Source organism: Paroedura picta, chromosome 16 (assembly GCF_049243985.1).
Source record: "Paroedura picta isolate Pp20150507F chromosome 16, Ppicta_v3.0, whole genome shotgun sequence".
Taxonomy (NCBI): domain Eukaryota; kingdom Metazoa; phylum Chordata; class Lepidosauria; order Squamata; family Gekkonidae; genus Paroedura; species Paroedura picta.
The window spans coordinates 3801563-3928046 of NC_135384.1; the positions used below are offsets into that span (position 1 = coordinate 3801563).

General features: G+C 51.6%; 8 protein-coding genes across 16 annotated transcripts in view; 5 read left to right on the forward strand and 3 right to left on the reverse strand.

The window, feature by feature from the left end:
- The window catches only part of LOC143825733 (vigilin-like), a 34731-nt gene extending 24463 nt beyond the window's left edge, over positions 1–10268 (reverse strand). The window contains exons 1-2 of one of the 4 annotated variants that reach the window (XM_077314007.1): positions 10115–10248; positions 7304–7406 (exon numbers count right to left, since the gene is read on the reverse strand). The gene's annotated coding sequence lies outside the window, so the exon portion shown is untranslated. Of the gene's footprint in view, positions 1–7303; positions 7407–10114 lie in introns of all 4 variants that reach the window. The other 3 variants (XM_077314003.1, XM_077314005.1, XM_077314006.1) reach the window with 3 other exon arrangements.
- A 16319-nt stretch (positions 10269–26587) lies between these two features.
- Positions 26588–58557, forward strand: ARHGEF15 (Rho guanine nucleotide exchange factor 15). 4 transcript variants are annotated; one of them, XM_077315797.1, is made up of 17 exons: positions 26588–26844; positions 44984–45450; positions 45892–46773; positions 47340–47400; positions 48428–48483; positions 48771–49003; positions 49918–50078; positions 50586–50738; positions 51685–51814; positions 52014–52088; positions 52665–52757; positions 53379–53533; positions 53770–53883; positions 54084–54248; positions 54926–55011; positions 55226–55330; positions 56225–58557. In XM_077315797.1, exons 2-17 carry the CDS (start codon positions 45030–45032, stop codon positions 56410–56412), a joined length of 3078 nt encoding a protein of 1025 aa, XP_077171912.1. In that variant the 5' UTR covers positions 26588–26844; positions 44984–45029; the 3' UTR covers positions 56413–58557. The 4 variants fall into 4 exon arrangements, with proteins under 4 accessions (XP_077171912.1, XP_077171911.1, XP_077171915.1 ...); XM_077315796.1 differs by lacking the exon at positions 26588–26844 and adding an exon at positions 35693–35843; XM_077315798.1 differs by lacking the exon at positions 26588–26844 and adding an exon at positions 39840–39952.
- A 358-nt stretch (positions 58558–58915) lies between these two features.
- Positions 58916–77198, reverse strand: PLOD3 (procollagen-lysine,2-oxoglutarate 5-dioxygenase 3). Its single transcript, XM_077315801.1, has 19 exons — positions 77015–77198; positions 68389–68480; positions 67780–67916; positions 67139–67302; positions 66732–66844; positions 66277–66340; positions 65946–66043; positions 65453–65554; positions 65096–65227; positions 64541–64662; positions 63799–63903; positions 63490–63615; positions 63072–63213; positions 62687–62800; positions 61982–62047; positions 61617–61721; positions 61205–61351; positions 60910–61035; positions 58916–60421 (listed from the first exon to the last, which is right to left on the reverse strand). The coding sequence occupies exons 1-19, from the start codon at positions 77124–77126 to the stop codon at positions 60266–60268; spliced, it is 2223 nt and encodes a 740-aa protein (XP_077171916.1). The 5' UTR covers positions 77127–77198; the 3' UTR covers positions 58916–60265.
- Positions 77199–78987: 1789 nt separating this feature from the next.
- ZNHIT1 (zinc finger HIT-type containing 1) lies at positions 78988–81601 on the forward strand. The gene is made up of 5 exons (XM_077314034.1): positions 78988–79230; positions 79848–80018; positions 80311–80390; positions 81013–81182; positions 81388–81601. Exons 1-5 carry the CDS (start codon positions 79209–79211, stop codon positions 81407–81409), a joined length of 465 nt encoding a protein of 154 aa, XP_077170149.1. The 5' UTR covers positions 78988–79208; the 3' UTR covers positions 81410–81601.
- A 121-nt stretch (positions 81602–81722) lies between these two features.
- Positions 81723–90161, forward strand: LOC143825738 (alpha-N-acetylneuraminide alpha-2,8-sialyltransferase-like). Its single transcript, XM_077314020.1, has 8 exons — positions 81723–82331; positions 83283–83457; positions 83856–83933; positions 84977–85132; positions 86186–86330; positions 87058–87170; positions 87472–87558; positions 87928–90161. The coding sequence occupies exons 2-8, from the start codon at positions 83357–83359 to the stop codon at positions 88388–88390; spliced, it is 1143 nt and encodes a 380-aa protein (XP_077170135.1). The 5' UTR covers positions 81723–82331; positions 83283–83356; the 3' UTR covers positions 88391–90161.
- A 98-nt stretch (positions 90162–90259) lies between these two features.
- On the forward strand, positions 90260–94837 carry LOC143825741 (snaclec rhodocetin subunit delta-like). Of its 3 annotated transcripts, XM_077314027.1 has the most exons (7): positions 90260–90619; positions 91199–91264; positions 91759–91836; positions 92335–92441; positions 93105–93227; positions 93795–93912; positions 94430–94837. In XM_077314027.1, the coding sequence occupies exons 2-7, from the start codon at positions 91201–91203 to the stop codon at positions 94498–94500; spliced, it is 561 nt and encodes a 186-aa protein (XP_077170142.1). In that variant the 5' UTR covers positions 90260–90619; positions 91199–91200; the 3' UTR covers positions 94501–94837. The 3 variants fall into 3 exon arrangements, with proteins under 3 accessions (XP_077170142.1, XP_077170143.1, XP_077170141.1); XM_077314028.1 differs by having other exon boundaries at positions 90260–91264; XM_077314026.1 differs by lacking the exons at positions 90260–90619; positions 91199–91264 and having other exon boundaries at positions 91374–91836.
- Positions 94838–95216: 379 nt separating this feature from the next.
- Positions 95217–101536, reverse strand: LOC143826374 (extracellular calcium-sensing receptor-like). Its single transcript, XM_077315153.1, has 5 exons — positions 101085–101536; positions 97741–98550; positions 97166–97393; positions 96412–96535; positions 95217–96295 (listed from the first exon to the last, which is right to left on the reverse strand). The coding sequence occupies exons 1-5, from the start codon at positions 101340–101342 to the stop codon at positions 95382–95384; spliced, it is 2334 nt and encodes a 777-aa protein (XP_077171268.1). The 5' UTR covers positions 101343–101536; the 3' UTR covers positions 95217–95381.
- A 3490-nt stretch (positions 101537–105026) lies between these two features.
- FIS1 (fission, mitochondrial 1) lies at positions 105027–118729 on the forward strand. Its single transcript, XM_077314100.1, has 5 exons — positions 105027–105193; positions 111591–111723; positions 114535–114611; positions 117006–117111; positions 117470–118729. Exons 1-5 carry the CDS (start codon positions 105149–105151, stop codon positions 117565–117567), a joined length of 459 nt encoding a protein of 152 aa, XP_077170215.1. The 5' UTR covers positions 105027–105148; the 3' UTR covers positions 117568–118729.
- Positions 118730–126484: the final 7755 nt, after the last annotated feature.

Here is a 126484-nt window from a genome sequence, read left to right on the forward strand (position 1 = left end):
TACTGCAAACCCCGCGGAAAACTCTTTCCTCAAGATACTACGGGCGCTGAACTCTGGGACCAATTCAGAGCCTGACGAACGGTAACAACAACTGCTTACAACTGCTGTTTTTTGTGGGGGAGAGGGGCAAAACCCTAAACCAGCACAGCTGCCCAGGGAAGAATTAGGCACACCTCAAATTCTGCCCAGAGAAAGAACTCCAAACGAACACTGGTAGCTTTTGTATTCAGGGGGCTAGCAGGGGCTCATGGCGATTGTAGTCCGTGGACATCCGGAGGGCCACGGTTGGGCCACCCCTGGTACGGAGGTTCACCAGCAGCCGCGGCACGGCTGCTTCCAAAAGCAGGAGACGACCCGGGAACCTCGGGGCAACCTGTGTCACGCAGGTGAATCCTTCCTCTTGGCCGGAAGCCGGATTCCTGACCAGACAACGCCACGGCGGAGCGGAGCGCCTTGTCCGGGTTGCTAGGAAACGGCACATACGCCACGTCTGCTCCGTCACGGGTAGCCGGAAGAGAGACACGGCCAGGGGAGGCTACAGTGGCTTGGGCCCACGCGATGCATTTCAAGCGCAGCCCCCGTGGCAGTGACGGCATGGTCTTCGCAACTAGACTACTTCCCGGGCCAACCCCCCAAACAGCCAAAGTGACATAAGCAACGGAATCAGGGGGTGGGAAAGAAATGCAGGGTTTCAGAAAGCAGGTGGAAGGCCAACTTTTGGGGAGTGCTTCCCACTGTGAGGAAGACCCTAACAAACAGGAATTAAACCGAAAACGGGGAGAAATGTAGAATACAACCAGACACCGAGCAAGTGGGATAATGGAAACAACTGGGGAGGGGGGAGGCAGTGAATATAAACAAGGATGAGATGCCCAGAACTGAAGAGTATCCAGTAGGGGAAGATTTAGGCATGGGGGGCTGGGGATTTCCAAATTGTTCCTTCCCTCCTCAGACCCCTTTCACGGGCCCGCAGCCAAGTTCAAATGACACATTAAGGCAGCCTTTCCTACAGAGTCTATAGCAGGGGTGGCATAAAAATCAATCAATCAATCAAATAAATAAATTGCTGATAAGGTGTGGACACGCCCACTTGGGGCTCCTCCCCTTCCCACCCCCTCCATGCCCATCACCGGCCATTTCAGAAGGGAGGGCAGGTCGAGATACGGTCATACCACCCAATAAATATTTACCAAAATTTTAAAAATATTAAAAAAATTAACTCCCACCCGTATGGGGAAACCCTTCCAGGGCCGTCAAGAAACCCCAGGGTTTTACAAAACCCTGGCTGAGAAAGCCTGCATTAAAGAATTCAAGATTTACATAACAAGCTTGCAATATACAGCAGTACAGACTAGCAGTATAGACCGTAAGCCCAAAGCTTATTACCCATCTAAGTTTGTGAACTGTTTTGTACAGCACAACCCTATGACCTGCCCTGATCTTGAGAACTTTAGGAAAGGAACACTCAACACTCCAACCATGCCCACCTTAAAACTTCCAAGCCCTCTTTCCCCAAATCCCTAAAGTCTGTAAAGATCAGAGAATCCAAGCCACTGGAGAGCCAGAAGGCTAACGAGAGGACCCTAAAGTCCCCTTCCAATGTCTCCTTACTGACCATGCCTAGTACGTTCAGCCGGAGAAAGCTGAAGGCCCTGAGATTAATCTGGGTGGAGACGGTGATGAAACCTTGGCAGAAAACACAGACAGGTACAAGGGCTTCTGGCTGATTCCTTATCCTTTGGGGCCAGGAGGATCTTCCACCCCTCTAAAGAGCACGGGTGACTCACAAGCCATCTGCGGGTCACCTCGCGAGCAGGTAAGGCAACTGCCTACCTGCAGATTTCTTCAGGAAACGGCAGCTTTGCAGGAGTCAGCAACGAAACGCTGTTTTCCAGTGAGACACCTGCAACTTCCCCAGACTCCTGGGCAGAAAACCTTGCAACGCCAGAGCGGTTAATTGGGCTGCACCGGGGCTCTCAGAGGAACACGCAGGTGCAGCGACCAGAAGCAGGCTCCTATTTTTACGCTCGGAGGGAGTTGCCGTATCCCGTGCTATCTTCGGCAGAGAAAAGACCTTCCTAAGAAACGGGGAGAAGGGAGAAATGGCACGCCCCTTTTCTCCAAGAAAGTTAACCGTGATGTTCGCCACCACGAACGCTCCGGCCCGCCGTCGGCAGGCACCCGAAATGGCCACGCCCCTCAAAAATGGGAAACCTGGCTCACTTGTAACCCTGTTGCCGAACTGAGCCAAAATACCAGGCCGAAGGATGCCGAGGGGAAGGTCATCCCGTTTAAGAGTCAAGCCCTTGGTTTAAAGTGCTCAAAAGGCATTCTGCCTCATGCACGCTTGGAAAGCTCAATGTGTGCTGATAATCAGAAGCAGGTAAAAGAATAACTTTATATATTTATGGAGAGATTTCTACCCCGACATTCCCCGGAGAACTCAGGGCAGCTTAAAACAAGGTAAAAAATCCACAATCGTTAAGGTCAGTTGCCAGATAAAAAGTCTGATTTTCAATACCAGCCAAGCCCATTATATAAACCTATGGTCCCTTCTTCCTATATACATAAACTAAAGTAATAAGGAGAATTTTTACTGGGAGGGGGATATGGAGTACATGAGATGTTGCCAGCAGGCAGAGAGAGCCCTGAGATTACTGAAGAAGAGTTGGTTCTTAGATGCGACTTTTCTCTACCCGAAGGAGTCTCAAAACAGCTTCCAATCTCCTTCCCTTCCTCTCCCTACAACAGCCACCCTGTGGGGTGGGCGAGGCTGAGAGGCCTGATATTACTGAAGATGAAGAATTGGTTCTTATGTGCCACTTTTCTCTACCCGAAGGAGTCTCAAAGCGGCTTGCAATCGCCTACCTTTCCTCTTCCCACGACAGCCACCCCATGAAAGGGTGGGGCCGAGAGAGCCCCGAGAGAACTGTGACTGGCCCAAGGTCATCCAGCTGGCTGCATGTGGAGGAGTGGGGAATCAAACCCCGTCCTCTGGATTAGAGGCTGCCGTTCTTTATCATTTCATTATCGGCAGTATTGAAGCAGGGCCCAGCCTGGTTGGAGAGCCAGCCACAAGAGCTGAATTACCAAGGTCTGACACCTGTCAATCGAGCTCTGAGAGAGGTGCAGCTAATTTACATTTCCTCCCAGTAGCACACGTTATTCGGTGACACATCCACCACCCACGACTTATTCCCGCTACCTCAGGTGAGCCCGAAAAGATTTGACATCTAAACCAATATTTTCATTGCATAATGTGGGGTAAGGAAGGGGAGAAATCACTTGACATTTCTGCAGAGCGCTCTTACGGCAGGCAATGCGGCATTTCGGATAGGCCTGGAGGTGAAGAAGAGGGGCTGTTTTTTTTTTTATAGCCTGCTTCTCACTACCAGAAGGAGCTCCAGAGCACCTTGCCCTTCCTCTCCCCACGACAACCACCCTGTGAGGTAGGTGAGAGAGCTCCGCAAGAGCTGCTCTACAAGAACAGCCCTAAGAGAACTGCGACTACTCCAAGGACACCCAGCTGGCTGCATGCGGGGGAGTCGGGGAAACCAGTCCTGGCTCTCCAGCTTAGAGTGTGCTGCTCTTTAACCACACTGCCATGTTGGCTCTCAAATGCAACTTTCCTAAACCAAAGAAGCCTCAAAGTGGCTTGTGATCGCTTTCCTCTCCCTCCTTCCTCAAGGACAGAAGTGGCCAAACTGTAGCCTGAGGAGATGCCCATGGACTACGATTACCATGAGCCCCTGCTAGCACGGTGCTGGTGGCGGCTCATGGTTATTGTAGTCCATGAGCATCTAGGACGGGCTTGGTTTGCAGGCAGCGACAGTGCTGGCTAACAGGCCTCCCCGAACCAAGAACATACCCTAGAGCAGGGGTAGTCAACCTGTGGTCCTCCAGACGTTCGTGGTCTACAATTCCCATGAGTCCCTGCCAGCAAATGCTGGCAGGGGCTCATGGGAATTGTAGTCCATGAACATCTGGAGGACCACAGGTTGACTACCCCTGCCCTAGAGTTCTCCGCAAGGGACACTAGCCCCATGGCCCAGACACATAAATTCCTCAGCAGCAAGTGTGCTGCAATCTAGGCTGTGAGCAAGTCCCCAGCCAAGGGCCTTCTCTCCCCCCCCCTCCCTCCTTCCTCTGCATCCATCTCTGCTCGCTCTTAGCTTGACACACCGAAGGGGGAAAAACTCCCCCAAGCGCAGCAGGAGTGGGATGCCCACGCAGCAGCAGAAAGAAGCACATACGGCCGAGTCGATATTGCGGCCGACGTGCCAAGGGTCTCCTGCTCCCCCCACCTTCCCAGACCAGCCACTGCTGCTCCGGTTTCCCTCCCCTTAATTAAACGCTTCTCCGCATTTCACAGAGCGTTCAAGGCACGTGGGTGTTCCCGCCTGCAAGTGTGGTGGGTTTTCCAAGCGTTTCAGAGGACGCATTTTTCACAAGAGCGCGCCTGCCAAGTGCTGAGGCCGCGAAGGAGCCCGAAGGATTGCAGAGCGTGTCCGAGAATACAAATAGCGCGTGGGCAGCAGGCCCAACCTCTCGGGCCTCGCCGTGTCTCTCCCTGCTCCCCCAGCGAGGCAGTAAACTAATCAACACACAACACGACGGTAATTTTTCAGAGGGGGAAAATGGTTGGGTAGTGAAATGTCCAACGGACTGCCCGTTCAAGTCCCCGCTAAGCCATGACACTCACTGAGTAACCTTAGGCCTGTCGCTCACTCTCAGCACAAGCTACCTTGCAGGGTTGTTTTAAGGATGAAATGATGGTAGAGGTGCCAGTCAAGGTGGGTTTTTTAAGAAAGTGAGCGGGGCTCTTTGAGAAAGGGCCCAGGCTCAGCGGTCAAGCACCTGCATGGCCAGGAACAGGTCCCAAATTCTATCCCCGGCATCTCTAGTTAAAAGGATCAGGTAAGTAGGCAGTATGAAGGACCAAAGAGAGCAGCTTCCGACCTGAACCCAGGAAGCAGCAGCCTCGATTCAGCGTCAGAACTGGGTACGCTACCCTGATTTATTTTGATTTCTTGCTTATTGTTTGTTTACTGTTAATCCTATTTCTATAGCGCCTCTCTCGGCATTTGCTGGCTCGCGGCGGCTCACAAACATATCATATAAACAATATCTCAGCAATAAAAACATCCTTAGTAAAAGTTCCCCTAAAAGGCTAACAATAATCTTTGTTGGTCTTAAAGGTGCCACTGGACTCTGATTTTGTTTGGTTGTGCTGCTTCAGACCAACACCCACTTGAATCTAATATTTATAACAATAATAATGATTAAATGCTAAATATATATACCGCCACATTCAGCATTTCTGAGTTGGGTCTTGGTTTCCACCTCCCCCTTTCCCACTTAGAGGCTGGGTTACTTTGCTCTGGTATCAAATTCACATTTTAGTTCTGTAGGTCCTTAAAAGACCAGCAAGAGTCCCAGGATAATAAGCCTGGCTTTTTCAAGCAGGGTCTCCGCCATCCGACTGAAGGCCTCGTTCTTCCAAAAAGGACCTCTGGCCTGGATTGAAACAGGAAATGATGTTTGCCATTCGCACACCTTGTGTTTTCCTGATAGGCTGGTGTTTAGTTTTACAATGGCTTAAACAAAGAAAACAGCCATTTCTGTGCTTTCTCGAGGCCTTGTTATGGGTTTATGAGGTTGGAAGGCACAGGATGGCTCAAACATCATACCGGATGCTTTGTGGAAAACAAGTTTGTTAAAGCCCAGTTCAGCACCATCTGTGACTTAACACTGGCTCCAAATCTTCAGAAGAGGTCAGAGTTGGCCATAAGGTTCTCCTTGGCTCCTGGCAAGGGAGGCTGGAAGCAAACTCCTGAAGATTTGGGGATGAAGCCTGGGAAGGACAAGGACCTCAGTGGAGCACAGAGTCCACCTTACAAAGCGTCCCCGTCTTCCAGGGGGAGTGATCTCGAAGTGTGGAGATGAACTGTAATTCCAGGGAATCCCCGGTGCCATCTGGAGAATGGCATCCCCAGCTGGCTACACAGTCACAAAGGGACTTAATTTGCGTTCTCTCGGTGACGTGCATTAAAAGAGGACAGGGACAGTTTCTCCGAGAGAGAACTGCCCATGCAAAATTTTGCCCATCCCAATTTCACAAGGAGAAACTGAAAGCGAGTCAAGCTTCCGGGGGAAGACCGCTTCTAGAATTCCTGAGATGTTGGGTTTGGACTGCTGGGCAACTTTGGAACATCCTGAGATGTTTATAAGTGAGAAGGACCATAAATATATGTCAATAAATAAAACGGGATCAGAATCTCAATTGTGTGCCTTGGACAAAGCTTCCTCCCATTAAATACCCAGCGCAAACACCTGTATTTCCGGATGCAAACATAAAACCCCAAGTGCAGCCCCCTTGCATCTGTACGCCACACAGGGAAGGGAGGGGGGGCGGATTTGCTCTTTGCTCTCTAACTCAACACTTCCCCCTTTGCTTGTTTTTCCTTCCCTGCATCTCAGGGGAGGGTTCTGCTAGTCTAGTGGGTGGCTGGAGCTAAGCAGGGAAGGCTCCTCTGATTCAAGCATCTCCCTTGAGTGGTTTTGTTCTTCTGTCTCCTTTCAACCCTGCAGGCAGAAACCAGCGAGGAGGAAAAAAAAGAGAGTTAAGACGGCAAGCTAAAATCCTTAACGCTGGACTGGCAAAAATTGCAGGCCCCGCTGTAGACTGCCCTGGGTCATCTTCAGGTCAAGGGACGCCTCTAGGGAACCATGTGCATCTTCTGGCTCTGCGTGCGAGAGGTAAAAATCTCAGCTGCTTTAGGATCCTTTCTAGAGCAAACTAGGGCAGCCGAGCAACCCAGGCCTTGAAACGGCGTCATCGACCCTTAAAAACTCACAATGTCCTTTCTGGATTGATGAAAACTGGAAGCGTAAATCATTCAAGAACAGTTGCACTACAGGCAAGTGAAGGACAGGCACTCTGCACATGCTCAAGGGTAGTCTTCTGCATGCAGCCTCCACATGCCGATGGAAAGGCAAGAGAACTGGATAATCCGTGACGGTTGTTGGTGGAAATTACCATTAAGTCACAGATCGTGGCAATTCCATGGGTTTTTCAAGACAAGAGCTGTTAAGGGTCAGGCACTCTGGACTTCCACAGAGGTAACTGAGTTTCTGCACTGTGCAGCGGGTTGGACTAGATGACCCCGGAGGTGCCATCCAAGTACTACCCAGGACCAACCCCGCTTGGTTTCCAAGGATTGATGAGATCAGGCGAGCCTGTGCCATCTTGGGACCATTAGAGATGGCAAATTCACGAACAAAATAAAAACAACCGTATCACCTTAATGAGGCTGATGAATTTCTTCCTCCACTCCAGCTCTGAAGCCCTTTAGGAACACCGTATTTCCGCGATCCAAAACTGGGGATGGGGCTCCTGTCCACAACTAAAGGGAAACACGGCTGAGATTATCCTAACCACCAACGAGAGAATTGTAACCTTGAGACCACCAACGTATTAACAAGCCCCTCGCTCTATAAGAATACGAATTCAGCCCTGCAAGGTCCAACCTATGATGTTCAACCATCTCTGGCTTCGGTGCTGCCCTTTAAGGCACACCCCCAAGTTCAGCCAAAGTATTATTTTCACATCTAGAAGTTCCTCTGCCAGGGATGCCGGACATCTTATACTTCTGGCCCGGTGAGACGTGGGAAGAATTACAGCATCGTGGGAGAGGACAGTCCAACGCACCTCAAAGCGGCAAGCAACGAAGCAAGAAGAACCATCTGATCTATTTGTCCAAAGTCTTTCCGCAGTTCTGCTCCTTCTCTACCCAGCCCCGAGAACGCAGCCATCTTGACCACTTGTATGGAGACGACAATAACCACAGCAAAAAACAAACAAACAAACCAAAATCCATTTCCAGAGGACTATCCAATGCGCTGCAAGGCAAGCTGCGATTTAAAAGGCTGCAGGACCGGCAACCTTTTAAAACTGCTTGTGAGTTCCTCCACCTTTCCTCTGCCCCTTCAAAAACCATCCCTCCATCTATCAAATTTAAGACCCTCCACTCTCCTCCCCCAGCTACCAATTGGTCTGCTTCCATCCACCTATAAATTGCTGGAAAAAAAGCAGCGCACTGTTCTTCCTGCCGCCTTGAATTCCTCATCCCGATGTTCTAGCTCTCCTGGTGGGAGTAGCACGATCGGTCGTGTACTGGCAAGTGATGCTAAAAGAGTACGGGAAAAGCAGCTGCCAGAGCCCTGGACTGACATTTCTGGCCCAACGACATCCTGGCCTCACTTTTTTTGCCACTAAATCACAGGTGACTGACAGCAGCCCCATAGGCCACCCACCTCTGCACACCGATGCTGGGCCGTCCTTCTAATGCTGACCAAGCTATGCCAAGATCAGGCAGGCCTTGGCTATCTCATTCCACACACCTTGGTTAATGTACCTTCAATGTGTTTTTGCAGCTGGGGTTTCCTGTGCAAAACAGAAACATCTGCTTATTGTGTACACTGAACGTGCATTATCCAACATGCGTGGAATGGGCCAAGGTTTCATCCCGTGCTATCTCAGAGGAGAACCTCGCCCTATCACCTTTCGCTGGGCTCCGTTCCAGCCCCCCAAACCTTTCCAGTCTCCCGGCTTGTCCTACCTGAAGGCCCAACCCTATAACTCTCTATGCACAGCTTGTGGCTTGACGAGCTCCCAGATTATCCCCCAAAGCCCCCTTTAAGCCCATATCGTCCCCACAGAGTAACAGCAGGGCACCAAGAACTCCTTGCTACCCTCTCAAGCTGCCCAATCTCCACTTCCAATCCTTCTCTGCTGCAGAGCCCCCCCCCCCCTTCTGTGCATCGTGTTCTCTTTTTAAGCTTTTTCTGTAAACTCCAAATGCAATAGTAGCCCAGAGGCAAACTGTCCCCTGCCCCAGTTTTCCAGCCAGGAACCCCCAGGTGTGCACCCACCTCCCCACAGCGCTCTTCTGGGAAAGACCCTCCAAGTAGCCCTCCCACCGGGCTTGCACCAAGAAGGCGCTCCCAGGAAAGGGACTACCTCACAGCTCCCCATCTCCCTTTCCTACCACAGAGACCATCCCTCCCTTGACCCTACCAGAAGTCCCACCCTCTTGAAGTCCCTCTGCATCCGAGCTCCCCTTTTCTCCTCTAAAGCCTTCTTTGCCCCCAAGGCCTGAAGACCCTCACACCCCCAAGACTCCTCCAACACCTCCAAAACAACAGAGTCCCCCACTCTCTTGGCTGCCAAGATGCTGGGGGGTCACTATGACCCCCAGCTCCCTTCTGCTCCTCCTTCACCTCAAGGGCTGCAGACCCCTCAAGACCCTCCAATAGCCACACATCCTCAATGAACCTCCCCAATGAAAGCACCCCCACGCCCATCATTCTGGGTGCCTCTGCATCCGTTCTCCCCTCTAAAACCCAAAGGCTGCAGACCCCCACCCCCCAAGGCTCCTCCTGCACCTCCATCCCACTGTAAGCCACCCATCCCCCCCCTCCGTGGGTCCCTCTCCACCACAGCTCCCCTTCCACTCTCAAGCCCCTTTGCCCCAAAGGCTCAACACCCCCAACCCACACTGCTCCTCCTGCATCCCCGCCCCACTGTAAGCTCCCCACCTTCTGGGGTCCCTCTGCACCCCAACTCCCCCTCCCAATCCCCCTTTGCTCCAAAGGGTCGAGACCCCCCACCCCACAAGGTTCCTCCTGCATCCCCGCCCCACTGTAAGCTCCCCACCTTCTGGGGTCCCTCTGCACCCCAACTCCCCCTCCCAATCCCCCTTTGCTCCAAAGGGTCGAGACCCCCCACCCCACAAGGTTCCTCCTGCATCCCCGCCCCACTGTAAGCTCCCCACCTTCTGGGGTCCCTCTGCACCCCAACTCCCCCCCCCCACCCACCCACCCACCCACCCACCCCCAAGACTCCTCCTGCATCCCCTCCCCACTGCAACGCCCCCACCCCCCCGGGGTCCCTCTGCCCCCCAGCTCCCCCTTTGCCCCCCAGCTCCCCCTTTGCCCCACAAGCTCGACAAGGCTCCTCCTGCATCACTGACCGCCGTGGGGGAGCCTCCCGCGCCAGGCCCAGAGCTGCGGCCGGGCCCTGCGCGGGGAGAGGCCTCCTTGCGGCGCTCACCTGCAGCCCGGGCTGGTCGTGGCGGAGGGAGACCGAGGAGGGAGGGAGGGAGCGAGGCGGCTTCTCCCGCTCGGCCCCCGCCGCCGCTGCTCCTCTTGCCGCAGCCTCCGCCCCCTGCCGCTGCCCGGCGCCGACTGACAAGGCGCCCCGCGGACACGCCCCCCCCCGCCGCGCCGCCACGCCCCCCGGCGCCCGCCCCGGCCCCCGCGCCCAATCCGCGCCGCGCAGGGCGAGCCCTCGCCCCGCCTCCCGGCGCGGAAAGGCCCTGCCCCTCGGCCGCGCAGGCGCAGGAGGGACGCCCCGGGGCGCGCGCATGCGGCCTGCGCAGGCGGGGGAGGGAGGGGCGCGTGTTCTTCGTAGAGAAAGAGGAGAGCGTCGCCACTTCGGGTTCCCACGCGACTCCCGAGCGGGGTCGGTTTTGCACGCTGTCGAGGCGGTTTCACCTGGCGCAGGGAAACCCGGCTGCAAAAGTGCATTTTGGGGAAGGGCATTGTCCGGCCTGTGTGGAATTAACCCTCCTCTGCAGGGGAATGGCGGAGGAGGAGATTTCCTTGTTCCATGGCCGGCTGCAAAAGGACCACATGTGTGAAATAATGGGGGGGGGAGCAGCTGAGGTGTGGAGGAGAAGGAAATCCAGCTGCCAAAGCATATTGAGCGTGCATTATCTAATGCTGTTCCTCAGAGGGACACCAGGGTCTTGATGGGGGTCAGGCCATGGCAAAAACATCTCCAAATGTATCTTGCCTGGCACTCAGACACTGTTAGGATCTCTTGGCTGCCTTACGCACGTGCCAAACGATAAAGACATAATAATACTAGACAGCAGGGTGCGAGTGAGAGAGTTTGCAGCCGAACCACCACATTCTCAAAGTACCAATTTAAAGCCATCTCTGCTTTACTGAAGTGAATGCCTCCGGAGGATCCTCCTGGCTTCCCGGCCTTCCTGCCTCCTTCCCAGCCGCTATTTGAGCCCCTTTCCGCAGACTCGGCCTTTTTCGTAGGACCAAGAGAGTGTTCCAAGCAAACCTGGCCTGCCTTGAAAGCTGCCTGCTGCCAAGTCCTACAGGGCTGGGCAGGACAACAAGCCAGCAAGTCTTCTCCAAGGATATCTGGGAGAAAAGCCAGGGACTCTGTTGGAACCGATTTGCCTGAGAAATCTGCCGAACCCAGTTGCCAATTGTAGTTTTCGGTATATGTTTTCATGGCAAGGAGCGAGAGAAAATAATAGTAAAGGCAGACGTGTTCTGAATCCGAATGTGACATTCTGTAACTTAGTAAAACCAAAACTCCCAAAATTCCTATTATTATTGCTATTATTGCTATTATTATTATTATTATTATTATTATTATTATTATTATTATTATTTAGACTTATATGCCACTTTCCCCTGACAGCTCACAAAAAATATACAGTTTTTGTAGTTAGGTGCGAAGTCATTTTTTGGTGTTGCTTCTAGAAGGTGTTGCAGGGCTTCATAGAACTGGTCAATTTCATCCTCTTCAGCAGCAGTGGTTGGGGCATAGACCTGGATTACCTTTTTATACACTATAATAATATACATATAAAATGCCAGTAATTCATCAGGAAATTTCCCTCTGGGATCCACCTGCTGGCCTACAGGTGTTTTGGTCCCCTCCCATTTTGAAGCCTCTTTTTTCTTTTCCTTTTGGTGTGTTCAAGGAGGGCTTGACTCACCCCCCATCTGCTCCTCATCCTGGGAAAAAATGTCACTCGGGATTTGACAGACTCGGGTTGGAATCCAGCCTCGTTCTCCTCCTGCCTCACGCGTCGCTTGGTCATCTCCCCAGTCTTATAATTAAACTCCAGCCCGAAGGGAATTGGGAGCTACCTGATGATGGCAGACGATTACGTAAGCCATCCAGGCCTGGGAAGCACAGCCAAGGGTGAGATAGCTGTGGTTCTGATGCACTCTGCGGCACCGGGGACAGAAACACCAAGTCCCAAATAAAAGGGTACGAAATGCTTCACCCACAGGTTTCACAGCTAATGACAGTCTATTAGGTCCTGAGGTGGCCCTAATCTGTGTTTCCTTCTGTTATTAGTAGGAGCTTCCCAGGAATTTTATTAACATCCATTATTTCGTAGCAGTTTTGTTATCCTGGCAATTCTGTCATCATCCATCGTTTAAGAAGAGCCCGCATACCTGAGATCATCTCTGCACCGTTTGCTCAGGACAGTTAGCTGGTGCAATGTCTCCATGTGAGACCTTTTAGGGGTGTCACCTCCAGACGGGAGAAATTCCTGGAGGTTTGGTGGGAGGAGGCTGGGGAAGGGGAAGTTTGTGGAGGGGTATTGCTGCATCTGTAGTCCTGCGACAACCAAGCATGTGGTCCAAGGGAAGACTGTAAGCCTGCACTGTAATTGACCAATGTGCGACTAGGTTCCCTCTGCCAGATCCTGTCAGTTTACAGTGAAACTGACCAATAGTGAGCACTGACAGGAAGATCTATTGTGGGCTTTTGTATGTACATTGGGGTTGGTTGTGGATTTCTTAAGTTCAGTTTCAGTTCTTGCTGGGGTCACAATAAAGAGGCAAAAATTAGCTTCCCCGCCTTCCTCTCATGAACTACAGGAAAAAGGGACCCACTCTGGATTCTGAGGCCTAAAACAATGTGGGCATACAGTATTTATTTTATTGATTTATTTACAGAATACATACCCCCACCTTTCTGGCCTTACCAGAGCTAGAGAAGCAACTGTCAGACTAAAAATGACGTGTTATAAAAACACATCTTAAAAAACATCAAAGCCAAAAACCACATTGTTAGAAGAACTGTTTTTTAATACGCCGTGTTTCACCACCTGAAGGAGGCCCAAAGCGGCTTACGAACACTTCTCCCGCTCTCTCTCCACAACAGACACCCTGTGAGGTAGGTTCTGAGAGACCTGCTCTGGGAGAACAGCTCTAACTGGACTGTGACTAGCCCAAGGTCACCCAGATGGCTGCATGTGGATGAGGAATGGGGAATAAAACCTGGTTCTCCAGATTACAAGCTGCTGCTCTTAACCACTGCACCGTGCTGGCTCTCTAGGGTTACCAACCACAATGTGGGGTCTTGAGTTCTCCCAGAATCAGACCTCCAAGATCAATTCCCTGAAGAATGGCAGCTTCAGAGAGCAGACTCTATGGTATACCATAGATTTCGCACCAGGATCTCCCCAAGCTGAAGCTGGCCGCTCTAAGGGGTCTGCTGCTTTCACCTCTGTTTCTCTTGGAAACAGCACGCTAGCTTAGAAAAAAACATCTTGCCCTGATCTACACAAGCTCTCCTGGGAATTCAGTGACTTTGATGGAATCACCGCATTTATCCTATTCATCAGCTTGTTTGGCTTACTTGATTTTAGCACCATGCGTGGGATGGAAAAACTTTCTCGGCCGGTCTCGGAAGCAGTGATTAGTCAAAACAGAAGAGAGACTGTCACGCATCTAAAAACCTTGAGAACGATGGTGCATCATCTCCGAGGAAGAAATTATGGGGGCTGCTCTGGGGAATGAAGGGAAGGGGAGAAGGAAGCAGTGCTTCCTCTCCCCCATCCCGATACACACATGAGCTCCGCCTTCTTCTAAGGTGGGCTGTGCTCACACATCACTGGGTACATGTGAAACGGACTCCAGAGTTCTGGTAGGCAATGTTGAATAGGAGCCAACAGAGTGATGCAGCAGCTAAGAAGGCAAATGTGATATTAGGCTCCCTTGCTGGGAGCAGAGCATCAAAAGCAAGGGAAGCCATAATACCACTCTGTTCTGCACTGGTTCGACCTCATTTGCCATATTGTAGTCAGTTCTGTGCACTGCAGTTCAAGAAGGGTATTGACAGGTTGGAATATGTTTAGAGAGGGGTGACTAGGATGGCTTTGAGTCCAAAGGGACCTTTAAGACCAATAAAATTTTATTCTAGGTGTGAGCTTTCATGTGCAGGCATACTTCCTCAGACACGAAAGCTCACACCTAGAATAAAACGCATTGGTCTTAAAGGTGCCATTGGGCTCCAATTTTGTTCTGCCACTCCAAACCAACACAGGGACACACCTGAACTGATGTAAAAGGCAGACGTGTTGAAGAGGGGGCCAAGTTGTTTACTGCAGCTTTAGAGACCAGGACTAGGAGCAAGGGGTTCAAATGATGGGAAAGGAGGTTCCTCTTCAATATTAGGAAGCATTTTCTGATGACAAGGGCTGTTCGTAGATGGAATAAGCTGCCTCAGAGGGTGTTGGAGTCTCCTTCACTGGAAAGTTGTCGGAGGAGACTGGATGAGCACCTGTCGTGTGCGATTTTTGAGACCCCCAAGAAGGTGGGGGGGCTGGACTGAATGGCCCTCAGGGGTCTCTCCCAGCTCTGTGTGATTCTTGATTCTGGGTCAAATACTCTCACGGCACTAGGATAAATCATTTTCAACCGGATTGTCTTGTCTTGGAATATCCGCAGAGGTGTGGATGTAGCCTAGGGAGGACGAACTCGTCTGGCGAGGGAAAAAGGAAAATACGATTTTAACACATACCCACAGATTTTCACACCCACAAATAGGAATTACAATACAAACTAGGTTTATTTGACAAAGAAGAATAGAAATTGACAAAGAGGAATGACAGCAGGGCTGTTATTCCAGGGCATCCCCAGGCCCCACCTTGAGACCGGCATCCCTAGCAAGCAACATGGTGACAAGAATCTTTCACTCTCTTTCAGGCCTTCTGGAACTCTTTCACAATCTTCCCCTCAAAGTGGCTCTTGCAGGGCTGTTGCCAGCCTCTGTGGCAGGTCTGGGGGTCTCCTGGAATTACAACTAAGCTGCAGACTGCAGAGATCAGTTCCCCTGAAGAAAAGGGCAGCTTTGGAGGGGGGACTCCGTAGCATTGTATTCCACTGAGGTCCCAACCCAAATCCCACCTACTCCCGATCCACCCCCAAAGTCTCCAGGTCATTCCCAACCCAGAGCTGGCAACCCCACTCTGAAGGGATACCACTGTCCGTCTTCAGGGCCTAAATCCCACTCTGAGGTTGGAACAGAAAAACGCCATCGTCGCCTCCTCCTCCTCCTTGTGTCACTTCCCTCTCCCTTTCTTTTCAAGAATGCCGCCCCCTTTATCATGTCCCCAGTTCCCTCCTCTGCCTCCCCCCAGGGACAGGAAAGAGCCCCTCTCCCTCCCCAGTTCTCCCAGTGGGAGGGGCTGAATCCATAGGGCTACACCTGCCTCTCTTGCCATTGCTAAATGCCTTATCGCGGCTGGGAATCTGGCCCCGGGGCGGCAATTGGGAGCCTGCTGTGGTGGAGGATCGTCATGTAATGGCCCTTAAGAGGCCGTTTGCGTAAAACAATCTCCACGGCCTTGGCAGGTGAGTCCCTTCCCTTCCCAAGCGGGCACCGCAGCTGCCATCATCTCCTGCCCCGGAGCGATGAGGCCGGGATGAGAACCTGGGAACCAGCCTCCTCTGGCCCGCCCCGTGTGGGCCGTGAGTCACCCGTTCACACCTCGGCGTGAGGTACAAATAGGAGACGGATGCCAGGGCAGAAGGCATCGAGTTCTCCAGAGGAGTTCCAGAAAGTAGCCAGTTCTCCCGCCGAGGATCTCTCCCTTGAGGTAAACAATGGCTCTCATCACACCGCCCGAAGAACTGCAGATGGACGGAGACTTGGAGGAAGCCTGGCCCCTTTTCAAACAACGTTTCCTGCTCTACCTCAAAGCGGCCGGCGCGGCCCTGTGGCCGAATGACCAAAAGGTGGCCCTGTTTCTGACGGTGGCCGGACCGGCGGCCTTGCAGCTCTTCAACACCTTCCAGTTGGACCCCAAGGAGGCGGAAGACTTGGAGACCGTGCTGGCCCAGTTTGAGAGCTACTGTGTGCCCCTCCGCAACGAGGTCTACGAACGCTTCCTCTTCCGCACACGGCTGCAGGAGCCCGACGAGTCCATCGAGGAGTTTGTCACCGACCTGCAGCACAGGAGCCGTTTCTGCAACTTTGGGCCTCAACGGGAGTCCCTGGTGCGGGACCAGGTCGTCCTGGGCTGCCGGAGCGGCAAGGTCCGCCAGCGGCTCCTCCAAAAGGACGGCCTCACCCTCGAAGAGGCGCTCCGGATCGGCTGTTCGGTTCAGGCCAAGGAGCAGGCCCTGCGGAGGGCCGCCGAGAAGCAGACGCGCTTCCAGATGGTGGATGACCGGCAGAGCAAAGGCCCCGTGTGCCAGCAGCAACAGGTAGAAGACGTCGGGCAGATCCCGGTGGTGGTGTACCCACCGCAGGCGGAAGACGACTGGCAGACCAGGAGGCCGGTGTGCCAACAGAAGGTGGAAGAAATCAGGCAGGCCAAGGTGCCGGTGTTCCAACAGAGACCGCTGCAGGTCCAGTTTACGGGCAGCACCAAGGATAATTCTCCGCAGCAGTATGACAATTCCTTCAGGAGGGCGACGTACAGGACGTATATCTGAGGCGGACCGGCGGAATCTGCCCTTGGACAGCGGACACAGCGCCGACAGCCCCGCCCACTTCACGGCCAACACTTCCGCCGTCTTGGCCCCAGAGAGACTGGAATCCTCTTCCCAGGAGCTGAACAGGCAGGGGAAGGCCCCACATCGAAAGAAGGTGACCGGTCATCTTTCCATCAAAGCAGCCAGTACGAATCCAGTTCGAATCCTGACACAGACAACGGTGGACTCGTGTGCAAGCCACTTGACTCTTGAGAGCAAGCATGATGGCTCAGTTAAGAGCGGTGATCTCTAATCTGGAGAACTGGGTTTGATTCTCCGCTCCTCCACATGCAATCGGCTGGGTGACCCCAAGCCAGTTGCTGTTCTCTTAGAGCAATTCTTGCAGAACAGTTCTCTTAGAGCTTTCCCAGCCCTACCTACTTTTCAGGGTGTCTGTTGTGGGGAGAAGAGAGGGAGAGGTGTTGTCAGCCATTTCGGGACTCCTTTTGGTACTGAAAAGTGGGGTATAAAAAAACCAGCTCTTCTTCTTCTTATCTGTTATTCCCCATCAGTTAAAAAGAAAATGAAATGCTTCACTGACTGAGCTGTCACAAGGGCAAACCTAGCAATTTGCAAATGATACGTGTTAGACGAATGCTCCGTAGGAGAGGCTGAAATTGAAAGGTTGGTGGCGAGAGGAATTCTTACGTTTTTTTAAATATCTGTCTGGAGTCTGGACGTTTCTTACTCCGTCTGCCAGGTATGTCTCAGACTCTCAGATTGGGATAGGGATAGAGCCAAGCTGAATTTATTGTTGGTGTCCTCAGAGTTGAATGAGGGGCTTACCATGCAAGTGTGTAACAGGGCCTGTCAAACATGGATAGCTCAATTTCATAGTAACTTCATGGTGCAGTAGAGTAGAGGACTTCTGAGTCATTGATTTGGCTCCCCCCTTTTTAGCCACGGCTCTCCCTCTGCCTTGTCCCCTGCTAGGGAGAAAACCCCACTTTCCCATACGTCCTTGCAGCACAGGTGTGGGCCTCCCGAATGTTCCACCGCGTCCAACCCCCTGCAAGAGATTGCTTTCAGAAACGATATTGATCTATGAGCCCATGGCTGGCTGTCACAAGCAACGTGAAAGAAGAAAGGATCTTCCCACCCTCCACTCCAAACCTTTGCCCACTTTGGCGAAGGCTGACAATCAATCTGTCCACCAGACTTACCCTGTGAGCCTCACGGCGGTGGAAGTACAAGCAAGTCCTCCTCACCGGTTATAAGCCCCTCTCCATGGCCTGTCTGCCTGTTCAGCCCCCTGCCCTCCTCCTGGATATTTCAGAGCCAGGTTTGGTTGCTGGCAGTCAATCTCCCATTCACCCGAGGAAGATAATTGTGCTTTATTTATTTATTTATATATTTATTCCGGTGCAGTTCCGTAGATGCATTTCGTATTGTAACTTATTTGGGCCCTGCCTGGCTATGTGGTGTGTCTTATTTGTTGTGACAAATAAAAGTGTCCTACAAATTGTGGTGGATGTCCCATTTCTCTGCTTTTGCTTCTGTTTTAAACACAATGCGGGGAGTGGGTCTTGATAGTTGTTTTTTTTCTGGGTCAACAACGGCAAGTGATTGTGGGCTTAGTCTATAAAATGCCGCCCGTGGGGTGGGTTATAAGGCACTTAGGGATGGTACGCCTAGGAAGAATAAGATCTTGAGGCCGGTGAAACCTTATTTATTAATTATTTATTTATTTAGATTTTTATACCACCCTTCCCTACGGCTCTGGGCGGTTTACATAAAACTTTTTAGAACATTTACATTTACATAGGCCTCCCATCAGCCAAGAGGGTTGAATACTAACTGGCAGACGAACCAAGATCTGGGTGGGTTGAATCCTGCTTGGTAGACCAGCCATGGCATAGATGGGTTGAATACTTAGGATTAACACAGAATCTAATTATGGAGAAAACAATGTGAGAGATGGTAAATAGACTCAACAGGGCAGTACAAGGACCGTATAGATTTATGGCTGGATTAACATCTGTAAAGCTTGGCTCATGCTAAGACGTTAGCTCCTAAGAGTAAAGAAACCAAGGTTTCAGGCCCTGGGGTTGGGAAAGACTGTTAAACTTCCTGATGAATTCTCATCCGGCACTTTCACATTAGATTCTCCCTCTGAAGCTCTTTTTCAGGGAGAGGAGACCAATAATGTTCAGATCAGTATTGGTATGTCCTGGAGGACCTGAGCTTCCTTCTACTCCTCCTCCAAGTGCTTAAACTCTGCACCCATATTCTCACCAACATGCAAGAGGTGGGCCAGCAAAGCTCCCTGCCTTCTCTTCCCAGGTTCTTAATTTTTTAAAAAATCATAATTGCCCTAGAGAGCTTCCTAAACTGTCACGAGATTCCTCCTTCTCGTGAGAGGTTCAGTCACCATTTCTGCTGCTGTGTCAAGTTTGGTGAGGACAGCCAAACCGATGGCCGAAATCTCTAAAGTGGAAGGAATCTTGAGACAATTTGGGCCGTGTCATAGACCGCTTATGGCTTGGCACCCTTCTCACAATGAGGCCTGGGGAGTGTTGGGAAATCCTTGGAAATTGGGAGGTGGGGGGAGCCTGACAAGGGCAGAGTTCAAGAAGGGGAAGGAGCTCAGCCAAGACACAATGGCATAAAGTCTGCCTTCTAATGCAGCCATTTCACAGTCAAATTCTCTCCCAGGCATCCACCATGCAACTACGCTCAAAGCATGTCCACAGTGCCGTGAGCCTCCCTTTACTATACAGGTGTGATCAATTCAGATGCTTACACACGAAAAATTATATATTTTGAATATAACTTTGTGGGGCTTGTAGGTGCCACTGGACTGAGATTTCATACATGTGGTGTTCCGACTTAGAAGAATCATCCTCGCCAGAACCGGAACCTGGGCCCTGCGGTTCCTGCTTTCCTTTTTCCCCACGGGTGCCAAGTGAAGCATCTCTCCTCTGTCTTCGTGAAGCTAATTGCCGGCTAGACCTGCGGTGAGCGGGAAAGCACAAACGACCTCCCACACACCAGGTCGTCCCTGAAGTCAGTCCAGCTCCTTGGGGCAGGAGGCCATCTTGGAGACATGTGCCCGACATCCTGCCTACTCAGCCGGGAACCATGCGTCATGTTCCCTCAATTAGCACTCTTCTATCGCTGCAGGTGCAATCTTTCACGCCACAACACAGCCCGAGCATTTCCATGTTCCCCCACGTGCCTCCAGAGTGGTGTTTCTCCAACACTGGTCCCTCTGGTCCCTCTCCTAAATGGGCTCTCCCCAGCAGAGCGGCCACATGCACGTGCCACAGGTGAGCAGATACACAAAAAACCCTCCCAGGTAGGCACATGTAAGCAGATGGATGTGGCATGTGAGGGTCTGTGGGCGGAATAACGAAAGCAGTTTTCCACGCAAGGCGTAATTATCCTGTGGGAATTCGCAGCCACAAGACACGGAGAGGATAGCCGCAGGGTCAGGATTCTGAAAAAGGATCCTGGCATGGAACATGAGAGAACCCCAGTTAAGCAATTAATGGCGTGCATGGTGAATGGTGGCATGCCAGAACCACTTTGGTCCACCCCACAAACAGGGGCTCAGCTGATCCAAGTAGGGGTGCCAGCCTCCAGGTGGGACCTGGGAATCCCCTGGAATTACAGCTCATCTCCAGACTGAAGAGATCAGTTCCATTGGAGAAAAGGGCTGCTTTAGAGTGGGGACTGGATGGTGTTCCACTCGCCCATGGTCCCTCCCATCTACAAGCCCCACCCTCTCCCGGCTCCACCCCCAAGTCTCCAGGGATTTCGCAATTCAAGCTTTCACAGCTGGTGTGTGAAAAGCATTAAAATCGAGCAACCAAAATCTGCTCAGGGTCTTCCGCCCCAAAGAGATAAAAGTAGCCTCGACCGGGGCTAGCACCTTTTCAGGTCATTTAAAAAAAATTATCAAGAGGAGGCAGTTTTTTAAAATGTTTTAATTTTAAAATGTTTAAATTTAAATGTCAATATGATTTTTAAAAAAACTGTTGTTACCCGCTATGAGCCAACCAGAGAAGGGCAGGATACGAATTTTAAAAAATTATAATTATTATTAATATTAAATTCCTTGCCTTCTGGCAGGTCCACCACATAAAAACTTGAATTGTTATTATTTTATTATTACTTATTATTCCTGGAGGTTCGGAAGCAGAACCTACATTGGGCAGTGTATGGAGAGAGATGTCGGCAGGGTTGTAATTCAGGGTGATCCATCTCCAAGTGGGGCCGGGCGTGTCCCTGTAATTACAAATGCTCTCCTAATAAAAGATCATTTTCCCTGGAGATTTTCCATCCAAGGAAATATGCTTCTGGGGTGCCCATTATGACCACCCCCTCATCCCAAAGCTTCTTCAAGCTGGTGGTCATCTCCCGGTCAGCCTCCGATGACACTCTGCCATGTGCCTCTCTCTGTCCTCCGGGGGACCCAACAAACTGTAGCATTCCTGTATGATGGATATTTAGATGTGATTCACCCGCTGGGTGTCTGCTGAGCTTCACATTCCCTCTCTGAAGCTGTGTTTCATTTTGGTGAAAGAAAGAAAAAGGAGCCAAGCCACGCCCTCCAGCCCCAGATGGGTGTGGAAGCAAGGGGTGTTTACTCGAGGATAAGGGAGAAAGAGTCATTCTCCACATGCTCAAAAGACCTCTGCTTAACTATTGCCTTCCAGGATTGTATCCTGACTGGTGATGATGCGTCGTATAAAAATCATGATGATGAAGAGTTGGTTTTTCTACCCCGCTTTCCACTACTTGAAGGAGTCCCAAAGGGGCTCACAAACGCCTTCCCTTCCTCTCCCCACAACAGGCACCCCGTGAGATAGGCAAGAGGGAGAGAGCTCTGAGAGAATTGTGACTAGCTTAAGGTCACCCAGCAGGCCTCATTTGACTCAGAGTAGCTTAAAAACACCTTTAACTTCCTCTCCCCACAACTGACACCCTTACAATCTCCTTCCCTTCTTCTCCCCAGAACAGACGCTCTGTGGGGCAGGTGGGGCTGAGGGAGCTCTCAGAGAACTGTGACCCAGCAGGCCGCATGTGTTTCAAAGCACCTTACAACAGTATAGATTTCTCATCCGGACACTCAACTTCCTCAAAGGAGTTTAAGGGTCATCCATGGCACCTATATCCTCACAACACCCCTGCGAGGTGGGTTAGGTCAAAATAATGCAATCGGCCCAAGGTTTCAGAGGCTTGGTGGAGAGTGAGAATTCAAACCGAGGTCTCTTCTGGGCAAAGTCCATTGCCCCTGTGCCACGCACATGTATGGAGCAGGCGATGCAATTAGGGAAAAACCTCAAGGAGGCCACAACACACATGCCACTTTAACATGACATGCCCATGCCCAGAGGAAAGACGCTGAGAATAACAGGCAGCAAAACAGACTGAGTCACACCTTCTTTGAAGCTGAACCGCACCATCAAAATAGCTCCATTTAGCAAATTAATGGCCCGCCTTTTCAAGCGATGACCCTTAAGACAATAATGCTCATAATAATGCATGAGCAGGAGGCCGGCTAGGATCGGTGGAGGATGGGGCCCATTTGCAAATCCCAGCCCCTAAAGCTGGGATCCTCTCAGGGGCTTCAGGAGATGGAAACTAACCCTCAACATTCCATCCTTTCGGGGGCATATTGAGGCCTCACCAGACCTTTCCCCCACCCCAGAATCTTAAGTTTAAATAGCCAAAGTGTCTTCATATGTGAGAAGAGGCTTCCCCAAGGGTCCTCCACTCCACAAAAGAGCTCCTTGCATAATTTCCACGTACAAACATCCACACAAACAGCTGTATGCTTGGGTGCAACATGCGTTATGTGTATGTACAGAACAAAGTTTGTTTCAGACCAACACAGCAACCCACCTGAATGTGTATGTACGATGTAACGTGTGATAAAACAAGAACCAGCCCCAGAGGAATATAAAACTGACCAGTGGGACGAAACAGATATTGTATGCTCTGCCAACATCACAAATCCTTATGGCTCATACTTAGCCCAAATGAATTTCCAAACAGTCTCCTAGGGTAGCCCCAAGTAGAGCATATGACAGCAGTCTGGTCTGGAAGGTACCAGGATGGGGGAGAAGGCCAAAGATGAGGTCAAGCCAAGAGGAATTACTCAAACTGCACCCAGTTGCAACTCTCTGGCTAAGATCAGGCTAAACATCTGTTCTGTGCACACATCAGATAGGAAACAGAACTGGTTCAACAGGTCCCATCCGTTCTCAGGACAGGATAAAGAGTGGAGTTGCCCAGAAAGCTGTTTTTCCCCTCTAGGCCCAAAGGGCCTGGCCAGAAAGCACGATCCAGAAACTGCATGCTGCTGCCTCCCGCCCTACTTTGACCTGGGCTGAATGGATGTTCGAGTATTTTATTATGAATGCCACTTAATCTCCTGAGCTTTCTGCACTACTTGTCTAGTCATTTGGTTGCAAAATTGACCATCTGGTGCTACAGACTTACTCTGGACTGATTTGCCAGCCCAATTCCAAGATGCCCTCGGCATCTTTTCCCCTGTTGGCTAAAACTTGTCCAACGTTAATATATTTGCACAGAAATCTCTCCCAGCTCCTGTTTGCATCTTTTGTAATTGTCGCCCTTTCCTATCCCTTCTCTATGATGATATAATTTAGGCAGTGTGTGTTTGGTATTTTCATAACGATGACACTGGTGAGAACTGGATACTGCAGAGTGAGGCATCCTGCACATTTGGGCTCCTATGTGTTTGTTTAAATCACCAAGTTTCTAGTCCTTAGTACCTTATAGCTGTCTAGATATTGAGCCACTGTGCTGTAGTGGTTAAGACTCTAATATGGAGAACTGGGTTTGATTCCACCACTCCTCCACATGCAGCTAACTAGGTGACTTTGGGCTAGTCACAGAGCTTTCCTCACAGAGCAGTTCTCTCAGAGCTCTCTTAGCTCCACTTACCTCACAGGATGTCTCTTGTGGGGAAAGGTGTTTGTAAGCTTAACTGGGAAAAGCGGGTAGAAAAAAAACAGCTCTTCTTGACCGTACCAGGGCAAAAGCCAGAGAGTACTGAGGCCAATTTTAATTGTGAAGGGAAAGGGACTTAATTTCATGTGTTGCTTCATTGTCCAGAAGAGGTGTTGCAGAACCATGACACAGATATATGCAAATTGACCTCATTTGCATAAGGGTTCACCTCGAGTCATCTATTCCGGATAATGATATCAAGAGGAAAGCAAGGAGGGAAATGAATTCTGGAAATGGCATAAATTATGGAAATTAGGCCAGATTGCATAATCGATGCCAGTTCCAGCTTTCAACAGGTTTCCTTGCTCAGGCTTAATGGCTCATTTAAGCACGACATGGACCCCCCTTTGGCCTATTGTTATACTATGGACACTTGAGCCCCATCCCTTAAAACCCTTTGCTTTAGTTTTGCTTTCCTCTTGCGCTGTTATGGTTGAATGAGCAAACCAGGGGACACCTGTATGATAACACAAGATGGCTGAATCCAGCGTAGCAAGAAAACACACCAGCTTCACATTCCTTTAATGAGAAATGCTTTAATTCTTTAATGCTTCCCAATGCACTCTATCAAGGGATACAGATTGGAACTGTCCTCATAGGTTTGCATGCTGAACCATTCTAGCTTGCTGCCTATGGCAGATCCGATTATGGAGTCCCTTTTTGGATGCCCGACCCCTGGAGCTGACCTGTCTGGCAGGGGATCCCCAGATCCCCCCACCGGAGGCTGCCCTCTCTCCTTCCTAGCTCAGAGGAGCTGGCGCCGCAGCCCCGGGCGGGCCCAGTCCAGCGGCTTCCCGCAGTCCCTGCGGTTGGGGGGCTGCCAGAACCCCCCCCCCTCCAGCCGCCGCCCCTGCAGCGCTTTTTTTGCAAAGGGGGCGCGTCCGGCGAGCAGAAGAAGGCGGCGACTGCGCATCGGCGGCGGGGAAGAGGACCAGCTGGCCCGGCCGCCTCTCCAGATGGCCCCGCGTCCGCCCACCCGGCCCTCTCCTGTAGCTGCGGCGGCGGCGCGCCGACTGAATGAAGGCGAGCGGGGAAGGAGGGCAGGAAGGCGGGCAATTAGCGGCGCCCCGGAATGGGCAGCGGCGGGCGGCGTGGCGCGGACATCAGGCCGGCCTTTGCTGACCTCTAGCGGCCTTGCTTGGCAAGTACCTCTCGGAGCGACCGCTGTTCTCCATGGACGCTTTGCATGGAGATTGATCCACGTGGCGTTTATGCAGGGATATAAAGAGAGCTCTCCGTGCATGCGTGTTTTGCGTCCCATTGTTTACTATCAGAGGGAGTCTCAAAGCGACTTACAATCGCCTACCCTTCTTCTTCCCACAACGGCCTTTCCCCCCAGCTCACTGAGGCTGAGAGAGCTCGGAGAGAACTGCTCTGCGAGAAGAGCTCTGAGAGAACTGGGACTGGCCCAAAGTCCCCTGCTGGCTGCATGCAGAGGAGGAAGTGGGGAATCAAACCAGGTTCTCCAGATGAGCGTCCACTGCTCTCTAACCACGATACTCACTGGGGCGCCGGGTGTCTCCTTGCTCAGCCAGGGTGCTTTCCCACATGCCCTAAATAACGCAGAATCTGCTTGGATTGAACCAGCGTTGCATACTGACGGCTGCCAGCAATGTTGGTGATGGTGGTGATTTGTTGGACTTGGATGCAGCCCTCCCAAGCAGCTCAGAGCGGTGAACGGCATAAAACAGAGGCAGTAGGCAATACGCATGCAATGCAAACATGCGTTCTCTTAAAATGAATTGCTTAAAAATTATGCACATTTATCACGAATGTGGTTGCCCAGTCCTTAAATCCCAACTCATCTTGCCTGTTCCTGTTGGGGATCCAGACGGGCATCTGTGGGGAGGTTATGGAGGGCTGGCTTTGGTGCCCGCCCTCTTCTTGCCCAACAGGAGGGCCGGCCTTGGCCCAGTCCCTGAGGAAGCCCTCTGTGTTACCCAACGGCACAATCAAACCGTTTCTTCACGCGTAATCCTGTGAAATCCACCGAGGTTTTGCCACGGATCTTAGAGCTGCTTTTTGAGTTGCATTCTGAACGTGGGCACGGAGTACGTGGAGCGGGCATTCTGGGTGTGCCCCACTCTCCGCATTCCGTGGGGAGGAATCTCAGGGGGTGCCAAAAGGGTGACTCATGTCAGGAGGAGGAGGGGGACTCAGATCTCGGGGAGGAAGAGACCTTGGCCCGGCAACCAGAGAGACAAATGCAGCCGTCCTGGCAAGGCCCGAGAAACCGGTGGCTGCTCAGAGCGGCCTAGCGACAGAAGGTGCCAGCCACGCTCTATTTGGAGCCAATGCCAAGCCAGGGACTGTGCCAAGCAATGATAGCTGGGATCTAGTGCCAGTCTGGGAACGGGGCCAGTCTGAGCAAAAGAGCATCGAGCGATGTTGGGGGGCAGAGACGGGGGAGGGGGGAAGGGAAACGTCCAGGATGAGTAAGAGGGGAATCCAGGCAGGGAGAGAGATGGGATTTGGGAACAGCTGGGCAAAAAGGTTCTCTCTTTCCCCAAAGAGGCTGCAGGGATCTATCCAGAGGAAGACGCGGTCTAGCAGGCTCAGCAGGAAAAGGAACTTTTTTTGGGGGGGCTAAGTGTGGTCCCTGTGGGGGGGAAATGTGGGAGCTGCTGGGACGGCAAGCCGGAATTTCTGGCCTTAGTTCATTCCTCAACCTCCCCCACCCCTAAATTGAAAAGAAAAAAAGTGACCTTCGGATTGCACATGTTAAGGATGGGGTGGACACAGCCTAGATGATGTCAAAGGACAGGACAAGGACGCGAAATGAATATTTTGTTCTTCACAGTAGTTTAGCCTTTGGGGAGGGCGGTATATGAAAGAAAGAAAGAAAGAAAGAAAGAAAGAAAGAAAGAAAGAAAGAAAGAAAGAAAGAAAGAAAGAAACAAACAAACAAACAAACAAACAAACAAACAAACAAACAAACAGTTGTGGTATATAACTATAAGCTTTATTCCATCCATCCATGTATCTAATCCGTTTTCCTCCACAGCCCCGCAGTAGGCGACTGGCGGGGAGGGCGCCTGGCCAGGCCCGCCCCGGTTCCTCCTCCTCGGGCTCCGGGGCCAGACTCGGGCGGGACGAGCCAAGGGCCCTCCCCGAGCCAACTGAGCGCGGCAGGAGGCGAGCCGCCCGGCGAGGCAAGGCGAGGTGCGCTGCCAGCGCCGAATCCCGAGATCGGCGCCGGAGGATCGCGCCCAAGAGGCGGCCAGCTGCGCGCAGCCGGGGCTCGTGCGTCCCACCACGTGCCGGGAGGTGAGTCGGGAAGCTCCGGTCGGGGGAAGGAGCCACGCGTCTCTCTCTCTCTCTCTCTCTCTCTCTCCCCCGCCGAAACGGAGCGAGCTGTGGGGAGGGTGGCCATCCTCCAGGCGTCGCCTGGACATCTCCCCAGGGACGGGTGGCCTCCAGGAGACCGAGATTTGGGGGCCCTCACCCTGTGATTGTTGGGGGAGGGGGTCTTGTTAGAGGGACGGCAAGCGCGAAAAAAGGGCCCCACAAATCCTTAAACTGGCCCTGTGCTACGGGGACACAGCCAGTCCTTCAGCCATCCCTGCCCAAATCTATTTACCCCCCTTCAGTCCCGCTGTGCCTACCCGCCCAACCTCAGCCCTGTCCCCAAGGCTCAACCCCGCAACATGTGGGGCCGTATATTTCCCCCCTCGCAAGAAATATCTCTGCACATGTGCAGAGTGCCTTTTGTCTTCCTGCGACCGTAACCGTGAGCAGTCTCAATTTCAGAGCTGCCCATCAGATGGAGAGGATTCCTAGGCAGGCCTCTCATAAAAAGCTGTGAAATTCAAACCCTCCCTCAACTTATTTCTGAGAAAACTTGTTATGCACATGCTGTCCCCCTTCCCTAACACCTCAGATTCTCTGATCGGGTATTGTGACTACAAGGATTCCCCACCCACCCACCTACCCAATACAGAGATTCCTAAATAGCTCCGATGACAGAAGCAAGGCTCCTTCCATGTTTCGTTTCTGCAGAGGGAGGTGCCAGGGTTTCAAATGGGCAAACTTTGCGTCCTGGGAAATTCCAGCTGATTAGAATTTGGGCTTGGCTCTGAGGCTAAGAGTGCTGATAGATTCAGGGGGGGGGGGGCGGCCCCGTTAGTCTGAAGCAGCAGGACAAAGTCTGAGTCCAGGAGCGCCTTGGAAGACCCACAAAGGTTGATTCAAGGGGTGAGCATTCATGCGCATGCATATTTCAGCAACTGTGCCTCTCTTGGGGCGTTCCAACTGCTGAACCAGCATGGTCACATCAGTCATGTCTTAAGTGGAATTAAAGGGTCTTCTGGTATAAAATGAGGTCAGGAGGGGGGATGTCGCCAAAGTGGAGGGAGGCAGGGTCCACGCATTATTCCTCTTAAGCTCTGTGCAGATCTGTAGGGCAGCCCCCCTCCTCACTTCCTGGTCTCAATCCTTGTGTTGTATCTCATGAGCCCTGGAAAATTCAATGTGTTGGCTCCCTGGGAGCTTTCTGGTGGCAGGAGTGGCTCTGTCCTTCTAGGGAAGCCTGTCCCCGGGTGGGATCTGGGGATCCCCTGGAATTATAGCTCCTGTCCAGGCTAAAGAGATCCGTTCGCATGGAGAAAATGGCTGCTTGGGAGGGGGGGACTCTGTTGTGTGTGTGGACTTGCTAAGGACTGAGCTCGAGTAGCACGGCTAGATCCCATCCGCTGGATCCAGTCGGTTTAAATTGAAACTGACCAATAGCGCACACTGGTGAGAAAGCCCTGAAACCTTCTCCACAGGCTTCAAGAAACCCCTGCAATCATGCAGAATATGCCTGGGAAGCAGAGCTGTGGTCATGCCCACCTGGGGCCCCTCCCCTTCCCACCCCCTTCAGACCCATCATTGGCCAGTTTGGGGCCGGGGCGGGTCACCATGGTCCTATATCACGCAATAAATGTTTAACGCATTTTTAAAATATACAAAAATGAATTAACTCCCAGCCATTCAGGAAAACCCACCAGGGCTGTCAAGAAACACCAAAACCCTGGTCAACGTTAGGCCCATTTTTTAAAACCCCATGGCTTACCACTGGAGCAGCCCCCGAAAATAAGTCTTCTTGCAACTTTTGGACCCGTCACATGGAGAAACCAAAGACTTCATTTTGTGAAGGACGTCCGGAAACTCTGTCCCGTGTCCTCATTCTTTGGGGTGGTGTTTTCGGCCAGAAGTCATCAAAACAGTTAACAGGGAGGTGACCTGACTGCTCTTTCTGTGTCGGCGTTTGGAATTCCCTTCGCATGTGCCGGGGCCTTGCAGCGAATTTCCACAATGTGGTTATGAGATGCTCAGCCGGTTCTGGGGCGGGGAGAGGGATGGGTTTCCTCCGGCTTGGCGTGAGAGGTCACCTCGAAAACGCTTCTAGGGGCACCAAAAGGAAAGTGATTGCCTTCCGGGTGGGGAGAGAGGAGATGGGATGAGGCAGCAGGAAACCCTGGGGCAAGAACTGAGTCAGTTGGTTTCTCTGGCCAGAGATGACGAGAGGAAGAACTCTCTGTCCTCCTCGTCAGGGACGGCATTCGGAAGCATCTCTCGTGTTCCTTTCTCCCGCTCCCAAAATACTAGAACTGGGGGACATCCAATGAAGCTCATGGGCCGTAGGTTCAGGACAGACAAAAGGGCATGCTCCTTTATGGGGAGAGTGATTCAAACGTGGGCGTTGGTGCCAGAGGATGCAGCGATGGCCATGGGCATTGGTGGCTTTAAAAGGGGATTGAGTATGTCATGCAGAGGCGGTCGGTCAGGGTCTACTGGCCATGGTGACTAAAGGGAACCTCCACATTCAGAGGCAGTCTGCCTTTGAATACCTGTGCCAGCAGGCAACATCAGGGGAAGGCTTTGGCCTCTGTGCCGTGTTATTGGACCTTGAAGGAACAAGCTTGTGAGACAGGATGCCGGACTTGGTAGACCCTTGATTTGATCCAGCAGGGCTCTTCAGATGTTCTAATGAAGGCCTCGGCCTCTCTGCCCTGTTGTTGTCCCTCCAGAGGAACTGGCTGGCCACTGCATGAGATAGGATATTGGACTAGATGGACCCGTGGCCTGATCCAACAGGGCTCTTCTTTTGTTCTAATGAAGGCCTCAGCCTCTACGTCCCATCACTGGTTCTCCAGAGGGTTGGCCGCTGTGTGAGGCAGGAGGCTGGACTAGATGCGTCACTGGTCTGATCCAGCAGAGCTTTTCTTACATTCTCAGGAGTGTCCATCCACAAAACAGAACAGGCATGTTCACACCGGCATGGAAAAGGAAAGTGCAAATCAGCTCACACTTGTGAGTGGCCTGTGTGCCGTGTACATGCTTTCTTGTCTTTGGGAGAGAGTTAAACCACCATGGAGGAAGATTTCCCAAACTTTTAAAGGGTGGGTATCCTTAAAGCCATCTCTCCGCCTGTCTGCCTATCTATCTAACCTCCTTTTATCCTGCCCTTCTTCCCAGAAGCCTAGGACAGGATCCCCAAAAAACATTTTCACTTCCTGATCTGCTCCTGGGTGTCCCTGCCTGCAGGCTGCGGTCATGATCAGAACAGAACTTGCATGGCCCCTGGGAGACCCACTGCATGTGTGATATTAAGTCCTTGTGCTGGCCATTCGTTTGTCAGTCCCCCCCCCCCCAACAATGCAGAGAGGAAACAGGAAAATCTACAAAGCTGGGGTCATTTAGAAGAAGGAAAGGCCCCTTCAGTAAATCGTTCAGAAACTCATGCATAGATACAACGGGCAACCTCCGATGTGGATTTGTGGGTATGTTTTGTCGGCTCTCGGAAGCCTTTAATAATTGCATCAATCCCGTTTGCTGATGACACGCTGCACAGCTAGGTCTGGGCGTGGCTGGGTTAGAGCCAGCATGATCAAGCGGGTATTTTCATGTTTGGACCTGTGTTCCGATTCTGTCTCTGCCGTAGAGTCCCGGGGCCTGCGCTGTAAATATGTAATGTGCACATTATCCTGGTGGCAAGAAGCATTATAGGATGTTTTCCATGGGGTGTGTGTGTGGGGGGGGAATGCCCTGGAAACCATGGCTCGTGGTGTAAGCCACAGGTATTTCCAGCGATGCTTCCACTCTGCTGTTCTGAAGAGGTGTGACGATTTTCAGCTACGAAGTGTGTCAGGGGACGTGCAGATAAGATCCTGGAGCGGCGTAATTGGCACTGGGTGATATTTATGAGGCAAGGTAATTCACCGGCACAAATAGCTCCGGTAATGATCAGGGTGCGGACGAGGAGACGTTCAGAAATGTTACAACCTGCACCAGCGAAGTTTGGCTTGAGATTTCAAAAGCCCTTCTTTCCAAAAGCTCAAAACAGCTTCTCTGTGTGTCCCTCATTCTCAGAGATGTTGACCTTCTGGGGAGGGACAGGTTGAGAGTGTACTGGCCCACGGCCACCCAGCAAGTGGAGATTTGAATCTGGGGCTCCCAAATCCCACTCTGATCCTCCAGAGATGATAATAAGCCCATCTCAGGATTGTACCATTTGTGAGATGTAGGGGGGGGGGGGGAAGAGATGTCAGGATACTGCAACTGAATCCTCTGTGCAATTTTTTCCTCTGCACAGAAAACTAACCTAGTAGTAGCTGCTCTTTGACTTTTCTGTATGTAGCATTTTATTTCAGGAAGGAAAATAGCATGAGCAGTCTGACGTGGTGCAGGTCAGCAGGGAGTTTTGCTCTTCCAAAGTGGGTCAGAGTCACTAGGCCGAAAGTCAGCAACCTGGTTGCACCTGGATCAAAACCAGGCCGGGTGGCATTTTTTTGTAGCTGGCTAGGTTTTCCCCCAGTGCTCTCTCTCTAATCTGGTACATTTTGTATCCTGCCCTTCTTCCGAGGAGTTGAGACAGCACACGTAGTTCTTGCTGCCTGGTTTTATCCACACAACAACGATCCTGTAGGGTGAGCAAGTGCCTGGCCTCAAATCACTCAGTATTCTTTGTGGCAGATGGGGAATTCGAATCCAGGACTCCCAGATCCCAGTCTAGTTCTCTCACCATTACACCACACTGCCTTCCTTGCCTTTTTGGAAAGTATCGATCTTTTTTTTTTTTGGAGGTGGAATTCTGTTTTGGTACTCTTGGTCAATGACACTGGGGATGAGCTTGTCTTACAGCACTTTCACTGACAGTAAATAAGGCACTGTCCACCTTCAGTGCATTTTACAACTGGAGTTTACTGTGGGTGCTTACATACATATTAAATAAGGCACTTTCAATCCCCTTTCAATGCACTTTACAACTGGAGTTTACTGTGGGTGCTTTCATACATATTAAATAAGGCACTTTAAATCCACCTTCAATGCACTTTACAACTGGAGTTTACTGTGGGTGCTTTCATGCATACTAAATGAATGGCAAAGTCCACTTGCAAACGGTCACTGAAGTGGATTGAAAGTGCCTTCTTCAGCAAGTATGAAAGTGCCTTGTGTGAAATGGCCAAGTCCACTTGCAAACGGTCACTACAGTGCATTGGAAGGGTCCCTGGGAACTCTGGTTGCAGCCAAAGCAGTGATTCACTTTGAAGCCAGCCTTTCTCAGTGGGTTGTTAAGCACTAAAGGCAGGAAAAGGGATAAGCTTAGTATGTTTGAGCCAGAGATGTTCCTTTCCTTCTGCCCTTCGATAGGGCTTGCTCTGGGAGGAAATGAGGTGGTTGTAGAAGAAAAGACAATAAACGGAGGCGACTGTGCGGGGCCTCTCCCCTTTCCTGGAAAAGTGACTCATCAGCCGGCCCTCTTGGAAATCTCGGACTGTTTTTTTTTATTGCCAGACAGCCAGGATCCTAAAATGAAACCGCAATAGGCATTCTTCCACTGCCTTTGCCCTGTGCTTTTGGAGCAATGCGGTAGAGCAGGAGTCCCCAACACGGTGCCAGGACATCCACCAACACTTTTCCTGGTGGCTTTGCTTTGGTGGTACAAGGCTCCTCACTGAAGTGGCAGAAGGTCAGCTGCAGCAGCCCAAATGTTGGGCAACACCCACCTGCACTGTCAAAGGTACAGGACCCCTGCCGTAGAGGGATTTGACCAGACCACAGACCTGCTAAGCATGTTTACTCTATCCCATGTCCTCTAACCACATCTCAAGACCAGACAGTTTGTACGTACCAGAACTCCTGTCTTTCTATTTCTCCTCCCTGCCCCATCCTTAGGCTGTAGAATAAAAGACTAATATGATTTCTGATTGTGGTCCAGACAGCTAAGTGTGCAAGACTCACACACTTCTGATTGTGCAGAGATGCAGAAGCACTTTGCAATATGCACTTTGCACAAACCAGAAGGAGACAGGAGCCCAATAAAAAAAAAGTACTGGATTTTTATTGAATTCAGCTTGCTGAGATTCTTTAGTTTCTAGCCCTTGCCTGCTGAGATTCTTTTGTTTCCGCGTGCAGATGATAAGACTCGATGTAGCAACACCTGATTAATTACAGAAGCCCAAGAGGTACTTGAATTAAATTTCCAGTGGCTGAAGGGTAGACATTCTACACAGCTCTTCCCCGTGACAAGTAGGATAAATTATGCAAACTGAAGGAAGGCACTCAAATGCTCTTAATTGATGCAAACTGAAGAATGCCAAGCGTATTGGTCTCTGTGTCCAGGGAATCCTTAGATTCTCTGGATGCATTTTCTTCCCTTCCCCCTTTATGTGAGGTTCTTACACAAGATGCTTGTGAGAAGGGAAACACTCTCTCTGCATGCAGGAGCCTGTTTCTGCACACAGAACAGGTTTTCTCTCCTGGCCCTTGAAGATAATTATTCAAAAGATGTTTTTTTGTCTGATGACTAAAAGCAGAAATGTTAAGAGAAGTGAACAGTAAGAACAAGAACCAGTTTGTTTGGCAGAAAATGTTGTGGGAAGTTGAGTCTATGTGGCTTAACAGAACTAGGGGTTATTTTTGATCAAGCAAAAAAAAAATGTGTATTTTGAAAAAAAAAAAAAAGTGCACTATCTAAACCTGAGAATGTGTCAGTAAAGATTCTGGATGTGTTTTGGGGGGGAGATGTCAACATGAGCTCTCTTGAAGACAATCTTCCATGCAAATTGGAAAGGGGGGCAGGATAATGAGGGGTTTCTTGAAAAAATCTGGATCACAATCAGTGACACTTGAGAGTGATATTGTTGATCGACTAATTTCTCAACGGTGAGGTGTCCGCCCCATTCTGTCCATAGAAGGACCCCCCCCCTCCAATCCCAGACATTTGGCATGGCATGGAAATTGGTGGTGATGACTCCTCAGTGGGAAGCACTCTGTGCATGCTCAAAAATGCTCTTTATCATCGGCATGGCCCTAAAGGGTGACTTTCTACAAACAGAAATTGAATTATCAGGCGTGAAAACAGTCTTCTTCTGTAAGGTTTCTGCCTTCTTGGATCAGAGGTTAAGGATCAGCATCCTATAGCAGTAAAAACTGGTTAATAATTGTTCCTGAGAAACCTACATGTCAAACAGAGGCTTTAGCTTTCCCCACGGTTTCAGTTCCCCACTTTTCCTCCTTCCTTCAACGTTTCCTAGCATGTTGTTGTTGTTATGTGCGAAGTCGTGTCCGACCCATTGCGACCCCATGGACAATGATCCTCCAGGCCTTCCTGTCCTCTACCATTCCCCGGAGTCCATTTAAGCTCACACCAACTGCTTCCGTCACTCCATCCAGCCACCTCATTCTCTGTCGTCCCCTTCTTCTTCCTAGCATAAATAGCCTCATTTTAGTTTCTAGGGAGCATTCAGGCTTGATTTCATCCGGAATCCGTGGATTTGCTTTTTTGGAGGGCCGCCATATCTGCAAAATTTCTCCGACACCCCGTTTCAAAGGGGTCTGCCCCCTTCCTGCCCGCTTTCTTCATTTAACGTCTGCGCCCATACATAATAATAAGGAATACTATAGGGTTAATTATATTGATCGTGTAGGCCAGCAACACATCCTTAAGGCTCTTCCCTCACTCCTTTGTGGCCGCACTTCCCTGTTTCAATCTCCTCCCTATTTCTTGTTTGCGGTTTCTCTTTGGGTTGAGGAGGGAGGGGGTGTGTCGAAGGATAGAAAATCCCAAAGAATTTTGATTTCTTCATTGTTGGCCTGAAATGTTGCGTAACTCCCCAGGAGCCGTTGCTTTGGTGGTCTCGGTGTTCAGCCGTAATCCTGTTTGGGCAGCCGAAAGCCAAGAGTTGAGGAAAGAACTTTGGACTCGGATAAGAGCTTCTATCAGCCACCGATTGGGCTGAGCTCCTGCCAGCCAAACTCTGAGAACTTTGGAAAGCCTGGTGATCTGGGCAAGGAGAGTGCGCTTATTGCTGTCTGTTGGCCGGCTGGAATGCGTTCTTATCTCTAAGTGCCCCCCACTTAAGGACTGACTGAACGGCAGAGCGACAATATGGAGGCTCAAATGAAGGCCGGGACTGTGTGTGTTTATTTGCACAGTGCGGTTCAAAGATGGAGGGGGAGGGGACGCAGAGGGCGGGCAACCAAACTCCTGGCTATTGAGAGTTGGCATGGGGTCAGGGTTAAATCGGTTTGGTGCCCCACTCCTCTTCCACATGCAACCAGCCATTTTTTCGGCCATTTTTTCCTCCAAGGGACCTGATCTCTGTGGTCTGGAGATGCTGCCATTCCGGGGATCCCCACGTCCCACCTGGAGGCTGGCATCCCTGAAAACAGCCGGTTATTTCTCCAGCGGAACAGATCTTTGCAGTCTGGAGATGAGCCGGAATTCCAGGTCCCGCCTGGAGGATGGCACCCATCAAACAGCCATTTTTCCTCTCCAGGAGAACGGATGGCTGTCCTCCAGAGAGCAGCTGTGATTCCAGGAGAACTCCAGCCCTGCTCGGGAGGTTGGCGGCCCCTCTGCTTGCCTCCCCCTTCTTCGCGCTCCCTGCCGGGTCTTGGACGCGGAGCCCCCGGAGAGAGTTCCCGGGAGCCCCCGGGCGCTTGACAGACCCTCGCCGGGCAGCCTCCCCCTTCGCCAGCCGCAACGGCGCGTCTTCTGGCCAGCCTTTGTGCCCCCTCTGCGGACGGGAACTCGCGCAGAGGCCGGCCGTGCGCCCTCCTCTCGTCTTGCGCAGCCCTCCAGGCGGAGGAGGAGTTGGCGGTGTTCCCGGCCGGCAGGCGGCGGGCGAGGCAGACCGGACCACACCGGCGGGCGGGCGACCGACCGTGGCCAGCCTCCTTTGCGCTCAAGCCCGCTGCCTGGCTTCGTGCGGCCGCCTCTGGAAGCGCCGGAGGGGGCTTGGCTGCCCTGGTGGGGGGCTGGCCGGGATCCGCGCCGGGTAAGGGATCGCGCTCGCTCGCTCGCTCGCTCTCTCTTTTTGGTTCCCAAGGATGACGGGAGGCGTAACAAAGGCGGGCGGGCTCGTGGGTGGGAGCCGGGCTGCAACAAAGGGGGTGGGGTGGGGGGACACTTCTCTGGGCAGCGGTGGACAAAGTGAGGGCGTGCAGAAGGAATTTTTTTGGGGGGGGTCTCCGCTTTGGAAAGCAGGAGGCGAGGAGGCAGGGCGATCCCCGCAGCCTTTCCGCCTCCGCCCGCAGGTGGGAGGGGGCCTCGGAGAAGCGACTCCGCACGCAGCGGCAGACAATGCCCAACCTAAGCGCCTGAGATCGGGGCAGGCTTCTCGCCCCCCCCCCCCCGAGAGCCCTCGACCCGGCCGGAGCCTGGGGTGGCTTTGCCAGATCCTGCCTGGCGCGTGGGAGGGAGGCCGGATGGATTGGTGCTCCCCGCAGATCTGGGGATTTCCTTGGCTCGGGCGACAGATGGAACGGAGGCCCCCGCGGCCGTCTCTGCAGCCGGGCACTAGTTGCTGCGGGAGGTGGGGTGGGGAGACCTTTGCAAGGGGGCGGCAGGGAGGGAAATCTGCGTTTCTTTTCCCGGGGGTGGGTCGCATGCACGGGGACCCCGCCCCCTTCGCCCTCCCCGGACACCTGGAGAACAGGGAGGAATGTCCTCTGCAGGAAAGAGGGACTTGCTGCCAAAGGATGGGTGGGTCCCCCTCTCCAAGAGTCACCAAGCATGTAGGACAAAAGACAAGGCGGATGAAAGAGGGAGGTTTTTCCCGGAATTCGGGGCTTGCTGTGGGTGCCCAAACCGGCCTCTTTCATGTGGTCCCCGTTTCGAATGATTCATCCCATGCTTTTCGGATTTCAGAGAAGCGGCGAAGAGACGGGTTCGGGAGGAGAGAGCAGCTTTCTCCGAGAATCCTTGCAGAAGGGAGGGAATAGGTCTGGGGCGGAGAGCGGGGCTACGGGAAGCCATGACAAGGGTGTTCCAGGGCATGTGCAAAGGGGGGGGGATCTGATTAAGCAATCTGATTCCACCTAGTTTGAGGCGAGCAAGATTTCTCCCAAGCTAACCGTGCTGTTTCCCAACCTGTTTCACAATTCGTGGGGACGAGGTACGTGACTCTCCTCGTTACGGTCGGGTGTAAACTGGTAGTATCTCTGTGGCAGCGGCTGGACTAGATGTTTCTCCTGTGCTCCCTTGGAGTAAATCAGAAGTCATCCCCATCCACTTTTTGGGTGGTGGTTCTCGTATGAACGACGGGTCCCTTTTGTAGAAAGCAGGAGTGACAGATTTGGTACCGTTCATAAATACTGTCTCCACCGTTCATTTCCCCCCATTGTGAGAACTGTTAGTTTATTCCTCCTTTGGGTTTCCTGTCATTGAATCAGGTTTTCATCGCACGCCAAGCTCTTGCACGAGTCTCTAGTCTAGTGAGTTACTTTGTCAAAAGCCTTTTTGAGAGTCCTGCTTGTTTCATGTCTCTTGGGTCACTGTTCTCTACATCTTTGCCTGCTTTCGCAAGGAACTTTGCAAGGTTGGTTGATTAGTACCCTTCCTGGCATAATATTTACCTCCACTGAAGGGCTGGTGGAAGGATCCACTGGGTTTTGGCCCCTGTGTTGGACTGGGTGGGCCATTAACCTGGTCCCCTAGGGCTTCTCATGTCTGGGGCAGGGATGCTCTGAATTCATGGTGCTTGTGGGGCCAAAGTGAGCGGGATTCTGGAGTTCTGGCCCTGCTGGAGGGCGCCTGGTTTTTGGCTGACGTTTGACTGGATGGGCCCCTGGCCTGATCCAACATGGCTTCTTTTATGGTCTTATGTCTTGGGCAGTGATATCGACTAGGCCAAGGGCTCAGGTCAAGGTCTCTCTCATCACCTGCTGCTTGGTCCTTTTAACTGGAGATGCCAGGGATTGAACCGCGCACCTTGTGCAAGTCAAGCAGAGTCTCTAACGCTGACTCATGGCCCTCCCTTAGACTCAAAGCTCAATATAAGTCAATTTCACAGAGGGTTTTGGCCATTGGCCTTTGCGCGTCAAGCTGAAACAGGGCCCATGCACATGCAAATCATGCGGTCTCCCCACTGAACTGTGTCTCCGCTCTGTATTTTAGGGCAGGGCTAGTCAACCTGTGGTCGTCCAGATGTTCATGGACTACAATTCCCATGAGCCCCTGCCAACGATTGCTGGCAGGGGCTCATGGGAATTGTAGTCCATGAACATCTGCAGGACCACAGGTTGACTAGCCCTGTTTTAGGGGAACTGGCTGGCCAGAGCTTACCAACCCCCCCCCCTGCAAACAGCAAAGAAGCTGTAGGGTTGTGAGTTGTGACCAAAGCTCAGAGTCGGCGACCTAATTTTGGTTGTAGCAAAGAGCCGGGGCAGGATATGGGTTCACACATTAGGTTTTATCATATAAATAACTTCAAAATGTAGCTCCCGGCTTTGGAGGGCGGGGGGGGGGAGTGTTTACAAGACTATAATTAACGGGGAGTTCATAGAGAGAGTGGATCAGCCGCTAAAACTGGCGTGTGGAAGAGTAAGGATAGAAGTGTGAGCTGTCGGCGATCCCGTGCATTCATTGCCAATGGCTATTGTGAGATTTCCCGGCCGCTGCCCAGAGGCAGGCTGGGACAGGGGGCGGGGGGGCGAGAGGAAGAAAAACCCAGGTAGAGGGACGCATGCCACAGCTGTGCAGAAGGTTTCCAATGGGGAGAAACGTCGTACGAAGTCTGAGTCTAGGGGCACCTTTATGAGCCACAAAGTTTTATTCAAGGCGTAAGCGTTCGCGCGCAGCCATGCTCCTTCAGATATACAGAAACGGACGTTACCGCTCCACATGTAGCGATAGAGGGAAATGAATCTATTGCTATCGAATCCCCCAGGAACAGAGCACCCCTCTTCGAGATGGACCTGCCGTCTTGAGCCCTGCCTTGGAGGAAGCCTGGCCTCCGACAGACAGATGCTAAGGGCGTGGGGGAGGATATTCCCATCATGCTCTGCTCCCCAGCCTGCCCAGCTGGCTGCTGTTCGGAGGCGGTAGGCTGCCCAGATAAAACTAATGTTCCAGCCCAGCAGGGCAGTTCTCGATGGCTTTATAGCTCGCTGTGCAAGGCCGGGGCTCCGAGAGAGTCATTTAAGCGTCATGTGTGCTTGACTGCAAACCGCAGTGGGGATTAGGCCAGGACTGCGGCAACGGGCTGTAAGCGAGATGGATGCTTATGCATATTCTTTTATGCAACTAACGGGCTTGCTGGAATGGATGCACAACCACTATGGAGAGAAATGGGATACGATAACTATGGGCAAACTTGCTAGAAGTCGCCTCTTCGAATTATCGAGGGACAGCAGCTGGAATGTTGATTTATGATCTAGAAGAAGAGTTGGGTTTTATACCCCGCTTTTCACTACCCGAAGGAGTCTCAAAGCGGCATCCAGTTGCCTTCCCTTCCTCTCCCCACAAGAGACACCCTGTGAGGTCAGTGGGGCTGAGAGAGCTCTGGAAGAACTGCCCTGCAAGAACAGCTCTAAAATAATTTGTACCCCACTTTTCACTACACTACTCCCAGCATGGTGTAGCAATTAGGACTGACAGCCTCTAACCTGGAGAACTGGGTTTGGTTCCCCGCTCCTCTACATGCAGCTAGCTGAGTGACCTCGGGCTAGTCACAGTTCCCTTAGAGCTGTTCTCGCAGAGCAGTTCTCTCTGAGCTCTTTCAGTCCCACCTACCTCTCAGGGTGCCTGTGGTGGGGAGAGGAAGGGAAAGGGGTTTGTAAGCCTCTTCCCCACAGCCATCCGGGGCAGGCTGTGGGTTCCCCATCTCCACGGCACGCCTGAAAGGGCCAGCGGAGTGTGGGATCCCTTCCACCCGCTTGATCCTTTTGTTAGCATTTCCCGTGTCTCCTCGCCAAATCCAGGCCGAAGTGGTTTGTTTCCTGCCTCCGGAAAGACGCATTTCCCTTCTCAGTGGAAAAGGGCTCAGGATCCGCGGAGGGGCTGTGGTCAGGAAGGACCTAGCTGCTGCTTCAGGCGGCCCGCAGTCTGAGAAAGCTGCTCTCCGCTTCATCGGCAAAGGGAAGGAGTTTGGCTGAATCTCTCCAGGTACTTTCAGTCCCCTCTGCTGTCACTGCAGTCTGTCGTTCCACCCGTCATCTTTGTGACACCTGGTAACTAGGCCGGGGCTCCCTGTTGCCCCTTCTGGTTTGCCCCCGTTTGGGACTGCAGTGCAATTAGCTGTAGGTTTAATTTTGTAACCGCTGAGGACTAGAAACATGTACCGTGCCAAATGAAATCTAGGATATTATATGCTTCTGTTTAGGAGACCTCCTGTTGATGACAGTGTAGATCGGACTGATTGGCTATTTTGGCAAAGAATGATCACATGGCTTAATTTGGATATTGTGACGCAGTTGACTAATTTGCCATAATTTGCTTGTGCCTTATATCTCCAGTTATGATGCTTATTCACTTAGTCTGAGGAAGAGCGCCTGCACTTGAAAGCTCACACCTCGAATAAATCTTTGTCGGTCTTAAAGGTGCTTTTGGACTCGATTTTTGTAATGTAGATATGTGTTTATGTAGACCTTCGTACAGTCTCTTCGGGGTGGGGGTTAAGATGTGTGAGCAAGCACCATTTTCTGTTCCGGAGTACGTGTGCTTTAAATTGTTTTGTCTTGATAAGGGCCCTGAGTGATAACAGGAAGGGTATGGCTGTAGTGGAATGTCTTGTCAAGTCACAGCTTGGTTAGAGTGACCTAAAAGTGTTCACCAGGCAAGAGATGAACAGAGGTTCTTGGACGGTGCCTCCTTCTGATCAGCAGATCATCCTTGGTGTTCGGTCGCCCATCCAAGTAAAGATCAGGGCCAACCCAGCCCCTGAAATCCGACAAAATCGGACAAGCCTGGGCCATCCAGGTTAGGGTAACAGAGTGTTGTTACAGGAATAAAATCGACACAATTGTGCACAATCTAGATCAGGAATTTCCAACCAGGGGACCGGGGGATGCCCTGAGAGCTCCTCAGGGTTACATGGCCCTTCCCAAAAGCTCAGATGGCCACACTGGAGCCCACTTTCCCTGTTGATCTACAGGCCTTGTCTCTTACTCCGCAATGGAAATGGTCAATGATTGATTGATCAATCCGCTGGCTCCCGTATCTTACTTCTGCGTCCATTTCTCCTCAAAGGCTGAAAAAATATTTCAGGGGTCCCTTCATGGTTTAAAGGTTGGAAAAGGCTGATCTAGACCCTCTAGTCCTGTTTTACGGAATGCCTCGTGATAAGGCAGGAATTCAACAGGCTGGGAAACATTTAAAAAGGTCTTTAGTTTCCCTATAACCGAGTTCTTGATTGCTCCTTAGATCTGCTATTTCAACTGAGTCACTCAAGACTCGTTTGACGGTTACCGACCTGCCGCCTTTGGGAGCAGGGTGTGAACTTGGAGCACCGTCACCCAAACAAAGCCCAGCCGCCTTTTCCTATTTCCCAGGTCACCCACGGAGTAGCTGGAGCAATCTGGGCTTCTAGGGCACGGCCTAGATTGCCGTTCAGGCGGAGAGCCTGTTTTGCCTTTAATCCAGAATGAGACTAGGATGTGCTTTTCGGCTCCAAACAATCCGGAGCGTCACCAACACAGCGATTCCAGAGGTGGAAAGAAACCGGTATGGGCCAGGGCAAAGTGTTGGTGAGTGACGCCTCTCCACTTCTGCTTGGGACCCCGAGATAGGCAGGACCAGTACGAGGGCTCAAGCTACTTTCTCTCCTCGACTGGAGGGTAGAGCAGCCGTTTTGCACGCGCAAGGTTACACAAACGCAGGAAGCTGCCTTGGTGTACTGGTTAAGAATGGCAGCCACCAACCTGGTGAGCTGGGTTTGATTCCCCGCTCTTCCCTGTGCAGCCAGCTGGGTGACCTTGGGCTTGTCACAGTCCTGATAGTGCTGTTCTCACAGAGCAGCCCTGACAGAAGCTCTCTCAGCCTCACCTACCTCGCCGGGGGCCTGCTGTGGGGAGAGGAAGGGTAGGCGATTGCCAGCCGCTTTGGGACTCTTTTGGGAAGTAAGAAGCAGGACTCAAAAAACCCCAAACTGTTCTTCTTTTCTCATTCAAGGGAATCCTGGAAGAAGTTTTAGCTTTCCGTTGTCATTTTCCTATCCTTCTTCGCTGCAGGCTGTTATCCCCGCCCCACCCCCAGGAAACCTCAGAAAGGGGCATTAAGGCGTCAGCTGTTCCTGTCACGGAGAGGGAGGGATATGCGCTGCTCAGATCCCCAGGGGAGGATGTGAGGAGCCACGCATGGCTGGTTGGGTGTCCTTCCCACAGTGGGGTTTCTTCTCTCTCGGTCAACGATATCATGAAGCGAGCGTAGTGGGAGTGAGAGGAAATGCACGCGAGGAGAAGCTCAGGCAGTGAGCGGAACGAGGGCAGATGAAGGATGAAACGCAGCCTGGCCAAGGAGGAAAGGAAACATTACACAGCATCCCGGAGGAGGGTGGGCTGTGGCCATCTTCTTCTGGGCTCTTAACCATTAGCCGACAGGCAGCTGTTGAACTGGTGTACCCTTTCCCCGTTGCGTCCCTGCCGGGCTATGCAGCAGGATGCCTCACCTGTTGAATTTCTGCCTCTCCCGCAGCGATTCAAAGCATACAAGTCTCAGTTTCGGTAAGAAGAAGTGTATTTTTTGGTACTGGTGCCAATGGGAGGTCTGGTTTCTACTTACTCAGGTTTTTTTTCCAGCACAAATTTGGCCAGTGCTCAAAATCATCGAAAACATGAAGCTTCCTGCTCCAAGTTTTAGAGGAAACTTTCTGTGTTTCCTTCTTCATGTGCAAACCTGGGCTTTATTCCAATGCTGGTCCTGTTGTGTGGATTTTTTTAAAATATCTGTGTGCACGCGGAGATACCCATGAATATTAGATATATAGGCACTGCCTCTGAACATGGAGGTTTCATTGCATCACTGTGGCTAACAGCCGGCCGAGGAACGTCTCCTCCAGGCGTTTATCTTTCTTTATAAGCCACCAAATTTGTGTCGCCCTGATCTTAGCTTCTCATCATATCTCAGAAACTAGGCAAGTTCCGGACCCAGTTAATATGGGAGAACACCCAAGAAGTCTAAGTATGCTACTTCTGTTTATCTCAAGACCTCACCGGATTGCCATAAATTAACTTTCTACCACCTCCGAGTGACTGGTCCACCCCAACATTCCACCAAGTTATCCGAGCTCCTCGTGAAGACGTTGACCCCAAACCCTTCCTCTTACTAACCATTAGCAGGCCGGCCTTCCCTCCCTCCGTGCTGCATTTCCTGACCCTCTCCCCGGGCTCGAGGCCCATCTCTCTCCACCCACAACGTGGGCCCAAAATATCTAGCTAGCAGCTGACACCTTTCAACTGTCTCCTTGGAGGCAGCTGGCCCGAGGTTGTGTCCTGTCCCCCCCCCCACAGACTCCCACCCCCTGCCCGATAATCTCTGAGCATTCATGTACAGGACTGCATGCATTTTGCATGCCTAGCAGTCTTCCTTGGGAGGTAGGCGTGAGATGAAGGGGGAAGGCACTGGAATAACAGGACAGAGTTTAGGTTTGCTCAGGAAAAGGGTTTCCTCTCTCTGGACGCGCATGAATCGTTCGAGGGTGTGTCTGTGTGGTCGGCCTCGAATGCTTTCTAGGACGAATTTAAACAGAGCAGTCCGCTGGGGAATGAATCTGCTGGGGTGGAGGAGGGAAGGGGAAGGAGGGGGGCGGCTTTTTTCCAAGCTGGCCCAGCCGTGGATCCAGAAGATTTTATGTTGAGCTAATCAGAAGGACACCAGGCGTAGGCATCGAGGCAAGACCGAAGGAAATCTCTGCAGGTCCATAAAATACAGACAGGTCTCCAGTTTCTTTATCAGGAAGAAGAAGAAGAAGAAGAAAAAGAGCTGGTTTTATACCCTGCTTTTCTCTTCCCGAAGGAGTCTCAAAAGTGGCTTACAATCACTTTCACTTTCCACCTTGCGCTGGGGTCGGCGTAATTTTTCGGGTCTTCTCTGTTTCGTTTCCGAATTGCTCCGGGCAGGCTGTACCACCCTGTTGGGACATCTTTCCCAGCTGGAAGCATGAGCCGCACCCCAGACAACGTGGTCTGGCTGCAGAGCCGGCTCTGGCGGCCGGCCCAGAGGGCCATTAGCGTCAGCCGGCCCAGGAGGCGCACGCTGTGTGCGGAGAGGCGATGAGTGATATGGTAGAACAGGGCCTGGGAGAACACTGCCGGGACTGTGCGCCTGCTTGCGCAGAGGGCTTGGGGAAGCCGATTCAACCAGCCAGCAAGACAGATTGCAGGATGGGGAAAGGGTTGCTTTTTAGGGTTTTCCCAGTTTTCTGGGGGGGAAGTCTTCAGAGAAAAAACCCTCCATGTTTCTGCTGTTTCCCATGAACTCACATCTCTCTGAGTCCACGTTTAAGCCCATCCCGAAGTACATCTCTCCATTTCTCTCTCTCTCTCATTAATTAATTCATTCATTCATTCAATTTATTTTTCAATTTATATACCGCTGCTCATCCAGTGATCTCACAGCGGTTTACAAAACACTAAAACACAATAAAACTCATAAAATCACCCCTTAAACAACAACAACAATAACAACAATAGGTGGCTGGCATTCACATATTAAGCAACTCTGATTACCCGAGCCCCTCCCTCCCTTTTTCAGCCACTAGATCTAATTGTCCTTATACCTTGGGGGATCCTCAGATGGAAACGCCCATGGGACAGATGGCCCATGTGGTTGTAGCAATTGAAGTGTTGGGCTAGGATCTGGTAGGATCCTGTATAAGCCTCCATTGTTTTACAAAGCTCTTTGGGTGATATTCTCCCGGTGACTTTCTCTCCGCCAAGCCCAGACAAGCTCAATTGCATCCAATCTCAGACGCTAATCAGGTTCAACCTGGATGGTATTTGGATGGGAGACCACCAAGGGCGTTGGGGGGGGTCGCTACGGAGAAACAAGCAATGGCAAAGCACCCCTGAACCTCTCTTGCGCTTCGAAATGCCTGGTCTGCAGGCATCATGGGAAAAGGAAGGAGGAACATGAAGTGGTAAAATGCAGAAACCACCAGACCTCGAGAGTTCTGCTAACCCTTGTCCGTCTTCCCCACAGGATGTGAAAGCACGGTGCCGTGACCTGTGACTCTTTCTCCGAGAAGATGTCGTCCATGGACCCGCTGCCTCCCGCCACCCCTCCCTCCCAGAAACCCACTCGCATCATCAAGCCACGCCCACCCACCAGACCCCGCCCGTATTTGCCTCCCCGCCCAGACTCAAACAAGCTGCTCCGTGCGCCCACCCCATCACTGCCGCTGGAGGGACCGGGGGCCGAACCGGCGAACGACGGCAGCTCCAAGATTGCCGAACCACCCTGCAGCACCGAGCGGCAGCTCCACATCCTGCAGAACTCGGGGGCCGTCCGGAAGATCGTGGTGCGCTTCGACCAGGCGGGTCCGGAGAAGGACGAGGCCGACAAGCCGGCTCGGCAGACTTTGAACGGCAGCCAAAGCCCCGTCCCGGTGGTGTCTGAGAATGGGGAAGGGGAGATGTTGGAGGAAAAAGAAGCTCTGGGGCAACTGGGTAAGTGAGCAGGGTTACAACCAGCCTGTCGTTTCACCGTTCTGAGCCTTTCTGCTGGGCCTGGAAGATGATCTCTGGTTCGGCCATCCTGGTGCGGCTTTGAGACCTATGAGCACTCTGCGCTGGGGAAGCCCCCCCCCCCGGGAAATCTGCCCTGGTTAAGAACTCAGTCTGAAAACCCTTCCTGAGAACTGGGCAAGCAAAGTGACATCTTCTCCATTGTCCCAAATATATATATTTTTGTGCTGTATGTCGTTCCAATGAATGCAAGATTTCATATGCAATTTTAACTGGAGTTATTAAATGGTACATTTTTACTTCTTGTAACCTGCCCTGAGCCCCTGGGGAAAGGCGGGCTAAATGTTAGAAAATAAAAAAAATAAGCTTTCACCCTGCAGAAAAGCAACCCCTTGTGTCATACATGTGCCCCTCTTTCTACAGATTCCGGCGGTGACAGCCCGCTCTCCACATTGAGCGTGGTGGAGCAGAATGGCATCGATTCCCCCGTTTCCTGCTCGGCGGCCTGTCCCTGCGTCTGCCACCTGCACCGACCCGGCATGGTCTTGACGTGGGTCCCGGCACATTCTCCGCCAGCCAAACAAGAGGAAGAGGAGGAGGAGGAGGAGGGACCTGCCTCAGACCTCTCATCCTCCACCGATGAGGGAGGCCCGCTCTTCCGACATTTCCTGGTGCTCAACCCTCCACCAGCCAAGCTGCCCCCCAAAGGCGGCAGGGCCCCCAAATCCCACCGTTCCCCCCGGAGCAAGAAGCCCCCTGACCCGCCGCCGTCAGCCAACGGGCACGCCGAGGGCAGCGTGGTGTTGACCGGATACCGCTCCACGGCCGAGCCTCTGCCCCCACGCTGTCCCCCGCTGATGCCCAAGCCTCCCCGCCGCAGCAAGGGGGGGTCCCCTGCCTTTTTCGACAGCGAGCCGGTGCCCCCGGCCATCCCGCCCAAAGCCCCGGTGAAGCCGCCTCGCAGCTCCTTGGGACCCCTTTCCTTTCCTCGCAGGGGTTCACTCCAGTTCTCCCTCGAGTCTGACCACGTTCAAAACAACCTCTCGCCCGTCTCCGCTGGGGACATTCTCCTTCTGCCGCCCCCCTCCCAGCCCCCACCGCCCCCTCCTTCTTCCCAGGTGTCCCTGCCTGTGCCAGCCCCTCACCAGCAGCCCCTCTCCCTCGCTTCCTGCCATCCTCCTGCCACCCAGACTCCCCCTCCGCCATCCCAGCCTCCTCCTCCGCTGCCTCAGGGGCTGCCCCCGCCGCCAACTCAGCCCCCACCACCCTTGGAGAACTCATCAGAGGATGAAGCTCAGCGTGAAGGTAACAGCCACACTCTGCAAGGGAAGGGTGAAATACTGTGGGCATATAGTAGCTCTTAGGCGGTGTGCTGAGAAGGGCAAGGGATAAGTCGAAACATTGAATGAATGAATGAATGAATGAATGAATGAATGAATGAATGAATGAATGAATGAATGAATGAATGAATGAATGAATGAATGAATGAATGAATGAATGAATGAATGAATATCAACACCGTCCATCCCTGCTAAATCTGGGAGTTAGTGGGAGCACGGCTCTGAACATCCACTGTGGGGTGGGACAAGGAAGCTGGGCAAAGGTATATACACCTGACACCTGTATGCCCAAACCGTACCATTGCTTTCCTAGCCTTGGGATCATCCATCCAATCTGGGTTTCCGGTGTAGCTTTTTGGCTCATCATTGTACAGGAGTATTCTTGCTTCAGGATTTAGGCTATTTGGAGGTGCGGCTGACAAGTAGAGGGGAGATGTCAAGAACGGATCCACCCACCTTGCCCTAGACAGGGAGAAATCCAAGCATGTGCGGTCTAATCCAGCCCTAATTCTGCAGAATTTCTCTCCCCAGGTAGCTGTGAAAAGGACTGTCTGGTGTCAGGTGAATCCGACACAGAGGCCCCAAAGGACAGGTATGCTGGCAATCGCTCACTTCCAGCCCTAGCAAGTCTTGAAATAAATTTTGCAAGATGTACCAATGTGAGCCTGTCTCTCCCATCTAGAGAATTGAGGAGGGAAATAGTTGTAGCTGTCCTCTCAGCCTGAGCCGTTGGGGTGCAGTGGTCAAGAGAGGCAGGTTCGAATTCCCACTCCTCCGCATGCAGCCAGCTGGGTGACCTTGGGGCAGTCACAGTTCTTCTAGAGCTCTTCTCACAGATCAGTTCTCGTAGAGCTCTCTCATCCTACACCTACCTCCCAGGGGGTCTGTTGTGAGGAGAGGGAGGTGTTTGTCCCACCTCTTTTGGACACAAGCATGCCATCCCATCTCGTTTTGGCCTGGGAGGGCCCAGAGTCAAAGAGCGCCGATGGGAGCCGATGGTGTGTGCAGGAACAATCAATCACCCTGCGAAAATGCTGAAAAGGCGCACGGTTAGAGAAAAGAGCATTGGGTGGGAAATGTGTTGAATGGGTGAGTTTCTCCACCTCTGTTATACCGGTTCTCAGCAGAAGATAATGTGGGTGGCAGAAGGAGAGAGAGAGAGAGAGAGAAACAAAATATGCATGGCAAATTCGGGGCCTCCCTGCGTTCCCCACTCCTCTGTGGAAGCATCCTTTAGAATCCCATTTCTGAATTATTATAATTATATTTAATTTATACTTTAATGTATTAGTCGCTCCTCTTGGCCAAAGCTGGCTCGCAAGACTTTAAGAATTTAAAAAACAATATAATATAATCCTACACAACGGTACATAATAAAACCCTCATTTAGAAAAAGACAACAATACAGTGAAAAGGATAAACAGACAGTCTAATAATATTACACTACAATTATTATTAAACAGACAATCTAATAATATTACAGTACAGTTAATATTAAACAGTCTAATAATATTACAGTACGGTTAATATAAAACAGGCCCTTGATCAGGCTCAATTTGGGGGGGGGTTGTTAGGACTACTGGTTACTTTCACTTCCGTTTCTTTTCCGTCTCTTGCAGACCCTCTTCATTGCTGTCCCCAAAGGGCCCTGACTGGGGTCTGTGCTTACAGGATGGTAAGTAGGACTCGGGACCAGGAAAAGATCCAGGGGCAGAGGGGAACAAGCAGCATAAGCCCCTTTGAGACTCCCTTGGGTAGTGAAAAGTGGGGTATAAAACCAACTCTTCTCTTTTCAGCAAGCTACATACTCATAAAATTAGCCTGTACGTTTTTGAGTTCCTGATTCAGCCCCAGGAACATCCCAATCCAAGCTTGCTACCCCAGTCTCACCTTGATAAAGGCATGCCTTTCCTCTCTTTTCCTTAATTCTCTTTCATCTGGCCCCTTTCCTCCCCCCCGCAGAGCCCTTATACCAAACGTACCGCCAGGCTGTCATCTCCAAGGAAATCAAGAGGCAGACGATCCCTCGGAACAGCAGTTTCAGCAGTTCGGATTACGGGGCCCCGTCACCCGGCGAGGGTCCCTCCGGGCCTCGTGGCCCCATCCCACACAGCACGCTGTGGCAGGAACTGCCGGCCGTACGGGAGAGCGGCCTGCTGGGAAACATGAGCTCAGAGGAGAGGAAAATGCAGGAGGTAAGTCACCTGTCCAGCACTGCGGTATCGTTCCCTGTCTTTCTCCCCCGGCCATACTGGCGCTCCCTCCCCTCAACAAGTTCTGCATGAGCAGAGACTTAGAATCATAGAGTTGAAAGGGGACCTCCAGGGTCATCTAGTCCAACCCCCTGCAGAATGCAGTAAATCCACAACTACGACTTACCCAGTCTCTATGTGGCTCGGGACTCGGGTATTCCGAAGGACCATCCCTTTCGCCTGAATCTTAGAGCAGCGCATCAATATCACCCTGCCTGATGTTGCATTTGTGTGTGTGGCCCTATCAACCCGGTCAGTGTTTTAACAAATTTAAAAATATGTAACAAAACTAATTAGCTTCCGCCCGTTGGGGAAACCCTCGGAATGTTTGTGTAAAACGTAGAGAATGAATTCTCATAAATATTCGGGCTGAGGAGGAGTAACGCTCCTATCGGAGTCTCTGCTAATTCTTCTCGGTTATTATTTTGCCCTCCACGGTTTACCTTTTTGGAACGTAGAGCATTAAATATCCATTGTTGCTTTTTGCCTCGTGTGGTTTATCATAGCTTTTGCCTGCACCCGTGCGTGGCCCGTTCATTTTGTGTCTCTCACCCGGATGCCGGCATCTCTAATGCGCAGATACGTTGGGTTGGAAGTGTGTTATTCAGCAGGGGTAGTCAACCTGTGGTCCTCCAGATGTTTGTGGACTACAATTCCCATGAGCCCCTGCCAGCAACGCTGGCAGGGGGTCATGGGAATTGTAGTCCACGAACATCTGGAGGACCACAGGTTGACAACCCTTGTTATTCAGCATATGTGAGACTATCCAAACCAGGACCAGCTGCCTCCTCTTTTGCTCCCTACCCCTCTCCTTCCCCTGACCTGGCTGCTCTGCGTTTCTTCTTTCCCGCTTCCAGAGCCTTTTCGAGGTGGTGACATCGGAGGCCTCCTACCTGCGTTCGCTGACCCTGCTGATCGAGCACTTCATGGACTCTCGGGACCTGGCAGCCACCATCCTTCTGCGCGAGCACCGCATCCTCTTCTCCAACATCCGCAAGGTCAAGGAGGTCAGCGAAAGGTCAGCCCCGCCTCTTCCCGTTCCCCTCTGACCCCCTTGGCTCGTGCCGTCTGGGACCCCCTCTAAAAACAGAAGGCGGAATGACAATTTCAGCCCGTCAGGGTTCATAATGGGTTGACGTACAGGTTTGGAAGAATTGCATGGTACAGCCCTGCGCAGGAATTCTGGAAGGGCTCTACCACATGATTTTTTCCCCCTGAATCTTAATGAATGTAAGCCCACCCTTTAAATTGGTTGCTCTTTTTTAAATGGTGGGCTTACATTCATCAGGGTTCATTGTGGGATGAAGTATGGGTTCAGAGGAATTGCATGGTATAGTCCTTCACTGGTGTTGAGGAGGGGCTGTACTACATGATTTCCCCCATGAACACGAGCATGCTGGGGATTTAGCACATTTCGTGGCTGCAGGATCCCGTTTCCAAATGCTGCCCTAAGAGGAAAGTAAATTGTGTGTCCCATTCGAGGAGGTTCCTAACACCGATTCCTCTCCCATTCCTGCGCCATCAGATTCTTGCATGACTTGGAAGGCCGCCTTGATGAGAGCCTGCAGATCTCCGACGTCTGCGACATTGTGGAGAAACACGCCAAGCAGAGCTTTTCTGTCTACATTGACTACGTGCGCAACCAACTCTATCAGGAGAAGACGTACAGCACCCTCATGTGAGAAAGAGCACAAGGGAAAGGGCCTACTGGACCGAATCTGAATTTCTTCCAAGCCAGAATAGCCAGGGATGCTGTTTCTTGCGGGGAGGGGCATCATCTGGACATGGAATTGGGGTCACAGTGAATGGGCAGGTAGTTCTAAATTTCCTGCGTTCTGCAGGGGGTTGGACTAGATGACCCTGGAGGTCCTTCCCAACTTTGTATTTCAATGAAAAGGAGCTTTTCAACATCACAGCAACTAATCGTTAAAATTTTTAGAATTTCTAGAATTTTAATATTTAAGATTCTCTGGGTTTCTATTATCTGTATTAAAGTTGTGTGTTTTTAATGGGTGCCATCTGCCCTGAATCTTCGGGGAAGGGCCGAATATAAAGGACGGAATATAAACAAATAGGATAAACATTCAAGTAAGTAAATAAATATGCTTCACAGAAGTTGGGCACAGAACTGATTATTTTTTATTTACTTGTTTGTTTGTTTATTTGTTTAATGGATTTTTACACCACCCATCCTGGCGGTATGCAACATAGCATAGTAATACTCAAAATTCAAAATGTAGATAAGGCAATTTAAAATACAATTAAAACAGGAGGAAGCAACTTCAGGTTAAAAACCTAGCATGGGCTATCTAAGAACTGGTGATCTCTTATCACATTTCAAGTCAGACTGGCCAAGGCCTAGCCCTCCCGCATGACTAGCAGATGGTAGCATGTGGCTTGGGTGAGGCCAGATAGAAGCTAGATTACACTGGTTTATTGGCCTATGAAGCCCCACCTGATCATAAGTCCGGCCTTTGGCCTACCTAGCTTAGCTTCCTTTGCCTGGCTACGGCCGGCCCCAGAGAGCTGGAAACCTGGTCTGCCTAGCAATGTCCCTTGCGGATCTCCCACATCTGCCCAAGCGCCCCTTGCTGACTCCGTCCGTCTCCTCCCTTCCCTCGCAGGGAGAAGAACCCCCAATTTGCTGTCGTCGTGACTCGTCTGCAGGAACTGCCGGAGTGCCAGCGTCTCCCCTTCATGTCCTTCCTCCTGCTGCCTTTCCAGAGGATCACCCGCATCAAGATGCTAATTGAGGTGGGAGAGAAGCCCTCGTCTCCTCGCCTTGGCCGTGTCGAGCTCCTCGGTTCAGTTCCAGTTCCACGGGGTCGGGGATCTTGCTCGGAGCGTGGCACAAAGCAGGAGCCCCAGTCCGACAACCGGAACCCACGGGCTTTGTGCCTTATGGAGGGTTGCTTTTGCTGCCTTCCCCATCCAATTTTTTTCTCTCTCCCAGAACGTCCTGCGTCGGACGGAGGAAGGCTCTTTGCGAGAGCAGAACGCCATGAAAGCTTTGTCCTCCGTTTCCAGGGTGAGCCTGAAGAGAACAGCGACGGTTCTTAGAATCACGAGAAAGGGATTATGGCCAGGAGAAGGGAAAATCTTACTGCCCATCGGGCTCTGGTTTCTCTCCTGCCACCTTTTCTCCCCCTGACCCTGGGCATTTGTAGTCATTGCACGCGAATGCCAGGATGTATTTTTCCCATTGCACATAAAGTTATGTATTTATTTCTAAGCAGTTATGTGTCATTTTTCTCCTTGACCGGTCCACTAGAGCAGGGGTAGTCAACCTGTGGTCCTCCAGATGTCCATGGACTACAATTCCCATGAGCCCCTGCCAGCGTTTGCTGGCAGGGGCTCATGGGAATTGTAGTCCATGGACATCTGGAGGACCACAGGTTGACTACCCCTGCAGTAACTCTACTGCAAAACTGCAATTGCAAGCCAAAAACTGTAGCCACGGCAGACCCCACTTTACAGATTTTCAGAGGGACCAGTGCTTAGTTATTAGAAACAATGATGTGTAAACACCACAGGGCTCCTTCCATAGCTGCAAAGCAGCCAAGTTTTTGATTCTCCTCCCTCTTCTCTCCCCTCTTGGATCCAGATCATAGAGGAATGCAACTCAGAGGTGGGGCGCATGCGTCACATGGAAGAGCTGATCCACATCGCCAGCAAGATCGAGTTCGACAAGCTGAAGGTCAGGATCTGGCCCCGCGCCTTTCCTTCTCTGCGTTCGCTCCAACTTGCCTGGGCCACGTTCCCCCTTTCCCTGCTTGTTGCTCCGGGCAAATTAAAACGTTACTTCCTGAATTGAGCAACCAAGCAGCAGCATGTTAAGGAAGCTGTTTTCTCACGGGGAACATCTGTTTTTCTCCCAGCTTGGCATGGTAGTTAGGAGCTGTGGCCTCTAATCTGGAAGGCCAGGTTTGATCCTGTGCTCCACCACACCTTGGGCTAGTCACAGTCCTGATAGATCTGCCTAGATAGTTCTCTCAGAGCACTCTCAGCCCCAGCTCCCTCACAGGGTGCCTGTTGCGGAGAGAGGAAGGGAAGGCGATTGTAAGCCTTCGGGGAGGGCGGTATATACATATAAAAATAAATAAATAAATAAGCCGCTTTGAAACTCCTTCAGGCAGTAAAAAGCGGGGTATAAAAACCAGCTCTTCTTTGTTTCAAGGCACACAGTGAGCTTGGGTGACTTAGGGTTGATGCGTTCCAGACTGCTTTTGCATTACTGAAGGCAAGAAGAGATGACCCTTTGGGGGGGGGCAGGGAGTCCCTCTCTGACTCCTCTCCTTGGCTGTTCTCCGCCCTCCAGGCTGTGCCCATCATCTCCCAGAGTCGGCAGCTGCTGAAACAGGGCGAGCTGTTGGAGGTGGTGCATCGAGGTACAATCTTCGGCAACAAGCCCAAGCTGGTCCCTCTGTACCTCTTCCTCTTCAACGACCTCCTCCTCATCACCCAGCGGAAGAGGTGAGCAGCGGCTCCTCATGCCGAACGGGCTGGGCGGGACGTGCGCTGGGAGCTCCCTCGCCACGATCTCCATGTGAGAGCCAGGGTGGAGTCCTGGAGATACGGGTTCGATTCCTCACTCCTCCTCCACGTGCTGCCAGCTGGGTGACCCTGGGCCGGCCATAGGGCTGTTCTCGCGGAGCTGTTCTCGCAGAGCTCTCTCAGCCCCGCCTTCCTCACAGGGGGTCTTGTTGCAGGGAGACGAAAGGCAAGGTGTTTGTAAGCCGCTTTGGAACTCCCTTGGGTAGTGAAAAGTGGGGTATAAAAACAGCTCTTCCTCAATGGCAACGTAGAGAACCAGAGTTTTGGAGGTAGGGACTTTTGAGACTCAAAATTCTGGGACAGACTTATCCGATAAAGGGGGCCTTGACCCCCAAAAGCTCCTCCCTTCCAAAATATTTCGGTCTCTGGGCTGCCGCTAAGCTGGGACCTAGCGTTTCTAATGTTATATGTGCGGCGAACGGATTCCGGATTCCGTCCCAATTCTGTTGCCTTCTCCTCCTCCCATCAGTTCCGAACGCTTTGTTGTGGTGGATTACGCCCACCGCTCGCTCGTCCAGGCCCAGGGCTGCGGGGACATGCCTCTGGGCAACGGTGCCGAAAACAGCTTCTACCTGACCCTTCTGGAGAACCACCAAGGCCGGAGCATCGACCACCTTTGCCGAGCCCCGACACAGTGAGTGGTTGGGTCAGAGCTGCGGAGATTGAAAGGGAGAGCCTCCCGAAGGGAACAGGTGCCATGGAGGGAGTCAACAGGGTGGGCTCCCCCCCCCCTCTACACACGCACACACACACACAGAGCGCCAAAGAGCTGCGTTGTTGTGCGAGGAATTCTCCGAGAAAAGTTCCAGTGGGAATTGGCTTAAAGGTAAAGGTAAAGGTATCCCCTGTGCAAGCACCGAGTCATGTCTGACCCTTGGGGTGACGCCCTCCAGCGTTTTCATGGGAGACTCAATACAGGGTGGTTTGCCAGTGCCTTCCCCAGTCATTACCGTTTACCCCCCAGCAAGCAAGCTGGGTATTCATTTTACCCACCTCGGAAGAATGGAAGGCTGAGTCAACCTTGAGCCGGCTGCTGGGATTGAACTCCCAGCCTCATGGGCAAAGCTTTCAGATGGCTGCCTTACCACTCTGCACCACAAGAGGCTCTGGGAATTGGCTTATCATTTTTCAACTCAGTGTTTTCACCTTTGACTGGCCGTAGCTAAGGCTTATCATGTCTTCTGGTTCAGGCGTGGGGGGCATTTTCCCGCTGCAGTCCTTTAGCTCCTTATATATTGATCCAGCTCCTTATTCGGGCACCGGGAGGCTTCCTCCCCTGCAGACCTCCCTGGTTTATGCCTTTGGTTTCAGATCTGACATGCATCGCTGGATGGGTGCCTTCCCCTCCCACGAATCTCAACCCAACAGCAAGCAGGAGACCATCTATGAGGACTGGGGTGAGACCCTCGGTTCCCTCCCTCCCTCCTTCCTGCCACTGTATCGGTACTGCGGAGAGAGCTGCTGACCTTCACGTGGGATCCGGAGGCCCTCCCAGGTGGACAGGCTGCAGAGATCTGTTCCTCTGGAGAAAATGGCTGCTTGGGAGGGCAGGGAAAATAGTATTCCTGTAACTAACGTTGATGTCTTTTCGTGCCTCTCCACTTCCCCCAGACTGCCCTCAAGTCCAGTGCATCGAGGCCTATGTAGCTGCCCAGGCGGACGAGCTCAGCCTCGAACCCACGGACATCGTCAACGTCCTGCGTAAGACCAACGAGGGTGAGTGAGTGCTCCGATGAAGCCCAGGCCGGTTTCACGTCAAAGCAGAAACGTTAGGAGATCCTTTGCGGAACGAAAAGGGTAACAGGGTGAATAAAAGGACAAAAGGATTAGATCTCCCCTTCTACTCTGCTGTGTCCAATGAAGGAGAGCTGTTTTTCTTTGCCCCGCTTTTCCCTGCCCGGAGGAGTCTCAAAGCGGCTGACGATCGCCTTCCCTTCCTCTCCCCACAGCAGACAGCCTGTGAGGTAGGTGAGGCTGAGGGAGCCCTGAGAGAACTGTGCCTGGCTCAAGGTCACCCAGCTGGCTGCACGTGGAGGTGAAGTAGGGAACCAAACCCGGTTCTCCAGATTAGATGAACCACTACACCAAGCGGGCTCTCAGGGGAGCTTTGAGTCTGAAAAGATCATGCCCCGAGACTCCCGTGCGGCTCGAAGGTACTACTGAACTCAAACCTGGCTGTTCTGTTGCAGAACAATACGGTTGTCCTCTGAAACTTTTTCAGAAATGGGAACTGTAAGAGCAGAGGGGAGATCCACCTGTGGGGCAGAGGGGAGGGTTGGGGGGGGGCAATTTCCAGGAGCTTTCCAATATCCCAATATTCAGAAGTGACACTGACACATCAAAGATGTCAGGGAGTGATGCTCTGGCTTTTGGGGAAAGCCCTATGGTAGAATTTGCTTCAAACCATAGAGTTTTGCCTCCAAACCGGAGTGTCACACACACTGAGCAACTCCTGCGCGCTGACATCACTTCCAGGTGACATCATCGCGTTGCATTATGTATAATACAAACAGCAAAATATCACCTGTGAGACCGTCCAGTGATCTGACAACGGAGGAAGGATTTAAGTAGGGAAGCGTTAACGGCCCCCTCCCCTCTCTCCGTCCGCAGGCTGGTATGAGGGTCTCCGTTTAGCCGACGGCAAGAAGGGCTGGTTCCCCTCGCGCTACGTGCAGGAGATCACGAACGAGCACGTGAGGAGGCGCAACCTCCGCGAGAGATACCGCGTCCTGCAGGCCGCCCGCCAGCTGCAGCTGACGCGCTCCAGCTACGGCAAGGGCAGGTACAGTTCTGCGTGAGACCGCAAGTAAGGTGGCACAGAACGACCGTCGGGAGCGCCGGAGATGCCTGTTTACGCATGCGCCTCTGAAGGCTGTGCATCTGGATGCGGGAATCTTGCCAGCGGGAGATGTCGGAGAGAGCAGCCGCAGCGAACGGGCTTGTAATGTTGACGGGAGGCCTCTAGAGGGAGGTAGGGCGACGTTGCCTCCCTGACCAAAGACGATAGTGACTGTAATTCCGTGAACAGGCCACCGGAGGTGCCAGAGGGAGGCCTCCAAATGAATGTCTCTTCTACATATCGTTGCCACAAGATGGAGAGGGACTGTCTAGCATCTCCAGCTCTACTGCACTGCACTCAAAACTTCTAAGGGCTCGGCTATGCCTGAGGACTAGTCCAGAATCCATAGATGCTGCCCCTCTTGGGAAGGATCTCAGGACTCAAGAATAACAATGGGCTTCCTGACTGGGCGTGTGGGGCAGGGAAACCGTGGGGCTGACCCAGTACAGCTAAGCTGCTTGTGGGGAGGGGGTGTGAAGATTGTCTCTGGTGCAATGTCATTGCCAGGTTTGGAGGGCAGAGGTAAGACAACAGAAGGGCGGAAGGGATCTGGCTTTTACTTCTGACGCACTTCCGCAGTGCCGGAGCTCCGGTTCGTTTCCTGTCCTGTGTTTGGCATGGGGAGAGGGGGTGGGTGATTGACACACTTAGCAAGCGATTGCCTTTCCTCATGTGAAGGAGGAACGGGTACATGTGCGCCCGTTTGCCAACGATGTACCCAGGGAGAAATTTCTTGAGAGATTAATGACAAAATCAGAGGAATGCTGCAGCGGTACCAGGGGTCACCAGGGTCAGATCCAGCCAGCTGCACTGATCCTGGGGGAAGCCCACACCTGGCCAGACGTGACCCAAACGGCCCCTGCATTGCTGCTTCCTGGCTGCCGGTGGCTCTCAGGGCTGCAGACACAGGGACGTTTCCCAGTGAGTCCAGTCCTGAATGCATCTGATGTCACAAGAGAGATCAGCGTTTTGTAAGGACCAGTGTGATTTCTCCCCCGCCCCCTCGATCCTTTTTTCCACACAGGTCAGAACATGCAACTGTGTGCACCACCTGCCTCATACACCGCCTGCAATACAAGGTGCTATGAGGGTGTGTGCCCGCATGCAAACACAATCCATTCCTCGTGCACCATGCCAAAGCTGTGAGCTCGACGCTGCTTGAAGATCTTATAGGGATTTTTGTCCCTGCCCCCTCCAGGGTTGCTCTTCACTGCTTCGTGTGCCAACTCCTCCTCCTCTCAGTCCCCGTAAGCAGCCTGGGGATGCTGCATTGCGATCCCCTCTTGTGTATTATCAATATAGGAGATGTACTGTTACCTTTCCTTGCCTTTAGGTGGGCCCGGCTCGGCACTGTCTCTGCCAGCATTTCACAGGCCCCTGGCCCTGTCTACCTCAGTGGGGAAGCTCTTTTCCAACTTGTGACTGCCTCCTCTTAGCCCCCGGTTCCCCAAAAGGGTCACTGGCTCAGTCCACCCATAGAGCCCAGAGTGGGTTTGTTCTCTACCCTCCGGCGCTGGCGTCCGGCCCACTGCTCCCACAGATTCCCTCCCCCCATGCTAGCCTGGATGGGGCACCCTGAGACCTCTGCAGGGAAGGCGTTTCCCCCTCTCCCGTGACCACGGACCAGTTTGTATTTATTAATGTTGTGCTCTTCGAGCGCCCAGTGCAGTGAAAGAGATTCAGCACCCGCCCTGGGGACCACTCCCGAGCATCGGTAGCCTCCGAAAGGGCGGAGAGAAAAAAAAGTATTTAATTTATTCTGTATCATATTTGCCTGGATTGTCATGTCTTTTTGTTTTGATAGAGAAAAAAAAACAAAAACACAAGCGAACGAACGGACGGCTTGTCTGTTTTTCCAAAATAATTGGGTCAAGATAATGGAAACCTTAGTGGATTGATGCTAATTCTAATTCTTCAGAAGGTACCACTTACGACGTTGCTGAAATAATATTTGGGGTGCCGAGGCCTGCTACCTGCTGTTGTCCGAAGATGTTCACGGCCTCCCACATGTTTCACCCTAAAACCCGAGTATGCTCCTGGAGGCAGGGAATATTGAAAGCGACTGAGAGTCAGCTCAAGGTTTAAGAGGGGAAAAGACCTATGAGTGAATGCAGAGCAGACTGAAATGACGAAGGAGAGAATTTCATAGCCATTTCTCTCCTCTTTGGATGCCTCACAGGCACCCAATCTGCCTACATTCTAAAAAGAAGCCAGTTATGGTGTTAGCTTGCCAAATGGACCTGATTCTTCAGCTTTGGCGGGAGAGGTTGAACTGCGTAACTCCTGCCCTTTCAAGAACAGACAGGATAAGGCGATCGAGAAACCGGTTGAGAAAACCCTTCCACTTTGCCTCCCGCTCCCAAATCTTTAACCAGCGGCTTCTTTTAGAGGCGCAAGACATATGCTTTGCTCGGAACTATTAACTCTTCCTCTCCGTTCTGCCTCTCGACCCAGAAACAGGCTTGTATAAAATGTGCATTTATTTCGTGGGCTGCGGAACAGCACTGGCAATAATTTAACACGCGCTTGAGATAGGAAGCTGCTGCGGGCGCAACGTGTGTGTCCTGCCAGCCAGACCAGACCGTGGGCTGAAAACCCAAAGGATTATGGGAGGTTCTTGTGGTAGAACTCCATGCTGCTTCTGGGTTATTCTTGGGTCAACCACACCAAAGGAGGCAGAGGCATCTCAAAGCCTCTCTGCTCCTGTCGTGGAGGCATCATTTACACTTTGAGTAGTGCTTTGGGGCAGCCTTTCTGGCCCTGTGTCTGGCAGGTGTGTAGTAGCTGCCCGCCCACATTAGAATGTTTAAAAAATCAGGAGGACATAAGTGGGTATAGTTCCCTCGCCCAGAAGAAACAGGCAGTGGATCAGCCTGGTTTTGACTTCATTTACTTAAAGGGTAGTTCTGACCGTAGAGTTCCTGGCAATTCCTAGAGCTATCCAGTAATACCTTCGAGTACTTCTAGGAATCACCATGAACTCTATGGTCAAAACGTCCTGTAAATAGCCAAGACCTTGTAGCATGCTTCTGGGTAGCTCTAGGAATCACCATGAACCCTACGGTAAGAACGCCCTGCAAATAGACAAGACTTTGTGGTGCGCTTCTGGGTAGCTCTAGGAATCACCACAAACTCTATGGTCAGAACTTCCTGTAAATAGACAAGACCTGGCGGTATGCTTCTGGGTAGCTCTAGGAATCACCACGAATCACCTGCTGTTACTTATATACTTTCCCTCTGGGCTGCTGCTCCCCCTTAGCTCTCTTTCCCTTCTTCAGTTCCCTAAAACAGAGAGGCACTGAGATTTATGAGGAAACCGGGGGAAGGGGGGGGAAGAGGCATGTTCAACTCTCTATTCTACCATAAAGCTAGCTGGGTGACTTTGGGAGAGTTATAAGACTGCACGAGACCTCGGGGCAGCTGGGGGATGGCAAGCTTGAGAAACCACCTGCCTGGGCCACAGGGGGAATTGCTGTTCGGAGAAGTGGTTGTTGTGGATCCACAGAAGAGAAGCGACCGGAATAGAACAGGCTTGATCGCGGTGCCGGGTTCCAGCTTTGGTTGAGCTGTCAGAAGGCAGCGACAGCTCCGGCCCATAGTGGCAACCTTAGTTCTGCTCGAGGCAAGGCTGTGTCCGTCCGTGCCGGGCAGGTGGCTTGTGTGTCTTTCTCCCTTTCGAAGGCACTATGGGAAGTGGCAGTGGGGAGAGGGAGGGGACCTCTTCTGCCCTCCCGGAAGTCTTTGGCTTTCAGTGCTTCGGCCGTCGCGGCCCCTCCTGCGCCCCAGGACCGAGAAGGACGCCAGGCGGGCAATTAGGGGTCCACAAAAGAGACCATGATGTAGCGGGTGCCTCTGGTCGTGGGCAGTCCTTCGTGGTAGTGAGTGAGGCGTCCGGGGTGCATCAAGCTCCACCCCTTGCGGGGGGACTCCACGGTGCAATTGTAGCGGATGAACCGGCAGCCTCCACCCTGTAGGGGGACACGGAAAGGAAGAGACCCGTCAGTCCCTTGGATGGGCTCGTGCGCCCCTGGGGCTGCGGAAGGGATGGATTTCTTTTTGCGGAACGGTATTTTTTTTTAAACCATCTTTTAAAAACTTGTTCTGAGGATCCACAGAAAGAAGAAGAAGAAGAGTTGGTTTATATACCCTGCTTTTCTCTACCCCAAGGAGTCTCAAAGCGGCTTACCAGCGCCATCCCTTCCTCTAACCACCACAGACACCCTGAGAGAGCGCTATCAGGACTGTGACTGGCCAAAGGTCGCCCAGCGGGCTCCGTGTGGAGGAGCGGGGAATCAAACCCGGCTTGCCAGATCAGAAGCCCTCCTGCCTCGTTTCATGAAAGAATAAACAGTCATCTGGAAACATGACGGACCCCCTCCACGGCTGTTCCTCTCGTGTCTCCCTCCACCCGCCTCCATTCCAGTGATTTTCGGCGCCCTCTCAAGGTGACGCTCACCTCGTAGTCGACTCCTTTATGGTTGAGAGCGACATTGATGGTGAACGTGGACGAATCGTGGTGAGGGCGGAGGAAGGGCTGCTCGTCGGGACGGTACCGGACCATGAAGTTCATGATCGCCCGCGCCTGAAGTGTCAGAAAGGTTATAACTATTATTTATCATGCAGCCGAGGGTCGGATACGACTGAACGGATAACATCATCATCTATGAGAACTGGGCTTTGGTGGCCCAACCTTTCCACCCCTCCCCCATCCTGCTGGAGGTTTCTCAGCTCCCCCTGCCTGGGGCAAGTACCTTGGTGTAGTAGCCAGGATACAGCTTCTCTGTGACAGGCGCGATGTATTCCTGTAGGAATTGGAGCCACTCCTTCTCAAAGTTTATTTGATTCATGTGGATATCGACAGTCGGGACGTTCTCGTAGCCGCCGGCCAGTCGGGTGTCCTGGAACAGAGAGCGACTTGGAAAAGCAGTCTGGTGGAAGGGCCCTTAAAGGCATCCTGGCCCCATGGAGTAGATCTATTCATCCGCTAGCCACCTGCAACTGGATTCTGGAGGCACACAAAGGCCCTAAATAAATTAATTCCTCTGTACACGCCCAGGCATAACCAGCCCAAGCTGGGGGAGAAATCGTCGGCCTAAAATACTCCTGCCACGTTCGTAAGACAGCTGCTTGTGTTTATTTGATCCACGCCTGCATCGCGCTCACCTCGTGTTTCCCCCCAGACCACTGGCCGAAGTTCTCGGCCTCTTCCACCAGCTCGTCGCACATCTGGTCGGTGAACACCGGGAACCAATAAACATCAGGACACGGCTGCAGTGGGAGGAAGGGTTGGGAATGGAGGAGCAAGATCACGGAAGAGAGGGAGAGAGCTCCGCATTGCACAAAGAACAAGGCTTGCTAACCTCCAACGGGCGCTCGGAGATCTCCCCGAATTACAACTGGTCTCCAGGCAACCAAGATCGGTTCCCCTGGAGAACATGGCTGCTTTGGACAGTGGGCCATTAGATCTCACCCCCTCCCAAAAGCCTTCAGGAATGGCCCAATCTAAAGCTGGCAACCAGGGGCCTCACCTGCACATACTGCTTCCCCTCCAGCACCTGGGAGTAATTCTCGTGGATGTATTTCTCCTGCCAGTCCTGAGCAAAGGGCAAAAGAGTCACAAAACTCTCGAAAACATCCATTGTACAAATTCCTAGTCCTCTAGATGCCAAAAAAAAATTAAAGGTGTTCAAGAAAATGTACGCCTGAGATTCTGGATTTGGAGGGAGTGGGAAACAGATGTTTCCTACCCAGTTCTTATCACATCATAGAACCAGTAAGCTTGAAGAGGCCAGATTCCTGAAAATGCAGCAGAACGGGGTTGCTCAACAGAAAGTGTTTGAAGACAGAGGGGTCAAGGAGTCAGGATACGGCCCTGTTAGGGCAGGGGTTTTGGGAGTGTGTGTTCCTTCTTCCCCCTAGTGCTCCTGTCCGGTTCTGCCCTCACCAAACCGAGCTTCAGCCTGTCTTGTTTACCCACAGTTTGGCCTCCAGGAAAAGCTCTCGACTCCCACCTCCTCTCTGTTTTTCCTCTGAGCAAGCCGCTAGGAGCACGAGAAACACTTTTAAACAACTGTCTTCAAAAGGAAAATAACTTTATTTTACGACAGCTTAATAACCCAGAGCTGATTTAGGGAAACCCCGCTAGGTTTGCGATGCAAGCACGGTGGGGAAATGCCGTTTTTTGAGGGGGTCCTCATACCCATCCTGGATGATCCCATGAGCCTGCTACTTACCAGAGGGTTCTCCATTATCTGCCATAGCTCTGGATGCAAACGGGATGTGTTGAAGCCGGCGGTGGAAAGGAGGCGCCCAAACTCGTCCCGGTTGCTGATGTGAAGAAAGATACCCTGGAAAGGAAGAGAGAGATGAAAGGAGGGGAGGGAAATAAGAGAAACACACTGCAGCCCAGAATTCAATAATGGTCAACAGTTGATGCTTCAAAAAAAAATTTTTTAAGGCCTCTTGTCCTTCCTGTAGTCAAAACAGGTAGCTATTGTGGGCTAGAAGAACAGACGAGGCAAAGAAGGACAGAGGATTTGGTCATGTCTCTGCCTACCAAAGTTGCAGAGTTAAGGATCTTTTTCAGGGCATGGACCTCTCATGGACACGGCTTCTCACCTTTTCCCGCACGCTCTTGCAAAAAGCCATATCCGGGTCCGTGTCATCCAGAGAGAAGACGTTCTGCTGGACCAGTTCGCTGCGTAATGTTTCCCCCCTTAGCAAGTAAGCCTGGGAGATGTACGGGACGTTCCACACCCCTCTGCAGGGCGGAAAAGAGACAAGAGGAGCCTCAGTTCCAGCTGCATGCAGTATGCGTTCGGATACAATACCAAATTGGAAGACAAATAGGAAAGTAAAGCTCAGTCGCTGTGGAGCAGGGGTGGCCACACTGTGGCTCTCCAGAGGTCCGTGGACTACAATTCCCATGAGCCCAAGGGGCTCATGGGAATTGTAGTCCATGGACCTCTGGAGAGCCACAGTGTGGCCACCCCTGCTGTAGAGAAGCATCCACCCCCCCTACCCTGTCCTGACTCACACCCTCTTGCCCTGCACCAGTTCCACGTAGTCCTCCGAGCGGGCGTAGTAGCCTTCGGGGCTCAGGGCCCCCCAGAAATTGGACCAGAGCTTGCCATGCCGGGACATCATGGGAGCGATCACCTTCCTGCAAGAAATAAAACAGGAGTCACTTTGGGGGGGCGAAAACGAGGAGCCAGGGGTTGGAGCAGGCCGTCCCGACAGCCCAGAAGGGAACCCAGCTGAGTAACCCCCGTAGAGAATGGCCCTTTAATTTCGCTTGCCCACCAAGCCCAGCTTGGTCCCCTGTTGGCAGGACTAAACCACTCACTTGTTCTCCTGGATAAGAATCTGCAGGATCTCGGGGTTGACCACGACCACATCAGCATCCAGGCTGAAGTAATAGTCACAGGCAGCGTCCTGGCGACAGAGATCCCTATTTCAAGGGGGGCAGGAGAGGAGATCTTGTTAGACCCAGCCCCAGTGTTGCCCGGCGGTGACTAGGCAGAAGGCTGAGAAGAGGGCAGCACCCCTGGAGAAAAAAATAAGGTCTTATATTCTCACAGGAAGTTCTGACTATAGAGTTCCAGGGGATTCCTAGAGCTACTGGTTTTGCCTCCAGGTAGCCCCAGGAATCGCCAGGGAACTCTATGGTCTGAACTTCCTGCTAGCAAACGAGGACTTTGTTTCATTTTGAATTTTTCTCCCCAGGACGATGGTGCCCCCGTTGGGACCCAATTTCTGCCCACTGATTCGGTGAGCATCCTTGAGAGAGAGCCACAACTACCTGAGGGTCACCTGCCATAATTGGACCAATGTAGAATCGCCAGATGTGGATTGGGGGACGGAGCCAGGAGAAGGAGGGATTTCGGGAGGGGAGAGAAGTCCACAGGGCATAATACCATAGAGTTTGTCACTGAAAGCAGCCATCTTGGCCACCTGGAGATCAATTGGAACCGTGGAAGATCAGGTGTCACCTGAAGGTTGACAATTCTAGACTAACAGGATCTCCCCAGCCCCCCTCCTTTTGTGTTTAAGCATCATCCCTTTCCTCCTTTCCCCTCAATACTTACATGGCCATATCTCTGCTCTCGCCCTCGCTCATTTCCTCCTCCGGCCCCACAAACTTGATGCCGTCGAAAGCCCCCTCAAGCTGCTCCCACTCGGCCTGGATGTGCGGCTCGTGATACACCTCCTGGGAATAAATTGTGACCCATCACCCTTGCAGCCCGAATTGGAGCCCCAGCCCATCGAGGGACGTATCGCCCACTCGGACCAGCAGTTGCTCTTAAAGGTAAAGGTATCCCCTGTGCAAGCACCGAGTCCTGTCTGACCCTTGGGGTGACGCCCTCCAGCGTTTTCATGGCAGACTCCATACGGGGTGGTTTGCCAGTGCCTTCCCCAGTCATCACCGTTTACCCCGACCTCGGAAGGATGGAAGGCTGAGTCAACCTTGAGCCGGCTGCTGGGATCGAACTCCCAGCCTCATGGTCAGAGCTTCAGACTGCATGACTGCTGCCTTACCACTCTGCGCCACAGCTGCTCTTAGGATCTCCGAATACACGAGATCTTTACATCAGCAGAGGCAGCGGGAGTCTCCCAGGCCGAGGAAGGGAAGGTCCACTCACCCGGTTGTGGATGAAGAGGCTGAGGCGAGAGTAAGGGTAATCGAAGGTCAGGAGACGCTGGAGGAACTGAGGCAGGAAGGGAGTCGGCCGCTCGATGAACACGCCAATGAGGACGCGGGGATAAGACTCATCCTGTCGGGGGAAGGGAAGGATAAAGGCACCCCAAAAGCTATCCAGCAGGGCACTCTCTTCTCCCTTTTAAGCTCCCCACACCTCCAGCCCTACAACTAAGGCCTGGTCTATGCAAGGATGTATTTATGGGCATTTTCCATCCATCTTTCTCACACGAGATTCATGAAAATGCCTTAGACTGAATTGGGCCTCTTTCCAAATCCTTCATCACCCCCCACAACTCACCGCCAAGCCTGATAGGTCCAGGAGTCCTGTGTCGCACACTTCACAACCCCCCTCGTATGTCCAGACGTTGGGGATGTAGTTACCCAAATAGTTCAGCTGCAACTGTGGAGCGAATGGGGGACAGGGGAGCAGGAAGTCAGCAAGATAAATGGCTTCTTCAGAAGGCTCCAAAGCTAGATCGCACGCTTCTTTGGAGCCTGACACTTTCTCTGAAACCTTTAAAATTGTGAGGACTAGAAACCCATTTCTCAAGCACAGAATATTGAACTTGGAACTCACAACGGGAGGGTTACATGTTTCGCTACGATGTTACAAGTCCACCAGATACAATGTGAAGGAATCTTTATTTCATTAAATATTTCCCTCCGGGAGAACAACAGACCAGAAGCACAGTAACAGACCGGCTGCAAAGATATCAGGAAGATAGGAAAACCAGGAAGAAAGTGCTTATTTGAACAGAAACTCCCTCCCACCACTAAAATATAACAGTTACCTTTGTCGGGCCATTGCCATGAATGACGACAGGTAGGGTGTCATAGGCGACATTTCGGGCACGCACCCGGGTCGGCTCGAACTTCAGAACGACCTCATCTGTCAGAAGAAAAGGAGGATATGGGGTGAAAATCTTGGTCTCATGGATTTGTTCCCTCTGCTCAAGCAGGGAATAGAAACTTTGCTTCCCAGGGCCTCCCTAATAAACCTCTTCTGGCTAGTGGTTGGTAATTGCAACCAACTTACAGAGACCCCGTGGAGTTTCCAAGGCAAAACACAAACAGAGGTGGTTTTCCATTGCCTCACTCTGGATAGCAACACTGACCACTCACCAATGGCGCCATTTAGATTCTGGAAGATTTTTGACTTGTGATCCAGGGTGATTCCGTGCTTCTCCTACAGAGACAGAGGAGGAAAGAGCAGAAATTAAGAACACAAAGTCTTTGAGTCAGACCACTGGTCCTCCTCCCTGCAATGTGTTGCAGAGACTCAGGCAGAGACACCCCCAAGAGCCTCTCGCTGGCATTCATTAATACCCCGCCTCTCTAGATAAGCACACTGCAATCCGAAACTTGAACACAGCAAGTGCTTTTAGAAAACAGATATACGGATGAGGAAATAAACACATCCGGTATAAATAGAACAAGAATAACCAAAACCAGCTGCAGGAAGCCTAAAAAAGAATGGTCTAAAAAGACACCGTACTTGAAAAAATGCAGATTGGCCACTAGGTATGTCTTCTGCAGAGGGAGCTCTAAAGCAATCATGTCACCACTGAGAGTCTCACCCGCAGGGCAGGATCCAAGTAAATGCGCGTGTAGAAGAGTTGGTCATCGTCGTCATCTTTGTACTTCCACAGCTGGACAATGCGGTGGATGACAGGAGCGTAGCCAATGAATCCTGCCAGGACATAATCATAGAGTCATAGAGTCAGAAGGGACCTCCTGGGTCATCTAGTCCAACCCCCTGCACTATGCCGAGGAGCAGGGATTTGGTTAGTGGTTTGGTCGTTGTGCCCATTCTCATTTTAATCTCTAAATCGAGAATCATGTTTTGGTTCTAAGGTAAGCCGAAATGCTCAGGATTCCAGATCTTACAGAAGCTTTGAAAGCTTTCTTAGACATCTTTCTTGGGACTGCACTCTTAGGCGCCATTTATTTTGGCACAATTAACAGTCCCGTCCCCACTTTTTACCTCCGGAGTTGAGAAACCGGTTCCCCACGTCCACAGGGGGGTACTTTTCCGCCAGCGACCACTCCGGCCAGCAGAAGCTTTCCGCCGAGAAGACCAGGTTGCTCTTGAATTTCTGGAACTTCCGCAAAAGCTCAACGGGGCTCCCGGCCAGGATGACGTCGTAGCTGGGAAGACGGCGGACCAAAAACCAGGCTTAGCGTGCAAGAACCGACATTTCCTTTCTCTGGGGGAGTGGGAAAGCAAATGCCCTCGGCTTCCCTTCCTCTCCCCACAACAGAGCCCCTGCGAGGTAGGAGGGGCTGAGTGAGCCCTGATATGACTGCTCTTCGGGGAGAGCTCTATCAGGACTGTGACTAGCCCAAGGTCACCCAGGTGGCTGCATGTGGGGAAGCGGGGAATCAAACCCAGCTTGCTGGATTAGAAGCTGCCACTCCTCGCTGTTATACCAAGATGGCCCATCTGGACATGGGAGGACTAACAGGGTCGTGACAAAGTGGCAAGGCCATGGCAAAACTGGCTCCGAATGTCCCTTGCCTGGCAGCCTGAATCACAGTGGCAGGGCTACAGAACCCCCCTGAGGGACCCAAAACCTTCAGTCGTGAAGCCTTGCGTTCCCCAAGATGGATCTCACTGGGTCTCACCTGTCCACAAACATGACTATCAGGTCTTCCTCGGTGGCATGTTTCTGCATTTCTGCCTTTAGCCAGCGGACTTTCTGCCCTCCACCGACGGTCCGGGCGACATCTCCTCCCTTCCAGTCCTCCCCTAGGCCAAGAGTCTGAGGAAGCAGAGGAATGGGTCAGGCAGGTGGGGAAGGAGGATTCCAGAAAGAAAAATATCCCAATTCAGGCACTCAAATGCCCAGGTGAGAACTCTATAGGCAAGGTGGTAGAGTCCTGAGCAGACAAAGTGGTAGAGGCAAAGAAAGACCTTGATTCCGATACTCTTGTATCTAGCAGCAAGCTCTTTAGGTAACGTGTTACGGTCCTGAGCGGACAAAGTGGCAGAGGCAGAAAAAGACCTTGATACTCCTTTACCTAGCAGCAAACTCTTTAGGTAAGGTGGTACAGTCCTGAGTGGACAACGTGGTAGAGGCAGCAGCAATTTTTTTAGATGAGGTGGTAGAGTCCTGAGTGGATAATACCACTTCAGACTGCAAAGTGGGGGAGAGCTTCTAGCTTAAAAACAAAACAGTAAATTTGAATTTTGTTACTTGGGTATATGTAACAATACAGGAGACTTTATAGTACCTTGACGGTGTAGTTGAAGTATTTCACTGTCCGTAGGAAGCGCTGGTACCCCTCCGTCTCCTCTGTGGCCGCTGTCAAGACCAACAACTTTCCTAAAGAAAGAAAGAGAAAACAACAAGAAACCCCCACCACATTAAGACCGTAAAACCTTAACGCTCACAAAGAGACATGATGGATATCTTTCCATCTGCTCCCAAGCTAGGAACAGAAGAACTACAAAACTCCCAGGCTCCTGGTTACCCAGGCCTCTAAAAAGTTTTGACGGGTGCGGAGTAATTCCGGAGGGGGGATTGTCACACCGACTTTTCTGTGCTTAAATCTTAGACTTAGAAGACCCAGCTTCAAATCCCCATGAAGCTCATTCTACAGGAATTTCTCCAGCTGGAGTTGGTAACCTTAATAGGATAGCTTCCAGGATCCTTCTATTCTGGCCCCAGATTACACGCTCCATGCTGGAGGGGGGGAATGTCTAGAACCCTAAAGCCTGCCCTCCATATAACACCCAACCTTAGCATCTCCCGTCCATCCAACCTTCCATGTCATCACTCCCCACCACACCAAACTATTGCATTCCTGGCCAGAGGTGGTTGAAAGATGCCCTTCTGTCCTCCGGGCAGCCAGCTGCTGCACTAATCTAAAAAGCAGGGGGGGCTCTACCCCACACGGGTGGGGGCGAAAGGCCCAGGAGGACTCCAGGGGAGAGAGGAGACACACAGGGTCTCTGTTCAAGAAGCACAAAAATGCCTTGCGCTCAATTAGCCAGAGAATGTTTGTTTGGGGCCTGAATTCAGGCTGCACCTGAGCAGGGAAAGGGGCACATCTTTCAGGTGCCTGTTACGTGCAAGGCAAGCGAAGGAAGCCAGAGTGCTCTACCCCTTCCCTGGACTCGAGAGCCAGCGTGGCGTCCTGGTTAAGAGCATTGGGCTCCTAGCTGGAGAACCGGGTTTGATTCTGCACTCCTCCTCCACATGCAGCCAGCTGGGTGACCTTGGGCCAGTCACGGTTCTCTCAGAGCTCTCTCCATCTCACCTACCCCACAGGGTGCCTGTTGTGGGGAGAGGAGGGCTAGGCGATCGTGAGCCACTTTGAGATTCCTCCGGGTAGCAACAAGCGGGATACAACCATCACAGCTCTCCTTCTTCATCCTTAGTAACAAACATGATGCGGTCTCTTTCAGGCGCTTGTGAGTCGAGACTTACTAAAGGGCGGAGGGAATCAGAACACTGGATCTCCCCACCTTGACCCCCCCCTCCCTCGCAGACTGTGTGATGGTGCAGATGCCACAGATTCGGGGAGGACAAGGTGGGGGTGCTGTATGCACATGGACCATCCCATCAGAATCCGCAGCTGCAGGGCTGGCTGGAAAGGGGGCCATTCGGCAAGGACGACGTGTCTGTTCTCACTTGTCTCTAGGGCTCTCTCTGTCCGAACTGAGCCAGCTGTTGGAAAGGCCTTGGTCCACGATTTCTGTCCTACAATTCACAGGTCTAACAGGGCTAAGTTTCTGCAGACACAAGGCAGAATCCTTCTGTCCTGAATTAATCCTTCTGCATTCAGAGCTGTTGGGGAATGAGAATTCCAGACCCAGCTAGATTCAAGTCCAGAAGCACCTTAAGAACAAAGAAGATGTTTTGGGGTATGGACTTTGGAGAGTCAAAGCTCCCTGCATCAGAGAGCCCCATTTGACTGGTTCATAGAATCATAGAGTTGGATGGGACCTTCAAGGTCATTTAGTCCAACCCCCTGCAGAATGCAGGAAATTCACAACTACAGAGCAGTGTGGTTGAAAGTCTTGAAAATCTAAGCAGTGTTCTGATATGCAAGATCTGTAGTGGGCACGATTCAAAAAGCATATGAAGAATCAGGGGGCATCAGAGGAGGTGTGTAATTTGCATATTCACATTAGGAACTTCCTAATATTTTTCAAATTCAGCTGGTGAGCTCAGCTGGAGACTTCCTGCTCCTCTGAGCACACTTCCTTCAGAAGAACAGTTAGTTAGGAAAATCTCTTTCCTCTCTTACTTCCAACATAGCTTCTACTCTGAATAGAACTATTTTTTTCTTTAAGCAGCCAGTGCTTGACCCCTTTGCATATTCCAACTCTGCCAACAAGCAGCTTACGCCGTTCTCCTCGCCTCTGTTTTTATCCTCACAACCCGGAGAACCCAATCTAAAGGGGATTCGAACCTGGGTCTTTCCGATCCTTGTCTGATGCTCTACCTGCTACACCGCACCGGGTCTCAAGGTGCCTCCTGTTCACAGTCAAATCAGCCCAGGGCCAATAAGAGACTGACATGGGATCTTCCTGCTACTCTTTGATGCTCAAATTATCCCTCCTAGTCTCTGGGCTCCAGGGACTCTTTCTCCGCAGAATGACTGGGATATTCTGGGCGGCTTCCTGCTGTGATTATTTCCCCTCCCTGAACGGACGCTGCTCGTCTTTCCACTTGGCTCTGAAGGGCAGCGGAAAGGCTGGGCGGCAGTAGGGCACCGGGTTCTTCAATGGACCTTTCATGGGGCAGGAATGCCGTCTTGGGGGGAGGCCAAGGGCTGCTGCTCTGGCAGAGACACCTGACACGTCCGGGAACGTCCTTCTTGCCAGTGAGGCTGGGGATGGACGGGGAAGTCAGGAGCGTTTCTGGGAGGGCGGGTGGAGAGGCGGCACAGTCCTGCTCTGAGTCTCTCTCTCTCCCCTTCCACTGCCCCAGCAGCCTGGCACGGCGCCTGCGGGCATGACTGTACTGCAAGGCAAGGCTGCTGAAACCAGAGAGCCTGGGAGCGCTCAAGGCCTGCTCAGACGATCCTCTCACACGTCTTCTAAAACAGGGGTAGTCAACCTGTGGCCCTCCAAATGTTCATGGACTGCAATTCCCATGAGCCCCTGCCAGCGGTTGCTAGCAGGGGCTCATGGGAATTGCAGTCCATGAACATCTGGAGGGCCACAGGTTGACTACCCCTGTTCTAAACCATTTGCGAACTGAATTACCCTCCGCAGGGTGCGATGCCCATAACGGCCACCCTCCGAAGCAGGTTTTCTCCAAGGGAACAGATCTCTTATTGCCTGGGGAGCAGTTGTAATTTTCGGGAGATCGCCAGGTCCCACCTGGAGGCGGGCAATCCCATTTTGGATATTCGGCCCAGCTTTGGGACGTATATACGAGGAGGAAGAAGAGTTGGAGGAGGAGTCTCAAAGCGCCTTCCCTTTCCTCTCCCCAACAACAGAGACCCTGTGAGGTAGGGGAGGCTGAGAGAGCTCTGGAAGAACTGCTCTACGAGAACTCCAAGAGGACTGTGACAGACCCAAGATCGCCCAGCCAGCTGCATGTGGAGGAGTGGGGAATCAAACCTGGCTCTCCAGATTAGAGGCCACTGCTCTTAACCACAACACCAAGCTGGCTCCTTGTATGCCTCTGAGCTTGTGCAAAGTGTCCACCTCTCACCACCAAGCTCTTCCTATCTGGAGGGACCAGGTTAAGCGCCTTGGAGCTTCCAGCAATTGTGAACGTTAACACTGGCCTCCTTCCAGCTCTGTCTCTCCCTACAGAACCCCTCAGCCCCCTGCATCTGCCAGAATTCCTGTACTCAGCACAGCTTTCCGTTGAAATCGACTGTCCTTTGAGAGTCCCCCCCCAAAGCCTGACCGCAGTTCATCCATCTAAACTCTCTCCTCTCTCCGCCTGGCCCGGCAGCTAATGACACAATCCACCTGGCGCCGTTCTCCAGGCTGCCACGCCCCATCTGCAAGCAAAAATCCGTCTACAGGCACGTCCCCAGCCCAACGCCAGAGCTTCGAGAAATTGCCAGCGATTTTTTTAATTCCCCGTTTGCAAAGGAAGGAAGGAAGGAAGGAAGGAAGGAAGGAAGGAAGGAAGGAAGGAAGGAAGGAAGGAAGGAAGGAAGGAAGGAAGGAAGGAAGGAAGGAGAAGAGCTGTTTTGCATGACCCTGAAGGAGTCACAGAGGGAAGGATTTGGACAGTGGGAACAGCATGACTGCGCAGAGCTGAGAACTGGGTTTGATTCCCCACTCTTTCTCCATGGGCAGCCATCTGGGTGACTTTGAGCTAATCCTTTGGACCCTCATTTGAAGCCACAAGGAACAGGGGCCTTTCCAGTGTTGGCACCTTGCCGTTGCAAATCCCTCCCCTGCGGTGATAAGCCAGGTCCTTATTCTTTTCAGTTTGGAGTGTCAGCTGACACCATCTTTGTTCTCTTAGGGCTGTTCTCGCAGAGCAGTTCTCTCCGAGCTCTCTCAGACCCACCTACCTCACCGGGGTGCTTGCTGCAGGGAGAGGAACGGAAAGGTGTTCATAAGCTGCTTCGGGACACCTCCGGGCAGTGGAAAGCGGGGTATTAAAAAAGCAGCTCTTGTCTTCTTGCTGCAGGCCAGAAACTCAGCACCCAGACAAAGCGAATTCTTTCCCAATGACTCAGCAACGGATAACTTTCCCCTGAACTCACAATCCGTAACAGAATCAGAGCTGTCAGCTTAGGGACTGAGACCCACCTTTCCTTTCTATCTACCCCGGCTTCTTCTGAAATGACTCCTATTAAAACAGGATCTCTGCATGTCTTAACAGGATGCATACTCTTGTGACTTTCCTAAAGCTGCAGAAAGCTGAATTGTTTTCAGGGAGCCTTTTCAGGGCCCGGCTAGCTCAGGCAGTACAGTGTGAGCTTAGGGTGGCCACGTTGGGTGCTGTGCATTTTAGGGGAGGGGCTGAGAGACACGAGGTCTCCTGGGTGACCTTGGGCCAGTCTCCGTTCTCTTTGAGCTCTCTCAGCTCCACAGCTCTTGTGGGGAGAAGAAGAGAAAGGTGCCTTTCAGCTGCAAAACAAGGGGGTATTAAAAACCCAGCCCTTCTTTGTCTTCTATATGTAGAGAGCCGACTCTTCTCCAAAGATGGACATCTGTCTCCGCGATCCACAAAATGTTTCGCAAGAGCGGGAGTCACCAACCACCCGAAATCCCACCCAGCAGCTTCTGCAGACCTCATCAGAGGCAGAAGCTGAACAGAATATTCAAGGAGGGTGCCAGACCCGTCCCTAACCACGGGTCAAATTGAGAAAGTACACTGAAGAGTTGCGTCTCAGTCCAGCTGGATTGCTTCACCCCGGTCCGTCCAGCAGAGGCAAAGGGTAAGACAAACACTGGAGGAGAGGCCGCAGGAAAGAAATTTCCACCAGCTGGACAGTCCACGATCCTGGTTCCCAAACATCCCAACCAAACAGCCTGGGTTACAGCCAAGTGTACACGGAATCTAATCTGCATACAGCCCGTGGGCTGCGTCCCACGTGCAATTTTATTTGGACAGCCAGCAAGTTGGAATGGAGGCAGGATAAACTATAAGTCGAGACGCACCATTATGTTGCAGAGATCTCTTCATTCCTATGTGCTGGCAGGAGCTCATGGGAACTGTAGTCTATGGAAAGCCACAATTCAGCCACCCCTGATCTAGGGGAAAATAAAGATTTTCCAGGCTCATTTTGGCCGCTGATGTCCTCAGGCAGGGGTAAGTCAAACTGCGGCCCTCCAGATGTCCACGGACTACAATCCCCATGAGCCCCTGCTAGCAGGGGCTCATGGGAATTGTAGTCCATAGACATCTGGAGGGCTGCAGTTCAACTATCCCTGTCCTTAGGCATCCCTGGAGCCCTCTTCCCCTGTGGCCCTGCAGCCAAGTCTTTTTCTCCACAATGGAAACGGTAAATGATCCATACCTGAGACCAGAATTACAGACCCACCTAGCTGCTGGGTTTATATTATGAAGGTCAGGATAGCTTGCAGGGGATTCCCTGGTCGTCTCCCAGCCAAATGGAAGGAGCTGTTGTTCGGTAGCACAGCCTCTGCTTGGCATGCCGATGGTCCCAGTTCAACTGTCTCCAGTTGGAAGGACCGCTGCGTAGACTATGAGAAAGACTCACACAAGACTATGTCCTGTTTGCGGACCCTCCAAGACTAAGAGCTGGCTGGCTGCTTTGGTGAAACAGGACACTACACGGACCAGCAGGGATCTCTTGACAAGAGTGTAAGACTTCCTACTCCGAGGTGAGAGCACACACAACCACCAGCCTCCCACAAGGATCCTATATGTTTCCCCAAAGCCACAAACAGCCTAGCCTCCTGAAGAGTCCCCCTGGTAGCATTTGATAGGCCTCGGTCCAATCTAGCCACCCAATTCTTGCCGCCCTAGGAAAATGTCACCTGTCATTCTGCACGGAGGGTGATCGTACTTTTGCTGACTCTCCCCTGCTGCCAACTCGGCAACTTTTCTGTTCCCCCCCTACAAGTAAGGGGAAGGCGCAAGACTTCCTAAAAAAAATGAAAACAAGACACTTCTCCAAACCGCCTGCAGCAAACAAGAGCAAAACGGAGAGAGAAAATTGCAGAGTGACTCAGTCCTGGGGCAGAATGGCATCAAACTTTCCGCCGTCCCCAGAAATTAGACTTTCTCTGGCAGGTTGAAGGGAGACGTGACGAATCTCTTCCGGGATGAACGGCAAGCCCAATCCGAAGACTTGTTCAGAACCGGCCCTCTTTGAAGGGCCGTCGTTTGCTCGTCCGCTCCGATATTCTGTCCTGATCCCCTGGCTGGAAGTTGGCACTCAGGGTAGCAGGAGCATGGCTGAGACTTTGGGGCAACTGGGGGAAGCGCGGGACAGCATTAGGACACATGAGAGGCCCAGGTTTTGGGGGGGAATGTGCTTAATGTCGGCACTGGGGAGGGGCAGCATAGAAAATAAATAATATGCTGAAATAGACCGACCTCTCCACCATACTCCCCAATCGGAACCCCCAAGCCTCTCCCATCCTTCTCCGCATCTCCACTTGTTCCTCACAACAGCCCTGCAGGGTAGCCTCAAGTCATCAGGGCATAGCCAGGATCTAGTCGGTCAGTGATTGTCTACTCAGGGTGGCAGTCTTTCCCATGACCTTTAACGCAGTCCTTTCAACCGGAGGTGTCGGGAGTTGAACCTGAGACCCTCTGTATGCCAAGCAGAGGATCAACCCTGAAAACACAGCCCTCCCCCCCCAGCACCTCCCAGGAGTCACTCAAAGAGGAGAGAAAACAGGTTTGTCAGGGCTGACGAATACACAGGTGTCTTTGAAGACGGAAAAGGTTGCCGCAGGAGATGAAAAATGAGCTCTGAATGCTGACTGGGGTCCTTCTGAGCTCAGTCTTGAGTCTTGTGAGCTGGTAGTCTGCTGAGGATGAGTTGTGATATGGGAGGTCACAGGTTCAAATCCAGCCTCTGCCAAAAAAGATCCGGCTCTCGAACAAAGCGGCTCTTTCACAGAAGGGATTAGCCATGAAGCAAAACAGGCAGGCGCTTAGGACACCCAAGGAAGAGGGGCACCCCAGAGCCCCCCCCCCCACTGAGCTATCAGGCCTTTAACTCTTTCACTGCCACATCTGACTTCGGTCAAATTGTTTGCAGTGGTCCCCACTGGCCACCTTCAGCTTTTATTTATATTGTGAAAGAAAAGTTTTCTTTGGCAGGGCAAACATCTACTGACAGGTTTGGTTTGAAGGTGCTGTCAGATACCACATCTGGTTTCGTCTCACGGCATGAGAGTTTGGCTTTGGGGGACGTGAACACAGCTGGCAGGATCTGGCATTTCGCTCGTCCGCATGGTGTGGGACCCTCCTTAAGTGGTTTATTTTTTCTTTCACTGATTTTTCACATGGACAAGATGAGTTTTACTGCCCTGAGGCACCATGGTCGGGCTGTGTTTAAAGCACCAGCTGTCCAGAAGGAGAAGAGCTGGAGCCCTGCTTTTCTCTACCCGTAGGAATCCCAGAGCAGCTTACAAACCCCTTTCCCTTCCTCTCCCCACAACAGACGCCCTGTGAGGGAGGTGGGGCTGAGAGAGCTCTGAGAGAACTGCACTGTGGACTCTAAGAGAACTATGACTGGCCCAGGTCAACCAGCTGGCTGTAGGTGGTGGAGGAGGAGTGGGGAATCAAACCCGGCTCTCCAGATTAGAAGCTGCCGCTCTTAACCAGGACACCAAGCCGGCACCTCTCCAAGTGTGTGTGTGTGTGTGGGGGGGGGGAATGTTAATACCGACCTCTCCACCATGCTCCCCAATCGGAACCCCCAAGCCTCTCCCATCCTTCTCCTGGTCTCCACTTGATTCTCACAACAGCCCTGCAGGGCAGGCTAAGCTGAATGTAAGAGAGCCTCAAGTCATCAGGGCAGAGCCAGGATCCAAACCCCTGTTTCCCAAATTCTGCTGATCCTACTCAGACACTCTCCCCCACCACAATACGTTGCCTCGTTCTACTTTGCAGGGCTGTTGTGCGGCGAGAACACCGACGGAGCGCCCTACAAAGGCCAAATATCCTCTTCTCCCGAGGACCAACTGGATTCACCCCGTCTCCGGTGCCGCTAACAAATGAAAGCGATTGTAAGCCGCTTTGAGACTCCTCCGGGCAAAAAAAAGCGGGGTATAAAAACCAACTCTTCTTCTTCTAACGGGCCCTGTCCCCTCTTCCTGGATCCCTGAAACGGACCTCGGGATCTGCTGACCTCCCCCCACCTTCCCCTGCAGGGCTCCCCGCCTCGGAGATCGAGGGTGGATCTCGGGGCCGGCCCGCCACCCTCCCCCGCCGCGCGATTCTACCGGGATCCAGCGCCTCTTTCTCCTTGGCGGCGCCCCCCGCCAGGCTGGTCAGCAGCAGAGCCGCGACGGCGGCGAAGGCTGCCCGGGCCCCGGTCTTCCTCGGCCGCTCCATGGTGCAGGCAGACGCTGGGTCCCGCCCGGGTGGCTTTAGCTCTCGCGATCGGCGGGGGTGGATCGGCCCGAGGCCCCTCCTCCTCCTCCTCCCTAGAGCCAGCCCAGCCGCCGGGAGGGGAAGGGGGAGAGTCTTCTCCCCCCGCCCGACTCCCCTCCGGCCCCGCGGGGGGGCTTCCCCGCCCTCCCCATCCCGCCAAAGCCCCCCAGTTCCCTCCGGGAGAAAAGAGTCACGACAGACTAGAGAATCCCCCAAGGCCATTCATCCTTTCACTCTCTTTTCTTCAATGGGAGCCGTGGGAAAGCGGCCCTGGCCGTCGCCCAATCGGAAGGACGTTCCAGCAGCGGCTTGGCCAATCGGAACGCGAGGGGTTCCCCCGTTCCAGGCCAATCGGGCGCCTAGAAAGTTCTGGATGGAGAAAGAAAGCGGGGAGGGGAGGGGAAGGGGGTGGAAGTCGCTATTAAGTAGTTGAAAGGGGTGGAAGGACGAGTCGGGCTTCCGCTGCTGCCACGTTGCCAAGAAAAGCTGAAGGGAGAGAGGGGGACTGAAGGGATGGAGAAAAATTGGAGTCCGGGGGTACCTTGGAGACCCACCAAGTTTTATTCAAGGGGTGAGCGTTCGTGTGCAGACCTTGAAATGGAAGCCATTAGGAGGCAGTGCATTGACAGGAAATTAAGGAACAGGGTAAAAGTCAAAGGCGCATTAAGCACACAAGAATATCACCCTCCAAAAAACCCCCACAAAAAACAGTGGGGTGCATTACAGACACTTCCGAACATTTTTTTAGAAATGAAAAGGTGGAAATCCCAAAAGCCTCCGGAACAGGCCAGAATGGATATTAAACATACAAGAATGCATTAAAAACAAAAAAGTGGGATGAATTACAGGCATTCAAGAACAATGATTTAGACACGAAGAAGTGTAACTCTCACACCTTTATTAACCTGTTCTGGGTTAAAATGCCTTCAGAACCCCCTGGAAGGGGCATTAAACAAACAACAGTGCCACAAAAAAAAACAACAGGATGCAATACTCAAGATGCTCGAGGACAATATTTTAGAAATGAAAAAGTGGAACTCCCACACCTCAATTAACCTCTTTCCAGGCCAGAATGCCTCTGGAACAATCCAGAACAGACTGGAACGAGTATTAAGCAGTATTAAGTAGTGGGACATGTTTCAGCCACTGCAGATCAATATTTTGGAAATCCAAAGGCAGAAATATTGTGTGCTTACCAACCTGCTTGTGACTAAAACACCTCCGGAACAAGCCGGGCATTAAACAAACCTTAGCACCTCCAAAAAACAGTGGGGTGCATTAAAGGCACTCCAGAACAAAATTTTAGAAATGAGAAGGAAGAAATCCTGCACCTTTAATAACCCTTTCCAGCCCCCAAAGCCTCCAGAATACCCAGCACTGGGCCAGAATGGGCATTAAACTTTACCCAAGCAAGACTATTGAAAAAAAAAATACTTGTGGGGAGGGGTGGTCTGGAAAATAGCTAAATACATAAACACATACGTAAGGAATAAATTAGAAGCAAATTAATAAACTGCATCATGAAACAATAAACCAGGGGTAGGCAAACTGTGGCCCTCCAGATGTCCATGGACTACAATTCCCATGAGGCCCTGGGCTCATGGAGGGCCACAGTTTGCCTACCCCTGCTATAAACTATACTCAGTAGAACTGAGATATGTGGCAGAACAAAAAGCAATCTTTGCTCGAAAATTGGCAGAGGTTAGGACCCAGAGAAGCCGTGCCTGAAACCCTTCCATCGACCGTCTTCGCTGCGCAGGCGCTCCAAAAGGGGCGTGGCTTCCGAGAGCAGGCGGAAACGCCAGTGCCTCTTGCAATATGGCCGCGGTGGCTAAACTGTAGTTCTCCGGATGTCTGTGGACTACAATTCCCATGAGCCCTAGCCAGCAGCATGCTGACCAGGGCTCATGGGAATTGTAGTCCACAGACATCCGGAGAGCCGAGGACCCAACGGGAGTCTGCTTTAGCCTATGGTGGCAGCCGGGTACAATTCGCGTCCGTTTCTTGCCTTGGAGGAGTGCGTCGCTTTGCTCGGCTTGCAGCATGGTGGAAAAGAAAGTCTCAGGTATTTGGGGGGAGTGGTCCTTGCAGTAAGACGGGGGCGGAGGGGGCTTTGCCTCTGGGAAGCTCCTTCCCCTCCCAAATCTTGCTGGCTCCCAAATGCTCCTGGATTCGAATGCGGCTCCACTTTTGCAAACCGACAGGGAGACCCCTCTGAAAATTAGTTTGCAAAAATTGCCTTTCACTCTCAAGGCGTCTCTGGGAAATGGCACCCTTCACTTCTGCACAGGCTTTTTTAAACGGGGCAGGTGTGTGTGTGTGGGGGTGACTGTAGCTCAGTGGTAGTACATCTGCTTGGAATGCAAGAAGGCCCAGGTTCAATTCCCAGCATCTCTAGTTAAAGGATCAGCTTGCAGGTGATGTGAAAGCCTTTTCCTTGAGACCAGGTGCTGCTGGTTTGCATGGACGATACTGACCCGGCTGGACTCATTGGTTCCTGTGCTCAGGTGTTAAAAATGCTAAAAGTGGACACGGCAGGACAGCTCTCTGCTGGCCTCCCTCAGAGGGGTGTTGTGCCAGTTGAATGGCTGATGCTATTGAAGAAGGGTCCACGCAGCTGTTGGCCAAACAGCACCCTATCCGTCAGGTGGCCTCACAGCCTCTCTCCCCTTTTCCCTCCAGCGCGATCCCAGGATCCCAGCCAGCGGCGCATCTTGGACCGGGCCACCCGCCAGCGACGCCTGAACCGCCAGCTGGAGGCCTTGGAGAACGACAATTTTCAGGATGATCCCCACGCGAACATGCCCCAGCTGGTCAAGCGACTGCCACAGTTTGATGATGATGCTGAAACAGGTGAGTTCTAGGGTCGGCCCTGGTAAATCTAGCGAGCTAGCTAGCCGGCTTTGATCCCCCGCTCCTCCACCTGCAGCCAGTTGGGTGGAGCTGTTCTCTGCAGAGCAGTTCTCTCAGAGCTCTCTCAATCCCCCCTACCTTGCAGGGTGTCCGTTACAGGGAGAGGAAGGGAAAGGTAAGCCATTTGGGGACGTGGAGTATAATGAACCAGCTCTTTCTCCTCAATGCTCGCCTGCCTTCTCGTCCTAAGTGCTCACTGATGTCTCTTGTTTGCTCATCTCCCTGTTGACAGGTAAGAAGAAGAAGAAAACCCGTGGGGATCATTTCAAGCTGCGTTTCCGCAAGAATTTCCAGGCTTTGTTAGAGGAACAGGCAAGTGTCCCCATCTCCCCGGCTTGGGCGGGGCACGTGACTGCTATTCTGGCTTTCATGTGCCGCTTGTTTATCTTTCCCAGATGCTCAGGGCTGGTTCTGAACGAACCATTGGGCCATTGAACAGTGGTGTCATTCCTTCACAGTTGATCTTTGGGGGAAATGAGCAGACTGCAGAAGCTAAACAGGGTCAGCTCTAGCCAGTATTTAGACAGGAGACCACCGAGAAATATCAGGCGTTTGGCAAAGGCAAGCCACCTTTGAACATTTCTTGCATTCAGCAATGACTTCACAACACTTCCTGCCACCAGAGGTGCAATACTAATAAAGAAACATAGAAAGGGAGGAGCAACAACTTAATACCCCAAAACAGAATTAAGAAGCCAAAGGATTAAAGAAATCCCAAAGGGCCAAGCAATGTTACGTCTCAGTATATAACACAGGTAGGTTCTCAAACACAGGAAAATACAAATAGAGTAAAAACGAAGTACTGCAGGCCTATGACAGCCGGTGTCTTTGGGAAACGCCAGGGGAATGAACCGGCATGTCAAGAGTGCTCTCTCTCCCGCTGACTCTCAGTCCCTTCTTGTAGCTGTGTGTCTGACCTCTCCTCCTTTTCCAGAACCTCAACACGAGTGAAGGGCCCAACTATCTCACCGCCTGCGCGCCCCCTTCGAACTTGCCCCAGCGCCACTTCTGCACGGTCTGCGGCTTCCCCTCAAACTATACCTGCGTGTCCTGCGGGGCCCGTTACTGCTGCGTGAAGTGTTTGGGGACGCATCAGGAGACGAGGTGAGGCAAGCAGCTAAACCAGCTGCCTGGGTACTTGTTGGGTTTTGCAAGGATTGCTCTTTTTGCCAAGTTAAGACAAGATTGGTTACGCTAAGAGAAGACACCAGAGGGGCTTCATTTCTCTCCCGGCTGTATATAAACGTTAAGCAGTACTCATACTTGGACTGGCGTGTGAGCTGAAATGCCTGCTGTCTCTCGCACACAGATGTCTGAAGTGGACGGTTTGACCTGTGGAACTCCTGTCTGCTGGCCTGTCTTTGGAAGGTGGTTGAGGCCTACCTGTTGCCCTTGGGCCTGTTCAGCTGCTGGCCCTGCCCCATTGAGAAGAAGTGTGGTACACCAGCTTCTGACAGAAGATCACATGCCTTGTACTGAACTGCCGCTAGCGTCTGAGTAATAAAATCAAGGTGTTTGTCGAATTTTGTGTGCAAGACTGCTCACTCTCCCCCCCCCCCCAGTCTAATCTGACATAAGATTAGAAGCCACCGCTCCTAGAGCAGTTTGTTCTGCAGGTGAAGTACCTTTGCTTTTTTCTTACAGCTGCAACAGTTAGTCAGTTAGGAATCTCTCTCTCCCTCCTCTCTTTCTATACAAAGTTGTTGCTCTTCTAAATAAAACTATTCTCATGAATCGTGGAAGGCTTACATGGATGGAGTCAACTGGCTGTTGTGGATATTCTGGGATAGGTGTAGCTCAGAATACCCACGTCAACCTAAACTACTCTTTTAAGCAGCTTGATGATGTAATCTTTTCTGCATGTTTGGACTGCCAACTATAGCAGCCCCGAAGACTTATCTGAATCAAAAGTGAGAGACTGCAGGCACCCCGAAGCCAAATCTGAAATCAGTTCTGCAATGAATACTCCCAAGAGATGTTTATCTGAACCGTGACCTTGTTTGCTTTAATTTGTCACTTATTACTAGGACTGTCTCTCCCCCCCCCCCCCCATCTGTGAGTTAAAGGCACTGCCATTGCTACTTCAAAGTCAGTTACTCATAGCTATTGGCAATTTCATACTGGATCAAAGTCGTGTGAGGATAGAATTAGTGAGAAATATCCATATAGATAAGAAATTCTTTGCCTAACCCCACAGCATACAAGAGAACAACGCCTGTCTGTGAAAAATACAAAATACTCTCTGGATGCGTGGTATGTATATTTAATGTATTTGTGACCGCCAAGGAAGGCGGCAGAATCCAAAATGCATCTGATTTTATGTGATTCGTAGGACGCATGCATCCGCCAGCGACGTTTTTAAATTGTCCAGTCTGACTCAGACCTCTGAATGTTTTAGATTTTACATGTGCAAATGACATAATAAATATTTTTTGCTTGTTTGTTGTCGCTTGACCCCTTTGACACAAACTGAGCGAGTTCAATCTTGGGTAGTCCTGCTTTATGTGATCTTACAGATTGTGGTATTGTGTGTGCTCCCTTCTTCTCCCTCTGAGTAGTGCATTTTAGAAGAAGAGTTGGTTTTTATACCCCACTGCCCAGTGCCCAAAGCAATCTCAAAGTGGCTTACAATTGCCTTCCCTTCTTCACCCCACCCTGCAAGATAGATGGGGCTGAGAGAGCTCGGAGAGGAGTGCTCAGTCAGAACAGCGCTATCAGGGCTGTGACTAGCCCAAGCTCACCGGACTGCACGTGGAGGAGTGGGGAATCAAATCCAGCTTGCCAGATTAGAAGCTGCCACTCTTAAGCATTACTCCACACTGGTTTTAGATTACCTCTTGCTGAGGATGGGCGCGGGAAAGAGAGAGAAATTACGCAAATTCCACCAGGCATGCCTTGTGAGGTTCCTGGGCCTATTCGGTAGGTCTTTGTTCGAGGTTGGTTGCCAGTCTGCATTTACTTTGGTTCCAATCCAGAAACTTCTCGGGCATGTTGCAATGTCTCTGCCAGTGGTTTTGGGTTCTGAAAGAACCGTAACGCAGGGCCTTTTTTACGTGATTGATATGGGTGTCTGGAATGCGTGGCATTTCCTAGGGGCCAAGCTGACAGGTAAAGAGGGAAGGGCAACCTGTGGCAGAGGTGCGGCCTCCTTATCAGGCAGGTTTCTTGAGATGACTCCGGTGTTTCTTGTGTCTTCACGTGAAGCGGCTGCCGAGGTCTTTCCCTGACGGATCCAGGAACCCCCGGCTTGACCAGGGGGGTCGGTTGACTTCTGTGCTATGTACCTTGACATGCGGCTTGGGAAACGGAACTTGGGGCTGGGCATCAGCATGATCTTCCTCGTCAGCCTCACGCTTTCATTGATGCGGAGGACAGCCAGGTGAGCTGGGACGCGTAGGGATGGAGCGATGGGGCAGGGGGGCTCGGTGCTAAATTGGACAGCAGGGGGGTGGCCAGTTGCAAAGGCTAGGATAGGGACCAAACCACGCCAGTGGGTTGGGCCAATGGGGTGTTGTGGTTCAAGGGTCCCACGGGGAGAATGAAGTTCGAATTCCCACTCGGCCATGAAACTTTTTGGTGCCACCACCGAAAAGGCCCTGTCTCTTGTGGCCTTTACAGATTAGGGAGCCCTGAATAAGGTTTTGGCCTTATGTACATCTACATAGTCAATAGGACAGGCAAAGAGTGTGTATTTAGAGGTATATGTTGTATAGAATTAATCCTGGTTAAGAGCTGTAAACTCCACTACCCTATTCTTTGTGGGTGGCTTTCCCACAGATACCAAGCTATGCCGCAAGCCTTAGCCAAGTGCTGGAAACTGAAAGGGTTGTTTGGGACTGGAAATCTGTCAGAACAGTAAGTACTGATTTTTTTTTTTTTTGAAAAAGAGATCTTCATTTGTATGCTTGCCTTTCTCTCGGGCAAGCCTGGACGCATCGTGTATTTTTGATGTTCCTCAGATCCTTGAGGACGGTCACTGCGGTCCATAGCAAAGGACTTCAGCTAATAGAGTCAGGGGTTAATTGGGTTCAACAGGTAAAGTTCAGGCCCTCCCTCTGTCACCGTTTTGAGTTGTTGTGCGAACAGTGTAAGAACGAGAGCAGAGATTTTTTCATGCCAGAGAGCCTGTTTGTGTGCAAAATTTCAGAGGGTTCCCTTTTCCCTTATAATCTCCCAAGGGCACTAAGACCTTCAAGTCAATATCAGCCTCAGGGCCCCGGGGGGGGGGGGGTCCCTGAATCAGTTCCGCAGGGCCTGTAAGATGGAGCTGTCCCATCAGGTTTATGGCCAAAACTAAACACAACATCCACCAAGAAAAGCTGGATCACCCCTGAGAGGGACGAGAGGAGAAGAAACGGAAGAGAGAAGAAGGAAGATCAGCAGCTTGCCAATACCCTCTGTCTGTGAATCTAGTTTAAAGGGCATTAGTTGTATTCGCTGTATTGTAAACATTTGAAAACTGTGGATGTCGTTTTAATGCTGTAGCCCTTTCTGAGTGAAGCAGAAGGGCGGGCTATAAATAAAACACGGTCGTGGTTGTTGTTATATTTATTGTTGGTCTGCATAAAATGTTGAGGTTCGAATTCGGCAGCACCTTAGACACCACCAAGAATTTGGGGAGCTAACAAGAGCGTGAGCTTTGATGCTCAAAAGCTTGTACCTTCAAACTCTTGTTGGGTGCTGCCATTGGACCCGAATCTGCATGTTTATATGCAAGTGACCGACAATGTGCAAAGTTAAATAAAAAGAGGAGGCCATAAGGACTAGGAGATTGCAATTCGGGGGCATTCCGAGCTCTGGATGTGAAAGCAGGTTCCATGTGCAGGATTCTTTCAGAGTAGATCACCCCATTACTAGAGGTTCTGGGTGTCTTTTGCTGGCCCCTCTTTTCCTCCTAGGAGTGTCCTCCTTCCTATGACGGCCAGAGATGAGGAGCTGGTTCGTGCCATTGCGACGTCGCCTGTACCGGAAAAAGACAAAAAGATTTTGGAGCATTTGCTGTTAGCGCAAGAATGCCCCTGGGAGCCCAATGCTACGGCAGTGACCTGGTACAGGTAGGTCCAATCCGTCTGCTCAGAGAGGGAAGAAGCCGCTCCGGGTCTGCGAGGAGAAGGCCGGCCTATAAATTGAAATCGAAATAAGTAAATTTTTAGGGTAGAAGTGCAGAATTGATGGGTGTGGCAGAACTATTCTACCTGATGATGGTACAGCGAGGAGTGAATTCCCACCTGTTTGGCTGTGGGCTTTACATCTGAACAGGATTTGCGTTCTGCCCCAAGCATTCGACCTGCTGAGCTCCCTAAGAGATGCTTTAAAAAAGTAGTAATAATATTTTTGTGGCCTAGAGCCCGTTTGGTCCGATGCAGTGCAATAGAATCCTTGAATACTGACACTGGAATGGAACAGCTGTCGTATTGCATCGGGAAAAGAACGAGAGTACAAATAAGTACTCGAGGGACTGAGAAATCAGTTTATAAGCTATAGTGTGCAATGAATCAAAAACTTTCTTGAACTTTTCAGCAAAAGCAGGAAGGCGTTTTGCAGCAAACCACAGCGATTGCATCAAACTATCAGCCAAAAGGCCGCGGTGACCTGGAGCTGCAATATATCTTTTTAAATATATCTTTGAATCTGTATTTATATATATAAATATAAAGGTTAAGATGCAACTTTGAGTCACTGCGGCCCTTTTGCTGACATAATTCACTGGAATCTGCATGATTTGCCGAAAGAAGCCTTCCTCCTTTAAGTTACTTTTAACTTAAAGGTTACTTTAAGTTTAGGTTTAACTTAAAGGTTATTTTAACTGTTGACATACTGTAGACTACAACTAGTTGTCTTACGGCTGTTTAGCATGTATGAAGCAGGCTTGGTGGGTATGTTTTGAGTTTCAGCACAACATTTATTTTTATTTTTCCTGTTTGGAAAAGGATCTCTCATACGTGCTGGTCTCTGTCGCTCTGTGCTTTTTAAGCCCGTTCTGTTCTTCTCACCACCGTGGGAGAATGATGAAGTATCCAAAACTGGGAGGTCCCTCTTGCATCACTGACCAGCTGATCACCAGTGCCCTTCGGAGTCCCCCTAACCTCCCTCCTTTCCTCTCGCAGGACAGGACTGGGCACATGCTGCAATGCTTCTCACTGGCTAGCCATCACCAAGGAAAATACCCCTCTGGGGTCAGACATCCTCTTGGATGGGAACAAAGGCAAGAAGATGAGAGTAGAAGCTTCTCTGATCGAACTCCTGCCGGAGGTAGGAGGCGGAATTGCGTTGGTACCGCTTCTTTTGCTTTAGGGATGCGGCCAGGAGGAGATGGCGCAGAGGTTGCGCACAAATTGATCTGTCCACATGGATCTCTCGGCTTCACTGTGGAGGCCACGCTGGATTGCACAATGTGCTCATAACTTCCGACAATACAAAGCAAGCCATAGATGAAACCTAATATCAATTTTTTAAAAAACGTGTTGATATGTGCTAGAATGTGTGAGATCTTTGCATGATTCGAAAACATTCAAAGACAGTCCTACAGGGGGCACTGATGGAGTTGTGTTATGAGCATAGTTGGCATTCCTGCTCGGTCAGAACAGCTCTGTCAGGGCTGTGGCAAACCCAAGGTCACCCAGCTGGCTGCATGTGGAGGAGAAGCAGGGAACCAAACCTGGCTTGCCAGATTAGAAGTCCGCACTCCTAACCACAACACCAAGCTGGCTCTCTCAGCCCCACCTGCCTCAGAGGGTGTCTGTTGTGGGGAGAGGAAAGGGAAAGGCGATTGTAAGCCACTTTTGAGACTCCTTCAGGTAGAGAAAAGTGGCAGATAAGAACCAACTCTTCTTCTTCTTCCTAGTCTAAAGCTAAGGGCTACCAAAGGGGATGGGACTGCAAGAAAGGTCATTGTTTAGTGGGAATTCATGATTTTGGCCAGTGGCCTCCACACTCTGCATTTTAAACCTCCTCCTTCTTCTCTTGTTAAAACCTGTAGAGATCACCGATCTCGGGCGTTCTCTATGACCACTGTGCAGTGGTAGGAAATGGCGGAAACCTCCGGAATAGCAGCTGCGGGCAGGAAATTGACCAGGCAGATTTAATAGTGAGGTAACTCTTGGGGGGAATGGCCCGCAGCGTTTTAAGGTGGGCAGCATGCTAGGTGACTATCTTTGTCGATTTACCAAGGTGCCTAAAATGAAATCATTCTCCTAGTCTGTCTGGAATGGTATAATCTGCTCCGACGGGCTGTTGTGGGAAGAGGAAGGGAAAAGTGTTTGTAAGCCACTTTGGAATCAGGTAGTGAAAAGCAGTGTATAAAACCCCAGCTCTTCTCCTTTGGAGGGCACGACAGGGGAAGCAAGCATTCACACAAGCACTGGTGCAGGTTTTCTCTTCTTTTCCCGACCAGGTTTAACATGCCTCCTATGAACTATTCTGAAGATATAGGAACCAAGACCAGCCTGTTTACCATAAACCCCAGCATAATTAACAACAGGTAAAGAGATGGGTGACAACCTGGCACAGATATGCAGGCTCTACCTATAGGGCTTCAGAACTGGCCTGCGTGGATAATCTAATATGGCTTTTTCCTGCATGTGCTATTTTTTTTTTTAAACTGTGGCTTGCCAAACAATGATCAGATAAATCTGCCTAGAACAGGCTTTCTCAACCAGGGTTAACAAATATCAGGACAGCCCAAACTGTGACGCTCCCACCATCCACGGACTACAATTCCCATGAGCACATCCTGACAAAGGCTCATGGGGATTGTAGTCCCCAGACATCTGGAGAGCCACAGTTTGGCCACCCCTGGGCAATATCCTGGACTCAGCTTGCTTCCCTTATTTCTTCTCTCGCCCTGCAGGTTCAACAAGCTGCAGGCCCGCAGGAGACCTTTCGTAGACGCCCTGCGGCCTTACAGGCACGCCCTCGCCTTCATTCCCGGCTTCTCGTTCCAGGGCCAGAGCGACCTCGCGTACCAAGCTCTGTATGCCATGGAGGATTTTGGCACGGGGCAGCAGGCTTACTTCCTGAACCCACACTATATGAGCGCCCTGGGAAGATACTGGAAAGGCCAGGGCCTTGAGCCCAATCGCCTCTCCTCCGGGTTCATGCTCGTCAGCGTGGCCTTGGAGTTCTGCAAGCGCATCACCCTCTACGGCTTCTGGCCTTTTGCGAACGACCTGGCCGGACGGCCGATACCGCATCACTATTACGACAACAATCTGCCCAAACCTGGGATGCATGCTATGAACCGCGAGTTCTCTTACTACCTCAAAATGTACGCCCAAGGTGTGCTACGATTACGACTGGGGAAATGCCAGTGAGCGGGTGGAGTGGGGGAACGGCTTGAGAAAGGACGGAGAGCACAGAGCAGGGTCCGGACGCAATGCCTAGCAAAGCCGGAAGGGAGCAGCACTGAGGCCGGGGGGGGGGGGGGAAACGGCACGGATGAATCCTTGCAAAACTCTCCAAAGTTGCTGCACCACTAGGCACTTTATCTGAAACGGCTGCCATCCATCTGCACGGTTATTAGGGGGAAATCAGGACAATGCAATCGTATGTTTGGCCCGTTGGCCTCCTGTCATTTTTAAAGTTTGTGGTGACGTTCTTGCGTTTTAATGGATTGTGACACGGGGCTTTCCAGGGTGATGCAATTAACAGAGCATGCAGGAGAAGAGGTTGAGGAAGGTGATGTGGTTAATTGTAGCAATGCCCTGTTTTTTGGCTGCACTGTTGCTGTTTTGAAATGCCTTTCAAGGCAGTCTCCCTATTTTTAAAATGTTTGATGTTTAACGTGGTATAAGGAAATCTTTAAATACACGAACAGGGTAGGAATCACTAACTTGTAAATAATGGAAGATTAGTTGTAAATGTGGAGGTTAAGAAGAAATTCCAAGACTTATCGGCAGATCAGTCCAGGGGTGGCCAAACTGTGGCTCTCCAGATGTCCATGGACTACAATAACCATGAGCCTCTGCCAGGTGTTGAAAGGGAAATTGTCATTATTGGAATGGATATGATTATTATTCCTGTGATATGCTGACCTTTTTCACACAATATGGTCTTTGTTTGAGTGCCGTAAAGAGGACTGGCTCAGAAAACAAATTTTAAACCTAACATTATCTAACTAACTGCTGACTACCCTGCTAAGCCCAGCTTTTTAACTACCAGACAGCAGTAGAAGAAGAAGAAGAAGAAAAGGAAGAGCTGGTTCTTATCTGCTGCTTATCAGCTTTAAAATCTGCACAGCCAATCAGCTCCAGTGACCAATAAGAAGCCCTGCTGAGCAAAACTTCCACTTGTCCCGCCTCGTTTCTAAAAACCGATGAAGAACTCCTGGAAAGATGTTAATGACACCCATGGGCGCTACATTGTAGGGTCCTGATATATATTATCATTTTTGGATGGCACTGGTCTCTAATTTTAGTTGCTGCGTTATTATTTCTTTCTTTTTTGGGGGGGGGGGTGTCCACAGTTTATTCTGCTATACGAATAGATCACGGTTACGGCAAGGTACTGTACTGTCCACAAAAAGATTAGTGCCAGCAAAAATAGGCCTTGAATACTGTATTGCCAGTTTTGTTTTTCTAATGCTGCATTTGTATTTTGCCTTGAGTCTCAATGGTGAAGGCAGGCTATAAATAGGAGTAAAAGGCAGCATTTTTCATCCCTTTGAGATTTTGACCAATGTGATTTTTGGCAGATTAGTTTTTCTGGGTTTATTATATTTATATTTGTGTGTGTTTTTATTGTTGTTAGCTGCCCCGAGCCCACTGAAACCAAGTTGTTGTTGTTATGTGCGAAGTCGTGTCCGACCAATCGCGACCCCATGGACAATGATCCTCCAGGCCTTCCTGTCCTCTACCATTCCCTGGAGTCCATTTAAGTTTGCACCTACTGCTTCAGTGACTCCATCCAGCCACCTCATTCTCTGTCGTCCCCTTCTTCTTTTGCCCTCGATCGCTCCCAGCATTAGGCTCTTCTCCAGGGAGTCCTTCCTTCTCATGAGGTGGCCAAAATATTTGAGTTTCATCTTCAAATTTGAGTTTCATCTTCAAACCAAGTGCTGAAACCAATAAAACAGAGATCATTCAAGTTTCTCGTGTATCACAGTTTCCTTAGACTCCACCTTGCAACCTCTCTGGTTTGAATTGTCAGCAGGGCTACCAGTCAGCCAGTGATGCATTTTTTAAAATGCCGGCTGATCATTTCCCTGTGAGGGACAGAAAATCAAACAAAAAGAAATAATTCAAATGCTTCGATAGGTGTGTCTTTTAGCTTTGCAATAGCAACTTGATGAACTGCTCAGGGGTGTGGTCCTCGTCCTCCATTTGTGGTGAGTCCTCTTACCTGATGCCAAACTGGAAGACCACAAAAGGTCCTTCTGTATTGCTGTTGTGTTGTCTGCCCCTCCCTTCTTTTTGCTATTGTGCTGCCCATTCTCCTCTGGTCTGTCTGGAAGCGAGAGCAAATACAGCTGTCGCTGCTATTATAAAGCTCTCGTTCGCGGACAAGGGGCAAGTCAGAGTGGGTTCTCCCGAACAGGCAACAAGGTAAGAGAAATTCATGCTTGGTGGGATCCCCAGGCCCCACCTGGAGGTTGGCAACTACTACGCCAATAGGGGTGCATTAGTCCAGTGCGGGAAATGCATAAGGCTGGCTTCTCAACCAGATGTCAGAAGCCCATCAGGGGCGGGCTAATATTTGGATGGGAGACCTCCAAGGAAAATGAAGGTCATGCCATGGAAGCGGGCTAAAGGTCTCTTGTCTGGCAGCCAGATGATCTTACAATCGTAGGATCTCCTGGATCCACTCCGGATCCCCCCTGAGCCACCTTGGTGTTGTGGTTAAGAGCGGCGGCCACTTATTTGGCGAACCGGGTTTGATTCCCCACCACACATGCCAGCTGGATGACCTGAGGTTAATCACCATCCCGTTAGAGCTGCTCTCATACAGCAGTTCTCCCAGAGTTCTCTCAGCCCCACCTACTTCATGGGATGCGGGGAGAGGGAGGAAACGCAATGGGAAGCCACTGTGGGGCTCCTTCAGGTAGTGAAAAGAGGGGTATAAAAACCAACTCTTGTTCTTCCACACACATTCCATATGATGAATAAATTCATCTTTCTTGGCAGAAATGGCCACCCATCTGGCCAGACTTGTGACTGTCATTCTCGTGCTCAGAGGCAGTGTCACGGCAGGTAAGGGGTGTAAGGGAACAAGGGAAAGGTGGCAGGTTACGACTCTCTGCCTGGGTAGAAAGAAGTCCTTCCCCTCCTCTTCTGTAGCCAAAGGAATTCCTTCTCCTGATTCCCATATCTAACTGAATCGGGAGCAACTCTCTAGGGTCCTCCACAGAGAAAAGGGTTGCTAAACTCCAGGTAAGGCCTTAAGTTCTCCTGGAATTACAACTCCGCTCCAAGCTACAAAGATTCATTCCCCTTGGGAGGGTGGGCTCTGCGGCTTCACGTTCCAGCTGAGATCCCTCCCCGGGCTCCAATATCCACAAATTTCCCAGACCAGAGCCAGCACCTCTGTATGAATCCCCAGTGCTCTCTCTGTCTCAACCAGATCCTGGTTTTGTGTACCATGCAAATTCTTGCCATTTGGAGAAGGGAATGTTGTGATCGGGAAAGGGGGTCCCTTTTTACAGCCGTGGAAACCTGCTGGAGGGTGTTCTTCTTCTTGTTCTCAGGATCCGAAGAGATCCTGTGGAGGGTAAAGAGGGACAGCAGTGAGGAAAGCGCCTCCTCCTCCTCCTCCTCACCCTCAGGTCTGTTGCAATCCCTGATACATTCTAGTTTTCTTTCTTTCTTTATGCTGCAAAGTCGGGGCTGGCTTCTGGTGGCCACAGTGGGGGGTTTCTAAGGTCAGATGATGGAGACAGTTTGCCGTTGTGTGTCTGCGGTGCAAACCTGGACTTCTGTAGTTTGTCTTCATAGAATCATAAAATAATAAGAGTTGGAAGGGACCTCCTGGGTCATCTAGTCCAACCCACTGCACTATGCAGCTCATGTCCCTATCGCTCATCCAGCAAGCCAGGTTTATTCCCTGCTCCTCCCCCACATGCAGCCAGCTGGGTGGCCTAGGGCCAGGCACAGTTCTCTCAGAGCTCTCTCAGCCCCCCCCCCCCCAACCACCATCACACTGGGTACCTGTTGTGGGAAGAGGGTGTTTGTAAGCCACTTTGGAACTGCTTCGGGTAGTGAAAAGCGGGGTATGAAACAACCAGCTCTTCTTCTTTACGGAGATACCCTCCCTTCTTTTCCAGCCTCTACCTGCCCCTGCACGCAGGGTTGTTGTGAACGAGGCTGGTTCCAGTACAGGGATGCCTGCTACAAAGCTGTATTCGAATCCAAAATGTGGCACGATGCTGAGGTATTGGGGAAGGGGGGATGTTGGGTGGGAAGAGCATAAACCTTTAGTCGTTACTTGAAGGAGGAGCGAGTCCTGCCCCTCAATGTCAACAGGATGGAGTTGCCGATTTCCAAATTAGCCAGATCTCTTGGAACGATAACACATCCTCAGGCTGCAGAGATTGGTTTCCCTGGAGAAACAGATCACTCCAGCGGGCGAACTTGAAAGCCTTATACCAGGGGTGGGCGCGGCCCTCCAGATGTCTAAGGACTACAATTCCCATGATCCCCCTGCCAGAAAATGCAGGCAGGGGTGCATGGGAATTGTAGTCCATGGACATCTGGAGGACCACAGTTTGCCCACCCCCGCATTATACCCTCCCCAGACCCCGCCCTCCCAATTTCCAGGAACTTCCCAATCTGAAACCGATGTGGTGTAGCAGCTGGTATAGGGGGATGCCAGCCCCCAGGTGGGACCTGGAGATCCTCTGGAATTATGGCTCCTCTCCAGACTACAGAGATCAGTTCCCCTGGAGAAAAGGGCTGCTTGGGAGGGGGGACTCGGTGGCCTTGTTTCCCACCTGGAGGTTGGAATCCCTGAACCCGACCCTCTTGGTTCCTGAGTGCCGGGAACAGTAGAAAGAAATCTTCCCAGTTCTGATCTCGGTGTGGCTGTTCACCCCAGGAGCATTGCTTGGCACACGAGTCGCATCTGGCCTCCATTCACAGCCACGAGGAAGACAACTTCATCCTCCATGTGATGAGGAATCAAAGGTCCTACTGGATTGGAGCTCAGGGGACCAGGCAGGTAAGGAGGTGGTTTGGGCTCTGAACCTCGACTGAACCAAAGAACCTCCCTTCCCCTGCCCTCAGAAAACCACATATACAGGAAGCAAACCATGGATCTTCCCGCCAGTAAATGCTATTGGTCAGTTTCAGTTTAAGCTGAAATGGGATCTGGCCACACGTTGGTCAGCTACAGTGCCTGCTCCAATCCTGCCTCGGACTTCAAGCTCCGTCCTCGGCAGGTCTACAGACACAGCAGGCTCCAAAATTATATTATCCTTCTGCTGGACCTTCAGAGTTCATGGCAACCTTCCCCGGGTTGGACAGGCCGGCAGATCTGCAGGCCCCACCAGGAAAGCTGGCAACCCTTTTGAATGCCGGATATTTCCCACATTGCAGCTCGGGGGTAGAGGGCAGGTGTCCCCCTGGGAGTGGCCAATGCTCCCGTAATGAAGCAATTAGCTTTCAAATGGGACACTCCTGCTCGCAGGAGTCAGTGCAAAAGGCCCCTGTTTAAGCCCTCTTCTCAAGCAAGGCTTTCTGGGTTTTTAACAACATCTTTTTTTCTTTTGAACCGCTGGATCTTTAGGGTAATGAATGGCAGTGGACGTGGACCGATCAGTCACCGTTCGAGTATAAGGCATCCGTAACAATCTGTGGTTTCAACGAACACTGTTATTTAACAGCCGGGCGAATTAACGATCAAGGTTTTGGCAGAGAAAATGGCTAAACGGGGCGGGGGGAGGGGGAGGAGAGGCTACTATTTCTTTTTGCATGCAACCTTGGTCTGTCTTTTGTATCTGTCCATCAGCTTCCAGCGCGGAAGGGCCTACTCCCGTGTTTCGAAGTGCTTGTGATAGAATTGTACAGTTGGGAGGGTTGGGAGGGTCCATCGAGGCCATCTAGTCCCACCCCCTGCTCAGTGTAGGATCAGCCTAAAGCATCCAGGATAAGGATCTGTCCAGCCGCTGCTGGAAGGCTGTCAGTGAGGGGGAGCTCCCCAATTCCCTAAGTAGATGATATCAGGGGTGAATTACTTTGACTGCAAAATCCCCCCCCCGATAACTAGCCGCTACCATTCTACATGTAGTTTAAACCCATTATTTATTTTATTTTATTTATTTATTTTATTTATATACCGCCCCTCCCGAGGCTCAGGCAGTTTACACGGAACCTCTCACTGAGCGATTCTTTCCACTTTCAGCGGTACCCTCTTTCTTTCAGGTACCATCGCCTGGAGGCAACATTTTAGCCATACAAAACACTCATTCATCTGCAAATACATGCTGGCATGAGGATGCCTCTCGGGATAGATGAGAAACTCACCATCCTAGTGAATAGAAGGCTGCCAGAAGGAATTCAAGAGATCTGGGACTTTTTCTTAGAATTTCTGGCTAGATTATACATCAATGTAACAATGTAAGAATGATTTTGGGGGTTCCTTCCTTCCCTCCTTCCCTCCCTCCTTCCCTCCCTCCCTCCTTCCCTCCCTCCTTCCTTCCTTCTTCCACCCCTTTCCTTCCTTCCTTCCTTCCTTCCTTCCTTCCTTCCTTCCTTCCTTCCTTCCATCCTTCCTTCCTTCCTTCCTTCCCTCCCTCCCTCCCTCCCTCCCTCCCTCCTTCCTTCCTTCTCATTCCACTCCAATTTCCTTCCTTCCTTCCTTCCTTCCTTCCCTCCCTCCCTCCCTCCCTCCCTCCCTCCCTCCTTCCTTCCTTCCTTCCTTCCTTCCTTCCTTCCTTCCTTCCTTCCTTCCTTCCTTCCTTCCTTCCTTCCCTCCCTCCCTCCCTCCCTCCCTCCCTCCCTCCCTCCCTCCCTCCCAACTTAATAAAATTACTACAAAAAGAAACTTCTCTATTCCATCTCCTGATTTAATCATTCTCGTACTGGGTTGAATTTGTCGATGGAAAAAAGATTCCCTGCGTAATAGACATTTCTGTCCCCACGTCAGTTTTGGCCTCGGTCAGAGTAGCCACAAAACGATCAAAACGCTCGGGAAAGAAGATCCCACTAAGGAGGACGATTATAGGACTATGAAACTTGACCGGGGTGGCCAAACTGTGGCTCTCCAGAGGTCCATGGACTACATTTCCCATGAGCCCCTGGTAGTCCATGAACCTTTGGAGAGCGACAGTTTGGCCACCCCCAGTCCCCACATTAGTTTCTGCCTCAGTGCAGGTTAAATGGTGGGGCCTTTTCCTTTCCTCATGAGGTGGCCCCGGGTGTTCAGTTCCGGGTGCCACAAAAGGATGAAGCACTTGGGAACAAACATCCCGATAAAGACGGCTGCGCTGGAGCCTAGGACGGCGAAGGACTCCGTGGCTGCCGTGTGCCACTCCCGTGCCGTGAGGTAGGCGGGCACAAACGCCAGCCAGACGCCGAGGCACCCCAGCAAGCTGAAGCCGATGAGCCAGGCCTCGTTGAAGGCGTCAGGGAGGTTCCGTGCCAAGAAGGCCCCGACCAAACTGAGCCCGCCCAACAGGCCCAGGTAGAAGAGCATGGCCCAGAACGCGGCCACCGAGCCTTCGTTGCACAGCAGTGTCACGTCGTGGGGGACGGAGGATGTGTCTTTCCCGGGAGAGGGAGGGGACACGGCTAGCCACACCGTGCACAACAGGAGCTGGGGGAAGCAGCCCCCCAGGACCACCGCCCGGGCCGTGCGGGTGTCGAGCCACTGCCTCATGCGGCTGCCGGGGTCGGTGGCCCTGAACGCGGCCACCACCATCAGCGTCTTGGCCAGGAGGCAGGAGAGGCAGAGGGCGAAGGTCGGCCCGAAGACCACCGGACGCAAGAAGCAGCTGCGACGGGTGGGTCGGCCCAGAAATAGCAGGCAGCTGAGGAAGCTGACGGTCAGCCCTGCCAGAAGCAAGTAACTGAGTTCACGGCTGTTGGCTCGGACCAGCGGGGAGTCCCGGTGGGTGACGAAGAGGGCGAGGGTCAAGATGGGCAGAAGGGAGCCGCAGACGGAGGCGCCGGCCAAGCCGGCTCCCAGGGGCTCGTGGAAAGGAAGGTAGAGTTCTCTTTTGGGCATGCACCGTGTTTGCCCTTCGTCTGGCCACTGGTCTTCCGGGCACCTAATGCAGACGGACGAGCCTAGAAGCAAAAACAGGGAAACTGAGCAACTTCATTCAGACGGATGGCTCTGTGATGCTCATTCCATGACTGTAAGACTAGGTTTGTGGTGTAGATACGGAGGGCCCACTACTCACCAGTCTGGTTTGAGATTTCCCCGCTTGCACACGGAACACAGACAAAACAGCAGGTCGCTTTGTAGGGAACCTCAGCTCTATGCGAGCCTCTTGGGCAGCTTTGCGTGCACACGGAGACGGGGATCTAAGCACATGAAGGGGGTGGGGGTGGGAGTGGTCTAATCAGTGACCTTTCTTAATGTTACCAGCAGCTTAAAGCATGAAACAGTTTTAGGGAGTAGTGAAACTAGTTTGTAACTGAGAGAGGAGGGAGATAGTCCTACCAGTCCAACTGACTAAGATTGTGGAGGGGATGCAGAGAGGAAGTGGGTTCAACGGAGCAGGAAGTCTCCAACGGAACCAATCAGCGCACAGATTATTTGAAAAACACCAGGAAGTTCCTGATCTAACTGAGCCTCAGAGGAGGGCAGTATATAAATACAATGAATGAATGAATGAATACACATCTCCTCCGATGCCCGCTCTAGAATATTTTTCATTTTCTGCCAGATCATGCACGCTATAGATCTTGTGCAGTCCAACAATAACCAGCAGCTTGAACTGGATTCAGAAACAACCCGCCAGCCAGTGTATCTGTTGCAGTGACACAGGCCCAAATCCAATGAATGAAAATAGACCAGCACCTCCTCCAAGACAGAGTGCCTGGTTATGTCACAGCCCACAAACATGGCCTTCAAGGACATAAATGAATGAATGAATGAATGAATGAATGAATGAATGAATGAATGAATGAATGAATGAAGGTTTTCCGTACCTTTGTACCACCTCCAGCCCACAAGATGGCGCTGTCATTAATCTCCAGCTCTTTGCTTGGCGAAGGGCTGAAGGCAATCCGTCCCACCAGCACAATACTGAAGTCTTCCTCAGAGAAGAAACGCGTATTGAAGACGTCTAAATAGCCCGGAAGGTCGCCGTGTTCATCAAAAAAGACTTCTGCGCTTGCCTTGTTCTTGAAATGGACTTTCCTCAAATACTGCAGCAGCTGGGTTAGGGGCAGAAAGGGGTCGTTAGATCCACCTAGACAGATGCTTACAGAGACAAATTAAGTAGGCAGGTGATGTGGTTGCTTGCCCTGATGCTAGGTAGGACTAGTGGGCAACAGAGTCACCAAGTATTGATGATGTACTCTGTGTCGGGCCCTGGCCTTGAAGGCTAGCTTGAGCTGAGAAGCTAAGCAGGGTCGGTCCTGGTTAGTACTTGGATGGGAGACCACCAATGGAGTAAGGGTTGCCCCAGAGAAGCATGTCATGGCATCTCCGAACCAAGCTTAGTGTGTGTTTCCTGGGAACCGACCAGTCGCATAAACGTATCCTATAAGCCGGGCATCACCTTCCAGGGCTCGAGACCACGAATTCCCACTTGAGCCCGGTTTCTAAAGGGCTTCGGTCCTCTCGGCTCCTTCCGCACCATGTCCTGCAAGGCGTGGGCGATGGCGTAGACCGCGTCGTGGACGTTGAACGCCAGGCCAAAGCCGGGCATGCTGAGAAAGGCGTTCGTCCCGTTCCCCAAGCTCTCCTCCCCTGTGCAGAGATCGGTTCTCTCTCCAGAGCTTGCGTCCCACCAGCAATGGAAGACCTCGCTCCAGAATTCTTGGAAAAAGACGTCTTCCGGGGAATTAGAAGGACGGAGACGGAGGATATAATCCCGCAGGCCTGGAACCACTTCTTTGTGGGGCATGACAGCCAGCGAGCCCTGTAACATTTGAACGGCGTGCTTCTTGAAGAGGGCAATCCGGCTCATGGACTCCGAGTACAACCACAGCCGTCCTCTGACTCCCTGCCTGTACAATTCAGCCAATACGGGTAACACCTCGATGCCGCAGAATGACACAATAACACGAGCCTTGGAGCCTGCAATGATTTTGACCACTCTCTCAGTGATGGTCAGGTTAGGCACGACCGGAAGTGTGTATTCGAAGGCGACACAAACACCCTTCTTGAGGATCTGTTCCTGCACCACCTCGGCGCCCTGCTTCCCGTTTTCCGAGTCTTCGCTGAGCAGCCCGATCCACGTCCAAGCAAAATGGATCACTAGCCGAGCTAGGCTGAGAGCCTGGAGATGGTTGCTGGGCACCGTGCGGAAGAAAGACAGGAACCGGGAGCCGTCCTTCGTCCCCGGACCGGTAGGAAAGTAGCTGATCTTGGAACGCAGAGAGAAAAGATCCATCACTGTACTGAGGGTATGAACAAGTGTAAATTGCTAACTTTGTCTGAATAAATTCCTCTGGGGTTTGGGGGTGGAGCCTAGGGAGGGGAGGATAAATTCCACAGACCCCACCCTCCGAAGCAGCCATTTTGTCTAGGGCAGGGATGGACAAACTGATGTCCACGGATTGCAATTCCCATGAGCCCTGCTAGTGGCATGCTTGCAGGGGCTCATGGGAATTGTAGTTCATGGATACCTGAAGAGCCACAGTTTGGCCGCTTCTGCTCTAGGGGAACTGGTCTCTGTTGCCTGTTGGTGAGTTGCAATCCCAGGGGGGGCTCTCCAAACCCTGCCTGGAGGTTGGCAACCCATTGGTGACTATCCCGTGTTTTAGAATCAGAATCAGAAGCAAATTTTGATATTGAATGTTGCCAACATTTAAATATGCAAAGGAGGAGCCGAGTACCAATTGCTTAAGGAACAAGTAACCTTATTGGGAAGAGAAACAACTTTGTAAAGGGGAGAGAGAGTCCTAGCAGTCTAACCGACTAACTGTTGTTCTGGAGGGTACAACAATTATGGTGGTCAGCTACAGTGCAGGCTTACAATTCTGCCTCGGACCTCAAGCTTGGTCCTCAGCAGAATTACAGGTGCAACCGGGCTGCTCAGATGGATGAGGTCAGGCTGGGGGTGTGGATGTGCAGTAGTCTTTTGTTCATGCCTGGGTGAGTAAACATGAATTGCCACATGTTTTTGTTTATTGAACAAGCCCAACAGACTGGGTGGAACAAAACCAGCTGTTTTAGTGGGGGAAAAGGGAGAGGGGGGGGTCTTCTCAGACCACCCAGAAGGGCTACACAGGGACATGGGCCCAGCACAGACCAAAACCATGCGGAAGGGAAGCCGCAGCACGGAGAGGGAAGTGGTTTGAATAGAGTGTCAATTTCCCTTGTCAATTTTGTCTACAAAAATAAAGTCCAATAGCACCTTTAAGACCAATAAAGATTTATTTCAGGTGTGAGACTCACACCTGGAATAAATCTTCGTTGGTCTTAAAGGTGCTATTGGACTCTATTTTTGTTGAGCTACTTTAGACCAGCTGTGACCCACTTGAATCAATTTCTTCGAGACCTTGTAGAGTCTGGAAATTATGTGAGTGAGGAGGAGGCTGGCTCCAACCCAGAAGCAGAGAATCAGGGTTGCGAACATCCAGCTGGGACCTGGAGACCTCCCAGAATTACAGCTTCATCTCCAAATGATGGCAAGAGACCAATTCCCCTGGGGAAGGGGGATCACTTCTTTGGAGGGCAGACTCAATGGCTTTATACCCGACCTAGATTTATTTATTTATTATATTTATACACCGCCCTCCCTGAAGGCTCAGGGCGGTTCACATAAAACAGAAACAATACAGATAACTCAGATTAACAATAATGAATGAGGTGAAACAACAAGCAACATGGAGCAGTAGAAAAATGTGGGAAGCATTAAATTAACTCATACTGATCGCCCAGTGCGTTGGGTGGAATTATGGAGATCCCTCCCCTCCCCAGACCCTCCTGCGTTCCCCAGATTCTGTCCTCAAAATCTGCAGGAATTTCCCCACCCGGAAAGAACAGGGGATTCCTAAAAGGCCAAAGTAAACCGCAGCATTTAATGTTTAGTGCATGATGCGATGCAGCTGTTTGGATGCCGCAGGACTCTCTTTTTTTTGCCTTCTTCTGGCGTTGCCCCTGGAAACAAAGGTGGCATCTCTGTTGAATTCCATTCATGTAACCACATCTCCCCCTTATGGCCCATCTGTGTAACTCCTAGTCTGAGAGCATGGGCTCCTGCACAGATTTTCACTGAAACCTTGAAGCCTGATGGGTCTTATCCATGGTGTGAGCTTTCGTGAGCATGCACAATTCTGCCTATGCTGCACACGAAAGCTTACTCCTTGGATAAAACCTGGTTGGGCTTAAAGGTGCCCCTGGACCCAAACTTTGTTCAAGGACCTCAGCTGAAGGCTACAAAAATCAATGCAGTGTCACTCTCCCCTCTTGTTCCGTGCATTCTGAGTTCCAATTCTTACAGACGGCCACTGGCGTTCAGAGCAAATGGCTAACAGAGATTCAAATGCAGCTAACTAACCAAAGAACGAAGAGTCATAGTTCTAACATGGCGTTTCCTGCCAAACAAACTGGCTACAGGTAACTGAACCGAAGGCGTCATTTCCATAATAAAAGCAGCACCCTCCAGCACCCTCCTTACACCCCCACCATACCTCCACACTCGCTCACGAACTGACATGACCAGGGGATCCCAACAAGAGTGTTGGGGAAGAACTAGAGGTTACCATAGTTGACCATGTGATTATATTGTAATCAGAGATTATATTGTAATTCCAGAGATCACTGCTTTTCCTGCAGGGATCCTATTCTTCTACTGACGAATAAGAAGAGCTTTCTTCTTTTACCCTTGTTTTTTCTTTCTTTCATTGCAGTGCTGGGGACACCTGTTGGGCTAAAACTTCAGTCAACGCTCACCTGAGGGTACCTGCTGAGATCCAGCAACCTGGCGATGGCTCTGGACTCCGTGATGCCAGCCTCCGCTATCACCCCGGCAGGCAGAGGGTCCCGCCGGCAACGGAAGTTTGGAATGGCTTTCGGAAGGCCTGTGAGGAACTGCACAGTGCCCAGGAGAGCCCGGGAGACGGAGCAGCACGAATCGAAGATCTGGAAACCAAGCGTGATGTTGGGCAAGAGGGCGGGGTCCTGGTTGATTTCCTCGGTGGCGAAGACCATGGTTCGAAGGAGCTTGTAAAACCAAAAGGAGAAGCTAGAGAGGAAGGGGGATGGAGCGTTTGGGTTCTGAAATGGTCCCAGGCCTTCATACCTACAGGATTGCCTGTCCTGGAGAGCCAGCAGAATCCACTTAGGATCCCCATCCCCAAAGAGATCAAATAGCCTCAGCTGTTCAATAATTTGGGTAACCCTTCCAGGGCTGCCAAGAAACCCCAGGGTTTCATGCAATGCTGGTGGAGAAACTTTGCCTTAAAAGGTTGTTGTGAGGATACACCTATGTCGCAGGCTGTCTCTCGCAGGGAGAGGAAGGGAAGGTGATTGTAGGGGACTCCTTGAGGTCAGAAAAAAACAGGGTACAAAAAAACCCCACACTTCTTCTTCTAAGCTCACTACAATCTTCCAACACTATGATCCTTTCTCTCCACCTGCTACTGAAGATACCAGGGACTGGATTCGGTACCTCCTGCATACAAACGCTCTGCCACTGAGCCAAAGGGTGAACTCAGCAACCCTGAAATTCCACTAGCCCCAGCACCTGGGGGTACTGGATTTACCTCGATTGATGGCTGACCCGGGCAAAGCTGCCATTAGCAGTCTCCGAAGGAGAAGATACACCCTCGGGGAGAACCGGCGGTTGCTGAGCCGGGCGGTGACAAACTGTCGGACTGGGGCGCCGAATGAAGGTGATTCTCACAGCTTGGCCAGATTGGAAGCAATGCAGTGGGAAGATGCCCCCGACGAGGACATCCCCTCCTCTCTCAAAAGCCTCCAACCCAAAGGGGGGAACGTGGCAGACGTGTCCACCAAGGCCAAGCACTGGGGTGAAAAACAGGAGTCCGAGGACAAGGGGCGCTATCAGTCTGCGGGAGAACTCTTTGGCTATTCTCTGGGAAGAGAAAGGAATGAGCAAGAAAATGTCTCGGAACCTTTTCTGTTGGATGGATGGCCCGGAGAATCTCATTACAAAGGGCAGCGAAGGGAACCAGGATCCCAGTTGAGGACCACCGAGACTAGGAGGCACCATGAAGATGGAAGAGATCAGGCATTTCTCGGAGAAGACGGAAAATGGGGCGTCTTACTTGGTGCCGGCAAAAGCAGATGGCTGGAGTTAATGTTCTCAGGAGTGTCTTTGGCAAAGGACACCTGAAGCACTGAGACACCCCAAAAGGCCCTTTTCAGTAGTCTAGGAGAGGGAGCACAAGGGAGCTGAAGAAGTTGTCATTGGTTGTTAAGGTCTCTGGAGTATTTCTGGCAAATGGAAAACTGAGGGGGGGGGGAGGGAAAGGAGAAGCACACACCACCAAAGGCACGACCCAATCTGAAAGGGACTCAAGGGAGAGCTCTGTCAAGACTCTGCTCAGCAAGGCGGTTTGCGGCCTCTGCGAATCACAGCTGATAGTACAGAAGTTTTCCCTCTGTGGCTTTATTATCTGACGATGGCAGAACCCCCAACAAAGAGCGTCAACTGCTGCGCTGATCCAGAATATAATCCCAAGGCAAAAGACACAAAATGCCTTTTATTAAAAGCAACCGATGTGACACGAAAACAAAGTTTGAGTTTGGTGGTGGCACTTTTAAGACCAACCAAGTTTTATTCCAGGTATACGCTTTCATGTGCATGCCCACTTCTTCTGGAGTGTGAGCTTTCATGTGCATGCATGCTTCTTCAGAAACACATTTCGGGGTGCAAGCACACAAAAGCCTTCATTCTATCTCCTAGTATGTAAGATCTATCAACGCTGACATGGAGCATGCCAGGAAAGTATCTCAATAGTTAGCTTTGGACGTCAGCATGGATAGTTCTTAAATACTAGAACACTGACTGAAGGGCAGAGCCTTTCTATGAAGATATCTGTCCCTGAAGAAGTATTATTGAAATGAGATGAACCAGCCATTTGTCACCATGCTTCATTTGGTGCCTGTAAGTTAAGAATATTAAAACTGAAGCGAATGGAATGAAGAATATCTCCAAGGCAAGTTTTCTCAAGCAGCCTGGTTTCCCCAATGGGTGGGTGTTAATTAGTTTTTAATATATTTTTAACATTTGTTAAACATTTACCGGGTAATATGACCATGTATTGGAGAAGGGAATGGCAAACCACTCTGAATTGAGTCTGCCAAGAAAACGCTAGAAGGCTTCACCCCAAGGGTCAGACATGACTTGGTGCTTGCACAGGGGATACCTTTACCTTTATGACCATGTATGGTCATGTTGACCTACCCCCCCCCCCCAAATGGCCAATAATAGGTCTGGAAGGAGAGGGACCCTGGGTGGGCGTGTCCATAGCTCTGCTTCCCAACCATCTTCTGCACAACCATGCTATTTCTGGGCTTTCTCAAAGCCTGAAGAATGTTTTGGAAGGTTCTTAACGGCAAAAAAGTTGAGAAAGGCTGATCTAAGCCGACAACTGTATGAAGAACTTCTCTTCAAGAAAATTTCCCCCCCCCCCCAGTTGCTCGCACTGGCATACCACTTCTTAGTTCCTGTCCCCATGCTCATTTTACCTCATTAACCAAATAAGCATCGCACCACTAGTCTTTGCATGGCCATCCCCGGACGCTGGTAAATGCATGTGACAAGGGAGTCCTTAGATTAATTTTTACTCCAATTATTGTTGAGGCAATTGCAGATAACGACGTGAAATTGAGGACAGGCTCCAACATGAAATGAAATGCTCACCCTTTCCGGTACCAATTAGAAGGCTGCTTGCTTGCCTCTGAAAATTGCCCCTCGAGAAGAGGATGCTCAGCCCAGGAGATCTGTATTTGGTCCACAGATGACCGCTCAGTTTGAGCACCATCAAGCTCCAGGTGGAACCTGGTATTTCTGCGGATAGCCAGGCAACAGAGATGAGTTGTCCTGGGGGAGAATGGCTTCCTCGGACTGTGGATGCTAGAGCATTATACCCTCCAGAACGACTTCACTTCTCCAAATCCTGACTCCTCTGACAAAATCTTCAGATATTTCACGATCCTGAGTTGGCAGTTGCATTTATTGCCCATTTTTTAACCAACTCCCCCCTCCCACTATTCCGTCAACCAGCAAGCAGGTAACACAATATAATAACTCAGTCTAAAATCATCATAATCATAAGATGCACAATAAAACACAATAAAACAAAATCAGAGTCCAGAGATTGAAGAACTAAGAGAAAGAGCAAGTCAAAAGCAAGCACACAATGCAAGAAGCTTGTGGTCCCCATTGAAGAGAAAGGCAGGGGATTAATGTAGTAAATAAATATCTAGGCCAGGGGTAGTCAAGCTGCGGTCCTCCAGATGTCCACGGACTACAATACCCATGAGCCCCTGCCATCATGCTTGTATTGTAGTCCATGGACATCTGGAGGGCCGCAGTTTAACTAACCCTGGCAGGCCCAGGGTTGGTCAAATTCTGGTTCTCCAGATGCCCAAGGACTACAATTCCCATGAGCCCTGCCAGCATGCTCATGGGTATTGTAGTCTATGGACATCTGGAGAGTTAAAATTTGGCCACCCCTTCCACCGGAAGTGTCGAGGCTGCGCACGCCCACTCCTATCTCTACAGCCTCGCGTTGGCATGGCAGCTGGAACCCGGCTTTCTTATTGGCGGTTTCTTCGCCCGCGCGCGCTCCTTCCACACTTCGCGGAGGGGAGAGGGCGGAGTCGCACCCGTGACGTAGTGGAGTCGCCGGGGGAGGCGGAGGCGGAGGCGGAGGCGGAGGCGGAGGCGTCAGCCATAGAGGCCGGCCGCGTTCGAAATCCCAGAGAGGCTCCATCCGCGTTCGGCCCACGCTCGGTTTCCGGTTCCGCTTCCGGGATCGGGCGCGATGGAGTCGGTGCTGAGCGAAGTGGTGGCGCTGGAAGACTTGCAAGTGAGTGCGTTTGGGCCGACCGGCTGTACCTTCCACGGCAGGGGTGAGCGGGCTGTGGCTCTCGAGCTTCCATGGTCAAGCGCAGTCTATCTGACTCCCTGGTTGGAGGCCGCCAGGGAGGGGCGGTGGCGGTTCTGCGGGTCTAAGTGGAGCCAGCAAAGCTAAAAGTGGCTTCTTCCCCTTTTCTTTCCCTTGTTGCTCAGTGAGTGGGCCTGTTAGTGCTTGTTCTGCCAGGTCTGCCTGCTGGCCAAAGCTTTGGCTTGGCTTGGCTCTTTTCCCTACGGAGCTTTTGGTATTCCCACCGTCATTTAAAGCTTAATGGTTACCCATTGTTATCTACGTCACTCTATTATAATGATGATAATTTTATTTTTCATAGACTCATAGAGTTGGAAGGGACCTCATGGGTCATCTAGTCCAACCCCCTGCACTGTGCAGGACACTCACATCCCAATCGCTCATCCACTGTCACCTGCCACCCCTTTGCCTTTTATAGGCTGTCTTTCCTGCTTGGCTCAGGGTGGGTAACAACAACAGTCATACAATTGACATTACAATGATAAACGGGTTTTAACCGCTACATTAAATTGAAATGTTAATTAAATTATAGTAAGTTGTGGTTTTAAAAGGCCTTCTTAAGCTTACAGAGGGAGCCCAATCCTGTTGGGCTGTTGGTGTTTTTTTTAATTACATGTATGTGCCTGCTGTGACCAGCCCTGAGCCAACCAGGAAGGGCAGGCTATAAAAATAAAGCTGTTATTATGATTATAGTATTTTTGGAAACAAGTTGTACATTGTGTTGTACCCCTGGGAGGCTCCCAAAACAGTGTATAAACTGCCCCCTTCCTTGGAATAACATTTAATGTTTATCTTTTTCCAGACCGATTTGTGGATTCATCCGTTTCCATTGGAGCTGTTTCCTCTGTTAGCAAGAAGTCTCAGCTCATAACACTTTAGGCTTTTTCCCTCCTCCCTTGTGATTCCTCCCCTTGACGTAGCTTCTGCTTAGAGAGTTTTCCCTGATTCCTTGGATTTAAAATATTTAAATCCTACTTTTCTTTCAGATAATGGGACTCAAGGAGGCCTTGATGCAAGTTCTGTTTGTATTTCCTTGGTATAGCTGAAGTGTGCCGTTATTATTATTTCAAATTCAAACTGGAAAGTGGCAAGACTAATATTGACGTCTGCGGGGAATGTGTCTGACAGCTCCTAATGCACAGAATTGGCTGGAAGCCTACTAAAATTGACTCTGTTGAAAAGTATTGCTCATGGGCGTTATCAGGGTCTACGTGTCCTTGCAGGAGTTGGATGTGTGACCAAAGAATACAAAGCAGTTAATAAGCCTCATACAACTGCTGTGGCAGGGGCAAGGAGGGTGGGAGGGGCTTCCAGGATAGAACCAGGAGGGGGGTCTCCTTTCTTCATCATACCTGTTTTCATGCTGCGTGGTGCTTTTGAGTATTGATGGTTCTCCTTGCCTCTTTCCTCTGATGAGACAGCTGTGCAGTGGAGCAGCCACTGGGAGCCGTCTTCCGGGAAGCGTGGGAAAGCCTCTTATCTTACAGAAACAAATGGCTTGGCCTCTTACCCAATAGAAAGGTTCCTTATCTTACAGAAACAAAGGTTCAGAAAACATGCCCACTAGGAGGCAGGAACGCATTGCTGGGAACTGAAGGCGGAGAATGTGTGTCTGTCTTGGGCATCTCTCCCGGTGGATTTTTTAAATATTCAAAAAGGATTGATTTGTTTTATTACCTTCCCACCTTTTCCCCCAAGGGGGACCCAGAACACCTTTCACGGTTCCCCCTGGCCTTTGTTTTATTCCCTTCCTTTGACCCCTCTTACTTCCTTGTCGTATTGCAAGGATATAAATACTGTGTATTACTGGTGCTAGCAGCTTTTTTAAAGTGAAATTTTAAACTTTCAAACGAACAACTCTTATTTCAAACTGCGCATGGAACTTGATTATGTTTTTCGCCACCTGAGATGTTGAATCCGAGAGGGGCAGCATATAAATCAAATAATAATAAAAATGATAATATTATTACATCAGCCCTGAAAGGTAGGCTAGGCTGAGAGGGTGTGACTGGCCAAAGATCACCCAGCAGGCTTCTGGGGCAGAGTGGGGGCTTGAACCTGCGTCTCCCGAACCTTGGTCCAACACTAAACGTTATACCACACTGACTCCTTTGATTGTTTTAGTACGTTTGTGCAGCAACAAAAAAAGGAACTTGGCCGCCTGATTTTAGGTGTGCATGTTGAGGAAAAAGACAAATGATGGAAGTTGCGCAGCATTATGACCCAGCGAGTTTAAAAATTATATATAAAAAAGCCATCTGGGCCAGCAGAGTACCTGAAATGCTGAGGAGTTATTAGCCTTGTACCCTGATTCCAAATTCAGAAATGTGGGGGATCCACATTTGAGGGTTTTCTTTGGCCCTAGATTTCCCAATTTTTTTTCTTTCTCCTGCAGCGAAAGTCTTTCTACTTATAATAAAGCTTTCTTTCTTTCCCAATGCCTTCGAGGGGACTCTGCCAGAAGACTTTGAGAACTTCCTGGGTAAACAGAACAATATCCGTCTGTGTGCCAGATGCTGTTGAGTGACGGTGCTGGGGATTGGTTTGCCCTGATTGGACAGTTGCGTGTCGATTTGTGCAGACATGTCCATCCCCAGCGTGACTGCCAGCTGGCCCCAAAACCCTGCTTCCATTGCAAACTTGCACCCATATGTTGGGGTGATCAGAAAGTTCTGCTCCTCGAGCTTGGCTCGCAGTGGTAGTTCACACACTCAAGGCATTGTTCTGAGCTGTTATCATCGGGCACGCACATGTGCGCTCTCTCTTGCAGTTGTGAAGGCCTGTGGGGGGAAATGGAAAAATTGGCCTGGGGGTGGGTGGTGGGAAGAACGACACAATTTTCCCCCTTAGTGGGAACTTTTGAGGAAGCACTGAGAACAGCTAAAATCTTTTTCTCTCAGGAGGCACGCAAGACTCTGTGGCATGGCTTTGCGCCATCCAAATCTGTCCTCTCTCGATGTGTGTATGAGCCAGCTTGCAGTGTTACGGTCAGCTGCTGCCAGCGCTCGGAGCTAAGACTCATTTCTGCGCCAAATTGGGTGCTGTCATCAGGAGATGAGCATACAAGGCCTCTTTCTTCGTAGATTGCAGGTGACCTTTAAAACAAAGATAATAAGTGTTTAGATAGCAAGAAGGTGTAACAGTTTACTGCGTTCCCTCTACTGTGGAGTGCATTCACAGTCCTGTTTACAGACAAGTCAGATGTTTTTCCTGGAAACTACGAAATGCATATACTTAGTTAGGAATGCGACATTTTATGTCCAAGTGGTAATTTAAGGTTTGATGAGAAAGGAAGCATCCCCACTCCTCCACGTGCAGCCAGCTAGGTGACCTTGGACCAGTCATAGTTCTCTCAGAGCAGCTAGCACAGCCCCACCTGCCTACCAGGGTGTGCATCGTGGGGAAAGGAAGGGAAAGGTGGTTGCAAGCCGCTTTGAGACTCCTTCACATAGTGAAAAGCGGGGTATAAAAGCCTTCTCTGCTTGTGTATTCTAATTTTCTGCAGAGTTCCTGTTTGTTCCCAGAAGAGGGAGAGTTGTTCCAGAGCTTTGAAGGGTCCGTCATAGTGATTGGGATGGTGTGAAGTGTCGAATCAGGACACAGGATGACCCATGTTTGAGTCCCCCACACAGTGCCCACAGGCCCCGAGTCTGCTGCCCCTCCCCAAGTCTTTCCTGAAAGTGGGTCAGACTGGGTAGGGATCTTGCTCATTGTACCTTCTGATAATTCATTGGAAATCTGATTGGCCGGTGGCTTCAGCAGTAGTTACCCCCAGTCTTAGCTTTAATCTCTCACTCCTCTTTTCCCGTATAGTTTTAAGACTACCCTTCCTCTCCTCTACCCTTGGGCTCTGGGCTGCTTGCATGGCCCCATCTCCTCCAGCAGCCATTTTGTGGGTCATGCCCACCACCCTGGTCAGAATTCCCAAAGTCCCCACAGACTCAAATGAACATCATTGGGGCAGGGTGTGTATGTGTGTGTGTGTGTGTGGGGGGGTGCTCAGGCCTTTGGCTCTTGGGAAATCGAAGGACCTGGACCCCAACGAAGGCAGGCATGCTGTCCCTCCTTGGCGTCCTGCTGGCGTTTCCAGGAACACGAGAGGGATTGTGTTGCAAGCCATGTGTTGGTCAAACAGAATTCTGTTTCCTTTAAAAACAACATGCAGAAACCCAGCATTAAAGGGCTGCTTTATGGCCGGTGCCCGTTTCCTCCTCCGTTTGCTGTTTTTGGTAAGCACGGGCTTTCGAGTAGGCTGGTGAGAATTCACGCCCCCTTGGTCAGCGCCTTGGCTTGCGTGGGCCATCCTCGGAGCATCGGAGAGAGTTCGCCGCGCCTCGCTAATGGTTAACTTACTTTCGCTGTTTCCTGGGAGACTCCCCCATCCTGGTCTCTCAGTTCGCTTTGGAGTCTGTTATTATGGAGGCTGCAATTAGCATTCTCCTCCTGACGTCAAGAGCGAGCAGATTGCGGGCCGGCCGGCCCTTTGACCCTCCGGGGGTGTATCAAACCTTCTGCAGCCATTAGCATGGCCTGCACCGATCTCCTTGCTGGCGACGGCAGCAGCAGCAGGGAGAACAAAAATATTAGTGTTTTGTCTCTGAGCGTGATCCTGGGGGTGGCTGGTGCATCATTGCTTTTCCTCGTGAACCCTCGTGGCTCTTGAGTAACGCCGTGTCAGAGATCCGGTTGGCAGAGCTGGGGAGTCGGTTCCTGTTGGAGCGATTCCTCCTATGGGGATGGCACATTCTTTGCCAGGGAGCTTAATTAAAACTCTGGCCTCTGAGAAAGGAGAGGAGGAATTGATGCCAGTTTTGAAATCGGGAGACGACGCAATCGTGCAAAATTCTGCTTTTTTTATAGTTGAAAAAGGCTTGGTTTGGAGTTATAGTCGTTGTCAGCTTTTCTCTGGCCACCAGGTTTTGGGAGGAAAGCCAGGGAAGCATGTTGATTCCTCCAGCTCTTTCTCTCCCCTCTTGGTCTGAAGCTGGGCAAATGGTTTTGAGACCTCGCCCACTTCTGTTCTTGGTGTCTCTCCTCTTTGCCCCGTGTCCCTCCTTTTCTGGTTCCCTCCTGGTTTCCCATTCAGTCCACTCAAAAGGCCCAGGTAGGGGTTGTGGCCTTCTGTCCCCCAGTGGAAACCAGTTTGCTTTTTACCGCAGACCTGGCTTACTGAGTCAAGCGATACCCACAGGTCCTTCAGACCACAAAACTAGTTGTTTCCCCCCCCCCCCCAATCATTCAATAGCTCCCTAGGAAGCTGTGATTGCTCAGGCCAAGTTTTTACTGCTTCAGCATATCTTCCACTCTCTTAAAAGAGTCGGGCTCTTCCTGGAACCTCAACCCATGTTTGGCTCTTCTCCTGCGCCAGGGTGCCAGCAGTTTCTCAGGAAAGGGGAGGTGGGGCCGCTGGTGTCTTGGCACGGATTATATTTGCCCATCTGGCTGATCTGGGTTTGTCCTCAAGGCAGCCTTTTGAATTGACTTTTTTATTTTATGACTTTCTCCCCGCCGAAACAGCTTTCGTCGTTCTCCTCTGATCCCGTTTTTATCTTCGCAACGCCCCTGTGAGGGAGCATAGTGGGAGAGTTGAGAGACCAGCCCAAGCTCACCCGGTGGAGCAGCCTGGTGCCTCCCTGCTGTGACGCTACCGTGGAGCGCAAACAAAATTGCAAATGAAATGTGTCGTGGTTAAGAGTGGTGGCCTCAGATCTGGAGAACTGGGTTTGCCTCTCGTCTTCTCCACAGGCAGCTGGCTGGGTGACCTTGGGCCTGCCCCAGTTCTCTCGGAACTCTCCTGGCCCTGCCTACATCTCAAGGGTCCTGTTTGCAAGCCGCTTTGGGGCTCCTTCAGGGAGTGAACAGCAGGGTACACACACCAGCTCTCCTCCTTCTGTCATCCCAACACTGTTTCAGGACAGATTACAAAACGCTTTGCTTCATCCAGCCAGTGGTCCATATAGCTCAGCGCCCCGTTCCACACGTTGGCCGGCCAGTTCCTCTCCAGAGGGGCTAGCAGCAGGGCAGAGAGGCCTAGGCCTTGTCCTAACATTGTCGGCTGGCCCCGGTACTCAGCGGTGGAATTACCCTGGCTAGGAGCCCCTGAAACTCATGTTTTATAATAAAGTCAACGCTGAACACCGTGTCTTCCAATAGGGGGCAGGGGGGGGGGCTTTGTGGGGGGTGGGTTGGGCAAACTCGCAGAGGAAATACTGCAACTCAGGACTCACATCAGCTCTCCCTCATTTGGGCTGAGCGGCTGGGGATCCCCCATGATTCTCAACCCTCCCCCGATCCCTTTTTTTCTTGCTCGTCCCTGCAGAGATTCGAAAAGAAGTTCAACGCCGAGCAGAGCTCCGGCAGCGTCTCCAAAGGGACCAAGTTCGAGTACGCCTGGTGCCTCGTCCGCAGCAAATACAACGAGGACATCAAGAATGGCATCGCGTTCCTGGAAGGTGAGCATTGAGGCTGGAACGGCTGCGGAGCCGTCTCCCAAAACCCCCTCTGAACCGGCTGCCCCGCTTGCTTGGTCGTTCCACTCTGTAGCAAAGCAGTTGTCAAAACAGCATCTCAAAAACACGAACCCTTTTATTTTCTCGACGTTCGGTGAGACACACCTTCTCTCGGCCCCTGGCTTACCTCCAACCGTCGTTCAGTGGGAAAGAGCCCTTGCTTGGCCTGCGGGTGTCCCGTTCAATCCCTGGCATCTCCAGTTAAGGAAGCGGGGCTTGGGAAAGACCTCCCATCCAAGGCATTGGGGAGCTGCTCAGCAGTCAATCAACAGTCTGTTATGGTCATGCACCAACAGGCTAAAAACTGCATCAACAGAGGGAGAATATATATATATACACACACACACACACACACACACACACACATATACAATCTTTCATTAAGAGGTATAAAGCAAGGAAACACTTGACACTAAATCAACCGTGTGACTCAGTAGGTTCCTCCTGGTAAAGAAAAGCGGCATCTAGGAACCAACTCATCTTCTTCAGTAATCTCAGGGCTCTCTCAGCCTCCCCTCCCTCACAGGGTGTCTGTTGTGGGGAGAGGAAGGGAAGGTGACTATAAGCCGCTTTGAGACTCCTGGTAGAGAAAAGTGGCATCTAAGAACCAACTCTTCTTCCAGGTGTTTGGTGGGAGGGTGAGCATAATAAAGTTTCTTGTTCTTGTTGCCGTCCAGGTGCAGGGGTTACACAGCCACGTTGGGCTTTGGGGTCAAGAGACGTTCAGAGGTGGTTTGCCCATTGCCTGCCTCTGTGTCACGACCCCGGGAGTCTTTGGAGGTCTCCCGGCCAAACGCTAGCCACACAAAGATCAATTTTGGCTGGTTGTATTCCCAAGACAGACGGGGCATGGAGAATCGATTCTGTGTAACCTCCATATAAATACTGACAAAGAAACTTTGAAGCAGCTGTATTTGCTCAGGGATTGTGGTTTAAATAAGAATTTACATCAAGGCCGCACACTGCTTTGGCCGGCTTCCATTCAGTCTTTCTTGCCTACGCGGTTTATCTGTTTTAAATGCTAGGCGGAGCCGACCTGGCTTGGCTTCTGAGATCTTATGAGATCTGAGATCTTATGGTCAGGCATAAAGCTCTAGCTCTCTCTCTCTATATATATATATAGCCAAGGTTCATGTGGGTCGCCATGTTGGTCTGAAGCAGAAGAATGAATCCAGGGGCATCTTGAAGCCTGTTGAAGTCTTCAAGGTATAAAGCCAGCCTTTCTCAACTTACTTACCATTGAGAAGCACCTGAAACAGGCTTCGAGAAACCCCAGAAGTGGCACGATTGTGCAGCATATGGGTGGAAAGCACAGCTGTGGACATGCCCACCTGGAGCCACTCCCCTTCCCACCCCCTCCAGGCCCATCATTGGCCATTTTCGGAGCAGGGAGGCAATTCGACAGTATTGTGTATGATCATACAACCAATAAATGAGAGCCAGCAAGGTGTAGTGGCTAGGGGCACCGGTGTCTAATTCGGCGAGCTGGCTTTGATTCTCCCACCTGCAGCCAGCTGGGTGACCTTGAGCTAGCCTCAGCCCTGATAGATCTGTTCTCACAGAGCAGTCCTGTCACTCTTTCAGACTCACCTCCCTCCCAGGGTGTCTGTTGTGGGGAGAGGAAAGGGAAGGTGAATGTCAGCCGCTTTGAGACTCCTTCAGGTAGAGAGAATATAAGAACCGACTCTTCTTCTCAGTGTTAAATAATTTTTTTTAAATATATTAAAAATTAGCCTGGGGGAGTTTCTCTTCGTCTTTCCATTCTTCTCCCCTAGTTAATGTGTGCAGGAGCAGGCCGGAGACACAGCTGCATATCTTTCAGACTCCTCCCTGGGGACCCAGCAGAGGACAAAGAGCTGGAGCCAAGGGAGCTGGAGGACAAAGAGCCTGAGCCAGGGCTTGACCCTCATTCTTCTGCTGATGCCACAGGCAGAATCCCTCACAGGGGCAGGTGCTAGAAGAAGAGCTTTTCACTTCCCAGTGGAGTCTCCAAGCGACTTACAATCGCCTTCCCTTTCCTCTCCTCACAACAGGCACCCTGTGAGGCAGGCGAGGCTGAGGAAACTCTGAGAGAAATGGAACTGGCCCAGGGTCACCCAGCTGGCTATCTGTGGAGGAGGAGTGGGGGAATCAAGCCCACATCTCCAGATTAGAGGCTGCCGCTCTTAACCACCACACCGCCCTGGCTCTCCCATTTCCCAAGCTGGCTCTCCAGTGGACATTTCAGTGTCAAGTAAGAGCACAGGATGGCTTCGGAGCGACTGGAGAAACTGAATCCGGAGCAGGCCTGCACACAAGGCAGAGGTGGCTACATTGGCCCCCCCTTAGCCCCTAGAGATGCCTCTGCCACCCCGGACCACCATCAGCTCCAGAGGTGTCCAATGACATCCAGGTGCGTTCCCGCACCTGGTCCTCGTTCTCTTGGCAAAGTCTTAGAGCAGGGGTAGTCATCCTGTGGTCCTCCAGTTGCCCATGGACTACAATTCCCATGAGCCCCTGCCAGCATTTGGACATCTGGAGGGCCGCAGTTTGACTACCTCTGTCTTAGAGGCTTCTCAGCACTGGACCGTCGAGGGTCCTCGAAGGGGGCTGCTCTTCACTCCCGGGTTTGTTTGCTTCTGTGTGTTTTCTCGCTTCTCGAGTCGTGAGGAGGTAGCGGGAGAAATTCCCTCCCTGCAATATTTCCCCTTGTTTTTTTTCCTTTCGAAAGGCGCCGCTAAGAGCTGCTATATATAACCTTCTCTTCGCCCTCAGATCTGCTGCCAAAGGGGAACAAGGAAGAACAGCGGGACTACGTCTTCTACCTTGCCGTGGCCAACTACCGGCTGAAGGTGAGCTTGCCGAGGAGCGATCTTCTCCCGCTCTGGTCCTTGGATTGGCCAGTGGGCAGTCAGAGGAGGGAGGGAAGGAGGGCTTGGAACGGTCTGCCCCTCTTCTCCCTGCCTTTCTTCGCAACTTCTGGCAAGTCCTCCCCCGTAACAATTCCTCCACTCTGGCCCAAGCAGGGCTTCAGGAGGGATGGAGCACTCCCACCGCCCTCCTGCGACCTCATCCCGTGCCCCCTCTTAGTGGTAAGCACAGCTGACAGGGGATTCCTCCCCCTCCCACCCACCCCCAACGTCACTGCGGGTGGCATGCAGGGCTTTGCAGCAAGACACGAGGAATTTGTGAACATCATTTCCTTCCCTGTCCTCTTCCATCGTGGAGAGCCAGAGTTCAGACCCAGCCGGATTTATTTCAAACGTTTGCACCTTGCCTTCCCACCTGACTAGGAACTTGAAGATGGCAAACACTTAACAGGGCATCAGCATTTGCTTAAAAGCAAAACAAATAAAACGGCACATATCCTTCCAGCGTGATGCAGTGGTTAAGAGGGGGGACGTCTAATCTGGCGAGCTGTGTTTGATTGCCCACTCCTCCTCTTCCTCGTGCAGCCCACTGGCTGACCTTGGGCCACTCCCAGTTCTCTTACACAGAGCAGTTCTCTCAGAGCTGTCTGCACCTACCTCACAGGGTGCCTGTTGGGGGGGGGGAAGGAAGGGAAGGGCAGTTGCAAGCTGTTTTGGGACTCTTTTGTTTATGAAAACCCAGCTTCTTCGTCCCTCGGAAGATCAGCTAGTGTGAGAATAGGGGGCATTGTCTGTTTCCCTCATCAAGTTCACGAATAAAGGGAGCAGATGTGCTCCGTGCCGGGAGAAATCGGCACATGGCTCTGTTAGTTCAGCACACGCTTGCATTCTCTCTTCCCCCCCCCCCTTCTCCGACACATGCAAATACTCAGCCAAGTGAAAAGCAGTCAGCTCTTCTGGTGGGGCAGAGGTGAAAGTCCCTCCTCCCCTCCCCCCCCCCAATTAGTCCAGCCCTCCTTATCTCTGCACCTAATCCGGCTTCGTAAACCCGTTCGAAACGTGGGTGGCGCCTGGACATATCTGTCTGGCCCGAGCCCGTTATCAGCACTCTTTATGGACTGTGGGAGCAGCACATCATAATTCCTCGATGGCAGGGTGCGTGCATCGCGGGAGATAAGAACTCGGATCGCTCTGGCTCACGAGGGGCGGCAGGGCTGCAAGGGGGTGGGGGCCCGGGCGGTGGGGGGGAGACAGCGAGTTGCTGGGTTCTTTGCAGGGGAGGGGAGGGGATGGATGGCGGTTATGCCTGAACGTGGGTGGTCGAGTGGAACGCTCCCGGGTGACTTTGGCCAAGTTGCTATTTCTAGTTAAGGAATCGTAGGTATTTGGTGGTCTGCGCACAGCCACCCACGGCTCTTTGCCCGTAGTGCTAGAGACGGCGTATTCTCCCTCTCCCCTACATAGCTCAGAAGTTCCTAGTCTTGGGCTAGGAAACCAGGACCTTCAGCAGTGTATTCCCAGCATTTGAGTGAAATTCTCTTTTTGCTCCCCCCCCCCCGCCCCAATTTGACTGGCCAGGGGTTCCCTATTCCAGCAGTCTTTCCCTAGCAATACATTATTTTCACATCACTGCGGCAGCCTCTGATGTGGAGCCCCGTTTTTTATTTCCCCACTCCTCCGGATGCAGGCAGTTGGCACAGTTTTCTCTGAGCTCTCTTGGCCCCATCTACGTCGCAGGGTGTCTGTTGTGGATAGAGGGAGGGGAGGAGATCTTAAGCCACTTTGAGACTCCTTTAGGCAGTGAAAAACGGGGTACAGAAAACAACTGTTCTTTTTGGGTGGCTGTCTTGTCCAGACAAAGAAATTTGCACAAAGCCTTTCTGGGGCATTCAAACTTGCAAAACTGCTTTTCACCGCCCAAAAAAGTCTCAAAGCAATTTACAGTTGCTTTCCCTTCTTCTCCCCACAACAGACACCCCGTGAGGTAGAGGGGCTGAGAGAACTGCTCCATCAGGGCTGTAACTAGCCCAAGGAAGAGTGGTTTTGAGCCAACTTGGAAGCAGAATGTTTTAAAATATCTAGTGGCATTTATTGCTATGTATGTTGTTACCCTCCCTGAGCCTTCACGGGAGGGGGAACTGTTAGAAACAAATTGATTATAATAATTTGCCAATCCTGAATTTGCCCGCACACGACTTTGAGCGCCGTGCGACTGGACCGAAGCCCATAATCTGTCTTCTGGGGTCGACCGCTATTTGTGCCTGCCTCCTGAAGCCCCCAATCTTGCAAGCCGGCGATCGCCCGCTTGCGTGGGCTTTGCAGATCAGCACAAATCCCAGACGCAGATTCTAAACTGGCTTTTTTTCCCTGCGGCAGGAGTACGAGAAAGCCCTGAAGTACATCCGGGGGCTGCTGAAGACGGAGCCGACCAATACGCAGGCCCTGGAGCTGGAGAAGCTTATCAAGAAGGCGATGCAGAAAGGTGATGAAGCTGCTGAAACGAGTGGGAGGGAGCCCGTGCGGGGGGCGCTGAAGGTGCGGCATTCCCCAGCCGTCGTTTCCGAGCAGGATCAACTGCTCTCTTAAAACATCTCCGGTATTTCTCAGCCGCGGCCAAGGAATTGTTTTTCAGCGGCTACTGAGCAGAGGGCGGTTGGTAGCTGGTACCTAACCGTGTTCCTTGACCAAGAGGGTGGGCCTCTCCTCAATGAGAGGAAGAGACGGCATTTGGAAGCTGGCAGTGATTCTTTCGGTTGCTGTGGCAACCCGGTCTCTCCAGCTCCTGGCTGGGTGCAGTTAACCCCCTTGCCTTAAGCTGACACCTTTTGTTCTTTCCGCAGACGGCCTGGTCGGCATGGCGATCGTCGGAGGCATGGCTCTGGGCGTGGCCGGATTGGCCGGCTTGATTGGCCTGGCTGTGGCCAAATCGAAACCGTAACCGGATGGAAGGCCTTGTGGACCCCCCCTTTCCCCTCCCCCTCTCGGCTGGGAGCAGCCGGATGTGGCGGCTGGTGGCCGGACCCTGCGGAGAAGTCGAGAAACATTAAAAACGCTCACTTTGGCGGCCACTAACCCGGCTTCCCTGCGTCCCGAGGGGCTTGAAGCGCTGGGGGTGGGTGGGTACAAGTGGCGATTCAGCTTTAGCAGCACAATAGAAGATTGGTTGGGGTGGGGCGTGAGGCCTGTTGCCCGGCCAACCCAACTCACCTGCACTATAACCCAGGTTTTGGGCCCTTGCTGTAGTCTGCCTCTCCCTCTCTCCCGCACCCAGGTTGGGTCTGTTAGCTTCCCTTTGGCTTCCCTTCCTACCTACCGCTTGCTGAAAGGCTCAGAAGTTTTCCTCTCTGCCCAGCCAAAGCTGCTGGGTAGCTGGGAGGTTATAGCATCCCTTTGACTGTACAGATAGGGCTGCCGACATCTAGTGTCCCTCCTGAAGAGCTGGGGTCCACCATGACCTGTAGTCCTGGGCTTGCAGTGACGAGCGACTTGAGTGAAGAAAGACAACCGTCCGAAGAAACTTAATTCCTCCCCGTCTTGTTCACGGCTGCCTTCTTCTGTCGCACGGGCGGCCGGGCCTCGCATGTCTCCCTGCCCTTCTCTGCCGTGCACTTAACAAACTTCTGTTGTCACGTGGGTCCCTTAGAACCCTCCTCCCCACGGCTAAGTGTGTGGTTTCCGGCCCGCTTTTCATTCACCTGCCCTTTTCGTTGGTTGGAGACAACGGGAAATATGGAGATTGCAACGCAGAAACTAGTCGTCCTTGCCTTAGAGAAGATTGTGGAGGAGCGTGATGGGGAAAGTAGGAGACGCACTACACAGAGAGGATGACTCTCCACCCCCCTGCATTTTTAGTGTGGTGCATCTGTTTTGGGGTTTGGTGAAAAAGGCCGGAAGGTCACATCAGGAAAGGGGTCGAGAGAGCTCCTTACCACTTGCGGGTAGAAGCGGCGCTGGGTCTTCTGAGAGAACCCCCACTTTGCCCCCACGACCTCCCTCCCACTTTTAGCAATTAACTTCCTTGCTCTTCTAACAGGTGCTCTTCTTCTCTCGCCTCCGAGCCTAGTGAGGCAGAAATGTGAATTAAAGAAGTTCCAATAAGACGTGATCGGCTTTGTCTTGCTTTCCGTCCCGCAGAAGATCGGCCCTCGGGGTCCTTTGGACAGAGATCCAGCGTCAAGGTCCTCTCGGTTGGCAGCAGGCTTGTTTTCTGCATTCCTGGCTGCAAGCCAGGGCCTCCTCTAGCAGTAAAACGCCACACATTCTTGCCTTGGACTCTGGCTCCTTGGCAGTGGGCTGCTACTGTCTCCCTGACGCATAGCCTCCGAATCCAGCCTGGATCGTGCTTTTGAGGTTATTCCTGTGCAAAGGAGGCTCGGGGGTGGGGGAGAGCTGGGTGGTCGATATTCAAAACGGGCAGTGCTAAGATCCTGGCGTAGGGAGCATATGCGGCCCGGGCAATACAGGAGCCTGCAAAGTAGAAGAAGAAAATCTGGGCGTGGAGGCATGGGGGTGGCCTGCTTTTTACTACCAGGAGCCTCCCAATCACATCCCTTTTCTCTCTTCCTGCAAAAGGACAACCTGTGAAGCAGGTGAACCTCAGAGAGCTCTGAGAGAACTGTAAATATGCCCAGGGTCGCCCAGCAGGCCTCGTGTATCTCAAAGGGGCTTACAATTGCTTATCCTCGCTCCTCCCCACAACAGACACCCTGTGTGGTAGGTGGGGCTGAGAGAGCTCTGAGAGAAACGGAACTGGCCCAAGGTCACTCAGCAGGGCTCATGTGTCTCGAAGGGGCTCATAAACAGGGCTGTCCTGGTGTGCTTATGAAGGCCTCGGGCTCTGCCTTCTTGTTGCTCATCCAAAGAAACTGGTTAGCTGCTGTGCGACAGGATCCTGGACTAGAAGGACCACTGGCTCCATAGCATCCCCCCCCCGATGTCTTAACAGGTGAAATTCCCTGAAGTGAGGCTGGGGGAGGTTGCTTTGGATTCTTTTGGATGCCACCTGAATAGGTAGTACGCCCCTGACTTTTCTGAGCTGGGACCTCTTGTCTGGTCCTGGTGGAAGACCACCACAGCGAGTTGCTGTCGTATTTTTGGCATACTTGTGGAATCTCTGACTTAATACAGAGCCCTCCTACCTTATCGGGCGGTGTCCGCACAGGAGCCAGCGGGTTAACTGTTAGGTAAGAGCCACTTGACAGGTAAATTGATGCCCACGTTGACTGGCCAACTGCTGTCAAAAACTTCAGGCAGCGTATTTCTTTATTTTGGATGGTCCTGGAGCTCTTGCAGGTTCTGCCCTTTTCACCCGTAACACAAACATCCTTGCTCCCTTTCCAATTGTCCCCGGGGGCTGTTTGAGTTGGATCCAAACGCTCTTTTCTATTCAAGCAAAGAGGATTCAGAAAGGTGCTTTACCCCCTAGCCTGGGTCACAAGGGTGCTGGTGAGCATGTCTTGTCAGACCAGCCTGGTAAAGCGGGTTTTCTTGCACGTAGAAGGACGTTTATAATCGGGTTTGCTTCCCCCCCCCTTTTCCCAGGGGTGGCCAAATGCTGGCTCTCCAGATGTCCATGGACCTCACCATGGAAGCACCATGACAGGGACTCATGGGAATTGTAGTCCATGGACATCTGGAGAGCCAAGGGTTGGCCACCCCAGTAGGACGATGTGCTTTGAACGTTGGTGAGATCAGTCTGTGCGTTTCAACAAAAGGAGTTTCGGAGGGGTGGCCATGTTGGCTTTCAGGAAGAGAACTAGCTGTGCATCCAGTAGCGTCTTCAAAACCAAGGAGAATTGGGAGCTAGAAGATTTCAAGAGGCCAAGCACCCTTGGCCAGGTGTCTGATGAAGGGAGATTGCCCTCTCAGGAGCATCTACCCTGAAAACCTAGCTGGGTCTCTTAAGGTGCTACCGGATTCGAACTGGACCTCGAAGTGGCTACTGAGCAAGAGTCATCTTGAAGGGACATTTCCAAAACCCATTTTAATGTAGAATACTCTCCCCCCCCCCCCCCGAGAAGAATGGGAACGGATCGTACTCTCGGCTGAGGTTATATCACAGGAAATAATCGGATTAAATGCAGGGTGAAGAGATGGGGTTAAATATCAGGAAGAATGTTCTTGCAATGAGAAAGGGGGCGATTCACTTCCCCCTCGGTAAATTTCCTTAAAGCTGTGGTGTTAATGTGTTATGGAAAAAAGAAGATATTTTAAGATCTGGGAGCTTTCTCTAAACACGATAAGAGCTGTTTTTTTTTACGCCTGTTTTTCACTCCCTTTAGGAGTTGCAGATTGGCTCACAAACGCCTTTCCCACAACAGGCACCCTGCAAAGCAAGTGGGGCTGAAAGAGCCCCGATAGAACCATTCCGTGAAAAGAAGCTCTAAGAGAACTCTGACTAGCCCACAGCCACCCAGCTGGCTGCAGGTGCAGGAGCGGGGAATCAACCTTGTCTAAATAATCCCATTTAGCAGAAGGGAGATGCGAGATTCAACCCTATCTCTTCAAAGCCATGTCTGTGCTTGACTGAGATTGTCAGAATTATGTACACAGGAAGGAAACAGCTGCGGCTTTGCCAGATCGCGATATTTATTTACTCAGAGCCGGAGTTGCTGAAACACGAGATGGTCGCTAGTTCTGGATGAGTGTTAGATGGTGAGTTTTTGGGGTGGGGGTGGCTTCTGGCTCTTCCAACACCAGCCCTTCCCCCCCTTCAAGTCCTATTTAAACCACTGGCTGTTCAGCTGCCCCTGAATATCAGCAACTCCTCCGTAACTTGAAGTAGGAAAAGAAGGAAGATCTGACCCTGCTATCAGTGATCCGTCTGGATAATTTAAAACTCTGGGCTGAATGTTCATAGGCCGCCCATGCATCCCCTTTGATTTGTCATAGTTGAAAGCTGTCCAAAACGAAGAGGGACAACAATAAATGATCGAAGTGACCACTATTCGTTTGCCGCCATCTTTTAGTCTTAATAATTTTAACAACCTCATTGGGGTATTCAAGAGGTTTTATTGTATATTTCCCGAATGGGAATGGTGGTATATAAATTCAAGTAATAAATAAGATGCAGCCTGTTTTTAGAGTTCTCCTGCTGAGATCCTCTGCCTGTGTTCCTCCGTGACCTCTCCGCTCACCTGTCCACAGCCTTCTGCAGGTGTCGCCCTGCAAACAGGTAAGAGCTGGAGAACTCCACTGTGCTCACTCCCCGACCCAGATCCCTTCCACTTCTGGCTCCACCCCCAAAATCTCCAGGTATCCCCAACTGAGTCAGCAACCTTAGATGCCAGCCTCCATGCAGGACCTGGGGGTCCCCTGGTATTACAGCTCATGTCCAGACTCAAGAGATCAGTTCCCCTGGAGAAAAGGGCTGCTCTGGAGGGGAGATTCTGTAGCATTAGACTCCACTGAGCTCCCTCCTGGCCCAAAATCCTGCCCTCTCCCGGCTTCACCCCCAAATCTCCAGGCATTTCCCAACCCTAGGAGATCTCCAGGTGCCGTCTGACAGGTGGCAACCGTACTTGAAGCTGTGTAAGGTGTCAGCTCAGCCACTGGCATTTCCCTCTTGAACACCTTGGGTGTGCATATTGGCTGGGCTCTCGGGATTGGTACATCTTGGAGTTTCCAAGTATTTCCTTATCTGTATTTTTTTTTTAAAAAGAATAAGCTCTGAACTTAATTTTTATACCTCTGTGTGCTCTCCCGAGAGGGCTTGTCTAACTATTTCCCTCCCCGTCCCCGGATGACCCAGGCTGGCATCGGCAATTAGTTTTTATGGGCTGAATAACCCAGGCAAAAGTCGACAAGCACCGTTCTCCCGCTGTCCATTGCAGTACCTGGGAAAGGTGTCATGGTTAAGAGTGGCAGCTTCTAATCTGGAGAGCCGGGTTTGATTCCCCGCTCCTCCTCGTGCAGCCTGCTGGCTGACCTTGGGCTAGGCACTTTTCTGTCAGAGCTCTCTCAGCCTCATCAGGTGTCTCTTGTAGGGAGAGGAAGGGACGCCAGCCACGATGCCAAGCTGCCTCTCGGGGGGACTGCCATGTTCAGAAGATGTAGGGCGACAACAGGAAGAGAAGGTCTTGGCCTTTATGCCTGGTTGTTGGCTCTCCAGGGCAACTGGTTGCTGTGTGGAATAGAAGTTAGTCTAGATGGGCCCCTGGTCTGTGTTGGCCAGGCTCTTCACTGTCCTTCCACAGCCTTGTCCATATCTCAGGCAAATTATTGGGTCCACGGCCTCCCTCCAGCCTTCGTTGCTCTTCCAGTTATCCCCTGGCTTCCAACGCCTGCGAGGAATGTGCCCGGGGCTTGATTGATGGCCGAAACGCCCAGAAGTCCGCCCCGCAACCAGAGAAGGTAGGCACCGGTAGAGCTTGGCTCCTGTTTCCAAGCTGCGTGGGAGCTGTGGCCTCCCGCCAGGAATCCAGCCTTTCATCTGCGGTAGAAAGCCAAGCCGTCCCCGTTGCCAAGACGGAGAATTAAGGAATCTTCCCAATGGTCACGGATGGTTTTATAGCAAGCCATGAGGGCAATAAACTGCCCATCACCACCTCAATATCTCGTTTTTCAAAATGTGGGGTTTTCCCCTCTTTATAATTTTTGTGTTTCTTGGATACACTGTGGGACCTTAGGCCCCCTCCTTTTTACCTGAATCGTAAAGCGGGCTGTGTTATGGAGCAGCGGCCTGCCAAAGGCCAGTTATGACTTGCCCCTTCGAGGGTAGCAACGTGCGGGCACATGATCCCCCTCCAGCGACCTCCCCTGCAAGGTGCCCGTTAAACTCCAAGCCCCTTCAGATGCCAGAACGCCCTCTCTGCCCCGGCCATCCCTGCCTCTTCCTTTTGGCAGTTCTGGCCGAGCTGGTTCCGGCGATAACAATGGGCCGCTTGTCAGGTGAAGGGGGGGGCAGTGTCGGCCAGCCACGCACCTGTTGTTATTGTCCTTCCGCTGCTGTCCCTGTCTCCAAACAACCTGCCCCGGGTTGACTCGGTTCCTGGTAGGTAGATGAGTCACACCCTCCATCTCGGTGCCTCGCGGAGGCCAAACCTCTGCAGAGCGTAATTGTTACCCCCAGGATTAGCCAGGGAGGGGCACAGCTCTGCGGCTGAGCATTGGCTTGGCATGCCCAAGGTCTCGGGTTCAGCCCCTGAGACTTCCGGTTTTTAAAAAGGGGGCAGGTGGGCAACAATGGCTTAAGACCCCCAGAGATTAGACAAGACTGGCCTGGATGGGCCAAGGGCCTGATTCGGTATATTGACCAATCAACCATGTCTTGCTGTAACAACTGCACAAACACAAGCAGAACCTTTGATATGAGGCAGATTCTTGGGTCTGTATGTGTTCAGTCCTAACCACAGCCTTAGCACCAGTAATCCTAGAGCTGGCTTGGTGTTCTTGTGAAGAGGGGCAGCCTGGGCTTGATCCCCCACTCCTCCTCCACGTGCGGCCAGCTGGGTGACCTTGGGGCAGTCCCCGTTCTTTCAGAGCCCTCTCAGTCTCACCCGCCTCGCAGGGTGTCTGCGGTGGGGAGAGGAAGGGAAAGGTGTTTGCAAGCCGCTTGGAGACTCCTTTATGTGTTCAAAAGTGGGGTACAGAAAAACAGCTCTTTCTTCACCTCCCTCCCACCTTATAACCACAAGCTTTTGAAACAATAGACAAAGCAGGCACTGGTTACAGACAAGCCCTGTGCATGTGGCCCTGATCCAAACTTTGCAAACTGATCATTATGAGAATTGAAATGACGTCCAGAGTGAACCGGTGTCCGGATCGCCTCTCCTCCAGCCTGGAAATTCAGAACATTGGTACCCACGCCACCGCATGTCCCTTTACAGCACTTGAGGGGGAGATTAGCTTTATGGGAATGGAGGAGGGGTCCTCCTGGGAGCCATTGGTCAGCAAAACAGGAGTAGCGAAAAGGATCCGGCCTTGATCTGAGGAAGCCGTGGTACCAGAGTGGTACAAAAGCCAGCTGGAAAACAGGAAGGGAGAGGTAGGGCAGACAAGGGGTGGGCGCCTGTACCAGTCTGGGGTGTGTGCACGAGGAAGACAGCTGGACATGCGGAAAGAGGGATTGCTGGCCAGAGCCCAAGAGCAAAGCTTGGTGTAGTGGCCAGGAGTGTGGACTTCTAATCTCGCGAGCCAGGTTTGATTCCACATTCCCCCACATGCAGCCAGCTGGGTGACCTTGGGCTCGCCACGGCACTGATAAAACTGTTCTGATTGAGCAGTGATATCAGGGCTCTCTCAGCCTCACCCACCCCACAGGGTGTCTGTTGTGGGGAGAGGAAAGGGAAGGCGACTGTAAGCCTAAATCAGAGCCTAAATCAGAAAAAGGGTCAGTGGAGCAGTGGCAAAAAAATCAGGCAAGTTCCTCGCTGGCAGTTTAAAGGCAGAAGCCAGCTATTCAGTGAGTGTCTTTGGACAGGAAAATCCATTCCCAGAAAGGAACTTTATTGTATAACAGAGACCAGGAGAGGACTCAATTTGCTGCCAGGTGGAAACATCCCATCGTTCCCGAACTAGGATGGAAGAAGAGTAAACAGAAGGGGAGAAATGGGAGCGAATTGACACTCAATTCAGCGGACTCTAATCTGGAGAGCCAGGCTTGTTTCCCCAACTCCTCCATGTGCAGCCAACTGGGTGACCTTGGGCCAGTCGCTGAGCTCTCTGGGCTCTGGGAATTGTAGTCCATGGACATCTGGAGGACCACGGGTTGACTACCCCTGCTCTAGGGCATTCTACCCCACTCTCCCATCCCTGAATCCAGCCCTCCTGAGGCTCCACTCCCCAAATGTTCCGTTGTTTTCCCAAGCTGAAGTTGGCAACTGAACTTCACAGGCTGGGAATGCCTTTCCTCCGGCCTGCCTGTGCCTAGCTCTAGTCCTTGACGTCTGTCTCTGTTCCTCCTTATGGCTTCCTTCTCAGAGCTCCACCCGTCAGTCCAAGGCCTTCGATTTGTCCTTGGTGGGAGCAACTAATCATTAACTCACTGCGGCAGGATGGGGGCCTCCTCCTTGGGCGGCTGGGCTTTTCAGAAACCTCACCACATCCCGGCCAACATTTGAAGACGTGTAAACACGAGAGCGGTCCCCTGTGGGCCTCGGGGATCGCTGGAGGGGTGGAGGGTGGGGAGAACGGGCGGCATTGCGGTTTGATCGCTGTGACTAAGCACACTGGAGTCCTTGGAGCTGGCATGACACCAGCCTTGCCAGGGCTGGAGGTTTTTCCTGGCACTAGTGGCACAATGGCACCTTCCCTGTAAACAGCAAACCATCCAGGTGGCCTATGTTTAGAACGCTATTGGCTAGATATCAGGGAAAAATGTTTTCAGAGTAGTTCAGCAGTGGAATGGGCTGCCTTGGGAGGTGAGGAGCTCCCCCTTACTGGTGGTCTTCAAGCAGCAGCTGGACAGCGTCTTCTCCTGGGTGCTGGAGGCTGATCCTGCACTGAGCAGGGGGTGGGACTAGATGGCCTGCATGGCCCCTTCCCACTCTGGGATTCTAGGAGTCTAGTTCAGCCGTGGAAGGGGCTGCCTAAGGAGGTGGGGAGCTCGCCCTCACTGGCCATCTTCAAGCAGCGGCTGGACAGATCCTTCTCCTGGGTGCTCGTTGCTGATCCTGCATTGAGCAGGGGGTGGGACTAGATGGCCTCTGTGGCCCCTTCCCCCTCTAGGATTCTCTGACTCTATCCAAGTCCATTAAGTCTGGTGGGTGGGGGAGAACCCTGCGGACCCCCTCTGGAGCTCCGCAGACCCCCGGTTGGGAATCCCTGGGTTAGTGTGTAAGACAGCAGGCAGGCCGATGTCCTCCAGTGATCTTGAACCCAAGCCCCCCTCCCCAACCTGTCCTCTGAAGACAGGC

Bases quoted from the DNA above. Each gene is read 5' to 3' on its own strand.
- FIS1 (XM_077314100.1), top strand. From the start codon at position 105,149: ATGGAGTCGGTGCTGAGCGAAGTGGTGGCGCTGGAAGACTTGCAA. The intron at 111,724-114,534 runs GTGAGCATTGAG...CTTCGCCCTCAG, and splicing joins TGGCATCGCGTTCCTGGAAG to ATCTGCTGCCAAAGGGGAAC. The intron at 117,112-117,469 runs GTGATGAAGCTG...TTCTTTCCGCAG, and splicing joins CAAGAAGGCGATGCAGAAAG to ACGGCCTGGTCGGCATGGCG.
- ZNHIT1 (XM_077314034.1), top strand. From the start codon at position 79,209: ATGGTGGAAAAGAAAGTCTCAG. The intron at 79,231-79,847 runs GTATTTGGGGGG...TTTTCCCTCCAG, and splicing joins GGTGGAAAAGAAAGTCTCAG to CGCGATCCCAGGATCCCAGC. The intron at 80,019-80,310 runs GTGAGTTCTAGG...CCCTGTTGACAG, and splicing joins TGATGATGATGCTGAAACAG to GTAAGAAGAAGAAGAAAACC.
- LOC143825738 (XM_077314020.1), top strand. From the start codon at position 83,357: ATGTACCTTGACATGCGGCTTGGGAAACGGAACTTGGGGCTGGGCATC. The intron at 83,934-84,976 runs GTAAGTACTGAT...TTTTCCTCCTAG, and splicing joins ACTGGAAATCTGTCAGAACA to GAGTGTCCTCCTTCCTATGA. The intron at 87,559-87,927 runs GTAAAGAGATGG...CTCGCCCTGCAG, and splicing joins CCCAGCATAATTAACAACAG to GTTCAACAAGCTGCAGGCCC.
- PLOD3 (XM_077315801.1), bottom strand. From the start codon at position 77,126: ATGGAGCGGCCGAGGAAGACCGGGGCCCGGGCAGCCTTCGCCGCCGTC. The intron at 66,044-66,276 runs GTGAGTGGTCAG...TTCTTCTGACAG, and splicing joins GAATCTAAATGGCGCCATTG to ATGAGGTCGTTCTGAAGTTC. The intron at 61,352-61,616 runs GTGAGCGCGATG...TCTCTGTTCCAG, and splicing joins GGTCTGGGGGGAAACACGAG to GACACCCGACTGGCCGGCGG.
- LOC143825741 (XM_077314026.1), top strand. From the start codon at position 91,602: ATGAATCCCCAGTGCTCTCTCTGTCTCAACCAGATCCTGGTTTTGTGT. The intron at 93,228-93,794 runs GTAAGGAGGTGG...CTGGATCTTTAG, and splicing joins GAGCTCAGGGGACCAGGCAG to GGTAATGAATGGCAGTGGAC. The intron at 93,913-94,429 runs GTTTTGGCAGAG...TCTTTCTTTCAG, and splicing joins CGGGCGAATTAACGATCAAG to GTACCATCGCCTGGAGGCAA.
- ARHGEF15 (XM_077315797.1), top strand. From the start codon at position 45,030: ATGTCGTCCATGGACCCGCTGCCTCCCGCCACCCCTCCCTCCCAGAAA. The intron at 49,004-49,917 runs GTAAGTCACCTG...TCCCGCTTCCAG, and splicing joins AGGAGAGGAAAATGCAGGAG to AGCCTTTTCGAGGTGGTGAC. The intron at 52,089-52,664 runs GTGAGCCTGAAG...TCTTGGATCCAG, and splicing joins CTTTGTCCTCCGTTTCCAGG to ATCATAGAGGAATGCAACTC.
- LOC143826374 (XM_077315153.1), bottom strand. From the start codon at position 101,342: ATGGTCTTCGCCACCGAGGAAATCAACCAGGACCCCGCCCTCTTGCCC. The intron at 98,551-101,084 runs GTGAGCGTTGAC...CTGCGTTCCAAG, and splicing joins ATCTCAGCAGGTACCCTCAG to ATCAGCTACTTTCCTACCGG. The intron at 97,394-97,740 runs GTGATGCCCGGC...CCCCTAACCCAG, and splicing joins GTGGTCTCGAGCCCTGGAAG to CTGCTGCAGTATTTGAGGAA.